This window comes from Ranitomeya imitator, chromosome 2, assembly GCF_032444005.1.
Source record: "Ranitomeya imitator isolate aRanImi1 chromosome 2, aRanImi1.pri, whole genome shotgun sequence".
NCBI classification, from domain to species: Eukaryota; Metazoa; Chordata; class Amphibia; order Anura; family Dendrobatidae; genus Ranitomeya; species Ranitomeya imitator.
In genome coordinates, this window is record NC_091283.1 from 366,039,344 (window position 1) to 366,147,169 (window position 107,826).

At 44.4% G+C, this 107,826-nt stretch overlaps 1 protein-coding gene and 1 long non-coding RNA gene across 2 annotated transcripts; one reads left to right on the forward strand and one right to left on the reverse strand.

Annotated features, from left to right (window-relative positions):
- Window positions 1-582: 582 nt before the first annotated feature.
- Window positions 583-63,541, reverse strand: LOC138663872 (zinc finger protein 420-like). The gene is made up of 7 exons (XM_069750236.1): window positions 63,488-63,541; window positions 38,992-39,141; window positions 38,683-38,862; window positions 38,476-38,599; window positions 38,295-38,392; window positions 38,010-38,100; window positions 583-4,330 (listed from the first exon to the last, which is right to left on the reverse strand). The coding sequence occupies exons 1-7, from the start codon at window positions 63,512-63,514 to the stop codon at window positions 2,349-2,351; spliced, it is 2,652 nt and encodes an 883-aa protein (XP_069606337.1). The 5' UTR covers window positions 63,515-63,541; the 3' UTR covers window positions 583-2,348.
- On the forward strand, window positions 16,161-18,153 carry LOC138663901 (uncharacterized). The gene is made up of 3 exons (XR_011318251.1): window positions 16,161-16,246; window positions 16,325-16,491; window positions 18,085-18,153. It is a non-coding gene; the product is annotated as an uncharacterized lncRNA (long non-coding RNA).
- Window positions 63,542-107,826: the final 44,285 nt, after the last annotated feature.

The window sequence follows — 107,826 nt, forward strand, 5'->3', positions numbered from 1 at the left end:
CCTAGCGGGAAAATGGAAATACATTTTTTTAATTTTTCCCCAACTAAAGGGGTGAAGGGGGGTTTAATTTACTTTTATAGCGGGTTTTTTAGTGGATTTTTATGATTGTCAGCCATCACACACTGAAAGACGCATTTTATTGCAAAAAATATTTTTTGCGTTACCACATTTTGAGAGCTATAATTTTTCCATATTTAAGTCCACAGAGTCATGTGAGGTCTTGTTGTTTGCGGGACGAGTTGATGTTTTTATTGGTAACATTTTCGGGCACGTGTTATTTATTTATTTATTTTTTTGAACAATAAATTTTTATTGAAGTTTGCAAAAATAAATGGTACAGGAAAGGAAGGAACTTTAACGTTATCCAATAGTACATTGCATCATAAAAAGGGCACGTGACATTTTTTGATCGCTTTTTATTCCGATTTTTGTGAGGCAGAATGACCAAAAACCAGCTATTCATGAATTTCTTTTGGGGGAGGCGTTTATACCATTCTGCGTTTGATAAAATTGATAAAGCAGTTATATTCTTTGGGTCAGTACAATTACAGCGATACCTCATTTATATTTTTTTAATGTTTTGGCGCTTTTATACGATGAAAACTATTTTATAGAAAAAATAATTATTTTTGCATCGCTTTATTCTGAGGACTATAACTTTTTTATTTTTTCGCTGATTATGCTGTATGGCGGCTCGTTTTTTGCGGGACAAGTTGACGTTTTCAGCCGTACCATGGTTATTTATATCAGTCTTTTTGTTCGCGTGTTATTCCACTTTTTGCTTGGCGGTATGAGAATAAAGAGTTGTTTTTTGCCTTTTTTTTTACGGTGTTCACTGAAGAAGTTAACTAATGATATAGTTTTATAGATGGGGTCGTTACGGACGCGGCAATACTAAATATGTGTACTTTTGTTTGTTTTTTTAATTTAGATAAAGATGTATTTTTAGGAACATTTTTTTTTGTGGGGGGGATTTTTTTTAAACTTTTTTTTTACACATGTGAATATTTTTATTTTTACACTATAACATCGCCCCAGGGGGGCATCATGTTATAGTGCAAGATCACTGATCTGACACTTTGCTGTGCACTGTGTCAGATCAGCGATCTGACGTGCACTTCTGGAGGCTTCCCGACGCCTGCTCTGAGCAGGCGCAGTGAAACCACCTCCCTGCAGCACCTGGATGCCACGGCCATCTTGGATCCGGGCCTGCTGCAGGGAGGAGGTAAGAGACCCTCGCAGCAATGCGATCACATCGTGTTGCTACGGGGGTCTCAGGGAAGCCCGCAGGGAGCCCCTTCCCTGCGCGATGCTTCCCTATACCGCCGGCACACTGCGATCATGTTTGATTGCACTGTGACGGGGATTAATGTGCCGGAGGCGCGAATGACGTACTATCCCGTCGGTGGTCATACGGGCCCACCCCACCTCGACAGGATAGTACGTCACATGTCAGAAAGGGGTTAATCCAAATAGATGCTGTGGAATCACCTAAAAAAGGCGGTTCATGCTCGGAAACCCTCCAATGTAGCCGAATTACTACAATTCTTCAAAGATGAATGGGCCAAAATTCCTCCACAGAGTTGTAAAAGATTCATTGCAAGTTATCGCAAATGCTTGATTGCAGTTATTGCTACTAAGGGTGGTCAAACCAGTTATTAGGTTTAGGGGGGCATATCTTTTTCATACAGGGCCTTGTAGGTTTGGAATTCTTTTTCCCTTTATAATAAAGACCTTCATTTAAAAACATTTTGTGTTTACTTGTGTTATCTTAGTCTAATATTAAAATTTGCTTGATGACATGAAACATTTAAATGTGATAATTATGCAAAAGAATAGGAAGGGGGCAAACACTGTTGCACAACTGTATAAGAATTAAAGTATAGAAAAGGGAATCCGTTCCTAATTATGGTGGTGAAAACCTACTATATACTTTAAAAAATGGATCCCATCAGCTGTTTTTACAAACAAGAAATGGATCATAGATGTAAATAATTACTTGCAACATGAACATTTTTATTACTGTCATATACACAAACTATAAAGACATTTGTTACATGGAGATTGTGGATTTAAAGAAACCGTTATGAATGGCAGACCACAGATTGGCAGATAGGGTGTCGGGGAAAAAAAAAAAAAGAGGAAGAAGTGTTGGGTATTTTTTTCTTTGGGAGTCGGGGGGGGGGTGTTTGCAATACTCTTGTCCATATAGTGAATATATAAATATATCACAATATGAAATATTTATGCTAATGTTGTATTGCTTTTTCGATTAGAAATGTCTATTAGGAACTGCATGCACTTTAATCATAATGTAAGTACTAAGTATCGTTTCCTTTGTCATTCACTTATTTGTCGTTACTGATTGTCTCTGTTATGTGTTGTCTACCAGTGTTTGTATAAATATATAGTTTCTCCCCTGTGTGAGTTCTCTGGTGTTTAACAAGAGTTGATCTATCTGCAAAACATTTCCCACATTCTGCACATGAAAAAGGTTTCTCCCCTGTATGAGTTCTCTGATGGACAACTAAATGTGATTTACGATAAAAACATTTCCCACATTCCGCACATGAAAAAGGTCTCTCCCCTGTGTGAGTTCTCTGGTGTTTATCAAGAGATGATCTCTCTGCAAAACATTTCCCACATTCTGCACATGAAAAAGGTTTATCCCCTGTGTGAGTTCTCTGGTGCTTAAGAAAATTTGATTTCTCTGCAAAACATTTCCCACATTCTAAACGGGAACATGGCTTTTTCCCTATGTGAGTTCTCTGGTGTTTAACAAGATATGATTTCTCTGCAAAACATTTCCCACATTCTAAACACGAATATGGCTTCTTCCCTGTGTGAAGTATCTGGTGTTTACCAAGATTTGATTTATCTGCAAAACATTTCCCACATTCTAAACACGAATATGGCTTCTTCCCTGTGTGAAGTGTCCGGTGTCTAAGACGACTTGGTTTATCTGCAAAACATTTCCCACATTCTGAGCATGAAAAAGGTTTCGCCCCTGTGTGAGTTCTCTGATGGACAACTAAAATTGATTTCTGATTAAAGCATTTCCCACATTCTGAACATAAAAAAGGTTTCTCCCCGGTGTGAGCTCTCTGGTGTGTAACAAGACGAGATTTCGTTGTAAAATATTTACCACATTCTACACATGAAAAAGGTTTCTCCCCTGTGTGAGTTCTCTGGTGTTTTACAAAAGTTTGTCTATATGCAAAACATTTCCCACATTCTGCACATGAAAAAGGTTTCTCCCCTGTGTGAGTTCTTTGATGGACAACTAAAGTTGATTTGTGTTGAAAACATTTCCCACATTCTGCACATGAAAAAGGTTTCTCTCCGGTGTGCGTTTTCTGATGGACAACTAAACTTGATTTGTGTTGAAAACATTTCCCACATTCTGCACATGAAAAAGGTTTCTCCCCTGTGTGAGCTCTCTGGTGTGTAACAAGATGAGATTTCGTTGTAAAATATTTCCCACCTTCTATACATGAAAAAGGTCTATCCCCTGTGTGAGTTCTTTGGTGTTTAACAAGAGTTGATCTATCTGCAAAACATTTCCCACATTCTGCACATGAAAAAGGTTTCTCCCCTGTATGAGTTCTCTGATGGACAACTAAATGTGAATTACGATAAAAAAATTTCCCACATTCCGCACATGAATAAGGTCTCTCCCCTGTGTGAGTTCTCTGGTGTTTAACAACAGATGATCTCTCTGCAAAACATTTCCCACATTCTGCACATGAAAAAGGTTTCTCCCCTGTGTGAGTTCTCTGGTGTTTAACAAAATTTGATTTATGTGCAAAACATTTCCCACATTCTGAACATGAATATGGCTTCTCCCCTGTGTGAATTCTTTGGTGAATAGCAAGAGATGATTTAAGTAGAAAACAATTCCCACATTCTGGACATGAATAAGGTTTCTCCCCTGTGTGAACTCTCTCATGTCTAACAAACTTTGATTTGTGGTTAAAATATTTCCCACACTCAGCACAAGAAAATCTTCTCTCCTTTATATGATTTTCTTTAGAAGTAAAAATAATCTTTTTGAGGGAAAAATATTTTCTATTTTCTGCAGTTGATAATGGATTCTTTGGTGTAAAAGCAGTCTGATCTTTAGTGCCTCTTTTATTTTTCTTAATAGTTTGTGATGAATCAGAAGGTAGGAACAGTTGAAAAGGATCAAATGATAGATCTTTGCTGTGAATGGATGATGGAATATCTGGAGTAATGGAATTCACTTCAGTTATATCTTGTGTGATCGCAAGGTCATCAGATTCAGAAATTGTAGATGTCACTTGTCCGTGTGATCTCCTGCTACAGTCATCTGCCAAGAATAAATAATATTTTAAAATAAAATCTCTATAAAAAAAGGGGATTAGACCTACCGGTAATATTGTTTCCAGGAGTCCATCCTGACAGCACCATGGAGGTTGTCCTTCCTTATAGGGACAGGAAACACAAGAGAGGTTAAAAGACCCCTGCCACCCACACTCGCCAGTCATTTTCCAAGTACAACACCAGAATGGTTGCAATTCTTATTTATTGAAATTCTGTACAAGTTAATCATCACCAATACAAAGTTTAACGGAGGGAATTACCAGTGCTGTCAGCATGGACTTCTGGACACCATATTACCGGTAAGTCTAATCCCCGTTTTCCAGGACTCCCTCCTGACAGCACCATGGAGAATTCCAAAGTACTTTAGCTCTAGGGCATGACTACTGCCTGCAGAACCTTCTGGCCGAAGACCATCTGGCTACCCATCAAGGTATCTAGCTTATAATATCTACAAAATGTCTTCAGGCTACATCATGTAGCTGCACTACAAATCTGATCTACCGAGGCCCCTTTCCTTTTCGGCCCATGATGTTGCAACTGCTATGGTGAAATGGGCCCTGAGGCCCTCGTGAAGGACCAATTTCTTGGCCTTGTATGCTAAGGAGATATCATTATAAGGTCATTATCCATCTAGCTAAAGAAGATTTTGATGCTCTTTTTCCCGTATTTTTACCCCCATACTGGACAAACAGATTAGTGTCCTGTCTCCACTCACGAGTAGCTTCCAGATAGTGAAAGACTGCTTTCCTACATCCAAAGAGAGTAAGAATTTCTCCTTAAGGTTTTTTGAGGCCTGGCAGAAGGAGGGAAGTATTATCTCTTGATTTTAGTTTCGGGAAAAAAAACACTTTGGGCAGAAAAACGGGGTTAAGTCTTAGAATGATACGGTCATCAAAAAGCTGACTATAAAAAAGAGTTCTGGATTGAAAGAGCCGAATATCTCCAAGTCTTCTAGCTGAGGTGATGGCCACTAAAAATAGTCTTGAGCGTGAGTTTTGCAACGTTAATATCTTTTACCAACTCATAAGGGGACCTACACAGGGCATTGAGGACTAGATTCAAATCCTGTGAAGGGACCGATTTCCTTCTTGTGGGCCTTAATCTCTGAATGGCTCTAGAGAAACATGCTACCCATGGTTGAGATGCCAGGGGGAATCGAAGAAAATACTCAGGGCTGCTGTCTGCACCTTCAGCTTGATTGGCTTTAACCCTTTATTAAATCCTGCCTGGAAAAAATCCAGGAGCATTGGGATGTCAGGCTGGGAAAAGTCTATGAAAGAGCTACCACATTGCAGACAAAACCTCTTCCAGATCTTATTGTAAATTGTGCATGTCATGGGTTTACAGCTGGTCTGGATAGTGGAGATTACCTGGTCAGAGAGACCTCGAGCTCTTAAGATTTTTCTTTCAGGATCCACACTGATAACTGAAGACTCTACGGATCCAGATGAAGAACTGGTCCCTGAGAAAGCAAGTCTTCTCTCTCTGGAAGGAGCAGATCTCCCCGGGACATCTTCCTCAGCAAAAGATACCAGCTTCGTCTTGGCCAAAACGGAACAACCAGCATCACCAAAGCTCCTTCTTCCTGGATCTTCCTGAGGACTCTTGGAACAGTGCAATGGGGGAGGCGTACAGGAGCGCTCTTTTTCATACCTGGTTTAAGGCATCAACCCCTTATGGGTTGTCTGCTGGATTGAGGGAGTAGAACCTTCAGACTTTGGCATTTCTTCTGGTTACGAAGAGGTCCATGTGGGAGGGGGCTCACCAATGATGACACATAACTGCATATCAGTCCACTTAGTTCCCACTCAGTGGACTGGATCTTCCATCTGCTCAGGTAATCGGCAACTGTGTTCCTGGATCCTTTTAGATGTACAGCTGATATTGACCCAACTCTTTCTTCTGCCCAGACAAGTATCTTTTCAGACATCTTGAAGAGCCTGATGTCTTTGGCCTCCTTGGTGACGAAGAAACAATACCGCTGTCATGTTATCCGACAATCTTATGCCTACCTTGCAAGCAGGTCTGATTCTGCTTCGGGGTCACCCAAACTGCCCGTAACACTCTGAAATTTGAAGACTAGATCCTGATGTCTGGAGACCAAAATCCCTGGAAATACTTCCCTTCTAGATGGTCTCCCTATTTGTCCTTGCTTGCATCTGTGATGACTGTTAAGCAAGGCGACAATATCCAAGGACCCCCCTGCGTGATGTTCCTAGAAACGGTCCACCACCTTAGTGACGAATTTAATGCCGGGAATAGTTGGCTCTCTTTGTCCAAAGATATCTGTCTTGTGCCCCAGGCTGAAAGGATTTCGCTCTATAATCCCCTTGTGTGGAACTGATTCCAATGAACGCACGATATGCAGGCTGTTAATGTTTCCAAGACTCTCATTGCCGTCCTTATGGAAGCCAGATTCCGAAAGAGTCGTCGGGTCTTGTTCTTCACACCGCCTCTTGCTTTTCCACTGGTAAAAACGAGACTTTGTCTGGAATCCAGAATAACCCCTAAAAACTTTCCTGGTTCCCAGTAGTAGGTATGATTTTTCTCAGTTTAGGATTCAACTTAAGCCTTCTAAAGTAGAGATCACTAGATTGAGTTGTTCTGCTAGTTCTGCTTCCGAACCAGATATCAGTAAAAAAATCGTCTAAGCACAGGACAATGACCACATCCCTCTGTCTCAGGTAGCTTTGTAAATACTCGAGGAGCTGAAGCAAGACTAAAAGGAAGAGCACAAAACTGGAAGTGGTAGCAGTTGTTCCTTTTCTTTAGGGCGAACCGTAGGTATTACTGAGCGTGCGGGTGAATCGGAACGTGGTAGTATGTGCTTTTTAGGTTTATTGTGCACATCACTGCATTATTGTCTATGAGGGGAATGGTGGTCTTTAGAGACTCCATTCTGAACCTCTTGAATGTTATTCACTGATTCAAGCGCTTCAGGTTTATGATGGTACAAGCATATCAACAAAAAACGCATGTTGAACAAGGTAGAAAATTTTATTAACAACAAAGCAACATGTACATATACAAATATTAAAAAGTAGCCAGTGGTTACTGAAAGATAAAGATAGAGTCAAACAGGTATGGGTGGCACCACCCTGGGAAGGCAAACCTAAAGTAACTCCTATATGGCATTAAATTGTAAAGATGAGCGCTAAATCAAATGTCTATAGCAAATCCAAACTATATAAACCGGGACATTGAAAATACTTCACATTAAGTCAAAATAATAGAATCATGTGGCGTGCCCGTGATTATATACAGGTGATGTTGGAGTGATGCACTGATACTGCCAGAAAGGGTAACAAGACCCCTAAAAATACATGAAAAAACAACTTACCAATGCCCAGGTAATGGTGCCACTTCCCCCTACGCGCGATTCGGCAGCGTGGCTTTGTCGAGGGGAGTGGCATCGCAAGCTAGACAAGCCCCTTTTAAACCCAGGAGGGACCAATCACGGCATAGCGAGCCCCAGGTCATGTGACCGCAGAAGACAGGAAGTCAGTGCAGGGGCCGCCGGTATTTGTAGTTTAATTACAAAGCATTACCCAGATAAAATGTTCGGTCATATGACCCTGGTGGACAGGAAGTCAGGAAAGAGAATGCCGGTATTTATAGTTAGATTTCAATTATAAAGTATTAACTGGATGAAGATGGCTAAATACCCGATCAAATGGCCAATTTTCAGCGCATGCAGGTACCGACAGGACCGCATCAAATGAAGCGGACGAGGGCGTTGTGGCAGGCGGTGAGGCGTCGGAGACGGTCTGCAACCCACATGATCACGTGGGCAGAGAATCGACCCAGCGACCTGCCCACCGCCTCGGATTGACACAATCGTCGGTAGCATGTCCAGGGCATCAGCACGCATGCGCTCCGGCCACAAGGTCAAAAATAACCGTTATGTCCCACCTATTGTCAATCAGACCTGCCACATGAAATATCCAAGGTTGTACCAAACAGTGAAAAGGTCAGCAGTCACTGGGACATATAAAGGACCCCCTCGATAGACATGAATCCACATTTAATACATATGTAAATCAAAAAAAATAAAAATCAGACAAAATAAAAGGATCTAACAGAATGAGATAAACAGACATCCAAAGATAAATGTGTGCAAAAAAGTATTAAATATAATCTTAAGTGAAAAAAGGGGGGGGTTGTTTTGAAGTGCAAACTACCCAAAAAGGGTTCATATAAATATAAATGGTTAAGATGACCAGTGTCTAAAAACAATACGTGTCACCAAATAAGACAGCAACAGAGCGGTGATAAAGTGCAGCAGTGCTATTTTAATATAAAAGAAGAGTAGACAGAAAGTCTACACATAACAAGCAAAACATACAGATCATAGCTAATTACTGAAGTGCAAAAAGATGGAAGAACTAGAAGCAGAAATATCTACAGGTAACTTTGACATAGTGGGAATAACCAAGACATGGTTAGATGAAAGCTATGACTGGGCAGTTAACTTACAGGGTTACAGTCTGTTTAGAAAGGATCGTAAAAATCGGAGAGGAGGAGGGGTTTGTCTCTATGTAAAGTCTTGTCTAAAGTCCACTTTAAGGGAGGATATTAGCGAAGGAAATGAGGATGTCGAGTCCATATGGGTCGAAATTCATGGAGGGAAAAATGGTAACAAAATTCTCATTGGGGTCTGTTAGAAACCCCCAAATATAACAGAAACCATGGAAAGTCTACTTCTAAAGCAGATAGATGAAGCTGCAACCCATAATGAGGTCCTGGTTATGGGGGACTTTAACTACCCGGATATTAACTGGGAAACAGAAACCTGTGAAACCCATAAAGGCAACAGGTTTCTGCTAATAACCAAGAAAAATTATCTTTCACAATTGGTGCAGAATCCAACCAGAGGAGCAGCACTTTTAGACCTAATACTATCTAATAGACCTGACAGAATAACAAATCTGCAGGTGGTCGGGCATCTAGGAAATAGCGACCACAATATTGTACAGTTTCACCTGTCTTTCACTAGGGGGACTTGTCAGGGAGTCACAAAAACACTGAACTTTAGGAAGGCAAAGTTTGACCAGCTTAGAGATGCCCTTAATCTGGTAGACTGGGACAATATCCTCAGAAATAAGAATACAGATAATAAATGGGAAATGTTTAAGAACATCCTAAATAGGCAGTGTAAGCGGTTTATACCTTGTGGGAATAAAAGGACTAGAAATAGGAAAAACCCAATGTGGCTAAACAAAGAAGTAAGACAGGCAATTAACAGTAAAAAGAAAGCATTTGCACTACTAAAGCAGGATGGCACCATTGAAGCTCTAAAAAACTATAGGGAGAAAAATACTTTATCTAAAAAACTAATTAAAGCTGCCAAAAAGGAAACAGAGAAGCACATTGCTAAGGAGAGTAAAACTAATCCCAAACTGTTCTTCAACTATATCAATAGTAAAAGAATAAAAACTGAAAATGTAGGCCCCTTAAAAAATAGTGAGGAAAGAATGGTTGTAGATGACGAGGAAAAAGCTAACATATTAAACACCTTCTTCTCCACGGTATTCACGGTGGAAAATGAAATGCTAGGTGAAATCCCAAGAAACAATGAAAACCCTATATTAAGGGTCACCAATCTAACCCAAGAAGAGGTGCGAAACCGGCTAAATAAGATTAAAATAGATAAATCTCCGGGTCCGGATGGCATACACCCACGAGTACTAAGAGAACTAAGTAATGTAATAGATAAACCATTATTTCTTATTTTTAGGGACTCTATAGCGACAGGGTCTGTTCCGCAGGATTGGCGCATAGCAAATGTGGTGCCAATATTCAAAAAGGGCTCTAAAAGTGAACCAGGAAATTATAGGCCAGTAAGTCTAACCTCTATTGTTGGTAAAATATTTGAAGGGTTTCTGAGGGATGTTATTCTGGATTATCTCAATGAGAATAACTGTTTAACTCCATATCAGCATGGGTTTATGAGAAATCGCTCCTGTCAAACCAATCTAATCAGTTTTTATGAAGAGGTAAGCTATAGGCTGGACCACGGTGAGTCATTGGACGTGGTATATCTCGATTTTTCCAAAGCGTTTGATACCGTGCCGCACAAGAGGTTGGTACACAAAATGAGAATGCTTGGTCTGGGGGAAATTGTGTGTAAATGGGTTAGTAACTGGCTTAGTGATAGAAAGCAGAGGGTGGTTATAAATGGTATAGTCTCTAACTGGGTCGCTGTGACCAGTGGGGTACCGCAGGGGTCAGTATTGGGACCTGTTCTCTTCAACATATTCATTAATGATCTGGTAGAAGGTTTACACAGTAAAATATCGATATTTGCAGATGATACAAAACTATGTAAAGCAGTTAATACAAGAGAAGATAGTATTCTGCTACAGATGGATCTGGATAAGTTGGAAACTTGGGCTGAAAGGTGGCAGATGAGGTTTAACAATGATAAATGTAAGGTTATACACATGGGAAGAAGGAATCAATGTCACCATTACACACTGAATGGGAAACCACTGGGTAAATCTGACAGGGAGAAGGACTTGGGGATCCTAGTTAATGATAAACTTACCTGGAGCAGCCAGTGCCAGGCAGCAGCTGCCAAGGCAAACAGGATCATGGGGTGCATTAAAAGAGGTCTGGATACACATGATGAGAGCATTATACTGCCTCTGTACAAATCCCTAGTTAGACCGCACATGGAGTACTGTGTCCAGTTTTGGGCACCGGTGCTCAGGAAGGATATAAAGGAACTAGAGAGAGTACAAAGGAGGGCAACAAAATTAATAAAGGGGATGGGAGAACTACAATACCCAGATAGATTAGCAAAATTAGGATTATTTAGTCTAGAAAAAAGACGACTGAGGGGCGATCTAATAACCATGTATAAGTATATAAGGGGACAATACAAATATCTCGCTGAGGATCTGTTTATACCAAGGAAGGTGACGGGCACAAGGGGGCATTCTTTGCGTCTGGAGGAGAGAAGGTTTTTCCACCAACATAGAAGAGGATTCTTTACTGTTAGGGCAGTGAGAATCTGGAATTGCTTGCCTGAGGAGGTGGTGATGGCGAACTCAGTCGAGGGGTTCAAGAGAGGCCTGGATGTCTTCCTGGAGCAGAACAATATTGTATCATACAATTAGGTTCTGTAGAAGGACGTAGATCTGGGGATTTATTATGATGGAATATAGGCTGAACTGGATGGACAAATGTCTTTTTTCGGCCTTACTAACTATGTTACTATGTATATACAGTACACACCAAAAGTTTGGACACACCTTCTCATTTAAAGATTTTTCTGTGTTTTCATGACTATGAAAATTGTAAATTCACACTGAAGGCATCAAAACTATGAATTAACACATGTGGAATTATATACTTAACAAAAAAAGTGTGAAACAACTGAAAATATGTCTTATATTCTAGGTTCTTCAAAGTAGCCACCTTTTGCTTTGATGACTGCTTTGCACATTCTTGGCACTCTCTTGATGAGCTTCAAGAGGTAGTCACCGGAAATGGTTTTCACTTCACAGGTGTGCCCTGTCAGGTTTAATAAGTGGGATTTCTGCCCTTATAAATGGGTTTGGGACTATCAGTTGTGTTGAGCATAAGTCTGGTGGATACACAGCTGATAGTCCTACTGAGTAGACTGTTAGAATTTGTATTATGGTAAGAAAAAAGCAGCTAAGTAAAGAAAAACGAGTGGCCATCATTACTTTAAGAAATAAAGGTCAGTCAGTCTGAAAAATTGGGAAAACTTTGAAAGTGTTCCCAAGTGCAGTTGCAAAAACCATCAAGCGCTACAAAGAAACTGGCTCACATGAGGATCGCCCCAGGAAAGGAAGTCCAAGAGTCACCTCTGCTTCGGAGGATAAGTTTATCCGAGTCACCAGCCTCAGAAATCGCAGGTTAACAGCAGCTCAGATTAGAAACCAGGTCAATGCCACACAGAGTTCTAGCAGCAGACACATCTCTACAACAACTGTTAAGAGGAGACTTTGTGCAGCAGGCCTTCATGGTAAAATAGCTGCTAGGAAACCACTGCTAAGGACAGGCAACAAGCAGAAGAGTTGTTTGGGCTAAAGAACACAAGGAATGGACATTAGACCAGTGGAAATCTGTGCTTTGGTCTGATGAGTGCAAATTTGAGATCTTTGGTTCCAACCACCGTGTCTTTGTGCGACGCAGAAAAGGAGAACCAATGGACTCTACATCCTTGGTTCTCACCGTGAAGCATGGAGGAGGAGGTGTGATGGTGCTTTCCTGGTGACACTGTTGGGGATTTATTCAAAATTGAAGGCATACTGAACCAGCATGGCTACCACAGAATCTTGCAGCGGCATGCTATTCCATCCGGTTTGTGTTTAGTTGGACCATCATTTATTTTTCAACAGGACAGTGACCCCAAACACACCTCCAGGATGTGTAAGGGCTATTTGACCAAGAAGGTGAGTGATGGGTTGCTACGCCAGATGACTTGGCCTCCACAGTCACCAGACCTGAACCCAATCGAGATGGTTTGGGGTGAGCTGGATCGCAGAGTGAAGGCAAAAGGGCCAACAAGTGCTAAGCATCTCTGGGAACTCCTTCAAGATTTTTGGAAGACCATTTCTGGTGACTACCTCTTGAAGCTCATCAAGAGAATGCCAAGAGTGTGCAAAGCCGTCATCAAAGCAAAAGGTGGCTACTTTGAAGAACCTAGAATATAAGACATATTTTCAGTTGTTTCACACTTTTTTGTTAAGTATATAATTCCACATGTTAATTTATAGTTTTGATGCCTTCAGTGTGAATGTACAATTTTCATAGTCATAAAAATACAGAAAAATCTTTAAATGAGAAGGTGTGTCCAAACTTTTGGTCTGTATTGTAGATCATCCAAATAACACACCAATGGATGCATCATTAATACAGTGGAACCCAGGGAAGAGAAAAAGTAAGAAAAATAAGACCGAAAAAAATAATAATGATGAATGATGAATTACAATAATAATGATGAATGATGAATTACAACCCGTCAAACTATTATAGAGTCCTATAATGAGGTATCACCCCAGAACGTTGAGTCCCTAGCTATGAGCCCAGGTCAACAATAGTCTAATAAACCAGAGTAAGGCTATGTGCACACGTTCAGGATTTTTCGTGTTTTTTTCGCTATAAAAATGCGATAAAACCACAAAAAAAAGCATACATTAAGCATCTTATTATTAGAATGCAATCCGCAATTTTTGTGTACATGTTGCATTTTTTTCCGCTGCTGAATCGCATTCCGGAAAAAAACGCAGTATGTTCATTCCTTGTGCGGAATCGCGGGTATTCCGAACATAGGAATGCACTGATCCGCTTACTTTCCGCATGGGGCTATGCCCACGATGCGGATAGTAAGCGGATCATGTGCAGTTGGTACCCAGGGTGGAGGAGAGGAGACTCTCCTCCAGGCCCTGGGAACTATATAATTGTAAAAAAAAAAAAAAGAATTAAAATAATAAATCGTGATATTCTAACCTTCCGGCGTCCCTCAGTGTTCCCGATCCTCGCGATGCTTCCATTCCCAGTGATGCTTTGCGGCAATGTGATGACGTGGATCTCGTGAGACCGCTATGTCATCTGAGGTCATTGCCGCTAGGCATTATTGGGAACGGGAGCCTCGCGAGGAGCAAGAAGACTGCCGGGGACGCTGGAAGGCGAGAATATCAGGATTTTTTATTTTTTTTAAATTATTTTTAACATTAGATCTTTTTACTATTGATGCTGCATAGGCAGCATCAATAGTAAAAAGTTGGTCACACTTGTCAAACACTATGTTTGACAAGTGTGACCAACCTGTCAATCAGTTTTCCAAGCAATGCTACAGATCGCTTGCAAAACGCTAGCATTCTGCAAGCTAATCACGATTGTAAAATGCTAGTGTTTAGCGGGAAAACGCAAGCCAATTCCGCATGCGTTTTATCCGCGGCACAGTTGCGGCATTGCCGCGGAAATTTCTGTGGCAATTCCGGACGTGTGCACATAGCCTAAAATGGGTACAATACAAAAAAAAAAAAAAATTTGAATATGTCCCAAAGGGGGCCAGACATCTTCAACTCATCTTCTTTGAAGTCCCTAGATATAATCGTAGTTGAATAGAGCAAAAACCCTAATTAGTACTAAAATAAAAACACAATAAAAGTCAATAAAAAGATAACCATACATAAAAAGATGCCGCAAAAAAACAATGCACGGGTCAAAGTTTAAATGAAAGGAGCAAAGCTTAGTGATTCATTGATTCCATCCGGCCGAAGGGTACGTAGGACCCAAATCCTCCTAGCCTCCCTTTGGGCCAACACACGGCCAAGGCTGCCTCCACGGAGACTAGAGTGGATATGGTCAATACCCCTTACCCGAAGGCCTGATGGATCGCAGGAATGATATTGTTTGAAATGTCTTGGAATTGTTTTTAATTGTTCCAATTCATCCTGTTTAGCAGCCGCCATGATGTCGCACACATGTTCCCTCACCCTGACCTTCAAGGATCGTGTCGTGAGTCCTATATAGATCAGGGAACAGGGGCATGTTGCATGGTATACAACTGTCTGTATAGAACAGTTGAAAGAATGGGTGATAAATTTCTTACCATTGGACGATAAAAATTCTTTCGTTTTTTCTATATTCGGGCAAGCAACACTTTTGCACCCCAATTATTAACTGCTTTATTACCAATGGTTGGAAACACCTGTGGTTGGTTTGTTGGTGTGTAATAGCTCCTCACTAATTGGTCTCGTAAGTTGTCACAATGACGAGCTGCTACTGCAGGTCTGGGCAGTAAGTAATGTTATAATGTTTTATCCGCTAAGAGGATAGGCCAATGTTGACTTGACTTGTTGACTTGAAACAATTGAAGACAATTCCAAGACATTTCAAGCAATATCATTCCTGCGATCCATCAGGCCTTCGGGTATAGCCTCTTCCACAACATTTTCATGAAAAAAAAAAATCACAATATTTCCCAACTTAGATTCCAGGTCCTTGAGCAGGTCGACATCACTAGGAGAGGACTAAATAGGATCAAAACTCTAAAAAAGATGGAAGCTTTCTGGATCTTTACCCTGCAGACACAAGAGCCTAAAGGGCTCAATAGGGAGTACGAGATGTCAGCCTTCCTCTAATGTAATGTAATTTATTTTGAAAACAAGAGGATAAATGATGCAGCTTAAGGCGGAGGCGGCTCCAACTTTGTAAAGCTTTATTGGACAACTAAAAAAAGTATAAAGTTCTTCAAAAAATCTGCATAGCAAACACCTGGCACACCAGTGAGGACGATCAACGCGTTTCTACTATAGAGTCTTACTCATGATCCTGAGTAACCATGTGACACAGTGTACATACACTGTAAGTTAGAATGCAGCCTTTCCTATTAAAGCGAGCATTCAATGTGCAGCCTTACCCATTAAAGTCATGCTGTTTCACCTATATTGTGTCTTTCCAACTTATACACTATTAGACTAGCCAGGGGACACTGAGGAGTTAATACCATTCTCCTCTTAAATTCTTTAACAATACATTCGCTCTGTTCTCAGCCGCCATAGCGCATTATCTATGACACGTAGTCCTTCTAGACAGGGTTAACCACTGTTTTCTCTTTCCTTTGCGCGCTTCAGCGCTCTTAGGGTCAAACTATCACAGTCCATCATTCTACTCATTGCTAGGATTAATGCGCATGCGTACCTGCAGCAGTACTGCCTCCCACAACACATACAACACATCCATTACAAACACATTTCCCCTGACCTTCTGCACACAGCAGCGATCACATGATCTCTGACGCTGCTGTGACGTGCCCTGCTCTGCTTCTTAAACCCGGAAGCAGGACAGACACACAGCAGTCTTCCTCCAGAGCCCTCTCACTCACCGGTGGTATCGCCACATGACAGACCTGGGCAATAAGGTAACATATTAGAAGACGAGGCTGTTTTCAGTTGTACTCCTACAACCCCTCCACATTATTTCTTTGCCTTATTTTTAGCATCATCCCCCTTGCAAGTTTCCTGCCAAGTTCTGGAGTGCTGTTCATCTCTTACCATGTGTGATGCAGTGACCAGTTACAGGTAGGGGGCGCCGCATGGTCTTGCCAGGATACGCACAGAGGCATATTGAGGCCATGAGTGCATGGCAGTTGCACGCCTAAATATGGTGAGACAAAGTCCGGCATTGTTGTGAATGGCCGATATGTGTGTAGCAGAGGAAGTTACTCTGCGTAGTCAGCTTAAGCAATGTTGTTGTTCTGGGACCTGTAGTCCCACAAGTATAGTTGTTGATATAATTATGAAGGAAGGCTGGCAGGGCTAGTTTTGAGAGATGGGCGGGTCTAACTAGCCACACACACACTCCCATCTAGGGGAGTGGTTACAACCATATAATGTGACTGAGGTCTGGTGACATGGGTCTCTGAGTGTGGACCTGAATCGTTCATGTACTGAAGGTCCTGGAGAGCCTATGTGTTGGGAGACTATTTCCCTGAACAACACATGGTGAGGCTTTGGACCTGGTGGCCTGGGGTGTTGAACATGCGTCCTGAATAGCACCCGGACAGACCACATGCCTGTGTGTTGGACGGTCCCACGTGGGGACGGACGTCCTGAATAGCGCACTGTGGAAGGACTCTTGGTTGGTAGGACCTGGGAGTAGGACTGGATCCCTGAAGAGCACAGAGTGACCGTGGTGCTGGACGGTCTGTGTTGGAAGCTCCTGTGAGTGGAGTCTTCCTGGAGCACATGAGAGACCGTGGACCTTGACGGTCTGTGTTGGGGAAGCTACCGTCCTTCGGTGGGTCTGGACTGACTGATGGGTGCCTGCCAGGCAAGTTGGTGATCTCTGTAAGGCAGTTTTCCCAGGAGAGAGGACTGACAAGGAGTCAGCAGGTGGAGCAGGAGCTCCCGTAAGGTACCTCAATAGACAGTTGGTGCTTATGATGTTCTATGAACTGTGTGCTAACCCTCGGCAACTGGTCAGGAGAGGAGAAGCGTGTTTAGTTGCCGCAGACTGATGATGCAAAACTTAATGTGATGTCCTAACAGAGTGTAATGGACTGTTCATGATGTGGTTTATGATACCTTAATAAACCAAATAGACTGTTTTGTGTGAAAAACCGTGCCAGAGTGCCTAAATATTGCGACCAAGCGAGTGTCCCCCAACACATGCGGTAAGCGCCATCTTACACAAGTCACAGCCCCACAGATTCACATTAGCTTTCCCCCTCCTGGATATCCCTATTGAAGGGCGGGCCTGCCATATGACTTACCGAGGCCCTCAGGTAACACAACTGGAGATCTTTTAATATATATCTTTCTGCCTTATTTGCAGCGCCATTCCTGTCGCAAGTCCTTTGCATATTCACGTAGCGGTGTTCCTCTTCTGTTATGTGAATAGCCCCACCAGGTCCAGGTATACTATCAGCTAAGCCCAAGTAAGGTGTTTCATATATACCTTGATTGTCTTACCCTTTCAATTCCTACAGTTGGCATTAGTCAGCAGACCGCATACAGCCACCTTTATTCCCGTAATTTCATATGACATCCAGGTATCTACCTCCATAATTATTTTAACAACTACCTTAAGGTCACTAGTCACAGCATAACTGTGCCATTAACCCTTTCTTACTAAGATTATTTTAGGAAAGTTATTTTTCCTACAGCACAAAACTGGTAATTTCTCTTACAGCACAAAACATAATTGTGGAATCACTTTCTTCAACCAATATATTATATCAAAGTATTTCTTCTCTAGGTACTTACATGCTTCCCCACCTAGTTCACGTTACTTTTACTGAAACAGTCTTAATTACTCCTGGTTGGGGAGAAACTACTATATCCTTTTCCAATATCTGAGAGTTCCACAGTCTTCAAATAATAGTCTTTGATGATCTACTTTATATGCTCTTACATAATGTTGGTCATTGCTCTTATCCTTCCTTAACTGCTAGTACCAGCACAGGTGCAGTCACCACCGGACTCGTTCACTTTAGGCACCCTTGGATAGAATATCTTCTGTCACCTCCTATCACGTCAAATCGTTTCACAAGTTGAATCGTACTAAAATATTACCATGTATTTTAAGACATATTGTTGATCTTGTCTTGTTTTTGTTCTATTTTATGTAAACTCTAGTTTTCTCCAATAAGGATATTCTGATGAAGGTCCTATGACGGACTGAAAACGTTTAATTTAAATTTATTTGGTCTGGATGTACAATAAACAAGGAATCAATTTTTTTCAAATATCGAGTGCCAAGAAATTTTTTGCCTAATTGTATTGGTTGGACACCCGACTTGAGCACCACCAGCACTATTATTCCAGAGTGCCTTGCTATTTTTTTCCTGTCCACCATGGTCATATGACCGAACATTTTATCTGGGTAATGCTTTGTAATTTAACTACAAATACCGGCGGCCCCTGCACTGACTTCCTGTCTTCTGCGGTCACATGACCTGGGGCTAGCTGTGCCGTGATTGGTCCCTCTGGGTTTAAAAGGGGCATGTCTAGCTTGTGATGCCATTCCCCTGACAAAGGCATGCTGTCAAAACGCACGTAGGGGAAGTGGCACCATTACCTGGGCATTGGTAAGTTATTTTTTCATGCATTTTTAGGGGTCTTCTTACCTTTTCTGGCAATATCAGTGTGTCACTCCAAGATCATGCCACATGATTCTATTATTTTGACTTATTGTGAAGTATTATCAGTGTCCCGGTTTATATAGTTTGGATTTGCTATAGACATTTGATGTAGCGCTGATCTTTACAATTTAATGCCATATAGTAGTTACTTTAGGCTTGCCTTCCCAGGGTGGTGCCACCCATACCTGTTTGACTATCTTTCAGGCACCACTGGCTACTTTTTAATATATGTATATGTTGCTTTGTTGTTCATAAAATTTTCTACCTTGTTCAACATATGCTTTTTGTTTACATGCTTGTGTCAAATTTAGCGTAGAATTGCTCCTATACAGTTTTCTATTTTGGATGCGGTGATTTTCTAAACTTTTTTTTTTAGTAATTATCTTATGCCATCTCGCGTCCCACTCTGTTGAGGGTACTAATTTGGTTTCCAGGTTTATGATGGTATGGCTTTCTCCCGATGTTTTTTTTTTCTTTGTGAACAGGGTTGAGTAAAGTCCCTGACCCTCTTCTGGTTGGGGAACTGGGACCACCACTCCTGCTTTTAAGAGGTCTTTTACATCTTTCCATATAGAAGAGGCGACGGTTCTGGATCGGGGATCTGTCACAGAAAACCTTGATCGGGGTCTGACAAATTCCAAGGTGTAGCACTGAGAAATAGTGTTTATGGCCTACTGATTTTGGGAGACGAGTCTCCATGAATCTACGGATTCCCCGAGGCGACCCCCTACCAACATGGCATCATTGTCTACTGTTCTTTGAACCGGACCCAAAGTGCGAGGGTGGGGCTCTACTTTTACTCCCTTTAGGGTTGTCCCACCGACCAGCGTTTCCATTTCCCGATATTCCTGCCTCTGGGAAGAGCGGGTCCTCTGAAAGAGGTGGTATCTCCTAGTTCTTTCCTCAGGAAACCCTTTCTTCTTGTTGATGGCATTCTCTAGTATATTATCTAGAACTGGCCTAAACACCCATAAACCTGAAAATGGTATGGCACAGTTTATTCTTGGACTGGTAATCACCCAACCAAGTCTTCATCTATATGGTTCTACGAGCTGCATTGGACAAAAGTTGTTCCAGGCCACAAACTGCACATATTCTGCTGAGGCATCTTCCAAGAACCCAGTGGCGAGTTTTAACAGGGGAAGACATTCTAACATAATATTCCTAGTAGATTTCCCTTTTAACTGATCCTCCAGTTGGTTAATCCATAAGTGCATGAATCTATCCACTGACGTGGCGGCAATATTAGTTTTCATAATCACCAGTGATGCCTCCTAACCCCTCTTAATGAGTCCATCCGCTTTTCTGTCGATAGGCTCTCTGAGGCTAGATGAATCTTCAAAGGGGATTGAAGCCTTTTTTGACACTCTGGCCACCGGAACGTCAATTTTTGGAATCTCATCACAGGTCTTTATATTGTCCGGGTCAAACGGTAGACGGAGCCTGAAATCCTGAGGAATGACCAAGCGCTTCTCGGCGTCCTCCAACCCATAATCATTGACTGGATGTGCTCGTTTACAGGAAACACACGATGTATCTGTGGCCGCAGGCCCCCAAACATCTCGTCCTGTACTGACTGTGGTTTCTAGGATTCCTCTATCTACATTGTGTTTCTAATAGCCTGCAGTAGTTCATCTGTGTCATCTGAAGAAAAGAGGTACCTCTTGCCCACCTCAGGGAGGTTCCCAGGTAATCTCCCCATCTTTCTTGAAGTCTGAGCTTATGGACTGGTCCTCATCTTCTAAGAATTGCTCCATTTCCCATCTATGTCTCTTGGGACGGGGACCCTGTTGGGGTGATTGCGCTGGAAAGAGACCCGAGATAGAAGCCTGGACATCCTCTCTAACCATGGTGCGCATTTCCTTCAAAGAAGGACTGCTCATCCTTGATGACATTAAGGATGCATATTTCACATAGCTGTTTAGCCCATGCCTCAGGTAACTTGCTATTGCAGATTGTGCATCTCCTGAATTTTCCAGAAGACTTGCCGGTCATTTTGGGTGCAGGTGTCATCGTGGCTGGTACTGTATTGTCCTTACGCAAATACAGAACAGCTTATTAACCCATGGAATTATCAGTTATAGCACCCCTCTTGCCTTTAAGGCTACTCACAATCATTTGTGATTCAGAGGGAACATTTCTCACAAAATCCTCAATGCTGATCCAGACCAAGGCAGCATGTATTTCCTACATGGTCTTCTCCCAGTGCCCCCAGCAGGTCCTCCCGGAATCCTCCAAGGTGGCATGTCAGCTTCCCTGCGTCTGACGTCACCGGAAAGCGCCCCTCACCGCCGATGCACATTGCATTTCAGCCTGGAAAGCAACCGGAAGTTCTTCTTCCACGCCCAGAAGTGATGTATGTGGCTGCCAGCGATGGACGTCGAGAGCCCCCGCTGGGAGGGAAGCGCCTCCAAGCCCGGAGCTCCTGCCCCACTGGGCGCATAGCTGAGGAACCCCCCTTCTGGGGGTGTCGGACCCAGACCTCTTGACAGGGGGAAGGAAAGAATGGACCCACAATCCCCCTGGGCCCGCAAGTAATCCAAGGAGCGCCAGAGCCCCAACCCCAACCTCCATGTGTCTCTCGCGTGTCTGTCCTTACAGGGACAGTAAAAACACTGGGGAGTGTGGGTGGGAGGGGTCTTTTAACCTCTCATGTGTTTCCTGTCCCTATAAGGAAGGACAACCTCTATGGTGCTGTCAGGAGGGACATCCTGGAAAAATATATAACATTTCTAAAATATACATAAAAATTGCAAGTTATGTAGACAAAACCAGTTGATGATCAAACATTAGACCTCTGCGCATGAAGAAGTAGAGCATGATGTTCGACTCAGTTTGTGATCACCACATGGTCTGGGTTAAAAAGCCTTTTTTTTTCATCACTCCCTGAAGAAGCAAGACGTTTGAAACGCGCGTTGGAGTGTGAGGAGGCAGCTTTCGGTACAATTGTCATGACTACTGGTTAGTATGCATATTTTTTGCACTATGCACTTTGTACTTTTTTTGCTTCAAAGCTGCTCTATGTGAGGCACAGGTGCTAGATATAATAGGCTATCATTAGAGTCCTTTTTTTGATAGAAATACTGTTGCACTTGTTTCTCTTCGCTTATGGCCCACAGTGGTAATATATTACAGCTTTAGAAGCAGTTGTTATCGGGGGGCGTGGCCTGAGAGTCCATGTGAGCGGACGTGCGGCTGTGAGCTCCCGCCGCTGTATATTGTAAAATCCTGCAGAGCCGCTGCTGTTTGGTCCCTGCGGGGGCTTACTGGCTGCGGGGAGACTTGGAGAGGCCGGCGGTGCTGTTCGGTAGCGCTGGAACCGACGAACATGACCAGGAGACGGCAGAAGGACGCGGGAGCCGGGGATGCAGGCGCAATCCAAGATGGCGCCGACTTGAGGGAAAAGGCAGACAAGGAGAACGCCGCATGCAGAAAGCGCATGGAGGTAGCGGCAAAGCTCCAGCAGTTTGCGAGAGCGGAGGCCGCAGAGGAGGGAGCCGGAGCTGATACCGAAGAGGAGGAGGAGGAGGAGAGCCCAGCAGGAGAACATGAGGTACAACAGGGGAGAAAGGAGAGCAAAATGGCGGTGGCAGAAGGGGGACCCGAGGAAATGGCGCCAGAAGCTGAGCCTACCCTAAGAGACGTTTTTGCGCTAGTCTCTTCATGTAAACAATCTCTGACCATACAGATACAGGAGGTTAAGGGGGACACAGCCCAGATAAACGCAGCCATGCAGAAGATTGACAAACGTGTGGGGGAGGTAGAGGAGAGAGTGAGCACTGCAGAAGACCATATAGTGCAGCTGCAAAAAGCAGAGAAAAAGTTCACTCAAGCAATAGCTGAATTGGCTGCGAAAAATGAGGACCTTGAGAACAGGTCCAGAAGAAATAATATTCGCATAGTGGGCATCCCTGAAAAAGCTGAAGGGAGGAATCCAACGGAATATATTGAAAAATGGCTGTTAGAGACATTTGGAGATATGGCGCTAACAAAAGTGTTCGCGGTAGAAAGAGCGCATAGGGTCCCGCCGAAACCACCTGTCCCTGGAGCGAATCCCCGTACCATGCTCGCCAAAATTCTAAACTATAGAGACAGAGACATTATCCTGAGGAAGGCCAGAGACATGACGGATCTGACAGTTGAAGGTCAAAAGATTGCTATATACCCAGACTATTCTACTCTGGTGCAGAAACAACGGATGATGTTTACGGGTATCAAGAGACGGCTGAGGGAATTGGGTGTGCAGTATTCCATGATGTTCCCAGCAAGACTGAGGGTGGTGGCGTTTGATAAAATTCATTTTTTCCAGAAGCCGGAGGACGCTACCCAGTGGATCGATATTAATGCTAAAAAGCTTAAAGGAAAAGGAGACTGAAACTGTGGGAAGAGTCTGAAGTTGTTTACTTATCTGTCAGTTGGAAAAGAGTCATGTGATTGACAAGCCAAGGGGTTTGGGGGGGGAAGAAGGGAAAGGGATGGTGTAATGGCTGCTGGGAAAGGGGGAGGAAGGGTTTGCGACATATTTTAAGTTTATGCAGACTTCTTGTGTGTGCAAATAATTCTAAGTTAAAATGTTTTGAGAACGTTATTTTTCAAAATGTCTGAAATCCTGTTATGTACAGTGGTGGGAGGAGGGTTGGGAAGGTAATGCCAAACGGAGTGTTCGCTATGGGCGATGATGCCCCACTCTTGGAAAGAGGTGGAATGGTTAGATGTGAGGGGGGAAGGGTGGGAGGAGGAGTTGGGAGGGGGGGGGGGGGAGGGTAGTTAGACAGCCTGAGCTCAAAATTGATGATACTTATAGTGAAGATGAGCCAAGTGATGGGGACCCGTTTTAAGATTTTGTGCTGGAATGTGAGAGGCCTAGGGGAGAAATCTAGACGTGCTGCGTGTTTGCAATATGCAAGAGACCAAAGGGCCTCAATGATATGCTTGCTGGAGACGCATTTGGTAAGGGAAAAAGTGGATGTTTTGAATAGACGATGGATCCAGAGGGGATATCATTCTACCTTCTCCACGTATGCAAGAGGAGTCTCAATCTTGGTTCCAACGGGAGTTCAGTATGAGGAGGTGAAGGTATATGTGGACGTGGAGGGACAGTATGTACTATTACGGTGTATACTGTATGGAGTGATGCTGTGTGTTGCCGCGATGTATATTCCGCCTCCCTACTCTAGCAGGAAGATTAGAGAAGTAATGGAGCGAGTGGAAAAATGGGGACCGACACCGTTAATAATTATCGGAGATCTAAATAACATCTGTGATGAATATTGGGATAAAAATAAAAATACTCAGAATAGGTCGGAGGGACACATAACAACATTTGGCACCTATATACAGGAGATAGGTTTGATTGATCTGTGGAGGGTTAGACATGTGGGGGAGAGAGGGTACTCATGTTATTCACCGGCACATGCCACACTCTCTAGGATTGATATGGCTCTGGGTAACAGGATTTTGGACACATTGGTTGGGGAGGTGAGATATCTGCCAAGGGCCTTGTCGGACCATAGTCCAATTGAAGTAGAGGTTAGATTGGAGGGGGCTCGCTCGCTAAGTGGGAGAGAATGGAAGATTCATCCTAATTGGTTACAGAGTATTGAGTTGGAAAGTATAGGACGGGAGGTGGCGGAATTCTTTCTCTTAAATGATGGAAGCGCCGACGCTCTTACAATTTGGGATGCAATGAAGGCGTACCTGAGGGGACTACTGTTTAGGGACATTAGTAGGTGTAAGCGGAGGACGAGAGAGGTAGAAAAAGCGGCAGTTGAGGAGTTGAAGGAAGCAGAGGATGGGATGGCCACACTGGGAACCCCTGAGGCAGAGAGAAGAATGAAAAACGCACAAAATCATTTGGAAAAAATTCTGCTAGGCAAAGCTGAGAGGAAACGAGATTTCCAAAGGGTATTGTTCTATCAGGAGGGAGAAACAGTGGGACATATGCTGTCGGTAGTGGCTGCTGCTCAGAGAGGTTCTTCATATATACACTCTTTGGATTCTGCTAGTGGAGGTAAAATAACGGAAACACCTGAAATTTTGAGAGCCTTTGCGGACTTCTATGCAGATTTGTATTCCTCTCGGGTTGGTGAATCGGTCGAGGATGCACTGACTTTCTTGGAAGGTCTGGATTTGCCGAGACTGAGTGAGGCAGATAGGGAGAGCCTTGAGGCCCCTATCACTGAGGAGGAATTGAGTCGGGCATTGATGTCTATGGCCAATGGGAAGGCGCCTGGGGTCGATGGGTTACCCGCTGAGATCTATAAAGGGTTGGCAGAAGTGTTGATTCCTAGATTAAAAATGGTATTGGAGGAAGCTAGGTCTTGTGGGCGCTTGCCAGCCTCTATGAGAGAGGCCATAATAGTGGTCATTCCAAAGGAGGATAAGGACTTGGGGAAACCGGAGTCGTACCGCCCAATTTCTTTACTAACAATTGATGTCAAGCTTCTGGCCAAGGTGTTGGCTCTCCGCCTCTCTAGTGTTATTGCGAGTCTGGTGCATTCGGACCAATCTGGCTTTATGCCGGATAGATCAACGGCGATCAATTTGCGGAGGTTATATGTAAATTTGCAGGTAGAGTCTGATAACTGTGGTCGAAGAGTGATTGTATCGCTAGATGCACACAAGGCGTTTGACAGCGTCGAATGGGGGTACCTCTGGCAGGTGCTGGAATGTATGGGGTTTGGCCCGCAGTTTGTGGCCTGGATACAGCTGTTGTACTCATTACCATCCGCCAGAATTAGAGTAAATGGGGAGCTATCTCGTCCTATAGGGCTGGCTAGGGGTACTAGGCAGGGATGCCCGCTTTCACCCCTCCTGTTCGCGTTGGCTGTAGAACCTCTTGCTGCTAAGATTCGGCAGTCGGATGGGGTCCCTGGGTTTAGGTATGGCAAAGTAGAGGAAAAAATAGCGTTATATGCGGATGATGTTTTGCTGTTCCTGGAGGATCCAGACAATTCACTAAGAGGGGCCGTTGAAATTGTTGAGAGATTTGGTACTGTGTCGGGACTAACAATTAATTGGGATAAGACGGTTCTTTTTAGAGTGGATGACGTAGGAGAGAATGTGAGTGAGGATGTTGGGGATGAGAGGCTGAAGGTGGTTTCCCAATTTAAATATCTTGGAATATGGATTTCGGTGCCGGTGGCGGAGTTTCTGCAAAGAAATTTGACTCCTGTTATGGGGGTACTCAAGGCAAAGGTAGACGCCTGGAATAAGCTACATCTATCGGTCGTCGGTAGGGTAAACCTTATTAAAATGGTCCTTATGCCCAAAATTCTTTATGTTCTGCATAACGCACCAATTTGGATCCCTCGGGGGAAGTTCAGGCAGATTAATGCCCTCTTTAGAAGTTTGATATGGGGTAGACAATATCCACGTATTAGCTTGGAGACGCTTCAACGACCCAAGGAAGATGGTGGTTTGGCTTTGCCCAACCCGGAAATATACTTCCTTGCGGCCCAGAGCCAGCATTTGAAGGGCTGGGCGCGAGGGGCGTCATCCAGTGCAGTACAACAGCTATTGGAAGAGGTGACGGACCGACGACCGATGGCCAGGTGTTTGGAGGATGGCTCATTGGGCGCGCTGGGGAAAATATACCCAACCCTGTTCCTGATTCGTAAATTATGGAATAGATTAAGGCAGATTCGTGGGGTTACAGGGTTGACTAAATTCACACCGATATGGTCTAACCACAACTTAAAGGATTTTGAGGCCCTGGGAGGATTGATGGAATGGCAGAATAAGGGAATTTGCTTTGTTCACCAGATAATCCAGCAGCAGGAGCTGAAGTCCTTTTCCCAATTGCAGGAAGAATTTGGTTTGCGATCCACAGGGGAATATCAGTATGCGCAGATGAGACATGCCTTTAGAGCTCAGAATAAGAAGGCTGATATCAGGGTTCAAGATGATATAGTGTTGGAGTATGTGTGTGGTGAGGGTACTACAAGGGGAGTTATTTCCACTCTGTATAAGGACCTTATGCACACATTTCTGCTAGATTTCCCTATAAAGGCGAGAGCTAAGTGGGAGAGAGAAGTGGGGCCGATGGAAAATGAAACCTGGGAATCGGTGATGGAGTGGGTTCCGCGACTATCCTTGAGTGAACCATATAGGCTCTCGCAGCTATACATTTTGCATAGGGTATATAAATCTCCGGAAGTGTTATACAAAGCGGGATTGCGTGCCAATTCTGGGTGTCCGAGGTGTGCGAGTGAGAAGGCAGGAATATATCACATGATGTGGACGTGTCCGAGACTGGCTGCCTTTTGGGTGGTGGTTTTGAGCCGAGTTGAAGCAGCGTATAAGTGCAGAGTTGTTAGAGACCCGATAGTATGTGTGCTGGGATATGTGGAAGAAATTGGAGTTGACAATACTTGGAAGATTGCAATTGCTAGGCTACTCTACATGGCCAGGAAAGTAATAGCACGAAACTGGATAAACGCGGAACCACCTGTGAGAAGGGAATTTCTCCAATATGTTCAACATGGTCTAAAATTGGAAAAGGGGGTGTACAGTAAAAGGGGGAAAATAGAACTCTTTAATAAAATATGGTCTCCTTGGCTTGATTTGGATTGAGAAGTATAGGCGTCGTGTTTCCTAAGACCTGGAAGAGGATAAATTACAAGAGGCAGATAATGCCTCGGTGGGGTGGAGATTGAGACTGAGCTGTCTTATGGGGGAGGGGGGTAGTTGGGGTAATGTTGGGGTTTATTAAAGTAAGAAAATGTGTATCTGATATAATGCAATGTAAATGGCATTCTGTTGTTCTCCTTTTTTTTTTATATTGTTAATAAAAATCTATTTAAATTAAAAAAAAGAAGCAGTTGTTATCTTTTTGCTACTACCAGTACCTAAATATTAGAATTGGATATATCATTTTTACTAATTACATATATTGATATTGATATGTCCGAAACTGCTCCTCTTGTTTTTAATTATTTTATGTGTGTATTGTTCTATTGGTGTCAATAAAAATATTTTGTATTTTTATATACTTTTTCTCAATTATTTACTTTCAAGTAGTTTTTTTTTTTGTTTGGTTAAAAATCTGTGTTAAAAAGCCTGTCTGGAGAGTCAGTTGTGGTTGTGACTTGGGAGAGGAGGAACTCCCTTGTGGCTCCAGGAGAAGCTGAGGACATTGTGTGGCATCTGCGAGTAAAACCTGCAGAGAAAGGACTCTTTTGTACTTTGTTTTGTCTTCCGGTAAGCCAGGAAAGCTCTATTTATTTTCCCTGAACCCTGCTTTGGTCTATGCTGACTATAATATACCAGCAGGTAATTTACAACCAAAACGCTCCTATGTCTACCTTAAAGGGACTCTGTCACCTGAATTTGGCGGGACTGGTTTTGGGTCATATGGGCGGAGTTTTCGGGTGTTTGATTCACCCTTTCCTTACCCGCTGGCTGCATGCTGGCTGCAATATTGGATTGAATTTCATTCTCTGTCCTCCATAGTACACGCCTGCGCAAAGCAATCTTGCCTTGTGCAGGCGTGTACTATGGAGGACAGAGAATGAACTTCAATCCAATATTGCAGCCAGCATGCAGCCAGCGGGTAAGGAAAGGGTGAATCAAACACCCGAAAACTCCGCCCATATGACCCAAATCCAGTCCTGCCAAATTCAGGTGACAGGTTCCCTTTAAAAAGCAGCTGAGTGTGTCAAGCTCTCACAGTATATTATCGGGATTTTATGTCACATACCAACGGATGTAGCAAGTATTTCTGACATGGAAAAGGAATAAGGCCGGTTTCACATTTGCGGTTGTGTCCGCAGCGTTTCTTCCGCAAATATCCGCATGCGTTGTGTATTCCTATATTTAACATTAGGGACGCATGCGTCTGTGATCGGTTGCGTTTTGCCGCGTTTGACGACGCATGCGTCGTTTCGTCATCTGCGGTTTGGCGCGGTAAACGCTACATGTAGTAATTTTAGAGGCGTCAATTTGCCGCCTAGAAACATATGCGGTTGATTGCGTAAGGAGTGCACCAAAAAAACACATTGCTGTCTATGTGAACGCATGTGTTCACAAGCACATGCGTTTGCTTGCGTTTGTGAACGCATGCGTTGTATCCCTGGAAAACATGTCTAGACACTGATTAGCCACCCCCCATATGCAAAGGTGATAAAGGGAGGGAGGGGACATTTGCAGGTCACTACTCAGCAGACAGTGAACCAGACGAGACGCCGGCTACAACCTTGGAGGAAAACAAGACACTGAACAATGTGAGTATATCCTAGCCAATGCCTATATTTTCTATTTTCTGTTTCTACATGTCCTAATTTCTGCCATTTCTTTCTTTCTGCATGCATCAGAATGTCACTTCTTCTGATGAAGATCAAATGCCTGGGCCTGCACAAGTGGAAAATGTCAGGGAAGTGAGTATTCACCTCCTCAGATTGTTAAGTATTCACTGTCACATTAACACTTATGACAATTTTTTTGTATTTTTTTTAGAGCACTTCTTCCACTGCGGCAGAGATTGAGCAGGAGGAGCGGGGTCACAGTCGGGTGGCACGGCGGCAGCGTGTACGTATACGTGGCTGACTGTTTATTGTATCCACACTTGACAATTCTTGAATCTTCATTTCTTTACTTTTCTCTTTCTTTCCCTTATACTTCTGCACTCCTTTTTTGGGGGGGATTTTCAATATTCATGCCATTTCTCCGCTTTTGTTTTCTTTCTTCCTTATGTTAAGGTCTCTAACATTAATGTCCTTTTTTTTTTTTTAGGTTCCAGAACGGGATGAGGACCTCATAGACAATGACCACCTCATCTCCTTGGTCCATGAGCGAGTCCCGTTGTGGGACACCCGGGTTCCGCAACACTCAGTCAACGTGACGATCCGGCGGCTATGGAATGAGGTGGCCAAAGCGATGTGGGATGGCTGGGACAATGCCCCTACTCGGGTCCGAAATGCATTTGGTAAGTATTGCAATGCAGTGTGAAGCAGCAGAGACCTTGGTCGTGCTCACACAACTGTGTGCGATGAGAGAAACTCCTGGCCACCTCCATTCCAAGCACTGCCGGACACCACTATAGCACCACCACCATGCCGAGAGCTGTTGGACAGCCCACCGCCACCACCATGACAACTGCTGCTCCTGCTTGGACCTCCTCCACTGCCACCACCATGCGGTAGCAGCAGGACCCTAGTATGGCCTTCCGCAGGAACAATAACATGCAGCAGCTGCCGTACCCTGGCCTGGCCTTCCTCGCCACCACAACAATGCCATTGCCGGACCCTGGCCTGGCCTTATCCGCCACCACAGCAATGCCACTGCCGGACCCTGGCCTGGCGTTACCCGCCACCACAGCAATGCCGCTGCTGGACCCTGGCCTGGCGTTTCCCGCCACCGCAGCAATGCCGCTGCCGGACCCTGGCCTGGCGTTCCCCGCTACCACAGCAATGCCGCTGCCGGACCCTGGCCTGGCGCTCCCCGCCACCACAGCAATGCCGCTGCCGAACCCTGGCCTGGCCTTACCCGCCACCACAGCAATGCCGCTGCAATGGCACACGGACCGTGACAGGTCGGCCACCACGGCCAGGTCAATACCAATGAGACCAACGAGGCTCCGCGGACCGCAGCGCCGATCACAAAAAGGGAAAAGCAAAAAAAATAATAAAGAAGATCGCTATCCCTCCCCCCTCACCTCCCAATGTGTCTAATGTCTGGTTTGTCTCACCCTTCCAGTGTCTCTGCCCTCTCATGTGTCTAGCCCAATCCCCGAATTTCCAGACCTCAGTAATTTTATTGCACCTTCTCCAGCCACCCCTGCGTCATCCACAGTTAGCCAGCTCTCACAGCTCCACACTCCCCATTTCCGTCAATCAACCCCAAGCAGGCGCAGTTAAATTTTTTTTTGGTTGTTTTGTTAAAATAATCATGTTTTTTGCCCCCAATAAGGTTTGGTCAATTGTGTATTTCGCCGCCGGCAACACACACCGTGCACCAAATAAAGAAAATGCGCCGCACACTTTATTTTTTGCCACCTCCTAGCTCCTAAAGTTAGTAAGTACAACACTGTAGCTTTGTGTTTGTTTGGTATAGAGATATGAGGTGGCCCAAAAAATAATACTTGTATTATCTCCATAATCTCTTCTTTCTGTTTACTCTGTGACTTTGTGTCACAGACTGAATAGAAAATTGTGGTAATACACAGCAGAATACACAGCAGAACTATACTCAACAGGTCATGTGTTCAAAAAATCATTAGTTATGACACCTGACCTGGTGATTAGAGACATGCCTTGTATTACCTCAATTTTATCTTCTGTGTACATAAAATCTATTTCACACAAAGTGAAGGGACGATGGAGGTTATACAAGGCATATCTATACTCACCAGGACATGTGTCAGAAATAATGAATTAATGAGGCATTTATTTGTGCATCAGGAATTCATTATTTCTGACACCTGACTTGATGACTATAGATCTGTTTTGTAGGCTGTCAGTATTTGGTCAGTATTTTACATTACTATTGGTAAGCCAAAACCACGAGAGGAACAATGTGAGGAAAAGTGTAATAAAAACATATGCACCACTTCTGCATTGATCCCCCACTCATGGTTTTGGCTTACAAATACAGATGTAAAGTACTGAACAAATACTGCTAATGTGACGGCACCAAACAGCCATCGTCTCTTCAGTCTGCATCAAATAGCTACTGGTGAACCGAGTCAGGACGCAATGACGTCAACAACCTAAGCCCCAAAAAACAAAGTGGTTTTGATAAGAAATACATAGGAGACATGGTCAAGATAATAAAACACGTATTTTATTAACAACAAACATTTGTAACATTTAAAACATAACTGGTACAGACCCAAAGCTAACAGGACATTTTACACAATATTGTCCTGCCATGCCACATGCCTATCTCAGAATCAAAAAAGGCAGCAAATTGGTCCCGCATGTGGCCAACTTCAACAGTTGACCGCAGCGGGTGATGCCAGTAATCAGGCAAAGGGTTTGCAACTTCTTCATCAAGTTCAATGGTGGGTCGCTCCTTAGCCAGAATGTAATTGTGGAGAACCACACAGGCTTTTACCACCTCATCCACTGTCTCCATTTTTAGATTTATGGCTGTTGCAAGAATGCGCCATTTTGAGACCATAATCCCAAAGGCACACTCTACTGTTCTGCGGGCCCTAGCGAGTCTGTAGTTATAGATCCGTTTTGTGTGATTCAAGTCCCGACTTGAATATGGATTCAGTAGATGTTCACTCATCTGAAAGGCCTCATCCCCAACCATAACAAATGGCATCGGTGGGCCTTGAGTGTTGGGGAGAGGTCGTGGCTGTGGAAACTTAAAATTTTGGCCATAAATCCTTCGGACCATATCCGAGTTTTTGAAAGTCTGGGAATCGTTGCCCCGGCCAAAAGCACCAATGTCCACGGCGATGAAGCGACAGTCCGCATCAGCTATTGCCATGAGAAATACCGAAAAATATTTTTTATAGTTGAAGAACTCTGATCCCGTTCTGGTTGGTTTGATAATCTGGATGTGCTTTCCATCCACCGCACCCAAACAGTTGGGGAAATCACACACAGTCCAGAATTTATCAGCAATTGCCATCCACATGTCCTCGGTGGGTATAGGTATAAATTCTTGACGGAGAGCGTTCCACAAAGCCCGGCAGGTGTCCAAAACTATTCCGGACAGGGTGGAAATTCCAAGCCGGTACTGGAAGTGGAGGGATGACAAGCTCTCTCCGGTTGCCAGAAATCTGTAAAAAATTAAAGAAAAAATAAATTACAATCAATTCTATTTCTGGTGTTAATCTGCTAAAGACATAAAAGGAAAATACAAAGAATACATGTCAGACCAACAATAATTATGACTGGCATTTGTTTAAAATTATTACGTACCTTAAGGTAACCAGGAGACGTTCCTCTGCTGGAATCGCTCTACGGAGCTGGGTGTCCTGTCCCCAGATTACTCCTTGAACACGAGCAAGCAACTCCAAAAAAGAGTCTTGCGAAATCCCGGTATATTCCGTGAATTTGTCCAAGTTGGCATTAAGCTCGCCATTCAGAGTGCGATATGCTCCACGGCTCTCCTGCAGTTCTATAATGGGGTGTTGCCAAAAATGCCTACGCCATGTCCTTCTCCGTCTTTCACAGTTTCAGTGTTGCTCCCAAGCAAACGTACACGCAATAAAAAGCTTGATGCTTACATCCAGGTTAAAGTAAAAGCTATCCATGTTAAGATCCATCATGACACAGGATACAGTAGCACACTAGTAAGAATTCAGCAGTCCTAGGGTCTATATATAGATACACGCGCTCTGTAGTCCCATTGGCGGTGTCTGGTTATCTAAATTTTTCTCCTGTAAAATTTTCCAGCATGCGCGCAAAAAACGCAAACGCATGAAAAAACGCATAACGCAGCGTTTGTAAACCGCATGTGCCTAAAAAAACGCTGCATTTGTACGCGCTTCTATGCGTTTTTTCCTGCACTTGCGTATGCGGATTAAACGCTGCGGATTCTAACGCAAATGTGAAACTAGCCCAAGTTGTTTTCTAATTATTTTAAAAATATAAATCAGAAAATTGTGACGTGTATTTCTATTAAGCCCCTTGAAGTCCAATACTCCTAAAGAAAATCCAGAGTTACCAAATGCCTCCAGAAGTCACATAATTAGTAAATTAAGTCCACCTGTGTGTAATTTATTCTCAGTATAACTACAGCTGTTCTGTGAATGCCTCAGAGGTTTGTTTAAGAAACTTAGGGATCAAACAGCATCATGAAAACCAAGGAACACAAGTCAAGGATAAAGTTGTAGAGAAGAGTTAAGCAAGGTTAGGTTATAAAAAAAAATAGCCCAAGCTCTGAACATCTCACATGGTACTGTTCAATCCATCATCATCCAAAATGGAAAGGAGTATGGCACAACTGAACATCTACCAAGATATGGCCATCCACCCAAACACACATCCCAAGCAAGGAGTGTACGAACTAGAGAAGCTGCCAAGAGACCCATGGTCACTCTGGAGGAGCTGCAGAAATCCACAGCGCAGGTGGGAGAATCGGTGCACAGGACATTTATTAGTTGTATACTCCACAAAATTGGCCTTTATAGAAGAAAGGCAAGGAGAAAGCTATTCTTGAAAGCAAGCCATAAGTCCATTTTGCAAAAAGCTGGGTAGGGGACACGGCAAGCATTTGACAGAAGATGCTCCAGTCAAATGAGACCAAAGTAAAACTTTTTTTGGTTAAACACAAAACACTATGGCAACACTGTGCATGGCAACACTGTGTGGCAAGAAACTAACACTGAACGTCACCCAGAAAACACCATCCCCACCATCACAAACAGTGGAGACAGCATCATGATGTGGGGATGCTTTTCTTTAGCTGGGATAGGACAGCTGAATGGAGGCAAATACAGAGCAATCCTGGAGAAAATCCTATTAGAGGTTGCAAAAGACTTAAAGGTAGGTTCACCATCCAGCAAGACAACATCTCTGAACATACTAGCAAAGCTAAAATGGATGGTTTAGATAAAAGCATATTCATGTGTGTGAATGGCCCAGTCACGGTCCAGACCTAAATGTCATTGAGAATCTGTGGCAAGACATGAAAATTGCTGTTCACAGATGCATCCACCCAATCTCACTTCGATAGAGCAAGTGTGCAAAGAAGGAGGAGAAAAAAAATTACAGAATTGCAAAGCTGGTAGAGACAGACACCAAACACTGCGGCAGTAATTGTAGACAAAGGTGGTCCTACAAGGTATACACTCAGGCGAGCTGAATACAAATGCATTTTGAAGAATATTGGAGACATGATTTCATAACAAGCCTTTGTATCCTATCTGAAATGGGATTATAACACCCCCTTCACTGTCCAGCTAGTTCAGCAGGAAGGTCAAGTCTCAAAGGGCTATGAGTGACAGATCTCACACCTCGAGTCAGCTCAGAGCTGAATAAAAGGCTTGCTGCAATGTATATACCATGTGGTCTAAACTGCTTTGTTGAGTAATCTACAATTCCATAAGGCGCTATACAGATACTATATGTCCTAGCCTACATTGTGTATATTTCCAAGATCCCCAGATAATGGGGGGCACCCATCTGGGTCTTAACTCGTTCTGGCACCAAAGGATATGGAGTTACATAGAATGGTCAGTACAAACCAGACAGCAAAGCGGTGTTTTGTCCCAACGTCTAGCAGGGGCCTGGCTGCTTCCAATGGCGCCAAAACCACTACCCTAGGACCTTCTAGAAAAGAGTTATGATCTTTCATAGGTTTATTTGTATTTTTAAAATAGTTCGAAAACCATGTATCATTTACTTTACATTTCACAAACATTTGCTACTTTGTGGTGGTACTTGGTATATCACATAAATCCCAAGACAATACATTTATATTTGCGTGTGTAACATTAAAAAAAAAATGTGGAAAAGTTCCCAAGTTATGAATACATTTTCATGGAATTGTACATGCGGAATCAATGTTGTTTGATCCATATTAGCAAATGACGAAATATATTAGACATTCGGACAAATGGTATATTAGCGGCCACTCCAGCCTTCCTATCCTTTACTGAAATGTTAATCCAATTTACTGGGTATGTTGCACTTTAATATATCTTGTTGTACACTGCTCAAAAAAATATAGGGAACACTAATATACCACATCCTAGATATCTCTGAATGAAATATTCCAGTTGCAAATTTTTATTCATTGCATAGTGGAATGTGTTCAAAACAATACAACATAAGAATTATCAATGTAAATCAAAATTAATATCCCATGGGAGGTCTGGATTTGGAATGATACTCAAAATCAAAGTGAAAAATCAAATTACAGGCTGATCCAACTTCAGTGGAAATGCCTTATGACAAGGAAAAGATGCTCAGTATTGTGTGTGGCCTCCACGTGCCTGTATGTCCTCCCTACTGTACAACGCTTGGGCATGCTCCTGATGAGGTGGCGGATGGTCTCCTGAGGGATCTCCTCCCAGACCTGGACTAAAGCATCTGCCAACTCCTGGACAGTCTGTAGTGCAACGTGACTTGGTGGATGGAGCAAGACATGATGTCGCAGATGTGTTCAATCGGATTCAGGTCTGGGGAATGGGCGGGCCAGTCCATAGCCTCAATGCCTTCATCTTGCAGGAACTGCTAACACACTCCAGCCACATGAGGTCTGGCATTAGGAGGCTCTGCATTAGGAGGAACCCAGGGCCAACCGCACCAGCTTATGGTCTAACAAGGGGTCTGAGAACCTCATCTCAGCACCTAATGGCAGTTAGGCTACCTCTGGTGAGCACATGGAGGGCTGTGCAGCACTCCAAAGAAATGCCACCCCACACCATTACTGACCCGCTGCGAAACCAGTCATGCTGAAGGATGTTGCAGGCAGCAGATCGCTCTCCATGGCATCTCCAGAATCTGTCACATGTTTTCAGAGTGAACCTGCTTTCATCTGTGAAGAGCACAGGGCGCCAGTGGCGAATTTGCCAATCCTGGTGTTCTGTGGCAAATGCCAAGAGTCCTGCACGGTGTTGGGCAGCAAGCACAACCCCCATCTGTGGATGTCGGGCACTCAGACCATCCTCATGGAGCCGGTTTCTAACCGTTTGTGCAGACACATACACATTTGTGGCCTGCTGGAGGACATTTTGCAGGGCTCTGGCAGTGCACCTCCTGGTCCTCCTTGCACAAAGGCGGAGGTAGCGGTCCTGCTGCTGGGCCCTCTCCTACGGCCCTCTCCACGTCTCCTGGTGTACTGTCCCGTCTACTGGTAGTGCCTCCAGCATCTGGACACTAAGCTGACAGACACAGTAAACCTTCTTGCCACAGCTCGCATTGATGTACCATCCTGGATGAGCTGCACTACCTGAGACACTTGTGTGGGTTGTAGAGTCAGTCTTATGCTACCACGAGTGTGAAAGCACAACCAACATTCAGAAGTGACCAAAACATCAGCCAGAAAGCATTGGTACTGAGATGTGGTCTGTGGTCCCCACCTGCAGAGCAGGACCACTCCTTTGAGAGCGTATTGATAATTGCCAATAATTTCCATCTGTTGTCTATTCCATTTGCATGTGAAATTGATTGTCAATCAGTATTGCTTCCTAAGTGGACAGTTTGATTTCACAGAGGTTTGATTTAATTGGAGTTATATTCTGTTGTTTAAGTGTTCCCTTTATTTTTTTGAGCAGTGTATTTTGTTGAGGTGGGAGAGATCGGGAACTTGTGGGGCACTTGTGTGTATTATAATGATTGTATTCAAAATCTTTCAATAAAAAACTTCTTAGTTACAATTTTTTTTAATTTGAATCAGAGGTGGCAGATCTCATGTATTGGGACTGTAGGGTAATTAGGGAACCATTTGTTGCGAAGAGGCTGAATATCGTTTCATCATTTCATCTTTTTTATAGGAGTCAAGATGGATTGTTCTACTAGGGATTTAATTTCTTCACAGTTGTTATCTGCAAGGGCAATGATTTTTCAGGACTGATCAACTTCTAAAAATATTTAGAACATTTAGAATATTTCCAACAACAGCTTGGACCAAGTTACACATTCCAATAAATTGCTAGGGTAAGTTGAAGCAAAAAATTTTTAAATATGGATAATTGATTGAACAGTTTTCTCTTTTCTCTTATCTGACTGGGAGTTGTCAGGGATGCGTTTAAATCGAAAAAGAAAGGTGGAAAAAAATATAGTTGTATATGTGTCTGTTTATATTTGAGCAAATAAATAAAAAGGTCTTGGACTAGTGTCTCGTCATAAAAGAAAGGCCCACCATACAGTTGTCAGCACATTCTACGTATGCGGTCATTTGGATTTGCAGTTTAGAGATCTGAGAAGGTAAGAGTCAGCATCTTCTAATTCCAGGTACTAGTGTGCCCTCTCCAGGCCCTAAACTCTGGCTGGGACAGGTCTCACTCCAACAGAAGGACTTCCAATGCCCAAAGTAATGGGGACAGTTTTGGCCGGACTACGCCGAAGATAAGATAGCCCCATCCAGTGACTGAGGAGAATCTGTGACCTCTGTACATTTAGTGGTTACTACTCACCTGGGAAGTCATATGTAGGAATCTCCTCTTTACACCACTCATCATCCCTCACATATGTCTCTGTAGTATTAATATGGGTAAGATCTTTATCCTGAAACAAATATTGTAAAAGTCAGACAGATGGAGAAGTCACATCTATGATCAGCTCTTATCCAGCCATCTCCACTCTTCTCATTACATAAGTACAAAACATAATACCAGTGGATAAAACAAGACTGAGCACAAGACCTTCACAGCCGTCTACACATCATAGGGGAGATCTCATGACACTTTCTTTTCATCTACCTGATGATCTTGAGGAACATCAGGATTTTCTTGCTTACAGTCCTGAGGAAGAAGAGGATGGGGACATCTCTCTGGTGTTGTGCCCTTACTGGATAGAACTGAAGGAAACACATACAGGGACTGAATTCATTCTTTACAAACAAATAATTATAGGCTGTGTGCATTTAGTCCTGTCTATTACCTGGTGATGTAAGGGGCTGGGGAACCTCCATCATGACGTCCTTGTACAGATCTTTGGTTCCTTCTAAATACTCCAACTCTTCCATTGAGAAAAAGACGGCGACATCCTGACTCCTTATAAGAACCTGACACATGCAATGATACCATCATCACCCTGATCCCTTCATAGCATTACTATATAATGTCCCAGCATTCCCAGTGGTGTCACCTCTCCAGTTAGCAACTCAATCATCTTGTAGGCGAGTTCAAGGATCTTCTGGTCATTGATGTTCTCATGTATCAAGGGGTGGGATGGAGGCCCTGTGATTGGGCTCAGGGGTCTTCCCCATCCCTCAGACACAGGGTCCTGACAGCGCTCCATAGACGTCTTCTTCACTACTGTGTAATCCTGGTTATGGAGAGACACATTAATAAATCTCACTACAGACATTTCCAGAGTCCTCACCTCTCCAGTTCTGCCCATCTGTTACTCCAATAGATAAGAATGATGTAATGTGACATCATCAGAATCTCTCACCTCTCCAGTAAGCCGGAAGAGGATCTCTAGGGTGAGGTGTAATATCCTCTCCGCCATCTTGTCTCTGTCCCTATCCATCCTTGGCGTGTCAATCGGGAAAATGCTCTTAAATAAAAGATCTACACTGGGAGGATCCGATATTGTAGGGACCTGAATGGGAAGAGGACGATGTAACATCATAAAAAATCCAGCGTAATAATACAATTACTGGAGATAATAATGGAACATATGAGGAGATATAACATGCAGATGCTGTATTGTTAGTTCATATACACTGGAACATTAGTTGAACTGGTGACAGTCAGCTTGTAAGTGGTCAATTTTGTTCATTGCTTCAGCTGCTGACTGGCTGTACATACCTTATGTGACCTTAACTCACAGAAGCTTCTGTATTCTCTTGTTTGTGTATTAAGCAGTTATGGCATCTTGCTCACACTTGCTTTATTCTATGCGGAAGTGCAGGGAAGATTTTTGTAGGTTACTACTGAAGGTTGTTATTGCCTCCATTTATGACTGAGCACTCCTCCCATCAGTCTAAGGCTATATTTACAGTTATATGAAAAAGTTTGGGCACCCCTATTAATCTTAAGCTTAACCCCTTCGCGCCATGCGCCGTACTAGTACTGCGCTGCCGGCACTGCATTTGTGCCAGCAGCAGTACTAGTATGGCGCACCGATCACCGCGGTCTCGCGCTGAGCGCCGCGGTGATCGGGTGCGGGTGTCAGCTGTATATGACAGCTGACACCCCTCAGCAATGCCCACGATCGGCGTTATCGCCGATCGCGGGCATTTAACCCCTCTGATGCCGCTGTCAGTAGTGACAGCGGCATAGAGGGGGATCGCGCAAGGACGGGGGCTCCCTGCGCTCTCCCACCGGAGCAACGCAATGAGATCGCGTTGCTCCGGTGACCCGGAAGGAGTCCCCGGATCCAAGATGGCCGCCGGACTCCTTCCGGGTCATGAAGTGACCTGGCTAGCCGGCGCCTGCTGAGAGCAGGCGCCGGAAAGCCAGCTAAACTGCATGTCACATCGTTGATCTGACAGTGTGCTATGCACAGTGTCAGATCAACGATCTGATCTAATACAGAGATGTCCCACCCTGGGACAATGGTAGAAAGTTAAAAAAAAAAAAATAGAATGTGTAAAAAAAAAAAAAAAAAAATCCCCAAATTAAAAAAAAAAAACATTTCCCAATAAATCCATTTATTTATGTAAAAAAAAAAAAAGAACAATAAATGTACACATATTTGGTATCGCAGCGTCCGTAACGACCCGCTCTATAAAACTATCCCACTAGTTAACCCCTTCAGTGAACACCGCCAAAAAAAAAAAAAAAACAAGGCAAAAAACATTGCTTTATTATCATACAGGCGAACAAAAAGTGGAATAACACGCGATCAAAACGATGGATATAAATAACCATGGTACCGCTGAAAACGTCATCTTGTCCCGCAAAAAAAAAAGCCACCATACAGCATCATCAGCAGAAAAATAAAAAAGTTATAGCTCTCAGAATAATGCGATGCAAAAACAATTATTTTTTTATATAAAATAGTTTTTATTGTGTAAAAGCGCCAAAACATAAAAAAAATTACATAAATGAGGTATCGCTGTAATCGTACTGACCTGAAGAATAAAACTGCTTTATCCATTTTACCACACGTGGAACGGTATAAACGCCCCCCCTAAAAGAAATTCGGGAATTGCTGGATTTTGTTCATTCCGCCTCCCAAAAATCGGAATAAAAAGCGATCAAAAAATGTCATCTGCCCGAAAATGTTACCAATAAAAACGTCAACTCGTCCCGCAAAAAACAAGACCTCATATGACTCTGTGGGCCAAAATATGGATAAATTATAGCTCTCAAAATGTGGTGATGCAAAAACTATTTTTTGCAATAAAAAGCGTCTTTTAGTGTGTGACAGCTGCCAACCCTAAAAATCCGCCAAAAAAACGTTATAAAAGTAAATCAAAACCCCCTTCATCACCCCCTTAGTTAGGGAAAAATAATAAAATGTAAAAAAATGTATTTATTTCCATTTTCCCATTAGGGCTAGGGTTAGGGCTAGGGTTAGGGTTAGGGCTAGGGTTAGGGCTAGGGTTTCAGTTATAATTGGGGGTGTCCACTGTTTAGGCACATCAGGGGCTCCACAAACGCGACATGGCGTCCGATCTCAATTCCAGACAATTCTGCTTTGAAAAAGTAAAACAGTGAACCTTCCCTTCCGAGTTCTCCTGTGTGCCCAAACAGTGGTTCCCCCCAACATATGGGGTATCAGCGTTCTCAGGACAAGTTGGACAACAACTTTTGGGGTCTAATTTGTCCTGTTACCCTTGGGAAAATAAAAACGTGGGGGCTAAAATATCATTTTCGTGGAAAAAAAATATTTTTTATTTTCACGGCTCTGCGTTATAAACTGTAGTGAAACACTTGTTGGTTCAAAGCTCTCACAACACATCTAGATAAGTTCCTTGGGGGGTCTAGTTTCCAATATGGGGTCACTTGTGGGGGGTTTCTACTGTTTAGGTACATCAGGGGCTCTGCAAATGCAACATGACGCCTGCAGACCAATCCATCTAAGTCTGCATTTCAAATGGCGCTCCTTCCCTTCCGAGCTCTGCCGTGCACCCAAACAGTGGTTCCCCCCAACATATGGGGTATCAGCGTTCTCAGGACAAGTTGGACAACAACTTTTGGGGTCTAATTTGTCCTGTTACCCTTGGGAAAATAAAAACGTGGGGGCTAAAATATCATTTTCGTGGAAAAAAAATATTTTTTATTTTCACGGCTCTGCGTTATAAACTGTAGTGAAACACTTGTTGGTTCAAAGCTCTCACAACACATCTAGATAATTTCCTTGGGGGGGTCTAGTTTCCAATATGGGGTCACTTGTGGTGGGTTTCTACTGTTTAGGTACATCAGGGGCTCTGCAAATGCAACGTGACGCCTGCAGACCAATCCATCTAAATCTGCATTTCAAACGGTGCTCCTTCCCTTCCGAGCTCTTCCATGCACTCAAACGGTGGTTCCCCCCCACATGTGGGGTATCAGCGTACTCAGGACAAATTGGACTATAACATTTGTGGTCCAATTTCTCCTGTTACCCTTGGGAAAAAAAATTACGGGCTAAAACATCATTTTGTGGAAAGAAAAAATTATTTTTTAATTTTCACAATGCTACATTCTAAACTTTAGTGAAACAATTGGGGGTTAAAAGTGCTCACCACACATCTAGATAAGTTCCTTAGGGGGTCTTCTTTCCAAAATGGGGTCACTTGTGGGGGGTTTCCACTGTTAAGGCACGTCAGGGGCTCTCCAAATGCGACATGGCGTCCGATCTCAATTCCAGCCAATTTTGCATTGAAAAGTCAAATGGCACTCCTTCCCTTCCGAGCTCTGCCATGCGCTCAAACAGTGGTTTATCCCCATATATGAAGTATCGACATACTCAGGACAAATTGCACAACAACTTTTGGGGTCCAATTTATCCTGTTACCCTTGGGAAAATAAAAAATTTGGGGCAAAAAGATCGTTTTTTGTGAAAATTAATATAAATTTTTTTTTACGGCTCTACATTATAAACTTCTGTGAAGCACTTGGAGGTTCAAAGTGCTCACCACACATCTAGATTAGTTCCTTAGGGGGTCTACTTTCCAAAATGGTGTCACTTGTGGGGGTTTCCACTGTTTAGGCACATCAGGGGCTCTCCAATCGTGACATGGGCTCCGATCTCAATTCCAGCAAATCTTGCATTGAAAAGTCAAATGGCGCTCCTTCCCTTCCGAGCTCTGCCATGTGCCCAAACAGTGGTTTACCCCCACATATGGGGTATCGGCGTACTCAGGACAAATTGTACAACGACTTGTGGTCCAATTTCTCCTGTTACCCTTGGTAAAATGAAACAAATTGGACCTGAAGTAAAAATTTTGTGAAAAAAAAGTTAAATGTTCAATTTTTTTAAACATTCAAAAAATTCCTGTGAAGAACCTGAAAGGTTAATAAACTTTTTGAATGTGGTTTTGAGTACCTTGAGGGGTGCAGTTTTTAGAATGGTGTCATTTTTGGGCATTTTCTGTCATATAGACCCCTCAAAGTCACTTCAAGTGTGAGGTGGTCAGTAAAAAAATGGTTTTGCAAATTTTGTTGCAAAAATGAGAAATCGCTGGTCAACTTTTAACCCTTATAACGTCCCAACAAAAAAAAATTATGTTTCCAAAATTGTGCTGATGTAAAGCAGACATGTGGGAAATGTTGTTTATTAACTATACTGGATTGTGGCCCGATTCTAACGCATCGGGTATTCTAGAATATGCATGTCCCCGTAGTATATGGACAATGATGATTCCAGAATTCGCGGCAGACTGTGCCCGTCGCTGATTGGTCGAGGCAACCTTTATGACATCATCGTCGCCATGGAAACCATTATGACATCTACGTCGATACTGTGCCCATCGCTGAATCAGAAACGTGAGATGTCTACGTCCTTTATGACATCATCGTCGCTGTGCCCGTTGCTGATTGGTCGAGGGCTGGCGGCCTCGACCAATCAGAGAGCCGGGATTTCCAGGACAGACAGACAGACAGACAGACAGACGGAAAAACCCTTAGACAATTATATATATAGATTATGTGATATAACTCTCTAATTTAAGGGCATAAAAACTAAGAGTTTGAAAATTGCTAAATTTTCATAATTTCCGACAAATTTTTGTTTTTTTCACAAATAACTGCAAGTCATATCGAAGAAGTTTTACCACTATCATGAAGTACAATATGTCACGAGAAAAGAGTGTCAGAATCACCAGGATCCGTTGAAGCGTTTCAGAGTTATGACCTCATAAAGTGACAGTGGTCAGAATTGTAAAAATTGGCCCTGTCACTTAGGTGAAAACAGGCTTTGGGGTGAAGGGGTTAATGTTTTATAAAAATTGTTTTTTTTTGCAACAGCTATTTCAGTTTCATATATCTAATAACTGTTGGACACAGCAATGTTTCTGCCTTGAAATGAGGTTTATTGTACTAACAGAAAATGTGCGATCTGCATTCAAACAAAATTTGACAGGTGCATAAGTATGGGCACCCCACCAGAAATGTGACATTAATATTTATTAGATTCTCCTTTTGCAAAAATAACAGCTTCCTGTAGCTTTTAATGAGTTCCTGGATTAAGGTATTTTGATCATTCCTCTTTGCAAAACAATTCCAGTTCAGTTAAGTTTGATGGTCGCCGAGCATGGACAGCCCTCTTCAAATGATCCCACAGATGTTCAATGTTTTGGATCATCGTCTTGCTGAAAGATCAATCCCCTGCGTAACTTCAACTTTGTCACTGATTCATGAACATTATCGTCAAGAATCTGCGGATACTGAGAGGAATCCATGCGTCCCTCAACTTTAACAAGATTCCCAGTGCCAGCATTGGCCATACAGCCCCAAAGCATGATGGAACCTCCACCAAATTTTACTGTGGGTAGGAAGTGTTTTTCTTGGAATGCTGTGTTTTTTGGCCGCCATGCATAACGCCTTTTTGTATGACCAAACAACTCAATCTTGGTTTCATCAGTCCACAGGACCTTCTTCTAAAAAGAAATTGGCTTCTCCAAATGTGCTTTTGCATACTGTCACGATATGGTATGAAATATCATATAAGTTTAGTTGTTCTTCAGCTCACTCTCCTTGTTTCTCTCTGGGCTACGGACTGTATCTTAGAAGGGGGTTTTATTGCCCTGGGGTCATAAACTCCAGGCTCGACGATAGTCACTCGCCCCTCCCACCTGCACTAGCTGGAACTGGAAAAATTGCTCCAAAATTCATGGAAGTTCTTTGTTTTGTTTTTGTAAGATATTACGCAAACCGTTTACGTTAAAAACACGAAAATATATATTCTTTTCATCCCTCGGTGTATCTATCCACCACGGTAAACCTGAGCTTCTAGCTCCATCTAGTAAAGAAGTAGGTATTTCTCTGTAAATATGTATCCCAGATAGGACATATTTGATCTCATTAGAATGCCCACGTTAATCCGAGATGAATGCTGGGTTTGTTATGACTATGACATGTTTTGTAGCGAAGTTATAGAAAGTAGATAAATTTAAGATTGGAAGTACTCCAAATGTAGAGAGAGGAGGGTCTGGATAAGCCAGCCTTTCTGTGATGTCACTAGCTGCAGGTCTTAAGTTTGTGGCAGGCTCTCAGCAGGCAGTTCTGCTTGACTCCTTGTCTTCTTCTGGAAAGCCCTGAGCACGTCCAATGAGCTGGGACGTATGGTTGCCTGCCATGCAATGAACTGAGAACATGTGAGTGTTACCTTTTCTCATTTAATCCCTGTTTATTTTATAATTACCCTTGTACATATTTGCAATTGTCTCATTTGTAACATCTTTATAAAATATTTTTGATAAAGCACTGCCTAATTTTTATGGGATATAATATTTAATATTAGTTCATTCTCCATGCTCTAAACGTACCCTAAGTCTTCTGAAGGGAATTATGCTACTGTTGTGTTGGGTTAGCTTCGGACCCGTTTAATCGAAGCTGGTGGCAGTGATACCGTGTGCAGACTTTTGGGTTATGTTGTAGCGACTGCGGCGTTAATAATTATTGTTCCTGCCTGAGTGGGAGTAGTTTATCGCGTCGCTGCAGCGTGCCCAATAGCCAGTACATAGCAGGCAGCCTGTCTGGCGACTACTTACCCAGGGTGCAGTACCTAATCTGAGAGTAAGGGGGGCGCCAGAGAGCTGCAAGTGTTAAGTGGAACTGTAAGCGGGATATACATAAATCCCTGCAGTTCATGGTATATTGAAGAGCAGTGGGATACCTAGAATAAGCCCCTGCTGTAAACTAAGAGGTCAATAGCCTTGTGTGTGTTTTTTCATCACATTGTTAGCAGTGGAGGGATAACTAAGATAAGCCCCCCTGCACATGTGATAGCCGTCTGTTGGCCTAAAGTCACCCCGATCTGTGACGTAGGGGTGACGGTCACGGTGTGAATCGTGACACATACCTCAGCCGACTCTGTTTGTGGCGTGCTTGCAGAAATGGCTTCTTTCGCATCACTCTCCCATACAGCTTCTCCTTGTGCAAAGTGCGTTGTATAGTTGACCGATGCACAGTGACACCATCTGCAGCAAGTTGATGGTGGTCAGGTGGTCTGAGGATTGTCCTTGACTAATCTCACCATTCTTCTTCTCTGCCTTTCTGATGTTTTTCTTGGCCTGCCACTTCTGGTCTTAACAAGAACTGTACCTGTGTTCTTCCATTTCCTTACTATGTTCCTCACAGTGGAAATTAAAAGGTTAAATCTCTGAGACAGCTTTTTGTATCCTTCCCCTGAACAACTATGTTGAATAATCTTTGTTTTCAGATCATTAGACAGTTGTTTTGAGGAGCCCATGATGCCACTCTTTAAAGGAGAATCAAACAGGAGAACAACTTGCAAGTGGCCACTTTAAGTAGCTTTTTTCATGATTGCATACACCTGGCTATGAAGTTCAAAGCTCAATGAGGTTAGAAAACCAAAAAGAGTGCTTTAGTAAGTCAGTTGACAAATTTTCTTGTCAGTTAAAACAAGAAAATGGATGCCCATACTTATGCCCCTGTCAAGTTTTGTTTAAATGCAGATTGCACATTTTCTGTTAGTACAATAAACCTCATTTCAAGGCAGAAACATTACTGTGTCTAACAGTTATTAGATATATGAAACTGAAATGGCTGTTGCAAAAAAAACAATTTTTATAAAACATTAAGCTTAAGATTAATAGGGGTGCCCAAACCTTTTTCATATAACTGTATTTAATGCTGGATGCTACTTGCCTTTCAAATTTGTAGGAAATAGCCCCAGAGGGGCATGTTGAATAAATGTTAACCCCTTAGCGACCGAACATGCACAAGGCGGCCGCTATGAGTACTTATTCCCTGTAGCCTCCCCTCGGAGAACATGATCAGGGACAGATTTTTCGGCGATCACAAAACAAGAAACTTGTCGGCTGTTTCAATAATTTCTCTCTCTTCTGACATGACATACATGCCAGAGGAGAGAGAAATGCTGCCCCCCCCCCCCAATACTTCCGCCAACCTCCGATTCCTCCTGATCAGTCCCCTTGCCAGGTGTCACCTTCCTGGAACCAAAAAATGGTGGGCACATGCACAGTAAGCCTGCCGAGATCTGCCGGCAACAACAGGAAATATTTCCTATTGATTCCATTTGATCACTGTGATAGGCCCCATCAGAGCAATCAAAAAGGGCAGGCACTCGACCACTTGCAATAGTCAGTGCATGCCTTGGCATCCAATGCAAGCTTGAGTAGAGAGCACATACACTCAATACTGATGACGACATATTCAATATGATGACCTGTTATCAAATTTTGTGTCGCACCAGTGGGTTCAAAATGCTCACTATACCCCTGGATAAAATCCTTCAGGGGTGTGGTTTCTAAAATGGGGTCACTTGTGAGTGGTTTCCACTGTTTAGGCACATCAGGGGCTCTCTAAACATGATATGGCATTGGCATCCGCTAAATATTCCTGCAAATTTTATATTGAAAAAGTCAAATGGCGCTCTTTCCCTTTCGAGTCCTGCTGTGCTCCCATACAGTAGATTTCCCCCACAAATAAGGTATCGGCGTATTGAGCAGAAATTGCACAACGAATTTTGGGGTCCATTTTCTCCTGTTACCCTTGTGAAAATCAAAACAAATTAGATCCTCTGAAACACATGAAGGGTTAATAAACTTCTTGAATGTGGTTTTGAGCACAATGACAGGTGCAGTTTTTAGAATGGTGTCACTTTGGGGTATTTTCAGTCATATAGACCCCTCACTTCAAATGTAATGTGGTCCCTAAAAAAAGGGTTTCATAATTTTTTTTTTTTAAATGCGAAATTGCTGGTCAACTTTTAACCCTTATAACTACCAAACAAAAAAAAACGGTAATTAGACCTACCGGTAATTGTATTTCCAGGAATCCATCCTGACAGCAACATGGAGGACGTCCTTCTTATCCATAGTGGGACAGGAAACCACGAGAGTTTAAAAGGACCCTCCCCCTTCCACCCCTCAGTGATTTTCCAAAGTGACACCGCTGGATGGATGCAAAAAAGAATTTTATTTGAACATAACAATCATTATACAAATGTTACTTCACATAAGTATGCAGCCTAAATAAAATAGGGAGGGAACTACCAGTGCTTCAGGATGGATTCCTGGAAATACAATTACCGGTAGGTCCAATTACCTTTTTCCAGGTCACCACCTGACAGCACCATGAAGAAGTACCAAAGGAGATCTTTTGGGTCTTAGGGCGGGACTACTGCCAAAAGCTAGCTGAGACGACACTACGTCTAGTTTGTAATGCTTCGAAAAGGTACTTAGACTAGACCAGGATGCCGCCCTGCAGATCTGATCTGCCGAAGCACCCCCTTTTTCTGCCCATGAAGCGGCTATAGCCCTGGAAGAATGAGCTTTTAAGCTGCCTGGGGGACTCTTTCCCTGTGCCTCATATGCTAGGCTAATGGTGGACCTAATCCATCTCGCAATGGTAGATTTTGAAGCTTTTTTCCCCTTATTAGGGCCTCTAAAAAGGACAAACAGATTAGTATCTGTCAGCACTGTCAGCCGGAAAGCAGAGCGGTGACGTCACCGCTGTGCTTTCTGGCTGGCCGGCGCTCACAGCCAGTGCAGAGAAGCACAGCGCCGGAGGACAGGCACGGAAGGTAAGTATGTAGTGTTTTTTTTTTTTACGTTAACGCTGGTAACCAGGGTAAACATCGGGTTACTAAGCGCGGCCCTGCGCTTAGTAACCCGATGTTTACTCTGGTTACCAGTGAAGACATCGCTGGATTGGCGTCACACACGAGATCCCCAGCCTTGGCATAGCTCGCTGAAAATTTCGCTGTTTAGCTCCCACTCTGTGGCCGACAGCTTCTTTCTGCTCAGAAAATCCGCCACTTGGTTCTTCGAACCCTCTAGATGTACAACTGAAATTGAGAGAACCGATCTCTCCGACCAACTGAAAATTTGATCGGCTAACTGCTGTAATTTTGGATGTCTTGGACCACCCTGATGCCGAAGGAAGGCTACCGTCATCATGTTGTCCGAGAGAATCTTTAGGTGTTTGTTCTTCAGCAAAACTTGTGCCGAATAGAGGACCTTCCAGACTGCATGCAGTTCTCTGTGATTCGAGGTATTCTTGCTGTCCCCTGAATTCCACTGTCCTTGGTAGTATTTTCCGAGGACCAGACCGCCCCAACCCTATTGGCTTGTGTCTGTGGTCACCGTAACTGCTGGAGACTGGATCCACGGAACGCTGACCTGGAGATTTCTGGGAACGGTCCACCAGTGTAGGGATCGTCTGACCTGATGGGATAGATGGAACTCCCTGTCCAGAGAGGTCTGCCTTCTGTCCCAGGAGGCAAGAACCGCTCTCTGTAACTGACGGGAATGAGATTGACTCCAGTTGACACAAGGAATGCAGGCAGTTATCAACCCAAGGATCTTCATTGCATCCCTGATGGAGACTCGGCTTCTTGAAAAATGGCAAATTCTTCTTATTATATCGGTCCTCTTCTCGTCCGGAAGAACAGAATGTCTGACATTTGAGTCTAGGATAACTCCAAGAAACTTTATTCTTGGTTTGGGTGTTAGGTCTGACTTTGACCAGTTCACTACCCAACCTAATTTCTGCAGAGTGGAGATCACCAGCTGACAATCGATCTTGAGCTGCCCTATAGAGTCTGCCACTATTAGGAAATCGTCTAAATAAGGTACTATCGTGATGTCTCGATTTCTCAGATATGCCACTATTTCTACGACAAGTTTTGTAAAAACTCTGGGCGAGGTTGCCAACCCGAAAGGGAGGCAGCAAAACTGGTAATGGTAGACTCTTCCTTCCTTTTCTACTGCAAATCTGAGGTATTTCTGGTGATCTGTACAGATTGGTACGTGATAATATGCACTCTATAGATCTAGAGTGCACATTACCACGTCCTTTCCTAAGAGGGGAATTGTGGAGCGAATGGATTCCATTTTGAACCTCTTGTATTCTACCCATCTGTTTAGGGGCTTGAGGTTTATTGTAGTTCAGGATTCTCCAGAGGGCTTTTTTTTTTTTTATAGAGAAGAGGCCTGAGTAATGACCCCTTCCCATCTCCCGATGAGGAACTGGGGATATTGCTGCCATTCGCAGAAGCTCCTGGATGTCCAACCACATAGGGGAGACTGAAGAGAGATGGACGTTGGACACAAAAAATCTTTCTGGGGGAAGGGAGTCGAATTCTATCTTGTACCCCCGAGAAATAACCTGGAGAACCCAAGGACTTCTGGTAATTTTCCCCCACTCTATCCGAAAGTTTAACAACCACCCCCCAATTCTGTTGACGTCATTTCTTTCGGAACTCAGATCTGGAAGTCGAGGGACCTGAATCCCTATTTTTGTTCCTATTTTCTCCCCCTCTTTGATAGCTCCATTTCCCTTGTTTTCCCTTACTCCTATAGTCTGACCTCTGACCATAATAGGGCCTGCAAAAGGGCTGGTACTTCCTACGTTTTTCCTCTGGAAACCCCTTTTTTTCATCTGAAGCTTTTTCCAGGATATCATCAAGGATGGGTCCAAAGACCCTACCTCCTAAGAAAGGGATGGAGCACAGCTTGTTTTTAGAATGGACATCGCCTGACCAGTTTTTCGGCCATATGGCTCTCCTGGCTGCATTTGATAAAGACTGACCCCTAGCTGTAAACCTAACCGGCTCTGCAGTAGCATCTGATAGAAACCTGGTTGCTCTTTTTAGTAGAGGGATTGCTTTAATAATGGTCTCTCTAGGAGTTCTGGCTGACAACTGATCTTTTAAGTCATCAACCCACAAATGCATAGCCCATGCCACGGATGTTGCCGCTATATTTGTGCGGATTACCACCGCTGAGCTTTCCCAGGCTCTCTTTAAGAGTCCATCAGCCTTGCGATCCATCGGCTCCTTTAAGTTAGAGGAGTCCTCAAATGGAATGGCGGTTCTCTTAGAAACTTTCGCAAGAGGAATGTCAATTTTTGGGATATCCTCCCAGTCCTTGACTTCTTCATGATTGAAAGGGAGGCGGAGTCTAAAGTCTTTAGGGATTGATAACCTCCTTTCCGCATCTTCCCATTCTTCTAAAATCATAGAACAAATATGGGCATTAACAGGAAAGACTTTTGAGGTCTGAGAACGCAACCCCCCAAACATTTCATCTTGAACTGACAAGGTAGATGTGGGTTCTTCAATCTGCATAATTTGTCTAACTGCTCCCAAGAGCTCCTCTATATCATTAGACGAAAACAGATACTTTTTCCCCCTCTCTGTAGGATCTCTGCTTAATTCTTCCTCTTCTAGATCTGATTCAAAAGAGCTGTCCTCGGACAACAGATCCGATTCTCTCTGTTTTTTCCTGGATCTCTGTGGATCCTGGGCGTCCGACTGGATGGCCTGGGGGAAAGTGATGTCAGATATCAAGGCCTGTACCTCCTCTCTGACAATGGCCCTCATATTTGCCATCAGAGAAGCCTGCTCTTCTCCCACGATACGACTGGTGCATGACTCGCATAGGGACTTCTGCCAGGAGTCTTTAAGTTTTATAGCACAAATGGGACATTTCCTGCATTTCGCGGATTTCTTAGCCGCAGGCGCCTATAACACATAATATATATGCAGGAGCACGATCCGGAAGTGAGCACGCGCCGCACTCCCAGACGGCAGCCACGCCGATTCCAATCCTCCGAAATGACCTGCGGCATCATCCCCCGGATCCGCATGCTAAGGACTTCACCCAGCAGAGGCACTACTGACAAGTACATCAGGGTATTGCGCCGAGGGTCGAGAGTCCCCCCAGGTGGAAGCGACCCTAAACCAGGAGCAGCGCTACATTGGTTAATTGCTGACGGACCCTATGACTCGGGTGTCAGCGTGGTAGAATCTTCTTAGTGGGAAGGAAGAGGCCGAGCCCCCCCGATCCTCACTCTCTGCACGGGACCGACGGACGAACTCTCGTCCTTCCTATCCACAGTGGGACAGGAAAAACACTGAAGGGTGGAAGGGAGAGGGCCCTTTTAAACGCTCGTGGTTTCATGTCCCACTATGGATAAGGAGGACGTCCTTATCCATAGTGGAGACCTGGAAAATATGTTTCTAAAATTGTGGTGATGTAAAGTAGAAATGTGGAAAATGTTATTTATAAACTATTTTGTGTGATTTAACCCCTTCAGGACCAGGGGTATTTCAGTTTGTGAGTTTCCATTTTTTGATCCCCTTGTTCCCACGGCCATAACTTTTTTCATTTTCTGTCAATATGACTAAGTGAGGGCTTGTTTTTTGTGGGACGAGTTGTACTTTTGAATGACACTATTGATTTTACCAAGTCATGTATAGGAAAACGGGAAAAAAATTCCAAATGCGTCGAAATTGCAAAAAAAAAAACTGCACTTACACAATCATTTTTTGGAACTGCTAAAACTGACCTGCCACTATGATTCTCCAGGTCATTACAAGTTCACCGGCACCAAAGATGTCTACATTTTTTTTTATTTAAGTGGTGAAAAAAAAATCCAAAGTTCGTGAAAAAAAAAAAATGTTGCCATTTTCCGGGATCTGGGGCCGGGTGAGGGCTTATTTTTTGTGTGCCAATCTGACGTTTTTATTGATACCATGTTGATGTGTATACAATCTTTTGATCGCCCTTTATTGCATTGTATTGCAATGTTGCAGCGACCAAAGAAATTTAATTCTGGCGTTTTAATTTTTTTTCTCGCTACGCCATTTACCGGATATACTCGAGTATAAGCCGACCCCCTACTTTTGCCACAAAAAACTGGGAAAACTTATTGACTCGAGTATAAGCCTAGGGTGGAAAATGCAGCAGCTACCGGTGAATTTCAAAAATAAAAATAGATGCTCCCTACCGTTCATTATGGCCCCATAGATGCTCCACATAAAGCTGTGCCACATATAATGCTCTGCACCGTTCATTATGGCCCCATAGATGCTCCACATAAAGCTGTGCCATATATAATGCTCTGCACCGTTCAGTATGGCCCCATAGATGCTCCACATAAAGCTGTGCCATATATAATGCTCTGCACCGTTCAGTATGGCCCCATAGATGCTCCATATAAAGCTGTGCCATATATAATGCTCTGCACTGTTCAGTATGGCCCCATAGATGCTCCACATAAAGCTGTGCCATATATAATGCTCTGCACCGTTCATTATGGCCCCATAGATGCTCCACATAAAGCTGTGCCATATATAATGCTCTGCACCGTTCAGTATGGCCCCATAGATGCTCCATATAAAGCTGTGCCATATATAATGCTCTGCACCAGGGGTGTCAAACTGCATTCCTCGACGGCCGCAAACCATGCGTGTTTTCAAGATTTCCTTAGCATTGCACAAGGTGCTGCAATCATTATGTGTGTAGGTGATTAAATTATCACCTGTGCAGTACAAGGAAATCCTGAAAACATGACCTGTTTGCAGCCCTCGAGGAATGCAGTTTGACACCCCTGCTCTGCACCGTTCAGTATGGCCCCATAGATGCTCCATAGAAAGCTGTGCTATATAGAATGCTCTGCACCGTTCATTATTGCCCCATAGATGATCCATATAAAGCTGCCCCATATAGAATGCTCTGCACCGTTCATTATTGCCCCATAAATGCTCCATATAAAACTGTGCCATATAGAATGCTCTGCACCGTTCAGTAAGGCCCCATAGATGCTCCACATAAAGCTGTGCCATATACAATGCTCTGCACCGTTCAGTATGGCCCCATAGATGCTCCATATAAATCTGTGCAATATAGAATGCTGCTGCTACTGCTGCTGCAATAAAAAAAAAATGCCATACTCACCTCTCTTGCTTGCAGCTCCTCATCGTCCCGTCTCGGCGTCTCTCCGCACTGACTGTTCAGGCAGTGGGCGGCGCGCACACTAGTACGTCATCGCGTCCTCTGACCTGAACAGTCAGAGCAACAGGACGCGGAAGACGGAGCGGCGCCCGGCGGGTGAAACGTGGACAGGTAACTATGAGGTGTTTTTTCTGCGGGTCGCACACTTGGGCCATGATGACCACAGGTATTATGCGTGTGCCATTGTTCTTATGCCACAATATGGACTAATATGTGACTTTAGGCTTATGGGTTCAGTGCAATATATATGGCAGTGCTATGTTGAAATAGACGCTTAAGGTATTATCTGCCTATATCCATTATAATGTTCTGCTTATGGCACAATGACTAAAGCTCATTTTTATACAGCATCCTGTGTAACTCTTTAGGTCTTCTTGGTCCCGGTGTTTTGTTCCCGTTTATTTTCTGTTTCTGCCAACACCAGTTCACAGATGGTTGTACCGTCTGATATGTACTCTCTTTTGGCTGATTTTTGCATAATCTGTATTTTTGTATTACAATTATTTTAACTAATAAACGGTGTTATATTGGGAATTGCTCCTCCGGTTGTCTCTCTATTGGTAACTATGACATACTTACCTGCTCCCGGCGTCCCTGGCTCCTTCTCCCGGACAGCTGGTCTCCGAGTGCCGCAGCTCTTCCCCTGTTCAGCGGTCACGTGGGACCGCTCATTAGAGGAATGAATATGCGGCTCCACCCCTATGGGAGTGGAGTCCATATTCATAACTTTAATGAGCAGTCCCACATGACCGCTCAACAGGGGAAGAGCTGCGGCACCGAAGACCGAGGGACGGGCAGGGGGAGCGCCGGGACTAGGTGAGTATGCGACAGTCCTCTCTCCCCCTCACCCGCCGACCCACCGCCGATCATGACTCGAGTATAAGCCGATAGGGCTGAAAATCTCGGCTTATACTCGAGTATACACGGTACCGAATGGATTAATTATTTTTATATATAGATCGGGCGATTCTGAACATGGCGATACCAAATATGTGTATATTTGTTTTGTTTTTGTTTTTTAATTATTTTGAATGGGGGGGGTGATTTGAACTTTTGTATATTTTTTATTTTTTTTATATTTTTAAAAAACACCAGGGTTACTTACTGGTAACAGGTTTTTCCGGAACCCATGACGGCACACCTGAGAGAGGGGATCCGCCCAGCCAGGACAGGAAACCCTACTGAAAATAAAAGGGCGGTACCTCTCCCTCGCTTCAGTTGGTTTTCAGAGCATGAGAGGCCCCCCTGGTTAGTACACATGGCAATCCAACACCACATCATATTAACTAAAAAAGCACCCAAAACAATAGTGCACACCGAAAAGGTGATAAAGGGGGGGAATATACAGGTGCCGTCATGGGTTCCGGAAAAACCTGTTACCAGTAAGTAACCCTGGTGTTTTCCCTTCCCCCATGACGACACACCTGAGAGACTTTTGTAGAATGAAACCTTAGGGAGGGACCACCGCTTGGAGTACCCTTCTACCAAAGGTTAGGTCAGCAGAGGAGGAAAGGTCTAGCCGGTAGTGCTTGAAAAAAGTTGAGGGTGAGGACCAGGTAGCAGCCTTGCAAATTTGATCAATTGATACCTCAGCCTTTTCCGCCCAGGAGGTAGCCATGGCTCTGGTAGAGTGAGCCTTGATGCCTTCAGGAACCGGAGTGCCACCCGCCGAGTAGGATAAACTAATGGCCTCCCTAATCCATCTAGCAATAGTACTTTTAGCTACCCCACACCCTCTTTTGCTACCCTGAAAGGCTATGAATAGGGTTTGGTCTTTCCTCCACTGACTAGTCATAGATATGTACTGTAACACAGATCTTCTCACATCTAGCATGTGGAACTTTTGTTCCCCTGGATTTTTGGGATTACTACAGAAAGATGGTAAGGTAATCTCTTGAGTCCTATGGAACTTTTGAACCACCTTGGGGAGATAAGCCGGGTCTGGTCTTAGAACGATCCTGTCATCAAAAACCTGAGTATAAGGAGGGGATATTGACAGGGCTTGCAAATCACTTACCCTACGTGCCGATGTTAGGGCTACTAGAAGAACTGTTTTAAGGGTAAGTAACTTAGGTGATAACTCCTGTAAGGGCTCGAAAGGGTGTTTAGTTAGAGCTTCTAAGACCAAATTTAGATCCCAAGGAGGGATTTTTGGGATAACGACCGGCCGAGATCTACTGCAAGATTTTATGAATCGTGAAACCCATCTATTTGAGGCAAGATTACAGTTATACAGGGCCCCCAAGGCTGAAACCTGAACTTTAAGGGTGCTGGTTGCTAACCCAAGATGTAATCCTGCTTGCAGAAATTCTAGGATAGGACCCACTGGAGCCACCTCCCCCAATGGTTCACCCAGGAAGTCAAGAAATTTTTTCCATGTCCTACCATAGATTCTAGAAGTTATGGGTTTTCTGCTTTTCAACAGGGTGGAGATTAAACCTGGTGAGAATCCATGGCAACTTAGTAACGCCCTCTCAAATTCCAGGCTGCCAGATGGAAGCCCTTCACCTGAGAGTGGGTTACTGGGCCCTGGGTTAGTAGGTCCGGAATTTCTGGCAAAATCCATGGATCTGTTACCGACATCTGTCTTAGAAGGGAGAACCATGGTCTCCTTGGCCAAAATGGAGCTATGAGGATAATCCTCGCCTGATCCTCTCTGATCTTCCGGATCACAGCTGGGATCATCACTATCGGGGGGAATGCGTAGGCCAGAGAAAACTTCCAAGGTATTAGTAGGGCATCTACTGCGAAGGGATGTTCTCTTGGATTCAAGGAGCAGAATTTTCTGACTTTTTTGTTGTGAGAATTGGCAAACAAGTCTATTTCTGGTGAGCCCCAGGCTTGGACTATTTGTTGAAATATCTGGGGGTTTAAGGACCATTCCCCCTGTCTTAAGCCTCTGCGACTCAGGAAGTCTGCTTGAGTGTTTTCTATGCCCCTGATGTGTAGTGCCGACAGAGATAACAGGTGTTGTTCCGCCAGTTGGAAGAGGAGTTTTGACGCATTCATGAGGCCTTTGGACCTCGTTCCCCCCTGATGATTGACATACGCCACCACTGCTCGATTGTCTGTTAGGATTCAAGTATGGCGACCCTGGAGTAAAGGGAGAAAATGTCTTAGGGCTTTCTCCACTGCCCATAGCTCTTTTTCGTTTGATCCATAGTTTTTTTCTCGTATGGACCAGGTACCTTGTACAGAGTGAGATCTCAGATGAGCTCCCCAACCTGTACCGCTTGCATCGGTCGTGATTATGTCTATGACCGGATTTTTCCACCGGACCCCCTTTGTCAGGTGGTGTTCTACAGTCCACCAAGCTAGGGAATCCCTTACGCTCAGGGAGAGACATAGATTTCCTTCTAAATGCCCTCTTAACAGTCTTTGGGCTGAGAGAACTTCCCACTGTAGATGTCTTAGGTGGAATTGTGCCCATTCTACTGCCGGTATACACGATGTTAACGAGCCTAGAAGGGACATCGCCTTTCTGAGAGTCATTGCGGGTTGACGTATTGCTGTACTGGCCAGGTTTATTATTTTGTCCACTTTGTTTTGTGGAAGGAGGCAGAGCTGACGCTCGGAGTCCAGTATTAACCCCAGGAAGGACTGTATTTTTACTGGCAGTAGTCTGGATTTGGGGATGTTTATTATCCAACCCAGCTCCATTAGAATTGATGTTACCACTGATATTTGATGAGTGCAGTGGGACTCTGACCTCCCTATTACCAGGAAATCGTCCAGATATGGGACAATTACTACATCCCGGGACCGGAGGTATGACATCACTTCCACCATCACTTTGGTGAAAACTCTGGGGGCTGTAGACAGGCCGAATGGAAGAGCTGTATATTGAAAATGCTTTACCTGATTGTGAATATAGAGAGCTACCCTCAAGTATTTCCGATATTCCTGATGTATTGGTATATGGTAGTAAGCATCCTTTAAGTCTATTACTGCCATGAAGCAGTGTTGGAAGAGAAGTTTTATGGTCGTGTTTATAGACTCCATCTTGAAAGTGTAGTTCTCTATGGATTGGTTGAGCTTCCTTAGATTTATAATAGTTCTCCAAGAACCATCCGGTTTTTGGATCAAGAAGAGGGGAGAGTAAAACCCCTCTCCTTCCTCCTGAACCGGGACTTCCTGAAGAACCTTTTTGTGGACAAGTCCCAAGATCTCGGTTTCTAGGGCAGATTGTTCCTGCTGAGACTTCCGTCGGGGAGTTATTATGAAGTTTCGTCTGGGAGGACAGACTAATTTTATTTTTAGGCCGTCTCTGATAATGTTCGTGACCCAGATACTGGGGGAGATATTTACCCAGGCCGGAAAGAAGAGGGAGAGTCTTCCTCCCACTTCTGGCGTAATGTCATTGGGGGGATTTTTTTGCCGATGTGGAGGGGCCTTTAAACATATAGCCCGATCCTCTTTTATCTCTAAAATCCCAATTTTTCCTCTCCCCTGGGGGGGCGACCTCTATTATATCTTCTCCTCCGAAAAAAAGGTTTTTTAGGATCTTTAGGGATGTTGGGAAAACCTTTCTTCTTATCTCCTGCATGTTCCAGGATGTCTTCAAGTTTTTTCCCGAAGAGAAGTTGGCCGTCACATGGAATAGAACACAGTTTGTGTTTAGATGGCAAATCCCCCGGGCAACCTTTGAGCCAGAGGGCTCTTCTTGCCGCGTTGGACAAACCCGCGGCTCTAGCTGTTAGTCTTGCGGAATCCGCAGAAGAGTCTGCCAAAAAAGCTGCTGCTCCTTGTAGCAAAGAAATATTTGCAAGGATGTCAGTTCTGGGTACTTTGTTTTTCAGCTGATCTTCTACCTGATGTAGCCAGACCATTAGGGCACGGGCCGTACATGTTCCCGCAATCGCCGGCTTAAGGCCCCCCGCTGATGCTTCCCAGATGTGTCTCAGGAAACTATCTGCTTTCTTATCAAGCGGGTCTTTGAGAACACCAGAGTCCTCTAACAGAAGGGATGATCTTTTTAAACATTTGGCTACTGCCCCGTCAATCTTAGGGATTTTCTCCCAGGACTCAGAGTCTTTATCCTCAAAAGGATATCTCCTTTTGGATGAAGAGGGCAAGGAACCCATTTTTTCGGGCTTTTTCCACTCTTTGTCAATTAATGCTTTTATTTTTGCATTAACCAGAAACGTGCGTTTCCTTTTCTCTTCTAGGCCACCAAACATGACATCTTCTAGTGACCTAGGTGTCTTCTCCTCTTTAAGCCCCATTGCAGATCTAACTGCTTTGACCAGTTTATCTACGTCCTCAGTTGGGAAACATGGACGACCTCCTGAATCACTGTCCGAGGAGGAATCTGAAGACTGGACAGAGGCCGAGGAGGTAGAGGGAGACCGGGATGTTTTATGACTCCCCTGTCTCTGAGAGGCATCGGAGTCTGTGGACGCCTTACGGCTTCTCCTTCTTGGTTCGCTAAGGGCCAATTTTAAGGAGTCTTTTATTTCAGCATGTATTATGGCTTTTAGGCTAGTGGCAAAATTAGGGGTCTCTTCTTGTATGGTTTTAGTAATGCAGTCAGCACAGAGATCCTTTTGCCACTGAACTGCAAGCGGGTTTCTACAAAGGGCACACTCTCGGTTCTTTGTTTTACCAACCGCTTTCCTGGACCCCTAGTGATCAAAACAGACAAAAATGGACCCTGTTACCATAAGGGTGACATTCACATAGATCACTCACCACTACCGACAATCAAGGGTACCGATTTTGGAGGCTGGACAGATGCACGTGAAGCGTCCCTCCTGGACGCCGACGAATCCTGCCGGACAGAACGACTGCTGTTCCTACCACTTGAGCGGCTGCTCTTGGTATGCTGGTGGCTCGGCAAGGCATCTGGTGAGAGCTCCATTTGCTGCTGCTGCTGTGAAGGCGGCTGCTGCTGCTGCTCCTGTTGTCCTACTTCCATGGTGAAGTTTATGGACATGAGCGCGTCTTCTGTGGTCTAACCCCCTTTTATGGGGGGACCACTGCACTCCCCGCCTCCTTCGGTGCCCAAATTAACCCCCTCCCACTCTCTGCCGTGCCGCCGGAGTTCCCTTTCACCGGCCGGCGTTCTCATCATGGGCGCCGCCATCTTGGATCCGGCGCCCGCCCCCGACGTCACGCGGGCACGCCCATTTCCAGCGTGCCTTGCGCGTGACGTCAGACGAGCGACCCGGAAGCGGCCACCGCACCTGGACGCCGGCAGAGAGGGGAGGGCGGCGTGGCAGCCATGGAAGGGAACACAGCCCTCTGACCATGCTGCTCAACGCCCGCTCGGACGCAGAGACCCGGGGGACCTGCGGACGGCGCTTCCAGACTCCCGAACCCGACGCACAGGCGCTGCCTGATTCTTCCACGCCGAGACGGGACCTGGGTAAGTGAACCGCCGTGATCAGTAAGAGGGTCCCTGTCAGGACAGGAAACCCAACTGAAGCGAGGGAGAGGTACCGCCCTTTTATTTTCAGTAGGGTTTCCTGTCCTGGCTGGGCGGATCCCTTCTCTCAGGTGTGCCGTCATGGGGGAAGGGAAAACATTTTTAGAAGCTGTGATCATCCGATCGCTTGTACTACAACAGAAACGTTCACTTGTTATCAGCGCCGACCGCTGGGCAGCAGTCATAGCTATTTGGCTATGACAACCACAGGGATCTCCTGCTGACCCCAGCCCATCGGCGACCAGAGGTCATGTGACATGGGTGCTGATGGGAGGAGGTAATGACACGCTTCCTGCGTGTGCATGTTAGATGCTGCTGTCAGAGTTTGACAGCAGCATTTAACATGTTAACAGCTGCAGGTAGATCACGATTCCACTCGCGGCTATTAGGGTCTCTAGGCATTAAGAACACTGCCCTCTCCTGGTTCTCTTCCTATCTTTCTGACGGCTCCTTCAGTGTTCTGTTCGCTGGCTCAACTTCATCTCCTCTTCCTCTCACTGTTGGGGTACCTCAGGGCTCAATCCTTGGCCCCCTTCTCTTCTCTCTCTACACGGCCCCAAATGGACAGACCATCAGCAGATTTGGCTTTCAGTACCATCTTTACGCTGATGACACACAACTATACACGTCATCCCCTGACATTACCCCCGCTGTACTACAGAACTCCAGTGACTGTCTGTCCGCAGTCTCCAACATCATGTCCACCATCTATCTGAAACTCAACCTTTCCAGAACTGATCTTCTTCTGCTCCTGTAGTCTACTAACCTCCCTAAATCTGACATTTCCCTCTCCATGGGTGGCACCATAATAACACCCCAGCAGCAGAAGCGCTGTCTGGGTGTTATGTTTGACACCAATCTCTCCTTCACCTCCCATATACAATCTCTTGCCCGCTCATGCCACTTACACCTAAAGAACATCTCTAGAATCCGCCCTTTTCTCACCATGTAAACAAAAACCCTCACTGTCGCCTTGATCCACTCCTGCCTGGATTTCTGTAATGCTCTATTAAATGGCCTCCCCCTTAGGCCTCTTTCACATTTCCATCGGGACGCTCTCGTCCTGCTGCGTCACCGAGATGTAGCGACAGACGTATGTCAAAACGTATGTGACGGGTGCACTGAGCTCGTCTTTCTGACGGACCCGTCGAGGCTATGTGCACCTGTTGTGTAAGCGTCTTCCGCTGCGAAAACGCATACACAACACAACCAGGTTAAAAAAAAAAAAACAACTCAGTATTCTCACCTACCAGCATCCCGCGCAGCGATGCTCCCAGCAGCTAGCGTTCCTAGTAATACATTGTGAAATCTCACGAGAAGTCGCGGTCTTGCAAGACCGCAACTTCTCACGAGATTTCGCTATGTATTACTAGGAGCGCTAGCTGCCGGGAGCAATGCTGCGTGGGACGCCGGTAGGTGAGAATACTGCGATTTTTTTTTATTATTATTATTTTTAACATTATATCTTGTTACTATTGATGCTGCATAGGCATGGATGGGGCTAAGCAAGTATTCATTAGCCAGTAAAGTGGGTGGTATCAGACTGTGGGGGGCACCATGTAGTATTATACTGTGTGGGGGGATGGTGGTACTGTGGAAACTTTATACTGTGTATGGGGGATGGCGGTACTGTGGGAACATTTTACTGTGTGGGGGTGATGGAGGTACTTGGGGAACATTATACTGTGTGGGGGGATGGCGGTAATGTGGGAACACTATACTGTGAGGGGATGGCGGTACTGTGGGAACATTTTACTGTGTGTGGGGGATGGCGGTACTGTGGGTACATTATACTGTGTGTGGGGGATGGTGGTACTGTGGGAACATTAGACTGTGTGGGGGAATGGCGGTACTGTGGGAACATTATACTGTGTGTGGGTGATGGAGGTACTTGGGGAACATTGTACTGTGTGTGGGGGGATGGCGGGACATTATACTGTGCATAGAGGGATGGCGGCACTGGGGAAACATTATACTGTGTGTGGGGGGATGGCGGTACTGTGGGAACATTATACTGTGTGGGGGGATGGCGGTACTGGGGGAACATTATACTGTGCGTGAGGGGATGGCGGTATTGTGGGAACATTATACTGTGGGGGGATGGCTTTACTGGGGGAACATTATACTGTGTGTGGCGGGATGGCAGTACTGGGGGAACATTAGACTGTGTGGGGGGATGGCGGTACTGTGGGAATATTATACTGTGGGGGGGATGGCGGTACTGTGGGAACATTATACTGTGTGGGGGTTATGTGGGAACATTATACTGTGTGGGGGGATGGCGGTGCTGTGGGAACATTATACTGTGTGGGGGGTGGGGGTTATGTGGGAACATTATACTGTGTGGGGGGATGGCGTTACTGTTGGAACATTATACTGTGTGGGGGATGGCGGTAATGGGGGAACATTATACTGTGTGGGGGGATGGCGTTACTGTTGGAACATTATACTGTGAGGGGATGGCGGTAATGGGGGAACAATATACTGTGTGGGGGATGGTGGTACTGGGGGAACATTTTGCTGTGAGGGGGGATGGTGGTACTGGGGGAACATTATACTGTGTGGGGGGATGGCGGTACTGTGGGAACATTACACTGTGTGTGGGGGGATGGCGGTACTATGGGAATATTATACTGTGTGGAGGATGGTGGTACTGGGGAAACATTATACTGTGTGGGGGATGGCGGTACTGGGGGAACATTATACTGTGTGTGGGTGGATGGCGGTACTGTGGGGGAGATGGCAGTACTGGGGGAAAATTATACTGTGTGGGGGGGATGGTGGTACTGTGGGAACATTATACTGTGTGTGGGTGGATGGCGGTACTGTGGGGGAGATGGCGGTACTGTGGGAACATTATACTGTGTGGGGGGATGGCGGTACTGGGGGAACATTATACTGTGTGGAGGATGGCGGTACTGGGGAAACATTATATTGTGTAGGGTCCAATAAAAGGGCAGCGTGCTGTGTGAGCAAAATGTGTTTCCATGTTATCTTCCAGATTTGGGTCGTATAAACCTATTAGAGGAAAAGAAACACAAATTCTGTAAAAAACAACAACAGAAAAGCGCCAGAATGGTCTCAACGCTGAAGGGGTTACTGCCCCCGCCCAGTAATGGGGAATCTCCAGCACCTACCTCCACCTGCAGAGCCGCACACCACATATATGGCTGTTCTGTGCGCACAGGACCTGTGATGAGGTCACAGGAGGGGAGGAGTCAGGGGGTCACATGATCAGGGGCCTCAGTGTATGCAGGACTCTGCTGTGCTGGTTGTCATGGTGCTGGATGAGGGGAAGTTTATGTGTGGGGTCAGGAGGGGTTTATAGCAGGGGTGTCAAACTGCATTCCTCGAGGGCTGCAAACAGGTCATGTTTTCAGGATTTCCTTGTACTGCACAGGTGATAATTTAATCACCTACACAAATAATGAGTTGGTGATTAAATTATCACCTGTGCAGTTCAGGGAAATCCTGAAAACATGACCTGTTTGCAGCCCTCGAGGAATGCAGTTTGACACACCTGGTTTATAGTGTGGATGTAGCAGAGCAGTGTGTGTACGAGGTGTACGGAGCGGAGCCGAGTGTATGTGAGGTGTGCGGACCGGGGCTATGTGTGTATGTTGCGGAGCCACGTGTACAAGGTGTACAGAGCGGAGCCACGTGTACAAGGTGTATGGAGTGGAGCCGTGTGTGTTCGAGGTGTACTGAGCTGGCCGCGTGCGTTCAGGGTGTATGGAGAGGAGCCATGTGTGTGAGTGGTGTACGGAGCGGAGCTGCATGTGTACGAGGTGTCCGGAGCGGAGCCGTGTGTGTACAAGGTGTCCGGAGTGGAGCCGGGTGTGTACGATGTGTGCAGAGCAGAGCTGTTCAGACGAACCCTCCTACAAAACGTAATTAACAAGTCATTACTGCAGAACTGCGAAAGTGATTTATTATAAAAGAAACACCAGAGCCAAAAATGAGGGAATCTGTTCACTGTGGCTGGATAAACTGGACCTGTCTTCCAGCATGTAAGGGTATGTGCACACGTAGAATGGTCCACTGCGGATTTTTCCGCAGTGGATTTGACCAATCTGCAGGGCAAAAACGCGTTTTTGCTGCAGATTTGTCACGGATTTACCGCGGTTTTTCTGCGGCTTTCACTGTGGTTTTACAACTGCGGTTTTCTATTGGAGCAGGTGTAAGGCTATGTGCACACTTTGCGGATTCCACTGCGGATTTTTCCGCAGTGGATTTCCAAAATCCGCAGTGAAAACCCGTCGCGGTTTTTACTGCGGATTTATTGCGGTTTTTACTGCGGATTCTTATGCGGATTTTCATCTGCAGTTTCCTATTGGAGCAGGTGAAAATCCGCAGAAAAGAAGTGACATGCTGCGGAATGTAATCCGCAGTGTTTCCGCGCGTTTTTTTCCGCAGCATGTGCACAGTGTTTTTTGTTTCCCATAGGTTTACATTGTACTGTAAACTCATGGGAAACTGCTGCGGATCCGCAGCGGTCAAATCCGCTGCGGATCCGCAGCAAAATCCGCAAAGTGTGAACATAGCCTAAAACCGCTGCAGAATCTGCAGAAAGAAGTGACATGCTGCGGAATGTAAACCGCTGCGTTTCCGCCCGATTTTTCCCGCAGCATGTGCACAGCGTTTTTTGTTTCCCATAGGTTTACATTGTAATGTAAATGGGAAACTGCTGCAATATACATACCTTCCGATGATCTGTAACGTCCCACGATGTAAATCCATCTGAAGGGGTTAAAATATTTCACAGGCAGGAGCTCTGCTAATGCAGTGGTGCTCGTGGCTGTAAAACCCCCGGGGAATGAAGGTAATGTAGGTCAATGACCTATATTTACCTTCATTCACGGTGAGGCGCCCTCTGCTGGATGTCCCTCGAGCGTGGGAACTTTCCTGGAAAGCTCCCAGGCTCGAGTTCATATGAGGACAACCAGCAGAGGGGGCCTCACCACGAATGAAGGTAAATATAGGTCATTGACCTACATTACCTTCATTCCCCGGGGTTTTACAGCCACGAGCACCGCTGCATTAGCAGAGCTCCTGCCTGTAAAATATTTTAACCCCTTCAGATGGATTTACATCGTGGGACGTTACAGATCATCGGAAGGTATGTATATTGTTGGTTTATTATTTTTTGTTACAGAGCGAGAGTCTTCAGGTGGATTGAGAGAACAATAAAATATTAAAACAACCTTTGTGTTTATTTCATTAAAATACTTTTTAATAATGTGTGTGTGTGATTTTTAACCCTTTCATTCAATTGGATTAATAATGGATAGGTGTCATAATTGACGCCTCTCCATTATTAATCTGGCTTAATGTCACCTTACAATAGCAAGGTGACATTAACCCTTCATTACCCCATATCCCACCACTACACGGGAATGGGAAGAGAGTGGCCAAGTGCCAGAATAGGCGCATCTTCCAGATGTGCCTTTTCTGGGGTGGCTGGGGGTGTTATGATCTGGTGGCCTAGGAGCAGCATGAGACGTACTCTGGAGAAGGTGGTACCTGTACTGACCGCTGACCCTGAACTTAACACCGCAACTAGAAGTAGCCGTGGGATGTACCTAACACTCCCTAGACACCTCGACACAGCCGGAGGACTAAATACCCCTAAAGATAGAAACAGGAAAACTATCTTGCCTCAGAGAAAATCCCCAAAGGATAGACAGCCCCCACAAATATTGACTGTGAGAGGAGAGGGAAATGACATACGCAGACAGAAATCAGGATTTCGCAAAGGAGGCCATTCTAGCTAAAAAGAAAGAATAGGACAGTATTAGGTCAGTATGCGGTCAGTATTAAAACACTAGAAAATATCCACCACAGAAAATACAAAAACTCCACATCTGACTAAAGACATGGAGGGTATATCTGCATCTTCAGAGATTCCAGCTTGGCTGAAAAAATCCTTACACAGACAAAGCTGGACAAGACAAAACATGGAAATGCACTGAACTATAAAGCCCACAGCATGTGGACTGCAAAAACAAAGCCAGAACTTATCTTTGTTGAAATGAACAGCAAAACAGGAGAGACCAGGCAGGGATGTGAATCCTCCAAAAACAATGGTCAACTGGCACTGACTAAAGAATCAGGCCAGACTAAATAGCCCAGTCCAAATTGCAATGAGTGGGCACACCTGATGAATGCTGCGATCCAAAGACAGCAGCACTACCACTCATAACCACCGGAGGGAGCCCAAGAGCAGAATTCACAACATGGGGGCAGATGTTTTTATTAATATCTGCCCTCAGTCACTGGTTTTACTACTCTGGCGGAGAAAATTGTGCGGGAGCCCACGCCAATTTTTTCCGCCATTTAACCCTTAAATTTAATAGCTACAGACCCCGAATTTTGCACATACACACTACTAACATTAGTAGTGTGGAATATGCAAAAAAATGGGGATATGAGATGGTTTACTGTATGTAAACCATGTCTCATATCATGTTGGGTTTGTGAAGGAGAAAGAAAAAGCCAGCAATTGAATTACCGGCTTTTCACATATCTCGCGCTGAATGAAATATAAATACAGTGTGTATATATATATATATACTGTATATATATATATATATCTAAATGACATATATATTTATGTATATATATACTGTATATATGTTTTAAAGAACATTTGAGCCCATAAATCCATTAGATGTCGGTTTTGCAAGCCTGCGAGAAAATCTCGCAGTACGGATGCCATACGGATTGCATACGGAGGATGCCATGCGCAAAATACGCTGCCACACCCTGCCTACGGAGGAGATACGGATCACTATTTTGAGAACATTTCTGTGTATTACGGCCATATTACTGCCGTAAAATACGGACCATATTGTCTTACGCCGAGTGTGACGCTGGCCTTAAAAGTTGACCAGCAATTTCTCATTTTTACAACACCATTTTTTTTAGGGACCACATCACATTTCAAGTCATTTTGAGGGGTCTATATGATAGAAAATAATGAAGTGTGACACCATTCTAAAAACTACACCCCTCAAGGTTCTCAAAACCACATTCAAGAAGTTTATTAACCCTTTACGTGCTTCACAGGAACTGAAACAATGTGGAAGGAAAAAATGAACATTTAACTTTTTTTTGCAAACATTTTAATTCAGAACCATTTTTTTATTTTCACATGTGTAAAAACAGAAATGTAACCATAAATTTTGTTACGCAATTTCTCCTGAATACGCCAATACCCCATATGTGGGGGTAAACCACTTTTTGGGCGCACCGCAGAACTTGGAAGTGAAGTAGCTCCGTTTGACTTTTTCAATGCAGAATTGGCTGGAATTGAGATCGGACGCCATGTCACGTTTAGAGAGCCCCTGATGTGCCTAAACAGTGGAAATTCCCCACAAGTGACACCATTTTGGAAACTAGACCTCTTAAGGAACTTATTTAGATGTGTGGTGAGCACTTTAAACCCCAAGGTGTTTCACAGGAGTTTATAACGTAGAGCCGTGAAAATAAAAAATCGCATTTGTTTACACAAAAATGATATTTTTGCCCCCAAATTTTTATTTTCACAAGGGTAACAGGAGAAATTAGACCCCAAAAGTTGTTGTGCAATTTCTCCTGAGTACGTCAATACCCAATATGTGGGGGTAAACCACTGTTTGGGCGCACCGCAGAGCTTGGAAGAGAAGGAGTGCCGTTTTACTTTTTCAATGTAGAATTGTCTGGAATTGAGATCGGACGCCATGTCGTGTTTGGAGAGCCCCTGATGTGCCTAAACAGTGGAAACCCCTCACAAGTGACCCCATTTTGGAAACTAGACCTCTTAAGGAACTTATTTAGATGTGTGGTGAGCACTTTAAACCCCAAGGTGTTTCACAGAAGTTTATAACGTAGAGCCGTGAAAATAAAAAATCGCATTTGTTTACACAAAAATGATATTTTTGCCCACAAATTATTATTTTCACAAGGGTAACAGGAGAAATTAGACCACAAAAGTTGTTATGCGGTTTCTCCTGAATACGTCGATACCCCATATGTGAGGGTAAACCACTGTTTGGGCGCACCGCAGAGCTTGGAAGAGAAGGAGTGCTGTTTTACTTTTTCAATGTAGAATTGGCTGGAATTGAGATTGGACGCCATGTCGCGTTTGGAGAGCCCCTGATGTGCCTAAGCAATGGAAACCCCCCACAAGTGACACCATTTTGGAAACTAGACCCCTTAAGGAACTTATCTAGATGTGTGGTTAGCACGTTAAACCCCCATGTGCTTCACAGAAGTTTATAACGTAGAGCCGTGAAAATAAAAAATCGCATTTTTTTCTAAAAAAATGATCTTTTTGCCCCCAAATTTTTATTTTCACAAGGGTAACAGGAGAAATTAGATGCTAAAAGTTGTTGTGCAATTTCTCCTGAGTACGTCAATACCCAATATGTGGGGGTAAACCACTGTTTGGGCGCACTGCAGAGCTTGGAAGAGAAGGAGTGCCGTTTTACTTTTTCAATGTAGAATTGTCTGGAATTGAGATTGGACGCCATGTCGTGTTTGGAGAGCCCCTGATGTGCCTAAACAGTAGAAACCCCCACAAGTGACCCCATTTTGGAAACTACACCCCCCATGGAACTTATCTAGATGTGTGGTGAGAACTTTGAATGCCCAAGTGCTTCACAGAAGTTTATAATGCAGAGTCGTAAAAATAAAAAATATTTTTTTCCACAAAAAAGATTTTTTAACCCCCAAGTTTTTATTTTCACAAGGGTAACTAGAGAAATTGGACCCCAGAAGTTGTTGTCCAATTTGTCCTGAGTATGCTGGTACCCCATATGTGGGGGTAAACCACTGTTTGGGCGCACGGCAGAGCTCGGAAGGAAGGAGCGCCGATTTGGAATGCAAACTTTGATAGAATGGTCTGCAGGCATTATGTTGCGTTTGCAGAGCCCCTGATGTACCTAAACAGTAGAAACCCTCCACAAGTGACCCCATTTTGGAAACTAGACCCCCCAAGGAACTTAACTAGATGTGTGGTGAGAACTTTGAATGCCCAAGTGCTTCACAGAAGTTTAGAATGCACAAAAAAGATATTGTAGCCCCCAAGTTTTTATTTTCACAAGGGTAACAGGAGAAATTGAACCACAATAGTTGTTGTCCAATTTATCCCGAGTACGCTGATGCCCCATATGTGGGGGTAAACCACTGTTTGGGCGCACGGCAGAGCTCAGAAGGGAGGGAGCACCATTTGACTTTTTGAGCGCAAAATTGGCTGTTGTGTTTGGAGACCCCCTGATGTACCTAGACAGTGGAAACCCCCCAATTCTAGCTCCAACCCTAACCCCAGCACACCCCTAACCCTAATCCCAACCTGATCCATAATCCTAATCAGTAACCCTAATGAGAATCACAACCCTTACCCCAAAACAACCCTAATGTCAACCCTAACCATAACCCTAATCAAAACCCTAAATCCAACACACCCCTAATCCTAATCTCAACCCTAACCTCAAACCTAACCCCAATACACCCCTAATTACAACCCTAACCTTAACCCTAATCCCAAACCTAACCCTATTCCCAAGCATAACTCTAATACCAACCCTAACCCTAATACCAACCCTTATCCAAACCCTAACCCTAATCCCAACTCTAACCCTAACTTTAGCCGCAACCCTAGCCCTAACTTTAGCCCCAACCCTAGCCCTAGCCCTAACTTTAGCTCCAACCCTAACCCTAGCCCTAACTTTAGCCCCAACTCTAACCCTAGCCTTAAGGCTACTTTCACACTTGCGTCGTTTGGCATCCGTCGCAATCTGTCGTTTTGGACAAAAAACGGATCCTGCAAATGTGCCCGCAGGATGCGTTTTTTGCCCATAGACTTGTATTGCCGACGGATCACGACGCATGGCCACACGTCGCATCCGTCGTGCACTGGATGAGTTGTGTTTTGGTGGACTGTCGGCACAAAAAACGTTCAATGTAACGTTTTTTTTGTACGTCGTGTCAGCAATTTCTGACCGCGCATGCGTGGCCGTAACTCCGCCCCCTCCTCCCCAGGACAAAGATTGGGCAGCGGATGCGTTGAAAAACTACATCCGCTGCCCACGTTGTGCACAATTTTCACAACGTGCGTCGGTATGTCGGGCCGACGCATTGCGACGGACCCGTACCGACGTAAGTGTGAAAGAACCCTAACCCTAAATTTAGCCCCAACCCTAACCCTAAATTTAGCACCAACCCTAACCCTAAATTTAGCCCCAACCCTAGCCCTAACCCTAACCCTAGCCCTAACCCTAGCCCTAACCATAAGCCTAGCCCTAACCCTAACCCTAGCCCTAACCCTAATTTTAGCCCCAACTGCTCTTCTCCTGCAAGCCGGCAGATGGCGACAGATGGCGGGCACACTGCGCATGTGCCCGCCATTTTCTTTCCCCATGAAGACGCCGGCGGGCAGGAGAGGACGCAGGAGGACCCAGGGACACCGGTAAGTATGATAGGGTCCCCAAATCCCCCTATTTCTCTGTCCTCTGATGTGCGATCACATCAGAGGACAGAGAATTACACATTGCTTTTTTTTTTTAAACAGTTAATTACCGGCGATCGCAAAACAGGGGTCGGTAAAACCGACCCCGATCATGTTCTTTGGGGTCTCGGCTACGTCCGGCAGCCGAGACCCCAAAGATCCTCCCGGTGCCGACCGGTGGGCGCATGCGCATTTTTTTGCCGGAAAAAGATGGCGGCGCCCATCGGGAGCCACGAGGAGCACCGGGGGAGACAGGTGAGTATCGGGGGCTATCTGGGACCCCTTTTCTCTGTCCTCTGATGTGCGACCACATCGGAGGACAGAGAAATTAAAAGGGAAATCGCGTTTTTTGGTTTTTTTTGCGATCGCCGGTAAACGGTTAATTACCGGTGATCGCAAAAAAAAACCCGAATCATGTTCTCTGGGGTCTCGGCTACCCCCAACAGCTGAAACCCCGGAGAAAATCGGACTCTGGGGGGCGCTATTTACTTTTTCCACAGCGCCGTTAATTAACGGCGCTGTGGTTTAAGTACCCTTAACTGCCACCGTTAAAAGGCGTATCGGTGGTCGTTAAGGGGTTAAAATAATTTAAAAAAAATAGTGTGGGCTCCCGAGCAATTTTCCAAACCAACAGAGGTAAAGCCAGCAACTGGGGGCACATGTTTTTAGCCTGGGAAAGAGTTAATACCCATGGATCTTTCCCAGGCTATTAACCCCTTTCTGACAATGGACGTACTATTCCGTAGATGTGGGGTGGGCCCTACTTCCCAAGGACGGAATAGTACGTCCAGGGCGATCGGCCACGCTCACGGGGGTAGCACGGCCGATCGCGGCTGGGAGTCAGCTGCTTATCGCAGCTGACATCCGGCACTATGTGCCAGGAGCGGTCAAGGACCGCCCCCGGCACATTAACCCCCGGCACACCGCGATCAAATATGATCGCGATGTGCCGGCGGTGCAGGGAAGCATCGCGCAGGGAGGGGGCTCCCTGCGTGCTTGCCTGAGACCCTCGCAGCAACGCGATGTGATCGCGTTGCTGCGAGGGTCTCCTACCTCCCTCCCTGCTCCATGCCTGGATCCAATATGGCCACGGCATCCGGGTCCTGCAGGGAGGGAGGTGGCTTACCAAGTGCCTGCTCAGAGCAGGCACTTGGAAACGCTGCACTGCTCTCAGACAGATTGGTGATCTGACAGAGTGCTGTGCAAACTGTCAGATCACCGATCTGTGATGTCCCCCCCGGGACAAAGTAAAAAAGTAAAGAAAAAAATTTCCAAATCTGTAAAAAAAATTTTTTAAAAAAATCCTAAATAATGAAAAAAAACTATATATATTATTCCCATAAATACATTTCTTTATCTAAATAAAAAACAAAAACAATAAGAGTACACATATTTAGTATCGCCGCGTCCGTAACGACCCGACCAATAAAACTGGCCCACTAGTTAACCCTTTCAGTAAACACCGTAAGAAAAAAAAAAAACGAGGCAAAGAACAACGCTTTATTATCATACTGCCGAACAAAAAGTGGAATAACACGCGATAAAAAAGACGAATATAAATAACCATGGTACCACTGAAAGCGTCATCTTGTCCCGCAAAAAACAAGCCTCCATACAGCATCATCAGCAAAAAAATAAAAAAGTTATAGTCCTGAGAATAAAGCGATGCAAAAATAATTATTTTTTCTATAAAATAGTTTTTATCGTATAAAAGCGCCAAAACATAAAAAAATGATATAAATGAGGTATCGCTGTAATCGTACTGACCCGAAGAATAAAACTGCTTTATCAATTTTACCAAACGCGGAATTGTATAAACGCCTCCCCCAAAAGAAATTCATGAATAGCTGGTTTTTGGTCATTCTGCCTCACAAAATTCAGAATAAAAGGCGATCAAAAAATGTCACGTGCCCGAAAATGTTACCAATAAAAACATCAACTCGTCCCGCAAAAAACAAGACCTCACATGACTCTGTGGACTCAAATATGGAAAAATTATAGCTCTCAAAATGTGGTAACGCAAAAAATATTTTTTGCAATAAAAAGTGTCTTTCATTGTGTGACGGCTGCCAATCATAAAAATCCGCTAAAAAACCCGCTATAAAAGTAAATCAAACCCCCCTTCATCACCCCCTTAGTTAGGAAAAAATAAAAAAATTTAAAAAATGTATTTATTTCCATTTTCCCATTAGGGTTAGGGCTAGGGTTAGGGCTAGAGTTAGGGCTAGGGTTAGGGCTAGGGTTAGGGTTAGGGCTAGGGTTAGGGTTAGGGCTAGGGTTGGGGCTAGGGCTAGGGTTAGGGCTAGGGTTAGGGCTAGGGTTAAGGCTACAGTTAGGGTTAAGGCTACAGTTAGGGTTGGGGCTAAAGTTAGGGTTAGGGTTTGGATTACATTTACGGTTGGGAATAGGGTTGGGATTAGGGTTAGGGGTTAGAGGTGTGGTTAGGGTTACCATTGGAATTAAGGTTAGGGGTGTGTTTTGATTAGGGTTTCAGTTATAATTGGGGGGTTTCCACTGTTTAGGCACATCAGGGGCTCTCCAAACGCGACATGGCGTCCGATCTCAATTCCAGCCAATTCTGCGTTGAAAAAGCAAAACAGTGCTCCTTCCCTTCCGAGCTCTCCCGTGTGCCCAAACAGGAGTTTACCCCAACATATAGGGTATCAGCGTACTCAGGACAAATTGGACAACAACTTTTGGGGTCCAATTTCTCCTGTTACCCTTGGGAAAATACAAAACTGGGGGCTAAAAAATAATTTTTGTGGGAAAAAAAAGATTTTTTATTTTCACGGCTCTGCGTTATAAACTGTAGTGAAACACTTGGGGGCTCAAAGTGCTCACAACACATCTAGATAAGTTCGTGTGGGGGGTCTAGTTTCCAATATGGGGTCACTTGTGGGGGGTTTCTACTGTTTAGGTACAGTAGGGGCTCTGCAAACGTAATGTGATGCCTGCAGACCATTCCATCTAAGTCTGCATTCCAAATGGCGCTCCTTCCCTTCCGAGCCCTCCCATGCGCCCAAACGGTGGTTCCCCCCCACATATGGGGTATCAGCGCACTCAGGACAAATTGGACAACAACTTTTGGGGTCTAATTTCTCCTGTTACCTTCGAGAAAATACAAAACTGGGGGCTAAAAAATAATTTTTGTGGGAAAAAAAAGATTTTTTATTTTCACGGCTCTGCGTTATAAACTGTAGTGAAACACTTGGGGGCTCAAAGTTCTCACAACACATCTAGATAAGTTCCGTGGGGGGTCTAGTTTCCAATATGGGGTCACTTGTGGGGGGTTTCTACTGTTTAGGTACATTAGGGGCTCTGCAAATGCAATGTGACGCCTGCAGACCTGTTGTGAATTCCGCTCTTGGGCTCCCTCCGGTGGTTGTAAGTGGCACTTTTGTGAGTTCTGCTCTTGGGCTCCCTCTTGTGGTTTCTAGTGGTATGGCTGCTCCTTGGAGTTAGCTGTCATCAGCTGCCTCCACTTATCATCTCTTCTGCTCGGCTATTTAAGTCTGGCTCTATCTTCAGCCAGTGCCACTTGTAAATGGTTCCTGGTTGGATTCACATCTCTTTGGAGTTCCCTGTTATCCTGACCAGTTCAGCTAAGCTAAGTTTTTGCTTGCCCTTTTCTGTCCATAGATTGTGGACTTATCCATTCTGTGCTTTCTATGTTTGTCCAGCTTATCAGTGTGAATTAATTCTGTCTTGCTGGAAGCCCTGGGAGGCAGATTTGCCCTCCACACCTTTAGGCCGGCCTCACACTAGCGAGTTTTACGGACGTAAGAGCACAGAAACTACGTCCGTAAAACTCGCATAAAATACGGCACAATTATTCTCTATGCCCCTGCTCCTATCTGCCGTATTTTCCTGATCAGTATTATACGGCTTTCTACGGCCGTAGAAAATCGCAGCATGCTGCGTTTGTCACCGTATTGCGCAAATAAAACATCAATGAAAGTCTATGGAAGCCCCAAAAATACGGATTACACACGGACCAGCAGTGTGACTTGCGAGAAATACGCAGCGGTGTTAGAGAGAAAAGCCGGTAATTCAGTGCGGTGTACAGTAAAATCACACTGACAGTTTACAGTAGAATAGGTAGAATAAATGTGTACACATAGAATAGGTATATATATATATATATATATATATATGTCAGTGAGACACATATATGTATATATATTATTACTTCATACAGCGCGATATAGCAGAAAGCCGGTAATTCAATTAACGGCTTTTGCTTTCTCCTTCCTAAACCCGACATGATATGAGACATGGTTACATACAGTAAACCATCTCATATCACCATTTTTTTTGCATATTCCACACTAGTAATGTCAGTAGTGTGTCTATGCAAAATTTGGCCTTTCCAGCTAGTAAATTAAAGGGTTAAATGGCGGAAAAAACTGGCGTGGGCTCCCGCACAATTTTCTCCGCCAGAGTAGTAAAGCCAGTGACTCAGGGCAGATATTAATTGCCTGGAGAGGGTCCATGGTTATTGGCCCCCCCCTGGCTAAAAACATCTGCCCCTAGCCACCCCAGAAAATGCACATATGTAAGATGCGCCTATTCTGGCACTTGGCCACTCTCTTCCCATTCCCGTGTAGCGGTGGGATATGGGGTAATGAAGGGTTAATGCCACCTTGCTATTGTAAGGTGACATTAAGCCAAATAAATAATGGAGAGTCATCAATTCTGACACCTATCCATTATTAATCCAATACTAGTAAAGGGTTAAAAAATAACACACACACATTATTAAAAATTAATTTTATGAAAAAATCACAAAGGTTGTTGTATTAATTTATTCTACTCTCAATTCACTCACTGAAGACCCTCGATCTGTAAAGAAAAAAAAAAAATAAACCAACAATATACATACCTTCCGAGGATCTGTCACGTCCAACGATGTAAATCCATCTGAAGGGGTTAAAATATTTTGCAGCCACGAGCTTTGCTAATGCAACTGCTCATGTCTGCAAAACCCCGGAGAATGTAGGTAAAGTAGGTCATTGACCTATATTTACCTGCATTTGCGGTGAGGCGCCCTATGCTGGCTGTTCATTCCATCTAAGTCTGCATTCCAAAAGGCGCTCCTTCCCTTCCGAGCCCTCCCATGCGCCCAAACGGTGGTTCCCCCCACACATATAGGGTATCAGCGCACTCAGGACAAATTGCACAACAACTTTTGGGGTCCAATTTTTCCTGTTACCCTCGGGAAAATACAAAACTGGGGGCTAAAAAATAATTTTTGTGGGAAAAAATTTTTGTTTTATTTTTACGGCTCTGCATTATAAACTTCTGTGAAGCTCTGGGTGGGTCAACGTGCTCACCACACATCTAGATAAGTTCCTTAGGGGGTCTACTTTCCAAAATGGTGTCACTTGTGAGTGGTTTCAATGTTTGGGCACATCAGTGGCTCTCCAAACGCAACATGGCGTCCCATCTCAATTCCTGTCAATTTTGCATTGAAAAGTCAAATGGCGCTCCTTCGCTTCCGAGCTCTCCCATGCGCCCAAACAGTGGTTTACCCCCACATATGGGGTATCAGCGTACTCAGGACAAATTGTACAACAACTTTTTGGTTCCAATTTCTTCTCTTACCATTGGGAAAATAAAAAATTGGGGGCGAAAAGATAATTTTTTGTGAAAAAAAATGATTTTTTATTTTTACGGTTCTGCATTATAAACTTCTGTGAAGCACTTGGTGGGTCAAAGTGCTCACCACACCTCTAGATAAGTTCCTTAGGGGGTCTATTTTCCAAAATGGTGTCACTTTTGGGGGGTTTCAATGTTAGTGGCTCTCCAAATGCAACATGGCGTCCCATCTCAATTCCAGTCAATTTTGCATTGAAAAGTCAAATGGCGCTCCTTTGCTTCCGAGCTCTGTCATGCGCCCAAACAGTGGTTTACTTCCACTTATGTGGTATCGGCCTACTCAGGACAAATTGTACAACAACCTATGGGGTCCATTTTCTCCTGTAACCCTTGGTAACATAAAACAAATTGGAGCTGAAGTAAATTTTTTGTGAAAAAAAGTTAAATGTTAATTTTTATTTAAACATTCCAAAAATTCCTGTGAAACACCTGAAGGGTTAATAAACTTCTTGAATGTGGTTTTGAGAACCTTGAGGGGTGCAGTTTTTAGAATGGTGTCACACTTGGGTATTTTCTATCATATAGACCCCTCAAAATGACTTCAAATGAGATGTGGTCCCTAAAATAAAATAGTGTTGTAAAAATGAGAAATTGCTGGTCAATTTTAACCCTTATAACTCCCTAACAAAATAAATTTTGGTTCCAAAATTGTGCTGATGTAAAGTAGACATGTGGGAAATGTTACTTATTAAGTATTATGTGTGACATATCTCTGTGATTTAATTGCATAAAAATTCAAAGTTGGAAAATTGCGAAATTTTCAAAATTCTCGTCAAATTTCCATTTTTTTCACAAATAAACGCAGGTAATATCAAAGAAATTTTACCACTGTAATGAAGTACAATATGTCACGAGAAAACAGTGTCAGAATCACCGGGATCCGTTGAAGCGTTCCAGAGTTATAACCTCATAAAGGGACAGTGGTCAGAATTGTAAAAATTGGCCCGGTCCATAACGTGCAAACCACCCTTGTGGGTAAAGGGGTTAATATCAGCTCACAGTTGCCTGCCTAGCCTTTACTGGCTATTAAAATAAGGGGACCCCCCAAAAAATAATGTGATGACCCACTGTAATTAATAACCAGGAAAGGCTAGGCAGGCAGCTGCGGGCCGATATTAATAGCCTAGGAAAGGATAATAGATATTGCCCCCCCCCTTCCCTGGCTAAAAACATCAGCTCTCAGCCACCCCAGAAAAGGCGCATCTTAAAGATGAGCCAATTCTGGCACTTAGTCTCGCTTTTCTCACTTGCCCTGTAGCAGTGGCAAGTGGGGTAATAGTTTGGGGGTTAATGTCACCTTTGTATTGTAAAGTGGCATCAAGCCCGTTAGCAATGGAGAGGCGTCAATAAGACACCTATCCATTACTAATCATATAGTTGCTATAGATTAAATAAAGACACAGCCAGAATAAAGTCTTTTAATGAAATAAAACACCACACAGTTTTCCCATCACTATTGTTTTGCTAATTGCCCGAATCCCTCAATCTCCTGCAAAAAAAAAAAAAAAATTATAAACGAACACAAATACTCCCTGTTTATTAGTTCGCATGCATATTAAGATGCGTTTACGCAGTTTTTACGCATGTGACTAATTATTAGATGTGGTTTTACCGCATCTAATGATAGTCAATGGCAAATTTATGCTGCGGGGACGGAAAGACGCTCCGCATGTCCGGATACGCAGGTCTGCCGCCTGCGTCTCTGAATGCATCGTGGAGATGGGATGTCATGAAATCCCCTCCACTATACTGTAACATCTGGACGCTGCAGGTTTCCTGTTCGTGGAAACATACCCTAAGGATGAGATGGGGTCTTTGTCCCTGGAGATTCTCTACTCGGAATAATAGAAACTGCCTGTATATGAGGACCATGTCTGATCTATTTCCTTGTACAGAGAACTATGGAGATAGCGCTAGTCTTCTAGATATAATATGTGATGTTGCTGTAGTCTTAAATTTTCCTATACTAGAATCCTCTATAGAGATAATTCAGGTAAGAAAAAATTAGTATCAAATAAAGTGCTAACCTTTTATTGAAGCATTAAATTACTAAGCTGGGATGATGGAACCCAGTTGGCCAATGCCATTTTGTGTGAACAAATAGTTTCTCAAAGCCTTGGATGAAGCCTTGAGAATGTGAGAGTTCACATGAACAACGTTGGCCAACTGGTTTTCCTTCTGGCCGGCTTAGCAATTTAATACTTCAAGTAAAACGTCAGCACTTTATTTGTTATTGAGCGCCACATTTTTTCTCACCTGGTGTTCTGCCCATCTTAATGTGCAGAAAGTTAATTATCTTGTTATTCAAGTTGTGGCCACTGGAGGTCATCAGTTGCCTACTTTTCATGTTGTTTACCAACCTTTCCCTCAGAAGAGCAATGTCTTCTGGGTGAGTTCCGCCCTCATTCTTCTTGTGGAAGACAAGCTTCAGTAGCCATTTTTCCTCAGGTCTGAAGAGAGGCACACGTGCTCCTGTCTCACTTTCTTACCCCTGTCCTAACGGATCTCGGTACGTTTATAAAGGTTTAATGCATCTTATGTTTGTGTTAGTATTTAAGCCTTATGCAGCTCCTATAGTCAGGTATAGTTAGGCAGATTGTGCTTTGCAGCTTGCAGTTAGGTTAATGTGTACTCTGCATTTAGATAGATGCATCTTTGTATAGAATAGGGCAGTGCTGCAGAATTACTGTGTAATGCACTCTGTATAATTTTTGCTGTAATGTCCCAGTTATTTATGTGATTGCACCCTGTATGTGCATATACTGAAATGCTGTTATTCTTTACAGTTTTTCACTAGTTATCCACTATGATTATTCACTGAACATGCACTTTGTACATCAACATTATTCACTATTCGATCATCTACTATGAATACTGTCCACCATTGTTATTCAACGTTATAGTTTTGGTTATCATCACCCTAATAAATAAGACTTAAGCATCAACACAGTCTGTTTACTGAGATGTGGATGAAGGTTTAGCCGTATGTTGGAATCCACACAGCAACCTACGTGGAGGAAGGCAGAACAGTGAAAAACGAGATCCGCCAGTCGCCGGCGGTGATTGTAAAGTAAGAACAGATTAGCTGCCTTCAGTGAAACTTATAGCCGGTCTCAGGCTGTAGTTGATCAGACTGTATGGAACCGCTAACACCCTCAGTGCTCCGCATTCGGGTATCACAGCAGCCACCATACAGCCGCAACTATACTGCAGCCCGCCAAGAAGAGCTACATCATTCCCGCCACGCGGAAGCTCGCCGCACATAGACTCGGTTTCCCGCCAAAACGCTCAGCAGTACGCAGCTAAGTGCACAATGTCTCGAAACAGCACATCCTCACTCAAGACGAGGTCACGAGCAAGCTCTAACAGGTCATCATTAGCAGAGCTGGCTGCTGTCGCTTGTGCTGAAGCAGCCAAAGCGAGGTCCTCCTTTGCCGAGAAAGAAATGCATCCAAACCTGAGACAAGCAGAGCATGAGGCAGAAAAACACGTTTGCAGGCAGAACAAACTGCACGCCTGCAAGCCGAAACCGCACGTTTGCGGGCAGAGCAAGAGGCAGAAAGTACGCGCCTGCAAGTGTCTGTAGAAAGATTTATGGCAGACAAAGAGGCAGCAGCTGCAATAGCTAAGGCAGAGTACTTGGAAGCCATGAAGGATCCTGATTATGAGAGACGCAGCAACATTCTTGGAACAGATCTAGAGCAGCAAGATCCAGCTCAGAGCGTTGCATAGTACGTTCATCGACACTCCAGCATGGACAACACCCTCGACAGACTACATCGATCAGCCTACGTCGATTATCATCGATCCAACCCCGAACTTCGCTACTACAAACAAGAAGACGTCCAACACAGAGGAGTCGACGACAGCTACCGTGGAATTTGCTCTGAGGATAATGCCACAGCGCGCACAGTTCTGCGCTCCCGCAGGCGTCGGTCAATCTGAATGGCCAGAGACATAGATTCACTCAGACCGGAAGGCGTGGGAAACCCCACCATAACATCTTTAACGGATTCAGAAAGCCCCCTTCTGAAAATTGCCGCTAAAGCATCATTATTCCATTTAGTCAACACAGACCATTTTCTGAATTTCTGACAATACAATTCTGCCGCCTCTTGACCCTTAGACAGGGCCAACAAGGTCTTCTCAGCTTGATCCACAGAATTAGGCTCATCATACAATAATCCTAAAGCCGGAAAAAAGGAGTCAATATCAAGCAAAGCCGAATTTCCAGATTCCAGGGAAAACGCCCACTCCTGCGGGTCGCCACGCAGCAGTGAAATAACGATTTTTACCTGCTGACTGGAATCACCAGAGGATCGAGGTCTCAGGGCAAAAAAAAGTTTACAGTTGTTTTTGAAACTCAAAAATTTAGACCTGTCACCAGAAAATAAATCAGGAGTAGGAGTCTTTGGTTCTAAAACAGGAGTCTGAATGATATAATCAGAAATACCTTGCACCTTAGCAGCAATCTGGTCTACACGAAAAGCTAAATCCTGAACATTCATGCTTGCACCAGGCTCCTCAGTCACCCAAATATTAAGAGGGAGGAGAACACAAAACAGACTGGAGAAAAAAAATGGCTCAAGAGCTTCCTTCCCTTCTTCTGAGATGCATTTAACTCATTGTTGGCCAGTTGTACTGCTTTGATCCGGTGACTTTGAAGATGCATGAGAACTTTCACTGGAGATGGTGGCCACTGTACTGACCGCAATCCTGAACTTAACACCGCAACTAGAAGTAGCCGTGGAGTGTACCTAACACACCTAAACACCTCGTCACAGCCGGAGGACTAATTACCCCTAAAGATGGAAATAGGCATACTATCTTGCCTCAGAGCAGATCCCCAAAGGATAGACAGCCCCCCACAAATATTGGCGGTGAGTCGGAGAGGAAAAAACATACACAGGCAGAAAACAGAATTTAGCACAGGAGGCCACTCTAGCTAAATAGGACTGGATAGGACAGAGTTCTGTGCGGTCAGTATAAAACCCTTCAAAAGCATCCACGGCAGAAATTACAAAAACTTCCTACATCTAACTAATAGATGTAGGAGCGTAAATCTGCAACTCCAGTGAATCCTACAATCAGAGCAGGAATAAAACTGAAACAAGCACACAGCAGTGTGCAACAAATAGAAAGAACCAAACACTTATCTTTGTTGAATTTGGCAGCAGGCAGGAGATGCCAGAAAGTGATCCATCACTTCACAAGTAACATTGACAACTGGCAAGGGCTAAAGGATCCTGCACACCTAAATATCCCAGTCCGAATTGTAATTATCAAATACACCTGGCCAGGACGGTGACACAGAGACAACTGCATTCCCACGTTCAACCACCGGAGGGAACCCAAGAGCAGAATTCACAACAAGTCTGCTGGTAAAGGAACTACCGAGCAGCACTCCCCTACCTTGCCTTTTCTCAGTTCCTATCAACGAAGACCACGCCTGTGAAGGTGAACAAGACCACATAGGATGTACAGTCTTCCACAGCACGAAGGAAGACAACAAGGTAGCGATGTCTATAGAAGACAGGATATTCTTGGACATCATGGACGAACAAATAGTCAAGGATACGTCGAATAGTTGGGTCGCACCTCTACCATTTCGACCTCAGAGGAGACGCCTACCCAAAAACAAGGAATTGGTCTACAGCAGATTCATCTCCCTAAGACACAAGCTTCAGAAGTCACCTGAAATGAAGGAACATTTCTTTACCTTCATGGGAAAGATATTCCAGAACAACCACGCAGAGATTGCACCTGCACTTCAACACGCAGAGGAGTGTTGGTACCTGCCCATCTTTGGAGTGTACCATCCTAAGAAGCCAGGTCAAATTAGAGTGGTATTCGACTCAAGCGCCAAATGCGAAGACGTGTCATTGAATGATGTCTTACTGTCGGGCCCAGACCTCAACAACAGATTTCTGGAAGTAGTACTCTGTTTCCGTAGAGATTCAGTGGCATTTATGGCTGACATACAACAGATGTTCCACTGTTTTCTCGTCAAAGAGGAACACAGAAACTACCTGAGGTTCTTCTGGTACCGTGACAACGACCCGGACAAAGACATCGAAGAATACCGGATGCGGTTACACATCTTTGGGAACAGCCCTTCCCCAGCGGTCGCAATCTACGGCCTCCGGCATTCTGCCAAAAAGGGTGAAGAAGAGTATGGCTCAGACGTCAGGTCCTTTGTGGAAAAGGATTTTTACGTGGATGACTGTTTGAAGTCCACACCGACAAGTGAGGCTGCAATCAGTCTACTAAAGAGGACTCGTGACATGCTCGCTCAGTCTAACCTAAGGTTACACAAAATTTCCTCCAACAGCCAAGAGTTGATGGACACCTTTCCCTCTGTAGACTATTCCAGCGATCTAAAAGATTTAGACCTCAACATCGACCCCCTTCCCACGCAGCGGATCCTTGGACTGCTGTGGGACCTGAAGACAGATACCTTCACCTTTCAGATCAGCAAGGATGAGAAACCCTTCACGCGCAGAGGAGTTCTTTCCTTCATGAATAGTTTATACAACCCTTTGGGATTTGTAGCTCCAGTAATCATCCAAGGAAAGCTGATGCTCAGTGACTTCACCCAAGACACTACTGATTGGGATGATCCACTTCCAGCAGAAAAGGCTGACCTGTGGGCGGAGTGGAGGAAGTCTCTTGAAGCCCTGACCAACCTTCATGTGAAACGACCGTATGCTGTGCCATCCACAGAGGGTAAAACACAAAAACTTTGTATTTTCTGTGATGCATCAGTCAAAGCGATTGCAGCAGTGGCGTACCTCAAAACCATAGACGTAAGCGGACAATGCCATATCGGGTTCGTTATGAGTCGGACGAAATTGGCGCCACTTCGTGAACACACGATACCCAGACTGGAACTCTGTGCTGCTATCCTCGCAGTTGAGTTGGCCGAACTGATCTCGGATGCGATGAGCCTGAAGATCAATGATGCAGAGTTCTACACCGATAGCAAGGTGGTACTGGGGTACATCTGTAACGAGACACGACGCTTCTACGTCTACGTCAGCAACCGGGTACTTCGGATAAGAAGATCCACCGGCCCTTATCAGTGGCACTACGTACCTACTCACCACAATCCTGCGGACCACGCGACTAGATCCATTGCACCCAGATATCTGAAGGACACTTCATGGTTCACAGGTCCTACCTCTTTTTACCGTTCGATGCCCCACATCAGCAGGCCTGAAACTTTCGAACTTGTGGGTCCAGACACAGACGAAGAGATCCGACCTCAAGTGTCTGCTCTACATACAGAGATTTCAAGCTGCCACCTCGAATCTCACCGGTTCAGCAGGTTCTCTGTTGTGAATTCTGCTTTTGAGCTTCCTCTGGTGGTAGTTGATGGTAATGCAGTTGTTCCTGGGCTGCAGTCTTGGACAAGTGTATCTGCTAATTGCAGTTCTGACTGGGGTATTTAGGCTTGCAGGACTCATTAGTCCTTGCCAGTTGTCAATGTTTTTTGGAATATGATGGATCTCTTTTTGGCTTCTCCTGCTTGGTTGCCATTTCAGCAAAGATAAGTGTCTGTTTCTTTTTCTGTGGCACACAGGCTGTGTGCTTGTTTTTGATTGTATTCCTGCTTTGAATGTAGGATTCGCTGGAGTTGCAGATTTGCGCTCCTACGTCTTTAGTTAGATGGAGGAAGTTTTTGTATATTCTGCTGTGGATATTTTTGAAGGGTTTTAATACTGACCGCACAGAACTCTGTCCTATCCTGTCCTATTTAGCTAGAGTGGCCTCTTGTGCTAAATCCTGTTTTTCTGCCTGTGTATGTTTTTTTCCTCTCCGACTCACCGCCAATATTTGTGGGGGGCTGTCTATCCTTTGGGGTTCTGCTCTGAGGCAAGAAAGTATTCCTATTTCCATCTTTAGGGGTATTTACTCCTCCGGCTGTGATGAGATGTCTAGGATTGGTTAGGTACACTCCACGGCTACTTCTAGTTGCGGTGTTAAGATCAGGAATTGCGGTCAGTATAGTGACCACCTACTCCAGTGAAAGTTTTCATGCTGCTCCAAGGTCACCGGATCATAACAGTTCTCCACCTGGAAGTCACTCGTTCGAGCTATAGCTTGTCTATTTCATGTAACCCAGTCCTACAAGTCAGCACTACCTGATAGCCAGAGACCTTGTAAAGGTTGGCATCACTGCAGGCTTGCGTTTACTGCTCCCGACCTGGAAAGAGCCAAGGTTATAATACTTCGTGCCATACAAAAAGAAACCTATGGCAGAGAAATAGACAACCTCAACAAGGGACAACCCATTCCTGAAGTCAGTGGGCTGAGGAAGCTCGATCCGATTGTCGATCAAGATGGGCTGCTGAGAGTCGGTGGTCGTCTTCAAGAAGCTGAGGTAGAAGTTTCAGAGAAGCACCCGGTGATAATTCCTGGACATCATCACGTAACAACCCTGCTGATTCAACATCATCATGTCTTAGTGAGACACCAAGGCCGTTTGTTCACTGAAGGAAACCTACGGGCAGCTGGACTACGGATAGTTGGAGCTAAGAGAAGAGTAAGCAAACTCATCTTCGACTGTGTTACGTGTCGCAAACTCCAGGGCACATTCCAAAATCCAAAGATGGGCAATCTTCCACCCGACAGACTCAGTACTGAACCCCCCTTCACCAACGTTGGACTAGATGTATTCGGTCCTTGGTCTGTGGCTACCTGACGGACTAGGAAAATACTTATGGAAGCAAAGTGTTGGGCAGTTCTACTGTATTCATGTGTCTGTCCATCAGAGCCGTTCATATCGAAGTAATCGAATCGATGGACACATCAAGTTTTATAAACGCACTTCGACGCTTCATCGCAATCAGCGGCAATGTGAAGCATATTCGTTCTGACCGAGGTAAGAATTTCGTCGGAGCGGCAAGAGAACTCCAAATCCCTTCCAATCTGGACATCGCTAATGTGGAAAGGTATCTAGGTGAGCAAGGATGTACCTGGACCTTCAATCTACCACACTCTTCACACATGGGAGGCGCGTGGGAAAGGATGATAGGGATAGCACGCAGAATTTTAGACTCTATCTTCTTGCAAGCTAACACCAGACTTACACAAGAGAGTTTATCCACGTTCTTGGCAGAGGTCGCAGCCATCATGAATGCCAGGTCACTTACAGCACTTTCTAGTGATTCTGGAGATCCATCCATCCTTACTCCTGCAATGTTCCTCACACAGAAAACCTGTGTCCCGAAAGCTCCACTCGGAGAATTCAATGACAAAGACCTCTACAGACGTCAATGGAGGCAAGTACAAAGCGTGTCCAACGTCTTCTGGGATAAATGGAGGAAACAGTATCTCTCCACTCTGCAAACCAGGACAAAGTGGCAGAAAGACCGCCCAAACATTCAATCTGGCGATGTACTCGTCAAAGACAGTCAGTCACATCGGAACGAGTGGCCACTTGGGCTAGTCACTAACACCCTTCCCAGTAAAGATGGGAAAGTACGGAAAGTAGAGGTCAGAGTGTGCAAGCTTGGGGAGAACAAACTGTTCCTCAGGCCTGTTACCGAGCTTGTATTATTATTTTCCCCAAAAGAACCTAATTGTGGCACCTATTGACGCCAAGCGGGGAGTGTTCTGCCCATCTTAATGTGCAGAAAGTTAATTATCTTGTTATTCAAGTTGTGGCCACTGGAGGTCATCAGTTGCCTACTTTTCATGTTGTTTACCAACCTTTCCCTCAGAAGAGCAATGTCTTCTGGGTGAGTTCCGCCCTCATTCTTCTTGTGGAAGACAAGCTTCAGTAGCCATTTTTCCTCAGGTCTGAAGAGAGGCACACGTGCTCCTGTCTCGCTTACTTTCTTACCCCTGTCCTAATGGATCTCGGTACGTTTATAAAGGTTTAATGCATCTTATGTTTGTGTTAGTATTTAAGCCTTATGCAGCTCCTATAGTCAGATATAGTTAGGCAGATTGTACTTTGCAGCTTGCAGTTAGGTTAATGTGTACTCTGCATTTAGATAGATGCATCTTTGTATAGAATAGGGCAGTGCTGCAGAATTACTGTGTAATGCACTCTGTATAATTTTTGCTGTAATGTCCCAGTTATTTATGTGATTGTACCCTGTATGTGCATATACTGAAATGCTGTTATTCTTTACAGTTTTTCACCAGTCATCCACTATGATTATTCACTGAACATGCACTTTGTACATCAACATCATTCACTATTCGATCATCTACTATGAATACTGTCCACCATTGTTGTTCAACGTTATAGTTTTGGTTATCATCACCCTAATAAATAAGACTTAAGCATCAACACAGTCTGTTTACTGGGATGTGGATGAAGGTTTAGCCGTATGTTGGAATCCACACAGCATCCTACGTGGAGGAAGGCGGAACACCTGGGTTACAATATAGTTCTCATATGAGCTGAGCACTTGTCACGAGTGTGTCCCATCCTCCTGGGAGATCTGGGGATAGAAAATCACTATGTATTGTGAATCGCAGATCTTCCATTTATCCTGTGTGTGTATGTCCCATATCAAATGGATTTGGTTTCCTTTGGTGCTGAAGAGGTTAACAATAGTGATGAGCGAATATACTTGTTACTCGAGATATCCCGAGCACGCTCGGGTGTCCTCAGAGTATTTTTAGTGCACGGAAATTTCTTTTTTTTTGCCGCAGCTGATTGATTTATATCTGTTAGCCAGCATAAGTGCGTGTGGGGGTTGCCCGGTTGCTAGGGAATCCCCACATGTACTTATGCTGGCTAACAGATGTAAATCATTCAGCTGTAGCAAGAAAAACTAAATTTCCGAGCACTATAAATTGTTATGATAAGGTAATGCAGTACCACAATGGACATAGAGGTCAGAGCACATACAGTGACCTGACAATAACCCAAACACATAGAACGAGCTCTGAGACGTGGGAACTCTGCTGACCGCAATCCCTAATCATCTCCAACCACAATAGAGGCAGCCGTGGATTGCGCCTAACGCTCCCTATGCAACTCGGCACAGCCTGAGAAACTAGCTAGCCTGTTATGGCTGGCAATCAGGCAACACAGCGTGCAGTAATCAGCGCACATACAGAGATCTGGCAATAACCAAAAACAATAGGACGAGCTCTGAGACGTGGAATCTCTGTAGACTGCAGTACCTGATCTATCCTCACACAACTGTAAGCAGCAGTGGATTGCGCCTATCAACTACCTATGCAACTCGGCACTGCCTGAGGAGCTGACTAGCCTGAAGATAGAAATACAAGCCTGACTTACCTCAGAGAAATACCCCAAAGGAATAGGCAGCCCCCACATATAATGACTGTTAGCAAGATGAAAAGACAAACGTAGGAATGAAATAGATTCAGCAAAGTGAGGCCCGATATTCTAGACAGAGCGAGGATAGCAAAGAGAACTATGCAGTCTACAAAAAACCCTAAAACGAAAACCACGCAAAGGGGCAAAAAGACCCACCGTGCCGAACTAACAGCACGGCGGTGCACCCCTTTGCTTCTCAGAGCTTCCAGCAAAAGTTAATAGCAAGCTGGACAGAAAAAACAGAAAACAAACTAGAAGCACTTATCTAGCAGAGCAGCAGGCCCAAGGAAAGATGCAGTAGCTCAGATCCAACACTGGAACATTGACAAGGAGCAAGGAAGACAGACTCAGGTGGAGCTAAATAGCAAGGCAGCCAACGAGCTCACCAAAACACCTGAGGGAGGAAGCCCAGAGACTGCAATACCACTTGTGACCACAGAAGTGAACTCAGCCACAGAATTCACAACAGTACCCCCCCCTTGAGGAGGGGTCACCGAACCCTCACCAGAACCCCCAGGCCGACCAGGATGAGCCACATGAAAGGCACGAACAAGATCTGGGGCATGGACATCAGAGGCAAAAACCCAGGAATTATCTTCCTGAGCATAACCCTTCCATTTGACCAGATACTGGAGTTTCCGTCTAGAGACACGAGAATCCAAAATCTTCTCCACAATATACTCCAATTCCCCCTCCACCAAAACAGGGGCAGGAGGCTCCACAGATGGAACCATAGGTGCCACGTATCTCCTCAACAACGACCTATGGAATACATTATGTATGGAAAAGGAGTCTGGGAGGGTCAGACGAAAAGACACCGGATTGAGAATCTCAGAAATCCTATACGGACCAATAAAACGAGGTTTAAATTTAGGAGAGGAAACCTTCATAGGTATATGACGAGAAGATAACCAAACCAGATCCCCAACACGAAGTCGGGGTCCCACACGGCGTCTGCGATTAGCGAAAAGCTGAGCCTTCTCCTGGGACAAGGTCAAATTGTCCACTACCTGAGTCCAGATCTGCTGCAACCTGTCCACCACATAATCCACACCAGGACAGTCCGAAGACTCAACCTGTCCTGAAGAGAAACGAGGATGGAACCCAGAATTGCAGAAAAATGGAGAGACCAAGGTAGCCGAGCTGGCCCGATTATTAAGGGCGAACTCAGCCAACGGCAAAAATGACACCCAATCATCCTGGTCAGCGGAAACAAAACATCTCAGATATGTTTCCAAGGTCTGATTGGTTCGTTCGGTCTGGCCATTAGTCTGAGGATGGAAGGCCGAGGAGAAAGATAGGTCAATGCCCATCCTACCACAAAAGGCTCGCCAGAACCTCGAGACAAACTGGGAACCTCTGTCAGAAACAATATTCTCAGGAATGCCATGTAAACGAACCACATGCTGGAAGAACAAAGGCACCAAATCAGAGGAGGAAGGCAATTTAACCAAGGGCACCAGATGGACCATTTTAGAAAAGCGATCACAGACCACCCAAATGACAGACATTTTTTGAGAAACGGGAAGGTCAGAAATGAAATCCATCGAAATATGTGTCCAAGGCCTCTTCGGGACCGGCAAGGGCAAAAGCAACCCACTGGCACGTGAACAGCAGGGCTTAGCCCTAGCACAAATTCCACAGGACTGCACAAAAGCACGCACATCCCGTGACAGAGATGGCCACCAGAAGGATCTAGCAACCAACTCCCTGGTACCAAAGATTCCTGGATGACCGGCCAGCACCGAACAATGAAGTTCAGAGATAACTTTACTAGTCCACCTATCAGGGACGAACAGTTTCTCGGCCGGACAACGATCAGGTTTATTAGCCTGAAATTTCTGCAACACTCTCCGCAAATCAGGGGAGATGGCAGACACAATGACTCCTTCCTTGAGGATACTCGCCGGCTCAGATAACCCCGGAGAGTCGGGCACAAAACTCCTAGACAGAGCATCCGCCTTCACATTTTTAGAGCCCGGAAGGTATGAAATCACAAAATCAAAACGAGCAAAAAATAACGACCAACGGGCCTGTCTAGGATTCAAGCGCTTGGCAGACTCAAGATAAGTAAGGTTCTTATGATCAGTCAAAACCACCACGCGATGCTTAGCACCCTCAAGCCAATGACGCCACTCCTCGAATGCCCACTTCATGGCCAGCAACTCTCGGTTGCCCACATCATAATTACGCTCAGCAGCAGAAAATTTCCTGGAAAAGAAAGCACATGGTTTGAACACTGAGCAACCAGAACCTCTCTGTGACAAAACCGCCCCTGCACCAATCTCAGAAGCATCAACCTCGACCTGGAACGGAAGAGAAACATCAGGTTGACACAACACAGGGGCACAGCAAAAACGACGCTTCAACTCCTGAAAAGCTTCCACGGCAGCAGAAGACCAATTAACCAAATCAGCACCCTTCTTGGTCAAATCGGTCAATGGTCTGGCAATGCTAGAAAAATTACAGATGAAGCGACGATAAAAATTAGCAAAGCCCAGGAATTTCTGCAAACTTTTTAGAGATGTCGGCTGAGTCCAATCCTGGATGGCCTGAACCTTAACCGGATCCATCTCGATAGTAGAAGGGGAAAAGATGAACCCCAAAAATGAAACTTTCTGCACACCGAAGAGACACTTTGATCCCTTCACGAACAAGGAATTAGCACGCAGTACCTGGAAAACCATTCTGACTTGCTTCACATGAGACTCCCAATCATCTGAGAAGATCAAAATGTCATCCAAGTAAACAATCAAGAATTTATCCAGATACTCACGGAAAATGTCATGCATAAAAGACTGAAAAACAGATGGAGCATTGGCAAGTCCGAACGGCATCACCAGATACTCAAAATGACCCTCGGGCGTATTAAATGCCGTTTTCCATTCATCTCCCTGCCTGATTCTCACCAGATTATACGCACCACGAAGATCAATCTTAGTAAACCAACTAGCCCCCTTAATCCGAGCAAACAAGTCAGAAATCAATGGCAAGGGATACTGAAACTTAACAGTGATCTTATTAAGAAGGCGGTAATCAATACACGGTCTTAGCGAACCATCCTTCTTGGCTACAAAAAAGAACCCTGCTCCCAATCGTGACGACGATGGGCGAATATGTCCCTTCTCCAGGGACTCCTTCACATAACTGCGCATAGCGGTGTGTTCAGGTACGGACAAATTAAATAAACGACCCTTAGGGAATTTACTACCAGGAATCAAATCGATAGCACAATCACAATTCCTATGCGGAGGTAGGGCATCAGACTTGGACTCTTCAAATACATCCTGAAAGTCCGACAAGAACTCTGGGATGTCAGAAGGAATGGATGACGAAATAGACAAAAATGGAACATCACCATGTACTCCCTGACAACCCCAGCTGGTTACCGACATAGAGTTCCAATCCAATACTGGATTATGGGTTTGTAGCCATGGCAACCCCAACATGACCACATCATGCAAATTATGCAGTACCAAAAAGCGAATAACTTCCTGATGTGCAGGAGCCATGCACATGGTCAGCTGGGCCCAGTACTGAGGCTTATTCTTGGCCAAAGGTGTAGCATCAATTCCTCTCAACGGAATAGGACACCGCAAAGGCTCCAAGAAAAATCCACAACGTTTAGCATAATCCAAATCCATCAGATTCAGGGCAGCGCCTGAATCCACAAACGCCATGACAGAATATGATGACAAAGAGCACATTAAGGTAATGGACAAAAGGAATTTGGACTGTACAGTACCAATAACGGCAGAGCTATCGAACCGCCTAGTGCGTTTAGGACAATTAGAAATAGCATGAGTAGAATCACCACAATAGAAACACAGTCTGTTCAGACGTCTGTGTTCGTGCCGTTCTACTTTAGTCATAGTCCTGTCGCACTGCATAGGCTCAGGCTTACTCTCAGACAATACCGCCAGATGGTGCACAGATTTACGCTCGCGCAAGCGACGACCGATCTGAATGGCCAAGGACATAGACTCATTCAAACCAGCAGGCATAGGAAATCCCACCATTACATCCTTAAGAGCTTCAGAGAGACCCTTTCTGAACAAAGCCGCTAGTGCAGATTCATTCCACAGAGTGAGTACTGACCATTTTCTAAATTTCTGACAATATACTTCTACATCATCCTGACCCTGGCATAAAGCCAGCAGATTTTTCTCAGCTTGATCCACTGAATTAGGCTCATCGTAAAGCAATCCCAGCGCCTGGAAAAATGCATCAACATTACTCAATGCAGAATCTCCTGGTGCAAGAGAAAACGCCCAGTCCTGTGGGTCGCCGCGCAAAAAAGAAATAATAATCAAAACCTGTTGAATAGGATTACCAGAAGAATGAGGTTTCAAGGCCAAAAATAGCTTACAATTATTTCTGAAGCTCAGGAACTTAGTTCTGTCACCAAAAAACAAATCAGGAATCGGAATTCTTGGCTCTAGCATCGATTTCTGATCAATAGTATCTTGAATCTTTTGTACATTTACAACGAGATTATCCATTGAGGAGCACAGAGCCTGAATATCCATGTCCACAGCTGTGTCCTGAAGCACTCTAATGTCTAGGGGAAAAAAAAGACTGAAGACAGAGCTAAGAGAAAAAAAAATGATGTCAGGATTTCTTTTTTCCCTCTATTGGAAATCATTGAGGGGCTCCTTGTACTGTTATGGCTGGCAATCAGGCAACACAGCGTGCAGTAATCAGCGCACATACAGAGATCTGGCAATAACCAAAAACAATAGGACGAGCTCTGAGACGTGGAATCTCTGTAGACTGCAGTACCTGATCTATCCTCACACAACTGTAAGCAGCAGTGGATTGCGCCTATCAACTACCTATGCAACTCGGCACTGCCTGAGGAGCTGACTAGCCTGAAGATAGAAATACAAGCCTGACTTACCTCAGAGAAATACCCCAAAGGAATAGGCAGCCCCCACATATAATGACTGTTAGCAAGATGAAAAGACAAACGTAGGAATGAAATAGATTCAGCAAAGTGAGGCCCGATATTCTAGACAGAGCGAGGATAGCAAAGAGAACTATGCAGTCTACAAAAAACCCTAAAACGAAAACCACGCAAAGGGGCAAAAAGACCCACCGTGCCGAACTAACAGCACGGCGGTGCACCCCTTTGCTTCTCAGAGCTTCCAGCAAAAGTTAATAGCAAGCTGGACAGAAAAAACAGAAAACAAACTAGAAGCACTTATCTAGCAGAGCAGCAGGCCCAAGGAAAGATGCAGTAGCTCAGATCCAACACTGGAACATTGACAAGGAGCAAGGAAGACAGACTCAGGTGGAGCTAAATAGCAAGGCAGCCAACGAGCTCACCAAAACACCTGAGGGAGGAAGCCCAGAGACTGCAATACCACTTGTGACCACAGAAGTGAACTCAGCCACAGAATTCACAACACTAGCCTGAAGATAGAAAATAAGCCTACCTTGCCTCAGAGAAATACCCCAAAGGAAAAGGCAGCCCCCATAATGACTGTGAGTTAAGATGAAAAGACAAACGTAGAGATGAAATAGATTTAGCAAAGTGAGGCCCGACTTTCTGAACAGAGCGAGGATAGGAAAGGTAACTTTGCGGTCAACACAAAACCCTACAAAAACCACGCAAAGGGGGCAAAAAGACCCTCCGTACCGAACTAACGGCATGGAGGTACACCCTCTGCTTCCCAGAGCTTCCAGCAAGCAGGAAAAAACAAATAGACAAGCTGGACAGAAAAATACAGCAAACAAAATAGCAAAGAAAAACTTAACTATGCAGAGCAGCAGGCCACAGGAACGATCCAGGAGGAAACAGGTCCAATACTAGAACATTGACTGGAGGCCAGGAGGTGGAGTTAAATAGAGCAGCACCTAACGACTTCACCACATCACCTGAGGAAGGAAACTCAGAAGCCGCAGTACCAGTACCCAGTAGACGGGCATGGCACCAGGAGATGGAACAGGATCCTTGATGCAAACAACTGGCTAAGACGATGGTGCAGACAACAAGGATTTGGATTCCTGGACCACGGTGTGAATTACTGGTATGATGGACTCCTCGCCAGAGACGGACTACACCTCAACAAACCTGGGAAACACACATTCGCCAGAAGACTCGCTACACTCATCAGGAGGGCGTTAAACTAGAAGAAGAGGGGACGGGAAGAAAAACATTAGACTCGAACAAAGACGACCCAGGAAAACATACTCAGAAGGGAGGTAAGAACATTTTTAAAACAATTCACAGTGAGGAGATTGGAACAAAACAAAATCCTCTAAACTGCATGCTCGCAAACGCCAGAAGCCTGACAAACAAGATGGAAGAACTAGAAGCAGAAATATCTACAGGTAACTTTGACATAGTGGGAATAACCGAGACATGGTTAGATGAAAGCTATGACTGGGCAGTTAACTTACAGGGTTACAGTCTGTTTAGAAAGGATCGTAAAAATCGGAGAGGAGGAGGGGTTTGTCTCTATGTAAAGTCTTGTCTAAAGTCCACTTTAAGGGAGGATATTAGCGAAGGGAATGAGGATGTCGAGTCCATATGGGTTGAAATTCATGGAGGGAAAAATGGTAACAAAATTCTCATTGGGGTCTGTTACAAACCCCCAAATATAACAGAAAGCATGGAAAGTCTACTTCTAAAGCAGATAGATGAAGCTGCAACCCATAATGAGGTCCTGGTTATGGGGGACTTTAACTACCCGGATATTAACTGGGAAACAGAAACCTGTGAAACCCATAAAGGCAACAGGTTTCTGCTAATAACCAAGAAAAATTATCTTTCACAATTGGTGCAGAATCCAACCAGAGGAGCAGCACTTTTAGACCTAATACTATCTAATAGACCTGACAGAATAACAAATCTGCAGGTGGTCGGGCATCTAGGAAATAGCGACCACAATATTGTGCAGTTTCACCTGTCTTTCACTAGGGGGACTTGTCAGGGAGTCACAAAAACATTGAACTTTAGGAAGGCAAAGTTTGAACAGCTTAGAGATGCCCTTAATCTGGTAGACTGGGACAATATCCTCAGAAATGAGAATACAGATAATAAATGGGAAATGTTTAAGAACATCCTAAATAGGCAGTGTAAGCGGTTTATACCTTGTGGGAATAAAAGGACTAGAAATAGGAAAAACCCAATGTGGCTAAACAAAGAAGTAAGACAGGCAATTAACAGTAAAAAGAAAGCATTTGCACTACTAAAGCAGGATGGCACCATTGAAGCTCTAAAAAACTATAGGGAGAAAAATACTTTATCTAAAAAACTAATTAAAGCTGCCAAAAAGGAAACAGAGAAGCACATTGCTAAGGAGAGTAAAACTAATCCCAAACTGTTCTTCAACTATATCAATAGTAAAAGAATAAAAACTGAAAATGTAGGCCCCTTAAAAAATAGTGAGGAAAGAATGGTTGTAGATGACGAGGAAAAAGCTAACATATTAAACACCTTCTTCTCCACGGTATTCACGGTGGAAAATGAAATGCTAGGTGAAATCCCAAGAAACAATGAAAACCCTATATTAAGGGTCACCAATCTAACCCAAGAAGAGGTGCGAAACCGGCTAAATAAGATTAAAATAGATAAATCTCCGGGTCCGGATGGCATACACCCACGAGTACTAAGAGAACTAAGTAATGTAATAGATAAACCATTATTTCTTATTTTTAGTGACTCTATAGCGACGGGGTCTGTTCCGCAGGACTGGCGCATAGCAAATGTGGTGCCAATATTCAAAAAGGGCTCTAAAAGTGAACCTGGAAATTATAGGCCAGTAAGTCTAACCTCTATTGTTGGTAAAATATTTGAAGGGTTTCTGAGGGATGTTATTCTGGATTATCTCAATGAGAATAACTGTTTAACTCCATATCAGCATGGGTTTATGAGAAATCGCTCCTGTCAAACCAATCTAATCAGTTTTTATGAAGAGGTAAGCTATAGACTGGACCACGGTGAGTCATTGGACGTGGTATATCTCGATTTTTCCAAAGCGTTTGATACCGTGCCGCACAAGAGGTTGGTACACAAAATGAGAATGCTTGGTCTGGGGGAAAATGTGTGTAAATGGGTTAGTAACTGGCTTAGTGATAGAAAGCAGAGGGTGGTTATAAATGGTATAGTCTCTAACTGGGTCGCTGTGACCAGTGGGGTACCGCAGGGGTCAGTATTGGGACCTGTTCTCTTCAACATATTCATTAATGATCTGGTAGAAGGTTTACACAGTAAAATATCGATATTTGCAGATGATACAAAACTATGTAAAGCAGTTAATACAAGAGAAGATAGTATTCTGCTACAGATGGATCTGGATAAGTTGGAAACTTGGGCTGAAAGGTGGCAGATGAGGTTTAACAATGATAAATGTAAGGTTATACACATGGGAAGAGGGAATCAATATCACCATTACACACTGAACGGGAAACCACTGGGTAAATCTGACAGGGAGAAGGACTTGGGGATCCTAGTTAATGATAAACTTACCTGGAGCAGCCAGTGCCAGGCAGCAGCTGCCAAGGCAAACAGGATCATGGGGTGCATTAAAAGAGGTCTGGATACACATGATGAGAGCATTATACTGCCTCTGTACAAATCCCTAGTTAGACCGCACATGGAGTACTGTGTCCAGTTTTGGGCACCGGTGCTCAGGAAGGATATAATGGAACTAGAGAGAGTACAAAGGAGGGCAACAAAATTAATAAAGGGGATGGGAGAACTACAATACCCAGATAGATTAGCGAAATTAGGATTATTTAGTCTAGAAAAAAGACGACTGAGGGGCGATCTAATAACCATGTATAAGTATATAAGGGGACAATACAAATATCTCGCTGAGGATCTGTTTATACCAAGGAAGGTGACGGGCACAAGGGGGCATTCTTTGCGTCTGGAGGAGAGAAGGTTTTTCCACCAACATAGAAGAGGATTCTTTACTGTTAGGGCAGTGAGAATCTGGAATTGCTTGCCTGAGGAGGTAACATAGTAACATAGTAACATAGTTAGTAAGGCCGAAAAAAGACATTTGTCCATCCAGTTCAGCCTATATTCCATCATAATAAATCCCCAGATCTACGTCCTTCTACAGAACCTAATTGTATGATACAATATTGTTCTGCTCCAGGAAGACATCCAGGCCTCTCTTGAACCCCTCGACTGAGTTCGCCATCACCACCTCCTCAGGCAAGCAATTCCAGATTCTCACTGCCCTAACAGTAAAGAATCCTCTTCTATGTTGGTGGAAAAACCTTCTCTCCTCCAGACGCAAAGAATGCCCCCTTGTGCCCGTCACTTTCCTTGGTATAAACAGATCCTCAGCGAGATATTTGTATTGTCCCCTTATATACTTATACATGGTTATTAGATCGCCCCTCAGTCGTCTTTTTTCTAGACTAAATAATCCTAATTTCGCTAATCTATCTGGGTATTGTAGTTCTCCCATCCCCTTTATTAATTTTGTTGCCCTCCTTTGTACTCTCTCTAGTTCCATTATATCCTTCCTGAGCACCGGTGCCCAAAACTGGACACAGTACTCCATGTGCGGTCTAACTAGGGATTTGTACAGAGGCAGTATAATGCTCTCATCATGTGTATCCAGACCTCTTTTAATGCACCCCATGATCCTGTTTGCCTTGGCAGCTGCTGCCTGGCACTGGCTGCTCCAGGTAAGTTTATCATTAACTAGGATCCCCAAGCCCTTCTCCCTGTCAGATTTACCCAGTGGTTTCCCGTTGAGTGTGTAATGGTGATATTGATTCCCTCTTCCCATGTGTATAACCTTACATTTATCATTGTTAAACCTCATCTGCCACCTTTCAGCCCAAGTTTCCAACTTATCCAGATCCATCTGTAGCAGAATACTATCTTCTCTTGTATTAACTGCTTTACATAGTTTTGTATCATCTGCAAATATCGATATTTTACTGTGTAAACCTTCTACCAGATCATTAATGAATATGTTGAAGAGAACAGGTCCCAATACTGACCCCTGCGGTACCCCACTGGTCACAGCGACCCAGTTAGAGACTATACCATTTATAACCACCCTCTGCTTTCTATCACTAAGCCAGTTACTAACCCATTTACACACATTTTCCCCCAGACCAAGCATTCTCATTTTGTGTACCAACCTCTTGTGCGGCACGGTATCAAACGCTTTGGAAAAATCGAGATATACCACGTCCAATGACTCACCGTGGTCCAGCCTATAGCTTACCTCTTCATAAAAACTGATTAGATTGGTTTGACAGGAGCGATTTCTCATAAACCCATGCTGATATGGAGTTAAACAGTTATTCTCATTGAGATAATCCAGAATAACATCCCTCAGAAACCCTTCAAATATTTTACCAACAATAGAGGTTAGACTTACTGGCCTATAATTTCCAGGTTCACTTTTAGAGCCCTTTTTGAATATTGGCACCACATTTGCTATGCGCCAGTCCTGCGGAACAGACCCTGTCGCTATAGAGTCACTAAAAATAAGAAATAATGGTTTATCTATTACATTACTTAGTTCTCTTAGTACTCGTGGGTGTATGCCATCCGGACCCGGAGATTTATCTATTTTAATCTTATTTAGCCGGTTTCGCACCTCTTCTTGGGTTAGATTGGTGACCCTTAATATAGGGTTTTCATTGTTTCTTGGGATTTCACCTAGCATTTCATTTTCCACCGTGAATACCGTGGAGAAGAAGGTGTTTAATATGTTAGCTTTTTCCTCGTCATCTACAACCATTCTTTCCTCACTATTTTTTAAGGGGCCTACATTTTCAGTTTTTATTCTTTTACTATTGATATAGTTGAAGAACAGTTTGGGATTAGTTTTACTCTCCTTAGCAATGTGCTTCTCTGTTTCCTTTTTGGCAGCTTTAATTAGTTTTTTAGATAAAGTATTTTTCTCCCTATAGTTTTTTAGAGCTTCAATGGTGCCATCCTGCTTTAGTAGTGCAAATGCTTTCTTTTTACTGTTAATTGCCTGTCTTACTTCTTTGTTTAGCCACATTGGGTTTTTCCTATTTCTAGTCCTTTTATTCCCACAAGGTATAAACCGCTTACACTGCCTATTTAGGATGTTCTTAAACATTTCCCATTTATTATCTGTATTCTTATTTCTGAGGATATTGTCCCAGTCTACCAGATTAAGGGCATCTCTAAGCTGTTCAAACTTTGCCTTCCTAAAGTTCAATGTTTTTGTGACTCCCTGACAAGTCCCCCTAGTGAAAGACAGGTGAAACTGTACAATATTGTGGTCGCTATTTCCTAGATGCCCGACCACCTGCAGATTTGTTATTCTGTCAGGTCTATTAGATAGTATTAGGTCTAAAAGTGCTGCTCCTCTGGTTGGATTCTGCACCAATTGTGAAAGATAATTTTTCTTGGTTATTAGCAGAAACCTGTTGCCTTTATGGGTTTCACAGGTTTCTGTTTCCCAGTTAATATCCAGGTAGTTAAAGTCCCCCATAACCAGGACCTCATTATGGGTTGCAGCTTCATCTATCTGCTTTAGAAGTAGACTTTCCATGCTTTCTGTTATATTTGGGGGTTTGTAACAGACCCCAATGAGAATTTTGTTACCATTTTTCCCTCCATGAATTTCAACCCATATGGACTCGACATCCTCATTCCCTTCGCTAATATCCTCCCTTAAAGTGGACTTTAGACAAGACTTTACATAGAGACAAACCCCTCCTCCTCTCCGATTTTTACGATCCTTTCTAAACAGACTGTAACCCTGTAAGTTAACTGCCCAGTCATAGCTTTCATCTAACCATGTCTCGGTTATTCCCACTATGTCAAAGTTACCTGTAGATATTTCTGCTTCTAGTTCTTCCATCTTGTTTGTCAGGCTTCTGGCGTTTGCGAGCATGCAGTTTAGAGGATTTTGTTTTGTTCCAATCTCCTCACTGTGGATTGTTTTAGAAATGTTCTTACCTCCCTTCAGAGTATGTTTTCCTGGGTCGTCTTTGTTCGAGTCTAATGTTTTTCTTCCCGTCCCCTCTTCTTCTAGTTTAACGCCCTCCTGATGAGTGTAGCGAGTCTTCTGGCGAATGTGTGTTTCCCAGGTTTGTTGAGGTGTAGTCCGTCTCTGGCGAGGAGTCCATCATACCAATAATTCACACCGTGGTCCAGGAATCCAAATCCTTGTTGTCTGCACCATCGTCTTAGCCAGTTGTTTGCATCAAGGATCCTGTTCCATCTCCTGGTGCCATGCCCGTCTACTGGAAGGATAGAAGAAAAAACTACCTGTGCATCCAGTTCCTTTACTTTCTTCCCCAACTCTTCAAAGTCCTTGCAGATTGTCGGTAGGTCCTTCCTTGCCGTGTCATTGGTGCCAACATGTATCAGAAGAAATGGGTGGACGTCCTTGGAGCTGAAGAGCTTTGGTATCCTATCGGTCACATCCTTGATCATCGCACCTGGAAGGCAGCATACTTCTCTTGCAGTTATGTCCGGTCTGCAGATGGCTGCTTCTGTGCCTCTCAGTAGTGAGTCTCCCACCACCACCACTCTTCGTTGCTTCTTGGCTGTACTTTTTGCTGTCACTTGTTGCTGTGTGCCCTTTTCTTTTTTGCTTGCTGGTATTGCTTCATTCTTAGGTGTGCCATCTTCATCCTCTACAAAGATTTGATATCGGTTCTTCAGTTGTGTGGTTGGTGATTTCTCCATGGTCTTCTTGCTTCTTTTGGTCACATGCTTCCACTCATCTGCTTTTGGAGGTTCTCTGACACTTTTTTCACCTTCTGTGACCAGTAGAGATGCTTCTGTTCTGTCTAGAAAGTCTTCATTCTCTTTGATGAGTTTCAAAGTTGCTATTCTTTCTTCCAGACCCCGCACCTTTTCTTCTAAAAGGGCCACTAGTCTACACTTCTGACAGGTGAAATTGGATTCTTCTTCTGGTCGATCTGTGAACATGTAGCACATGCTGCAGCTCACCATGTAGGTTGTCACATCTGCCATGTTGCTCCTAGATCCTGCTGACTTGCTGTGTGTTTTCCTTCTTGTGTAATCTACTCAGCCAAGCTCTCTTGCAATAATGTCCTACAGGCAAAAATTCGGCGCGCGGTTTGGTGATGCTTTCGAAGCAGCTGGTCCCGGCTGTACCCAACGATCTTCTAGCTTAGGGAGACTTCGCTTCTCCCAGAAGGCACCTGGAATATGCAAATTAGCCTCCTGAAGCTTGAATCCCTGGTTTGGTGATGCTTTCGAAGCAGCTGGTCCCGGCTGTACCCAACGATCTTCTAGCTTAGGGAGACTTCGCTTCTCCCAGAAGGCACCTGGAATATGCAAATTAGCCTCCTGAAGCTTGAATCCCTGGTGATGGCGAACTCAGTCGAGGGGTTCAAGAGAGGCCTGGATGTCTTCCTGGAGCAGAACAATATTGTATCATACAATTATTAGGTTCTGTAGAAGGACGTAGATCTGGGTATTTATTATGATGGAATATAGGCTGAACTGGATGGACAAATGTCTTTTTTCGGCCTTACTAACTATGTTACTATGTTACTATGTTACCACTTTCCTCCACCAACGGAAGCTCACAGAGAGAATCAGCCGAAGTACCACTTGTGACCAGAGGAGGGAGCTCTGCCACAGAATTCACAACAGTACCCCCCCCTTGAGGAGGGGTCACCGAACCCTCACCAGAGCCCCCAGGATGACCAGGATGAGCCATATGAAAGGCACGAACAAGATCGGGAGCATGGACATCAGAGGCAAAGACCCAGGAATTATCTTCCTGAGCATAACCCTTCCACTTAACCAGATACTGGAGTTTCCGTCTTGAAACACAAGAATCCAAAATCTTCTCCACAATATACTCCAACTCCCCCTCCACCAAAACCGGGGCAGGAGGATCAACAGATGGAACCATAGGTGCCATGTATCTCCGCAACAATGACCTATGGAATACGTTATGTATGGAAAAAGAATCTGGAAGGGTCAGACGAAAAGACACAGGATTAAGAACCTCAGAAATCCTATACGGACCAATGAAACGAGGTTTAAACTTAGGAGAGGAAACCTTCATAGGAATATGATGAGAAGATAACCAAACCAAATCCCCAAGACGAAGTTGGGGACCCACACAGCGTCTGCGATTAGCGAAACGTTGAGCCTTCTCCTGGGACAAGGTCAAATTGTCCACTACATGAGTCCAAATCTGCTGCAACCTGTCCACCACAGTATCCACACCAGGACAGTCCGAAGACTCAACCTGCCCTGAAGAGAAACGAGGATGGAACCCAGAGTTGCAGAAAAACGGCGAAACCAAGGTAGCCGAGCTGGCCCGATTATTAAGGGCGAACTCAGCCAAAGGCAAAAAGGACACCCAGTCATCCTGATCAGCAGAAACAAAGCACCTCAGATATGTTTCCAAGGTTTGATTGGTTCGTTCGGTCTGGCCATTAGTCTGAGGATGGAAAGACAAGTCAATGCCCATCCTACCACAAAAGGCTCGCCAAAACCTCGAAACAAACTGGGAACCTCTGTCAGAAACGATATTCTCTGGAATGCCATGTAAACGAACCACATGCTGGAAGAACAATGGCACCAAATCAGAGGAGGAAGGTAATTTAGACAAGGGTACCAAATCGACCATCTTAGAGAAGCGATCACAGACCACCCAAATGACTGACATCTTTTGAGAGACAAGAAGATCTGAAATAAAATCCATAGAGATATGTGTCCAAGGCCTCTTCGGGACCGGCAAGGGCAAAAGCAACCCACTGGCACGAGAACAGCAGGGCTTAGCCCGAGCACAAATCCCACAGGACTGCACAAAAGAACGCACATCCCGCGACAGAGATGGCCACCAAAAGGATCTAGCCACTAACTCTCTGGTACCAAAGATTCCAGGATGACCAGCCAACACCGAACAATGAACCTCAGAGATAACTTTATTCGTCCACCTATCAGGGACAAACAGTTTCTCCGCTGGGCAACGATCAGGTTTATTAGCCTGAAATTTTTGCAGCACCCGCCGCAAATCAGGGGAGATGGCAGACACAATTACTCCCTCTTTGAGGATACCCGCCGGCTCAGATAAACCCGGAGAGTCGGGCACAAAACTCCTAGACAGAGCATCCGCCTTCACATTTTTAGAGCCCGGAAGGTACGAAATCACAAAGTCAAAACGGGCAAAAAACAGCGACCAACGAGCCTGTCTAGGATTCAACCGCTTGGCAGACTCGAGATAAGTCAAGTTCTTATGATCAGTCAAGACCACCACGCGATGCTTAGCTCCTTCAAGCCAATGACGCGACTCCTCGAATGCCCACTTCATGGCCAGCAACTCTCGATTGCCCACATCATAATTTCGCTCAGCAGGTGAAAACTTCCTGGAAAAGAAGGCGCATGGTTTCATCACCGAGCAATCAGAACTTCTCTGCGACAAAACAGCCCCTGCTCCAATCTCAGAAGCATCAACCTCGACCTGGAATGGAAGCGAAACATCTGGTTGACACAACACAGGGGCAGAAGAAAAACGCTTCCACAGCAGCAGAAGACCAATTGACCACATCAGCACCCTTCTTGGTTAAATCGGTCAATGGTTTAGCAATACTAGAAAAATTGCAGATGAAGCGACGATAAAAATTAGCAAAGCCCAGGAACTTTTGCAGACTTTTCAGAGATGTCGGCTGAGTCCAATCATGGATGGCTTGGACCTTAACAGGGTCCATCTCGATAGTAGAAGGGGAAAAGATGAACCCCAAAAATGAAACCTTCTGAACACCAAAGAGACACTTTGATCCCTTCACAAACAAAGAATTAGCACGCAGGACCTGAAACACCGTTCTGACCTGCTTCACATGAGACTCCCAATCATCCGAGAAGATCAAAATGTCATCCAAGTACACAATCAGGAATTTATCCAGGTACTCTCGGAAGATGTCATGCATAAAGGACTGAAACACTGATGGAGCATTGGCAAGTCCGAATGGCATTACTAGATACTCAAAATGGCCCTCGGGCGTATTAAATGCAGTTTTCCATTCATCGCCTCGCTTAATACGCACAAGATTATACGCACCATGAAGATCTATCTTGGTGAACCAACTAGCCCCCTTAATCCGAGCAAACAAATCAGATAACAATGGCAAGGGGTACTGAAATTTAACCGTGATCTTATTTAGAAGGCGGTAATCTATACAAGGTCTCAGCGAACCATCCTTCTTGGCTACAAAAAAGAACCCTGCTCCTAATGGCGACGATGACGGGCGAATATGCCCCTTCTCCAAGGACTCCTTCACATAACTCCGCATAGCGGCGTGCTCAGGCACGGATAAATTAAACAGTCGACCTTTTGGGAATTTACTACCAGGAATCAAATCGATAGCACAATCACAATCCCTATGCGGAGGTAGGGTATCGGACTTGGGCTCATCAAATACATCCCGGTAATCAGACAAGAACTCTGGAACCTCAGAAGGGGTGGATGACGAAATAGTCAGAAATGGGACATCACCATGTACCCCCTGACAACCCCAGCTGGACACAGACATGGATTTCCAATCTAATACTGGATTATGGACTTGTAGCCATGGCAACCCCAACACGACCACATCATGCAGATTATGCAACACCAGAAAGCGAATAACCTCCTGATGTGCAGGAGCCATGCACATGGTCAGCTGGGTCCAGTACTGAGGCTTATTCTTGGCCAAAGGCGTAGCATCAATTCCTCTCAATGGAATAGGACACTGCAAGGGCTCCAAGAAAAACCCACAACGCCTAGCATACTCCAAGTCCATCAAATTCAGGGCAGTGCCTGAATCCACAAATGCCATGACAGAATATGATGACAAAGAGCAGATCAAGGTAACGGACAGAAGAAATTTTGACTGTACTGTACCAATGGTGGCAGACCTAGCGAACCGCTTAGTGCGTTTAGGACAATCAGAGATAGCATGAGTGGAATCACCACAGTAGAAACACAGCCCATTCAGACGTCTGTGTTTCTGCCGTTCAACTCTGGTCAAAGTCCTATCGCACTGCATAGGCTCAGGTTTAAGCTCAGGCAATACCGCCAAATGGTGCACAGATTTACGCTCACGCAAGCGTCGACCGATCTGAATGGCCAAAGACATAGACTCATTCAGACCAGACCATGACATCCTTTTTTTTTTTTTTAAATTCGTTTATTTATTAAACACAGAATAAAATTGCAGCTTACATATTTGTCTTTGTCGTTAATTTGTATAGTTGCATTTACAGAGATTAAGAAAGACAAAATATACATATGCCAATCATTTTACATAAAGAAAACATATGCGTTAAGTTATACAACAGTCAGAACATAAGGTTCCTAAACTATAACCAAACTAAGCCTCCAAAACTACTACTACTAAGCCGCCACTTAATACAAGTTAAATACACTATTATTAAACTTTTTCCCTTTCCCATTGCGCAATATTTACGGATCAAAGAACCATGTATACCATATTTCTCCCAATCAGTCAGGTCATAGAGTAAGATGTGAGGCATTCCATTTATCCCAGATTTTATTAAACTTACGCGGACAACCTCTATTCTGATAAAGAGTACGTTCATAGGGGATAACTGCATTCACCAACTCAATCCAGGACCTAACGGAGGGGGGGGAGCTTCCCATCCACCTCAGAGCTAGTAACTTCCTTGCCAGAAAGAGTGTTTCACGTAAAAAAATCCCAGTATAATGTTCCCAGGCCCCTTCGTCCCACACTCCAAATAAGCAAATTAAGGGTTCAGAAGGAATTGGAATTGACAATACTGAAGTTAATAGTGACGCCACCTCCCTCCAGTAATGAGAAACTATGGGGCATTGCCATATCATATGTATAAAATCCGCGTCAGGAGAGTGGCAACGCAAACATTCCGACGTCAGGTAACGACCCATCCGACAGAGTCTCAACTGAGTCAAGTATGACTGGTGGATTATGTATAATTGGGTCATCTGATTATTGGCTGATGGGGATACTCTGAGAGGGGATTCCAAGATATCCTCCCATTCCTCGTTTTGCATGTCAGGAATGAGTCCCCCCCATTTGTCCCTTACCGAGTTCACAACAGAGCTCGTCCCCGCTGATAGCAGAACCATGACATCCTTAAGGGCTTCAGAGAGACCTTTTCTGAAAATAGCTGCAAGCGCACCTTCATTCCATTGAGTGAGTACGGACCACTTTCTAAATTTCTGACAATATACCTCTATCTCATCCTGACCCTGACACAGAGCCAGCAAATTTTTCTCTGCCTGATCTACTGAATTAGGGTCATCGTACAGCAATCCGAGCGCCAGGAAAAACGCATCGATATTACTTAATGCAGGATCTCCTGACGCAAGAGAAAATGCCCAGTCCTGAGGGTCGCCATGTAAAAAAGAAATAATGATCCTAACTTGTTGAACTGGGTCACCAGAGGAGCGAGGTTTCAAAGCCAGAAATAGTTTACAATTATTTTTGAAACTCAGAAATTTAGTTCTATCTCCAAAAAACAAATCAGGAATAGGAATTCTCGGTTCTAACATAGAATTCTGAACCACAAAGTCTTGAATATTTTGTACTCTTGCCGTGAGCTGATCCACACATGAAGACAGACCTTTAATGTCCATCGCTACACCTGTGTCCTGAACCACCCAAATGTCTAGGGGAAAAAAAAGGCAAAACACAGTGCAGAGAAAAAAAAATGGTCTCAGAACTTCTTTTTTCCCTCTATTGAGAATCATTAGTACTTTGGGCCTCCAGTACTGTTATGATAAGGTAATTCAGTACCACAATGGACATAGAGGTCAGAGCACATACAGTGACCTGACAATAACCCAAAAACATAGAACGAGCTCTGAGACGTGGGAACTCTGCTGACCGCAATCCCTAATCCTCTCCAACCACACTAGAGGCAGCCGTGGATTGCGCCTAACGCTCCCTATACAACTCGGCACAGCCTGAGAAACTAGCTAGCCTGAAGATAGAAAATAAGCCTACCTTGCCTCAGAGAAATACCCCAAAGGAAAAGGCAGCCCCCATAATGACTGTGAGTTAAGATGAAAAGACAAACGTAGAGATGAAATAGATTTAGCAAAGTGAGGCCTGACTTTCTGAACAGAGCGAGGATAGGAAAGGTAACTTTGCGGTCAACACAAAACCCTACAAAAACTACGCAAAGGGGGCAAAAAGACCCTCCGTACCGAACTAACGGCATGGAGGTACACCCTCTGCTTCCCAGAGCTTCCAGCAAGCAGGAAAAAACAAATAGACAAGCTGGACAGAAAAATACAGCAAACAAAATAGCAAAGAAAAACTTAACTATGCAGAGCAGCAGGCCACAGGAACGATCCAGGAGGAAACAGGTCCAATACTAGAACATTGACTGGAGGCCAGGATCAAAGCACTAGGTGGAGTTAAATAGAGCAGCACCTAACGACTTCACCACATCACCTGAGGAAGGAAACTCAGAAGCCGCAGAACCACTTTCCTCCACCAACGGAAGCTCACAGAGAGAATCAGCCAAAGTACCACTTGTGACCACAGGAGGGAGCTCTGCCACAGAATTCACAACAATAAATACTCAGAGGACACCCGAGCTTGCTCGGGAAATCTCGAGTAACGAGTATATTCGCTCATCACTAGTTAACAACCATTTCTATGCTAACTCCCTTGCTACCAAATATACCTTCATATTTAAAACAAGAAATAGGAAGAATCCAGCGAGCAATCTTGTTCAATTAAAATATAGCTTTTAATGAGCCATTTAAAAAAAGAAAAAAAAAACAGTGATGTACAATGGTGTTTCACAAGAAAAAGATGAATGCAGAGCACATTATGGCAGTATACACACAAGGCAGCGTTATAACCAACGGGTTTTGATTATTGTCTCATTCATGGTATAAAGAAGGATAATGCTGGAAGATTTATATACTTTACCAAATAAGGGCGCTCCAGCTGAATAATCAGAAAGACTACCTGCCCTCTAATTAAAAGAAACAGCTGCACATGACATAGAAAAGACAAATAACATATTATGAAGTAGTGAAGGGTTAAAAAGAAAAATCAAGAAGTGT

Coding starts and splice junctions, on each gene's coding strand:
- LOC138663872 (XM_069750236.1), bottom strand. CDS start 63,514: ATGTGGTGTGCGGCTCTGCAGGTGGAG. Junction 38,863..38,991: donor TCTTCCGGCTTACTGGAGAG/GTGAGAGATTCT, acceptor CTCCATAACCAG/GATTACACAGTAGTGAAGAA. Junction 38,101..38,294: donor ATGTTCCTCAAGATCATCAG/GTAGATGAAAAG, acceptor TATTTGTTTCAG/GATAAAGATCTTACCCATAT.